Here is a 143,745-nt window from a genome sequence, read left to right as displayed (position 1 = left end):
GGCTGAATCCCCAGTAGGGGGCATGCAGGAGGCAGCCAATCAGTGATTCTCTTTCATCATTGATGTTTCTGTCCCTTCCTCTCTGAAATCAATAAAAATATATTTTTAAAAAATAGAAAATAAAAATAAAGTGGGGTCATGTAAGTAAGAGACTGACTTTTAAAAGGTACAAAAATAATGTCAGAAAATCCCTGAAAGGCCCCCCCTAAATTCAGCTTTTGTTTTTAAGTCACCCAGAGTCCAGACCACACCCTTCTGTCATCCAAGTCTCCATGACCATGATTTGCGGTGTATATAAACTACTAAACAAGAAAACACTTGAGGTGGCTTCATAATAAACATTCAATGACTTAAAAAAGAAACATAAAATTATGTTTTTAACTGAGTTTCATCAAATCAACTCTAAGTCCTTCCATTTTCTCTGGAAGAATGTGTAGAATGTTTCCTGGCTAGCCTCTGGGGTCTCGGTGTAGGTGTAGAATGTAGAATGTAGATGCAGAATGTAGATTGGAAGAGAGTCATGATGTCCTGGAAATGCTGGAAACCTTGTCAGCTGCTTCCCTTCCATTTGGATCTGTGTCCATGTGACTGAAGTTCATTCCTATCTTTAGCTTTGCAGTTACTTCCTAAGGTTTTTGCACGTACATTGCTGTTTGTGGAGCCATAAGAAATATTCCAGTTTTCATCTGCTACACACATCATGCTTTTAGGCAAACTGTTGATTTATTTGAGTTTTGTTGAATGTCTTTGGACCTACAGGAACTTTATTTGATGATAAAGGAGATAAGCATGCCAAAAAAGGAATTTGTATTTGGGAGTGTGTTGACAGAATGCACAAGAGGAGTCCCATTTTCTTTAATTATTTATATTCACCAGTGGAAGTTGAGGTAAAAAGCATTTATGTTTCATTTTCTGAATATTTCATGTCAAAGTTTTCCTTATTTTGAATGTACACAGCCATTTAGGCTTTTTATAAATGTTTGATTAGGTTTCATACCAGAAGCTATTCAAAAGTTTGATAGACTATGGGTTAGGGTTATGATGGAATGGAGACTGTTCACCAGAGTCTTGACCACAAAAAAATTGGGACTGGCCTCCAAAACCCAGGGATAACTTCAGGAATATCAAAGCAAGTCAGCTTTCCCCAGGAAGAAAGAACAAACAGAGCTGGAAACCTCAACAGGTCTAAACTGAAAAATCTAAAATACTTTGGGGGAGAGTTCTCTAAGTCTATCTGTGCCAGAGTCGTGGGGAACCCTGTGGGAAGCAGGGGTGTTTGGAGCCGGTCCAGGAAGGCTGATTCCCAGGGGAGCCACGCTCTGCCATGCACACCTCTGTGAACGAGGCTCTGAGATGGGACAGGCTGGTTTGATGAGCAGTAGCACCTCACTGAGGGGCAAGGAGGCCCCTGCCCGGGCCCCGTGCATTAGGGCCCCAGCTGGCCTTTCTCCAGCGGCCCCTTCCTCATGGGTTGAGGGGTATGAGAAACCAAGCGTACATGCTTAGATGCCTCCCCTTCATCTAAACCACCCTCTGGTGCCTCAAAATTTCTTACCCAAATTCCAGCCCACTTCTCCAAGTCTGTCTCCCAACCCAGTGCATGTCGCCCTAGGCACAAAGGGCAGCTACGATGTAGCTTTTTGGCAGGAAGTGGACAGATTTTAGCTGCTGGGCTGGGGTATACACACACGTTCATATAGGGCCCTCGGACTATAGGAGAGAGATGGGTGGGAGGAGCAGGGGGTCAGGCCGAGGACTGGGGTGGGACCAGCTTCTCATGGCCACACACTTTCCGGTGTAGAATTCTAGGAGCCCCAGATTTGATCCTGGCCTTCCAGGTCATTACGGAGTTATATTTGTCAAAGTAGGAGGATAGAATATATTTTATTTAATCATTTATTTTGATGTGTACATTTAGACATGTGATATTTGAACCTCTATTCATACTCTTGCCCCAGACCCTGCACATTCTAGGGGCTGGCCTACAAGTAAGCCTGGGGTCAAGATGAAACTATATTTCACAAATTTCTTTAAACAGGCCCTGAAGCCCAACGTAAATGTCTCCAGCCTCAAGAAGTGGGATTACTACATCGAGGAGACCCTCTCCACGGGGCCGTCATATGACTGGATGATGCTGACCCCCAAGCAGTTCCCCACTGAGGACGGTGAACTGGCTGGGGGTGCTGGGCCGCAGAGCCAGAGGAGGACAGTGTGGCCGTGCTATGACGACGTCGGCTGCACACAGCCCGACTCTCTGACCAGCCTCCTCAGTGTAAGTCAGCAGTGAGGCTCTGACCAGCCTCCTCAGTGTAAGTCAGCAGTGAGGCTCTGACCAGCCTCCTCAGTGTAAGTCAGCAGTGAGGCTCTGACCAGCCTCCTCAGTGTAAGTCAGCAGTGTGCAGACACACCGGGGCTCCGCGGAGGCCTGGGAATCCGGCTGGTTAGGACGGACTGGCTCACAGACTTCTGGGCGTGGCTCTCCCCACTCTGGTCGAGGTAGCTCCAGGGGGAAGAGGAAACCAAACTTGCTCCCCAGCAGCAGTGGGGGACCAGGCTCAGCTGGAGAAAAGAGTTTCAATAAAAATGAGTTTTCCAGCCCTGGCTGGTTTGGCTCAGTGGATAGAGCGTCAGCCTGTGAACTGAAGGGTTCTGGGTTCGATTCCGGTCAAGGGCACACCTCAGTAGGGGGTGTGCAGGAGGCAGCCCATCACTGATTCTCATCATTGATGTTTCTTCTCTCTCTCTCTCTCTCTCTCTCTCTCTCTCTCTCTCTCTCTCTCTCTCTCTCTCTCCCTTCTCTGAAATCAATAAAAATGTTTTTTTAAATGAGTTTTCCAGCCAGGCCTGTGTTGCTCAGTGGTCGACCTATGAACCAGAAGGTCAGTTTGATTCCTGGTCAGGGCACATGCCTGAGTTTCAGGCTCAATCCCTAGTAGGGATCGTGCAGGAGGCAGGATTATTCTCTCTCATCGATGCTTCTATCTCTCTCCTCTCTCTTCCTTTCTCTGAAATCAATTTTTAAAATTTTTTTTAAAACCATATACAAAAATGAGTTATCCAGTAGTTCGAGGAAGCAGTCAAGCAAATGCAGCAATTTGCAGCTTCCCAGCTGTTTTAGCTGCGCAGGCAGCCTGAGTCAGGCCTGGGTTATGGCTTCTGTGGGTGCTCGCTTCCTCTGGTCACAAGTGTGGGCAGCTGATGGCCTGGTGGGAGCACTGCCAGTGTCTTCCACACGGAATATTCTAGAGAGAAACCATCCTGGCAGTAGCCACCCTGGTGAGAGCAGCAGCCCGAGGAGAGGGGGCCAGGCAGCTGCTGAAGAGTCGCAGTCGGAGTCCCGACCAAGAGCGCGCCTGGGGAGAGCGCTGGAGAGGTGCTGTGCTGACCGCCAGCTCCCCTGCGCAGGAAACTCTGCTCCTGAGGAATTTCTTGACTTGTTCTTTCCACATCTGGTTTCAGTCATCAGAGTTGAGGGTCCTCTGTCAAGGACAGACTTCCCATCCACCTCAGCTATTAGGGTTTGGACACTGGCCCAGTGCTTGACCTTTTGCTGTGGCCATCAGATTTCCAGTGGGCTGGCCAGGGTGTCTGGGATACATATTTCTTCTCTGTATTGAAGCAGTTCTGTATAAACCATCCTGATTACGGATCCTCATAAATCACCCTTGCCTCGTGCCTCGCATCAGCTGTAGCTCCACGCTGTTCTGGCTCGGGAGGCTGAGGCCGTGTTTACCACTGCCGTTAGCTGCCCGTGGCCGCACCACTCATCTGCGCCAGTGCCCAGATGCGGCTTCTATGAAATACTGATCTGTCCGAAAACCCCTTTAATTACTTTGCAGGAAATTGAAAGATTGGAGCATAAATTGAACCAAACCCCCGAGAAGTGGCAGCAGCTGTGGGAAAGGGTAGCCGTGGACCTCAAAGAAGAGCCCAGAGCAGACCGCGTGAGTTGGCACAGCCCCCTGAGGAGCTACTGCTGAGCTTTGCGAGGGTGCTAGGTCAGGTGGGGCCGCTGCCAGGTAACCCTGGGGGCTATGGCCAAAGGATATGGGCAAAGGGAGGGGCCGTGCCCTGGAGTTCCAGGGCAGAAAGTTCCAAATCACCGAATACTTCCTGAGTGCCTCACCTCACCACAGTGACATAACACTGATGTTTCAGGGCCGAGTCCACGGGAAATTACTGGGTTCTCTTCTATCTCAGAGCCTCTGTGGTTTCAGCTGATCTTCTACCACATGAGGGAGGAGGGGAATGCCAAGACCAGGTTTGCTCCAGAGGAATAATAGGGAAAATAAAGTATTTTAAAAAGACAAAAGATGCTGTTTACACACACACACACACACACACACACGTTTTCTGTTTCTGAATTAAGAAACATTTATCAAAATACTTTAAAACCAAATACTCCATTTTCTGCTTCTCATGCCCCATTTCCTGTTTCTGACGTAAGAAACGTTTATCAAGCACGTAATATGGGCAAGGGCTGTGCTGGGCACCATCACACAGTGAGGGCGTGGGTCCGTCTCAGACATGAGGACAGGCCCAGGGGTCACACAGCTGCTACCTGGTGCGGCCACCAGGCAAACCCACGTCAGAGTGGCTGCAGGGCAACCCCGGAAGCCGGGACAGTGTCCTGGAGAGCACTTCGGGGAGCAGGGAGGTCAGCAGGTCAGAAGTCACAGTGGGCTGAGGAGAGAGCAGGGCAGCAGAAAGCCCGAGTGACTTGGAAGGGCCCTCGGGCACTGTCTGTTGCCTTCACATGGCAGGTCAGGAGCTGTTCTCAGGCCATAGGTGGGTGACGCCTAACTTCTTCTTTTCTCGGGAAAAATATAGTTTTTTGTCCTTTTTTTCTGATTATGGAAGTGTGATATATTTATTCTTTTAAAGAAGACAATACACAGGAAGTTATATAATAGAAGATAAAAATCATAATTTATAACGTAGAAATAAAGAACAATGCTGTCGAACTTGTTTTGTTCTAAGTGCACATGTAGAAGGGATTTCTTACACATACTATTTTAAAGCCTGCTTTCTTTTTTTTGCTTAACGTGGCACACATGTCCTCCCATTTGTCACTGTATAATAAGCCAGAGGCATCGATTTTAATGGCTGTCTAGAATTCCACTGTACGGAAATGTTTTTTAACCAGTCCCCTAGTGATAGACACTTAGCTTATTTCCAGTCTTTTACTATTATAAACAACTCCAGGATAAACATCTTTTTATGCACATTTTGCTTACTGGTTCCATTTTTCCCCTTGAGATAAATTTTTAGGAAGGAAGTTACCGGATGAGCAGCTTAAAGTCTACGAAAGCTTTCCTAGCTCCTGTTCTTTCTGTTTCAGCCCCAGAGACACCCTCCAGGCTCCCCAGGGATTGTGTCCACCAACCTCCCGTCCTATCAGAAGAGGTCCCTGCTGCACCTCCCGGACAGCGTGGCGGAGGAGCAGAGCACCAGCGTCTCCCCGTCCAACGGCGTGGACCGCAGAGCCGCCACGCTGTACAGCCAGTACACGTCCAAGAACGACGAGAACAGGTGACGTGCCAGCCCGGCTGGGCAGGCTGCGGGCTCTCCCCGCCTGCCTCTGCCGCGCCCCGGCCTTTTAACAGGCTGGGCCAGTCAGCACGGCCTTCTGTAGACGGAAAACAGATTTGCTTTGAGTCTTCCTTTGTTTCTGTTTTCACTGTGTTAGATGGTTCTTTGAAGAGGAAAGATGAAAATTACAACTAGAATATGCCAGGAGGTTGTAGTGATCTGGCTGAGTCCCGATTCTTGTTACCTCCTGTCTGCCAGCTCTCCTAAGGGGTTCTGTGTAGTCAGCACTTCTTCAGGGGCAAACAGAAACCCAGTTCCTGCTAGCTCGCGCAGACAGGAATCGACTCGCATAAACTGGGAGGCTTCTGTCCCCTGGCCAGCTCTGCCGGCTCCGGGGATGCGTCAGTCCCAGCATGGCACCGAGGTGGCCACCAAGAGCGCCAAGCCCCACCAGTTTGGTAATTCCAGCAGAAAGCGGCAGTCTTTCCCCAAAGGTCCAGTAGAAACATTCTAGGGAGAACTCTGATTGGGCTATTTTTTTTTTCTTTTGGGATCATTTGAGGGAAATAGAGATTTAACGAACAAAATCTGCCGACATCCCTTTACAAAATTTTTTTAATGAAAAATCAAAACGAACTGCCCTGTTGTCATTTTTTCTAGGTCCTTTGAAGGAACCCTTTACAAAAGAGGGGCTCTGCTGAAAGGTTGGAAGCCCCGCTGGTTCGTTCTGGATGTAACAAAACACCAGGTAACGCTCACAACCTGCAGAAATCCCTCTCGGCTACGCTCAGTGCCCAGCTGCGTGCGCCTGTGTGCAGATGGGGCATCCCTCCTGTACAGATGCTCCCCTGACATCAGCATGTCCCTGCACGAGGGCAGGGGCCTTCCAAGGCAAGCTCCCGAGTGGCTCTGCCTGGCGTGTGCTGGCGGAGACAGTGACAGCTGGGCCCAGAGCATTAATAGCAATAGACTCTGCTTTAAAAAAATTTTTTTTTTTAATTTCAGAAAGGAAGGGAAAGAGAGAGGGAGGTAGAAACATCAATGATGAGAATCATTGATTGGCTGCCCCCCACACCCCACACTGGGGATCCAGCCCGTAGCCCGGGCATGTGCCCTGACAGAGAATTGAACCTGTGATCTGGTCCATAGATCAATTCTCAACCACTGAGCAACACCAGCCGGGAAAATTCTGCTTTTTAATGCTCAGATATCTTCTGCTCGTAAACCCACGCCGGGAGACCCTGAGATTTCAGCGTGTTGCATGTTGTGTGCACATAGGGAGCCTGTGAGCACTCCCAGAATACACATTACCTTCGGCCGGCAGCTTAAAGCATCCACGCCCAACTGAGGGCACCCATTGATTCGACAAGTGGGATTGCACACCTTCCCTTGCCCGCCATGCACAGGGTTCTAAAGAAGGCATGCTTCTTCCTCATAGACGGCAGCAACAGGGGAGGCCCCGAAACAGGCAGGTGGGCAGGCCCGCCCACACCCGGAACCCACAGTGGGCAAGCGCGAGACCGACATTTTTTTTCATATTCCAAAACTAATACATGTTTGTTGTATTGAATTCAAATACCTCATAAAGATGGGAGAGCCCCATGGGCCCCCAACTCCCAGAGGTAACTATTAACAATTTGGTATCTATTTCTCTAAGTAATTTTATACATCTGTGTGTCGATGTAGATGTATTATATGTAGTTTGAGTTGCTAGGAAGGTTAAATGAGTGTATACAGGACAGTCCTGGTACAAGTACCACTCAATCAAATGTTATGCTACTTATTCTGTTTTTCAAACTTATTTTATAGCTACATGCTAATTGGAAACTCACTTTTTTATATGATACTAGAGGCCTGGTGCACGAAATTTGTGCACAGGTAGAGTTTCCTGGCCTATGATCAGGACTGATCAGGGCTTTCCAGCTGCCAGCTGGGGCCTTCCTTCCCCCTGGCCGCTGGCTGCTGGCCAGGGCCTTCCTTCATTCCTCACCACCCCCTGGTGGTCAGTGCACGTCATAGCAGGTGGTCGAACTCCCAGTCAGTCAAACTCCCAAGGTGACAATTTGCATATTAGCCTTTTATTATATAGGATATTTGAACATATTTTCTGGCCAGTTCATACAGACCTTTATCATTTTTGAAAAGCTGTATGCTCTTCCATATATTGCTGTCCTGCCCTGTAATTAACCAACACCCGATTGAAAGACAGATACATCTTTTCCGTTTTAGCTGATAAAAACAGTGAAGAAAACTGCTATACGTGTGTCTTGGCACGGTTGCAAGAGTGTTGCTGTAGGAGAAGTAGTAGAGGTAGGAAGGGTGTATCAATAAGCAGACACTTTACATTTTAGTTGATATTGCCAAATTGTTCTCCAAAAATCTCTAGCAAGTTAATATCCCCACTAAGAGTATGTAGTGCTTTACATTCAACTGGATATTATCAGCCATGTTTAACATTTCTTAATGCAGGTGCAAGTGAAGTATCATTAATTCACTTCCTGTTCTTTGGTCAGTGAAGTTGCTCATCTTTGTAGGAGTTTGTAGGGCATTTGTGTTTCTTCTGTGACTTGCTTGTTGAGCTCCTTTGACCATTTCTTTACTAGGTTATCTTTTTCTTATCAATTTCTGGGAATTCTGTATTGATTCTAAACATTAACCCCTTTTTATATGTTATGTAATGTATAGTTTTTACAGTTGTTAGTTGACACTTAATTCTATTTTTTAATAATGTAATTCACTTATTTGTTTAAATTTCAAAAAAAAAACGTCTTTTTTTCTTCTCTCTCCTGGCCACCTAGTATTATTTCCTAAAGGCAAACAGTGTTTTTCATTTCTTGTCTATTCTTTTTTATTTCTATACTTGGTATTGAAAGTATTACATATGTCCCCTTTCCTCCCCCTTCTAGCCCGCCCCCCTATTGTCTGAGTCCATGGGTTATGCATATATGCACACAAGTTCTTTGGTTGATCTCTTCCCACCCCCACCCCTGCCTTCCCTCTGCGCTTTCTTTGTCTATTCTTCTCAGCATACTTCAGATAGATACAGAGGGAAGTGTTCAGTCTGAAGAGCCAGGCCCTTTTCCCTCTCTGTGTCCCTTACATCAGTCTGCACCCTTTGGTTCCAGCTGCGATACTATGACTCGGGTGAGGACACCAGCTGTAAGGGCCACATTGATCTGGCTGAAGTGGAAATGGTCGTCCCTGCGGGCCCCAGCATGGGGGCCCCGAAGCACACGAGTGACAAGGCTTTCTTTGATGTAAGTTGATCTTACTTGTCTTTTTCGGGCTCTACACAAGATCCTCATCTCCATCTCCTCCGAGAATTGTGGAGCCTCGGAGCAATGGGTGGTGACGGCGCATGGGGCATAGACCCCCTGGCCATGGGAATCGCTACAGAACTTGAACTCAGCACTCTGTCCCCACCCTGACCTCCCCCAGCTATTCGTATGTCTCAGAAGCTGCACGCTCCTTTGCACAAAGGGCTCCTTAAAAAGGTGTCCCGTCGCACCTGAAAGCAAATGAACTCCCTGTTAAATGTTTCACTCACCACCTCCTGTCAGGTACAGGCGCTCCCTCGTTCATTCCCGGTATCTTCATGCTTGACCGTCCACAAAAACTGTCCTAGTCACGTGGTGACTGTCTACCGGACATCTTCAGCAGCTATTAGGTGGGCCTTGGGCATTTTATGGGCCACGTGATACGGGACTTATCTAGTCCCCAGAGCCAAGCAGGGCTTCACAAAAGGCAGAGGTCACACTCCGGGGCCTGGCTCAGGCTGTGAGGCTGCAACCCTAACTCTGGGTTTCCAGTGTGGCCCCAGTTGGAGACTGGAGACCAGAGAAGGGGGTGGAAGTGGACACAAAAGCCACCTTGATCTCCGTGTGGGTGAGTCTCGGCTCCCCCGAGGAGCACAGGGCGCTACTCAGCACCTCACTGCGCTGCTGCTGCAGGGCCTGGGACCCACCAGAGGCTCCGCCGTCCAGCCCTCTCCTCAGTCAGGGAGGATGCCAAGTAAGGTGGTCCTCGTGCGTCTCTTTTTTCTGCCAGCACCTTCTGCCAGATGTTAATCTGCCAGGGGATGTTCATCGTGACTCTGGGGATAGGAAGGTAAAGGGAACATAAAGGCGCTGACAGTATGGCAGTGAAGGGAGAGAGACTGGGCAGCGCGGGGACGTGCGGTCACAGGGATGGCCTTGCGTACTTGCCCGAAGCCTTAGAACAGCCTGCCCTCCGTCTCATTCTCTTCATTTGGTTTTGTAGCTCAAGACCAGCAAACGTGTGTACAACTTCTGTGCCCAGGATGGACAGAGTGCCCAACAGTGGATGGACCGGATCCAGAACTGCATCTCTGACGCCTGATGCCCACCCAAGTGGGAGAGAGAGGAGAGGCTCACGCTCCGAATCAGGAAAGTGCACGAGTCCTCGAGGAGCTGACAGCTGCCTGTTCGGCTCTGTGAGTCAGCCCGGGGCCTGAGGCTCTCCTGGCCAATCTCGCCCAGCCCCCTCCTTCAGCATTGCTCTGTCTACTTGGCCTGAGTGGATGAGTCACCCAGGTCTAGTCAAGAGCCCCAGGACTCCATGCCTTGCACTAAGTTGTTCTAACAGGGTCTGAGTGGTCAGGGTCAGAAGATGCTTCCTGAGCCAACTGGTACCCATCCCCTAGGCCAATGGTGCACCTACCTGGGTCCTTTTGTTCTCCAAGGTCATCACTTCCTTGGAGAGCTTTCTGACAAGCAAACATCAAAATCCTCCAAGAGTGTTACATTCTGCACAGAATAGGTTTCCCATCAGCGGCTCCTACTCTTAGCACCTGCCCTTAGAGATGCTCAGCCATCTGGTGCTGCAGAAGGTCCTTCCATGACCTCTGCCCTGCTGCCGGGCTCCGCGGCAAGAACATCGGTGCTCAGTGGGGGCAGAGTGAGGGCACACGGAGTGTCCTGATGGACAGGTGGTCCGGGGATGATGCAGCAACGACCACGCCAACACAGGAAAGTACTGCTTCCAAACACTGGGTTCGCTGGGCCGCAGCCTCCCCGAGGGCCTTGTGCTCCTGCGTGTCTGCTCCCCGACAGCTTCCTTCACGACATGACCTGCGGAAGCTGAACGCACTCACTGCAAAACAAGCGCTTGCACTGACCTCCTGACGAAGCGGAGACGGTGGAAGAGAGCCAGCTGTTCATGACCTCACAACACCTCTGCCGAGGGCTTATCCACAGCCCACGCGCAGGATTGGAAACCCAAACGGCGCTTCAGCACGTGGACGTAGGCACCGCTTTCAGATCCCCCTTCCTTTGATAACCTTGTGTTTGTCCAGCTTAGGGTCTGAGGAGGCTGTTCTCGGGGACAGAGCAGCCCCTCTGAGGCCCTGTGGCCAGGGAGGCAGGGAGCTAGAGCAGGACATAGTTTTGAACTGTTAATATGTTAAATACCAAACTAATATTTCAAAAATATGTATATATGATTGCTATATCCTTGTTCTTCAGTTAGTCTGCTTATAATTTAATATAAAATTAAATAAGATTTCCTTAATGAATTGGTTCACTTTTTACAAACTTAAAAACCTCTTTGTCTTTATAGGTTAAAAATAAACCAGATTTTCAAAGTTAAAATGATCTGCACACTAGGAAATAGAACTGTGACATAAGAAATTGAGGGAATAATAAGAATGAAGGATTTTTCTATCATTTTCATTTTATAAATTGCCACCTGTGAAAATGGTTTTTGCACATTCTTTGTATTTTTCTTTGTATATGAAATAAATTTTTGTACTATGTAAAATACGGAGCCCATTGTACCCTCAGCTGTTTGAGACTAAACCCAGTGCTTCTTTTGTAACTGGATTCTTTTAACTTTCATAAAGGCGTTCCCTGCCTTACACTCACTAACCCCCTGGAATTAAAGTTATTTCTTAAGAAAGAGCATCCCTCGTTTTCTGTGAGATGAAGCCATTCTGCAGTGCAGGCGCCCGCGGGGCAGCGCTCAGGACTCGCGTGGGACAGAGGTTCACGGGGAAACAGCGGGACCATGTCAGACCTCAGGCTGCTGTGTCATCGCTGCCCTTTGCTCGGCACGGAGCCTCGGGCACGGGACAGCAGGCACGAGCTTCAGGTTCTAGACACAGGGCTGCAGAGTCCAGGTGAGAGGGCTGGCTGTGATGAGCTGGGAGGGATTGGTAAGTACATTGCACTTTGGGGTCACAGTTCCATCCTCACAGTGGCAATTTGTGAGGATTTTAGGCAGAAGAAGTTGAATTCAGAGCGTGCCCCCCTCCCAGGACCTCAGTATGTTCACCGCCTCCCTCCTCCCCCCAGAAGCTGAACATTCAGGCTCTATTCACAAGGTTGGTCTTTCTGGTGTGCTCTCTCGGGCCCCACCCCAGTCACTCAGTTACATAAACACCGGGGATAACAAAAGACGTTCCCATCAGGAAAGTCTAGGGGTTCTAGGGACTCTGCCAGGAACCCAGGACAAAGATCAAATTTTTTAAATTATTACACCCCTCTTCCAAGCGCTACCAGACTGAACAATGCAGACTTGGAGGAGGTAGCTGCTCAGGGCAGCACCTGCAGTGGGAGGAAGAGACGGGGTGCCGGCTCTATTCTGATTCTGTATGACCCTCACCCAGTCCCTTTGCTGGGCTTTGACCTGCAAAATGAAGGCCCCAAGTAATCTGTAATTTTGTGATTCCAACTGTTTGCCTTTGCAAGAACTCAGGTTCTAAACTGAAATTTAAAGGATTTGCTGGAAAAGACCAAATCATCTAAACAGTGTTTTCTCAAATGACAATGTGTGTATGAGTCATCTGCTGAAATGAAGGCTCCGGTTTGGTAGGTCTGGGGTGGGGCGAGACATTCTGTGTTTCTGACCAGCTCCCAGGTGATGCAGCTCCTGGTCCAAGGACCACGCGAAGTAACCCGTGTTGGTCTCAGTCCTCTGAGAAGCAGACGGCGAACGGAAGGAAAGCGAGGCCAGCCGGAGACCACGATGCACGTACGATCCTTGGGAAAGAGGAAGGGAGGGAGGGAAGTTGGGCAGAGGAGGCCTAGGCCGCAGTGCGGTTCTAAGGAAGTTCAGCGAGGCCGGTGAGAAGTCAAGGCCCCAGGAATCGTCAGAGGACCCCACACCCCAGCAGGGGCCTAGGATCCTGGCCACTCAGTCCTCGGCAGGCCCGTGGGAGGCATGGTCTCAGTGCAAGCTAAGTGACAGGTTTCAGAACACGGCCGCTGGGCCAACATCACAGAGGCCGGAGCGGGTCTTTGGGCGGCTGTCGTCACCCACCCTTGTGCCACACAGATCTGGTTTTCCACCAGGTTCAGACAGCAGTTCACCCAGTCCCCTTGGGCCTCTGTTCCTACGGGAAACAGAGAAAGAGGACGGTCATAGGCCTGACTACCCCCTGTCAATGCAGATAATCCCACCTCTCCGTCCCCCCTCCATTCTGAATCCTCACCCTCAACAACCTGGCAGATGCCGAGGGCTTTCCCTGCCAGTGTGTCCCCGCCTTCATCCAGCGGGGAGGGAAGGGCCTACGTGCCTGGTAATCACGCCCTTCTTCGGTCAGGGTCGCTGCCTGTGTCCTTGCACAATGACGGGTGGGGGTGCCCTGGGGTGCCCAGGGGATCACCTGGGTTCCACCCACCTTCCTTCCAGCCCCCATAGTGCAAACCAGCCCTGCCTCTTCCTGCTGATCCCAGGACGCAGGAACCCAAAGGGCACCGAGGGAGCCACAAGCTGCAGTTCAACAGGCCCTCGCTGCGTCCCGATGCTGTGCTGGTGGGATTCCTTGCCTTCGCACCAGGTAACGTCCTGGGATGTGCTGGCTGAGGCTCCGTGGTCAGGAAAGGCAAACCCATACCCAGGACCGGTCTCATCCCAACGAAGGTGAACGCGGGCCCTTCCAGGGTGACGGGTCCTGAGGCAGCAGGGCCTGGCGTGGCCTTGGTGTGTGGGAGTCTGAGCCGTCGGGCCCATGTCACCCCTTTCATGGCTTCTGCCTCCGTCACAGCGGCTGGTTCCACTGTAGCAATGACAGGGACTGCCCAGTGTAACCGTCCACATCATACGTTCATTTGCTTGTTTCCCGCCTCCTCCGTGTTGGTGCTTCCTAACACGCATTAGCACGTGGTGCTAGATCTTCACGCTCGCGCTTTCTCTGTGTGTTCATCCCCGCCCCACACCTCCTTGGCCCCCGTCTCCAGTCCTTTCCGGCCAGGCCCCGACCAAACGGCCGGGCCACTGGCCACTGCAGTACCGTGCCCACAGCTGCACTGATGGGAGCACTTTCTCCTTCCCTCCCACCTCCGTCCTGCAGCCACTGTGCCATGTCGGTCCCTCTACCAGCCAAGCCCCGCTCCCTCTTCTTGCAGCTGGTTGTGCAGGACCCTACGTGTGGCCAAAGGGACGCGCAGGCTCAGGCCTGGAGGCAGCCTTTCTGCCGGATGATGGACTGCGTCCGGGCCCGTCCGACTTCATGAGCCGATGTATCCATTCCAGGTGCCACGCCTGCTGTGCCAGGGTCCCCTGTCCTCCCAGAACTGTTTCTCAGAAGGTTGCAAGCCTCCGCTGCCCACGGCCGGGCTTGCCTTGTGATTCTCCACGGGGACTTGCCACAAGCGCCATACCACACCCTTCCCTTGTCCCGAGTCTGACGCCTCCCACCCAAGAGTCCCCAGCGTGTGACCAGCGGCGGGACTGCCTGCACTGCCGCCCACACCGTCCGCAGAGCCTCTTCCTGCCCGGGGACCCACCTGCGGCCAGCAGCCTCCCAGGTCACCCAGAAAATGGGTTATTTCTAAGCCCAAGGAGGGGTCCCAGACACTGTTTGCTTCGCTGTCCTAAGAGATAGAAGATGCAGCAATTTCTGTTACCTGGAAAGGGATCCAGGCACACCCCAACCCCTGAACCCTAAAACCTGCACTAAAGTGGCAGGTCCTCGACTGTGTGTGCCTTCGCAGGGGCCTCCAGCGCAGAGCCCGCCCCCCCCCCCCCCCTTGTTCCTCCTGTGTAATCAGCACGGCCACTGACGTCATGGGTCCGGGTGGTGTTCTGTGGGATCCAAACAGTCCCCATCTCTAGGGATTATGTGATGGCAGAGAGCGAGACAGTTGCCATAGCCCTGTTATGCAAAACTGTAAGTGAATACTGTTGTCTCTCCCACGTGGGTGTGAGCTGTTTCCGACCTTCTTTTCTAATTGGAATGGAAAAGAACACGTTCGCCAAATGACTGCAAATGCGCGCATTCCAAAGGCCTGATGAGCTGCCGGGCAGTGGCTCTGCCTGGGCACAGCGGCCGGGAGCGGGGCCGCGGCGTGGTGCGGCCGGGCCGCCACAGGCCTCCTCCAGGCTCCGCCCGCTGTCCGCAGAGGTCAGACTGGTGGTTAAATGCAGGAAAGGTAGGACCACCACTCCTTCACCCTTTAAGTTGTTCCTGCCACTTCCCCCGAGAGGAGACTGCTTTTCACACTGCCTTGGGCAGGGTGAGGCAGTTTCAGAAGTTCTCGCTTGGCCTTCTCTGCTCCTACCCCGTAGGCCAGGGACCCAATGTGGGGGCTGCTCCGAGGTCAGCGCACACGAGTGGATGCTAACTGAACACCAGGGTCCAAGGGAGCCCACTGCAGGCCAGGACGCCTCACGGGCCCCGCTCTGAAAGGGGCCTGACACCAGGTACATACACACCTGGCCGCCTCCTCGGTGGGCTCCGTCTCTGAACAGGCTCTGGTCTGGGAAGTGAGCAGGGTCCCGGGGCTCCTGCTGGCCCCGCCTCCTGCCCCTCCGTTCTGTCTGCTCTCGGTGGCTGGAAGCGGAGCTGTGTCTGTGCCCGGCTGGTTTGCCCACAGGGACACCACGCGCCAGTCACCCCTCCCCAGCTTTCTGTGGGCCCGAGCCCCTGGCCTGCCCTCTGGCCGCGCCCGCCCGTCACACTGGCCTGATGCAGCACATCCATCCCGCGTGCCCTCTCTCCTCGGCCCTTTCATTTCCTCCTCTCCTTCCCCAGGAGAACTCGGGCTTTAACACTTGGCTGAATGTTGGCCACTATTTTCCAGACCAAGAGCCCCCGAGCAGAGGCGGCTGCCCCCCGCACCCCCCGCCCTGCCGTCCCAGCTAAGGTGCCCTCGAGTCTATGGGTTCTGGCTTAGCCAACCTTCCGCTCCAGCCTCCTTCCTCAGGCACCGTCAAAACCCAACCCGGTGCGCCTGGCCCCTGCCAGCCTCCGTGCAGGTCCTGCTCCTTCCTGGTGCGTCTCTGACCGCCAGATTAGTCTGGAATTCAACCCTAACTGTTGTCCTTGGCGGCCAGGGGAGGAAGTGGCAACTCCTGAGGGAGCACCTATTGCCCTGCAGGAGTGAGGCCGCTGCGGCCCCTCAGAGCAGCGGAGGAGGGGGCCAGGGAGGCTGCAGCCCCCACATCCTCGGGGGCATCCATCCACACGCCTCCATGTCACGTTCCAGGGCTCCTGGTCTTCGCCAGCAGGGCCTGACCCTCACATGCTGGCTGAGCATCGGACTTATCGCTCTGCACCTCTGACAACTTGTCTTCGGCCTGTCACTCAGCTCTGTCGTTCTCCAGGGCGAGAGATAAGGCCTCTGTAGGCTCCCACAGAGCTGCCCGCCTTTCACACACAGCGTTAGCCGCTGCTGCGTCTCTGCAGTCCTGCTTCCTCCCTCCGCAGGACAGCATGAGTTGGCAGGCACCGGCCGGTTTTTAAAGACATTGTCCCTCCCCTGCCACCCCCATAGGTGCCCAACGCCTGCATCGTCACACCTGCCACAGACCCCTCTCCTCCAGCCACCTTCCCCCTGGTCCTCCCCAGGGAACGGCTCAGCATGGGAGCTGCTCCCTTGCACCAGGGGCATCTGGGGGGCCCTGTCAACCAGGATGTCACCTTCCTGCCCCTCCTGAGTGAGCCGGTCCCAAATCCCATCTCACACTGTTTCCTCAAACCACCCCTGTTAGTGCTGGTCCAGGAAGAAACAGAGGCCAGGGTTCTACGTGCAAGAGATTTATTTATAGGGAAGCACCGTGAGGACGGATGGGCAGGAGCTGGGGGAAGCTGGGAGGGACCTCAGACTGCGACGTGGGTTTGACCCTGTGGTTCAGATCAAAGAAAGAGCCAAGGCCAACGGGAGTCTTCCGCCCAGACGGAGTTCCGTGCAGCGGTGGGCAGCAGCGCCCACAGCGTGGCCGGCTGAAATCCACGAGGTGCATTTTCGTGGCCAACACCTGGGTTCTAAGGTTTCTCTCTCTTCGAGCTCTAGACCCGAAGGTACGACGCTGTCAGCTTTTCCTACCTGAGGTCAGTGTACGCTAAGGCTTCTGGCCCTGACACCTACTAGCTTTCTGGCCTCTGGGGGTTCCTAACTTCTCGGATCCTCCTTTTCTTCTACTGTAAAATGGGGATTAAAACTGTGATATGCCCTAGCCGGTTTGGCTCAGTGGATAGAGCATCGGTCCTCAGACTGAAGCATCCTGGGTTCAGTTCCAGTCAAGGGCACGTACCTCAGTTGCAGGCTCGATCCCTGGCCCTGGTCAGGGCTCATGCAGAAGGCAACCAATCGGTGTGTCTCTCTCACATCGATGTTTTTCTCTCTGCGTCTCTCCCCCCTCCCTTCCACTCTCTCTCTAAAAGTCAATGGAAAATATCCTCGGGTGAGGATGACCAACAACAAAACCTGTGATGATACATGTAGACGTACCCGGCACACGGAGTCTCAGACACTGTTGGCTGGATCAGCTTCCCTCAGCAAAGAGGTCATGACCTCCTCGTGCAGGCTGGGCACTGAGGGGTCTCTGTGCGGGTGGGAGACAGCGCAGGCCCAGAGCCCGCCCCGCGAGAAGAGACCGGCCGTCTGTGGCGGGCCCGGTGATGGGCCCCCAGGCGTTCAAGTCCTCGTCCCCAGGGCTGTGAGCTGCTACCTGGCGTGGCAAAGAGAGTTCAGGCTGCCTGACAGCTGATCTCGAGAGATATTCCAAATGGACCCAATGTCATCACAAGGGCATGAGGGAGGAGGGAGGCAGAGCGAGTGTCAGAGTGCCGTGACATGAGACACACTTGACCAGCCATCGCTGGAGTGAAGGTGGGCGGGTCATGCGCCAAGGAGCGGGCAGAGTCTCCTCTGGAGCCTCCAGAAATGAACGCAGCCCTGCCTCCACCTTGATCTTAGCCAGTGAGGCCCACGCTGAACTCTGGCCTCCAGAGCTGTAAGATAATAACCTGGGCCGTTTTAGGCCATGAATTTGTAGTGATTTGTTACAACAGCAACGAGACACTGGTATAACGTCATACAGACAACTACAGTGACATGTGCAATGACGGGTGTGCCCGGGCACAGGCGCCCAGGACGGGACACCAGGTGGGGAATGGCCCCAGGAGAGGCGGGAGGGAGGTCGAGAGCAGAGGTGCCTTTGAAGGTGTGGGCTCAGGGCGAGCTGGGCCAGGAGCTGCTGGGGGGGTGGGGGGGCAGCGCACTCACTCACAGGCAAACACTGTACACACCCTAGTGACACAGACCCTATTGGACACAGCCCACCATTGTCTGGATTCCACCTGGCTTTGGAGACCTGTCTCAACACCTACATTTCCTGGGGCAGCTGAGTTCAGCAGGTGGGGCTGGGGGCCTGCCCCGCTCCATCCCTGGAGCCTCAGCAGTGAGAGGCAGCTGGAAGTCACGGCTCTGCCCAGACCGTGCACATGCTCCCCACAAACCCCCAACTATAGGAGGGACCCTTTCCACTCATTAGTCTATTCATTTCTCTGTTCGTCATTCACTCGTTCATCGTGTGTTTATTGACGCTCACTGCGTGCTAATGCCTGTTCTGGCTACTCTGATCCCCAGGTAAACAAGCGATTATCCATACCTGCAAGTTATGAAATCTAGTGTAATCAGAGCTGTGACAGGGCGGGGACACGTAGGGGCCTGTAGCAAGGCGGGAGGGGGTCCCAGTCTAGCCCTGGGGATGAGATAAGACTTCCCTGAGTAAATGACATCTCTGCTGAGTCATGACAAGGAGCTGGCTGGGCGAAGGTGAATTGGGGGAGGGCAAGAAAGGAGGTTAAATATAATTTTATTAACCAATGTCACCCCCAATAAATTTAATTTTTAAAGAAGGAAGGAAAGCTCGGCCGGTGTGGCTCAGTGGTTGAGCATCGACCCATGAACCAAGAGGTCCCCAGTTCGATTCCCATTCAGGGCACATCCCAGTGCAGGAGGCAGCCAATCAATGATTCTCTCTCATCATTGATGTTTCTATTTCTCTCTCCCTCTCCCTTCCTCTCTCTAAAAATTCAATGAAAACATTATTTTTAAAAAGGAAGGAAGTTAAGCCAGGTTGTGGTGTGTGTTTCGAGAGCTCTCCCTGCCCAGCGGCCTGGGGAGAAGGGGCAGTCGGGCTGCCGTGGTTGCTGGGACTAGAGAAGGCGGTGGAAGCTTCAGAGACAGGCCCAAGGTGGTGCCTATAGGACTGGGGCCGAACTGGAGGGGGCAGAGAGTGGGGGAGGGGGAAGGGCAGGCAGGTTAAAGCCTGGGACCCCTGAAAATAGGCCCAGCCTCAGAGTCAAGTGCCTGGAGCGGGGGAGAGAGCAGAGGCCTGGCCCTGACTCTACCAGCGGGGCCCCGCTTCCCCGGGGGCGCTGGTGGAGAGAGGGTGTGGCTCTGGGTGGGGCTGGGTCCCACAGAGTCAGGCAGGAGACGCCCTGCCCGAGTCACAGACCCACCTTACCAGGAGCCGGAGAGGGCGAGGTTGAGTAGCCCCTCCCCGCTCTGCCACATAACGTCTGATGGAGCCGGCGTGAATCCAGGCCTGTGCGCCGGCATCCTGGGCTCCCCCTCCCCAGCCACCCCACTTCAGCCGGGCCGGTCCTAGTGCCAGAGAACGGAGAGCACCGGGACCGGGACTGTGTCCCCCGCCCGGCCAAGGCCAGAAGCCCACCTCCAGGGCCTCACCCTCCTGGGCCTGGACCAGGGAATACAGTTCTCTCGGGGGGGGGGGGGGGGAACTGTTGTAGGCGGTGAGAACGGCACCGGGTGGCATCAGACTGGGCCTGGGTTCAGCAACCTCGGCACTTGGGTTCTGACTAGGAAAGAATTCGGAGCCAAGACCCAGACTGTAAGGGAACATTTATTTGGTAAATCACGGAGGTGGGAAAAGTAATTCCCAGAAGAAATGGGCTCAGGAAACAAGTTATGGAGGCAAAGGAAGGGCCCTTGGAGCTTGGGAGGAGGAAGGCAATGGTAGCGCATCTGAGGGGCAGGGGGAGAGGGGGAAGGAGGTGCGGCCGTGCTCCTGGGAGGGAGAGCGCGCTGGGTCCGCGTCCTCAGGGTTTTAGGGGTAGAGATCGTAGGGGAGGACCCAGGGAAGGTCTCAGGAGAAGACTCAGCGGTTCTCCAGGTGTGTCCTTTCAGGGTTGCGGTCTCCACCAGGGCGGGCGGCCATTATCCAATACAGCTGGTCCTGAGGTCAGCCTTGGGGTCACTGGTCTGGTTTTGTTGCTTTTCTGGGTCTGGAGCTGAAATACCACTGAGACCTGGGGCAGCGGTCGCCAACCTTTCGGACCTCACAGACCACCAGGGGCCTGTTGACGCCCGGTTGGCGACCGCTGGCCTCGATGGTATCTCTAGGGAAGGAAAGGTCACCCTAGGGGCGAGGTCCGGCCTACAGTTGTCCTTTGCTCGGCACCCAGGGCTTTCCACCCTGGTGACCCGTTCTGGCCCCTCGTCCTTGCTCTGCTCATTCATGTCTGTCTCACTGCCTGGCCCGGGGTGGGCTGGAGCCCTCAGCGGAGTCGGGGCTCTCACGCCCTCTCCACACGCCGCCACCCCTCCACTGACCACCTGAGAAGCATGTGTCCCCGTCGAGAAGTGAGAATTCCCGCCTCCCTTCCAGGAGGAGCGCAAGCGTCGCCAGTGTCCCCCACCGTCACTCAGCTCAGCAAAGCTGGCCTCCGGCAATGCAGGCCCAGCCGGAAGGCAGTCGGGACTCAGAACCCGGACGCTGGCCTGGCCCTGGTGGGATCTGGCCCTGACCGAGCCTCTGTCTCCTCATCTGACACGTGATTTGGGCTCCGTTGTCCTAAAGCTTCAGCAACGGCCTTGGCGTCTGCTCCGCAGTCCCTGCCCCACTCCAGCCCAAGGGCCTACAGCAGATGCCTGGTCCCCGCAGAGAGCCCCCGACTCGGCCCAGCAGCTCCACCTCCTCACTCCCCGCGGTCCCCGAGGTCCGTCAGAGATCCGAGATCCGCGGAGCCCCCGCCAGAGGAATGCGAGCCATTCCCGGCATCTCCTCCCCTGTGGCCAGCCCGGAGCGGGCTGGGGCCTCGGGCCGCGCTGACAGGAAATTAGCTGGGCCTGGCCTTCCCCACTACCAGCTGCTCTGCTGACCCTGACCCCGTGTTTTCCGAAACCTGATACTGCAGATTGCAGAGCCTCTTCTCCATCCGGGAGGAGGCCTGGCTGGGCTCCGTGTCTGTGGGGCGTCCAGCCTACACGCGGCTCCGCCTTCCTGCCCTGGAAACGGGGCGCCCGCCAGGCAGCAGCCCCCCCTCCCATCTCTGAGCGAGAGGCAGAACCCAGGGGACCTCGGGTTGGAGGCATGCGGGAGGGGGCGGGAGGGGACCACTTGAGAGGCTATTGTGGTCCCGGGAAGAATGGCTGTGGTCAGGTTCAGGATGTGACAGTGAAGATGGGGAAATCTGTATTGAGCCCTGGCTGGTTTGGCTCAGCGGATAGAGCGTCGGCCTGAGGACTGAAGGGTCCCAGGTTGGATTCCGGTCAAGGGCACATGCCCGGGTTGTGGGCCCGATCCCCAGTAGGTGGCGTGCAGGAGGCAGCCGATCAACGATTCTCTCTCCCTCTCCCGTCATCTCTGAAATCAATTTTTAAAATATATATTTTTTAAAACTGTATGGAGTCCAAAGCCTCTGAGGAAATGAGATGGAGAGCAGCTGGCGGTGGCCTGGCCGTGGGGGCTGAGGGGCTGAGTTGCACCGCGGAGGGCGGGCAGCGGGTCTCCCTGAGCCGGGGACACTGAGGGCCCAGCAGGGCCGCCGCGGGAGGGAAGGATTGTAAGTTCGGCCTCGGACACGCGGAGGCCGAGGTGCCTCTCGGATGTCCCGGTGAACAACTCGGTGCGCAGGGCGAGGAGCTAGAGATGCACGTGTGGGAGAAAAGGAGAGCCGCCCTGCAGCCGAGATGGGGCTGCCGTTGCCCAGGGCGAGTGTCAGGAGGAAGACGGAGAGCGGCCCCGCCTGCAGGACACGGCTGCGGCCACGGGGGAATCGGGAGCAGCCACAGCTGTAGAAGGAACCAGAAGCTGTGCCATGCAAGACGTGCAGAGAGCGTTTCACGGAGCCAGGCGCGACCAGGGGTGCGGGAATCTCCCGGAAAACTCCAAAGGGGAGGAAGGAGAGCGACTTAGGGTTTAGTGTCCGCAGGTCACTGGGGACTGTAGGGGGGCGCGTTCAGTGGCGTGAGGGGCGTGGGAACCAGGCTGCAGAGGCGGGGGGTGCTGAGAGGTGAGGAGACACGATGTGTGTGAGCGCGCTCAGGAGGAACTTTACTGTGAATGGGAGGGAGCTGGGGCCGCAGCCGGAGGGGGTGTGGAGTCAAAGAGGGTTTTGTTTTTTAAGGCAAACGAGACCTGAGCGTGTTTATCCGCTGCTGAGGAGGATCCTGTTGACAATACCTGAGAAATGGGATGACGGGGGCAGGAAGATGGTTTTGAGCCAGCAGCGGGCTGGCCGGGGCCACTCCACAGGGCAGGGCTGAGCGAGAGGCAGCGGCCACCCAGCCTCCTGGTCCGGTGGAGCCTTTGCTGCCCACGCTGCCGCCTGCTCCTCAGGAGTCACCCGTCCCGTCTGTCCTGAGAGGGAAGCTGTTGGACGCTGAAGTTCGGGAAGGAGGCAGCAGCTTCCAGCAGGCCCGGGGCAGTTTCCGGGGGGCAGCGGGCACCGGGGGCTCCGAGGGAACCTCTCTGACCCGTGCACTTGATGGCTCTGTGTGCGCCACAGCCAAAGTCCAGCACCTTCCATGGCCAAGTGCCTGCACTAGGGGCCCTCCTTACCCTGGTGGACAGGATGTGGCCTGTCATGGGCACAAGGCTGGTTGCTGGTGACAGGACGCCTGAGACCTGCTGGACAGCATCCCTGACCCCTCCACCTGCTCTGCCGGGGCAGGGCAGTCCCGGCCATGCCAGGGGGCAGCGGTCCTCCGAGGGCAGCCCCTGGACCAGGACCCTCACCTGGAAACTTGTCAGAAATGCTAATCCTCCGGCCCCACACACCTGCTGCATCAGAAACTCCGGGGCGGGTCCAACCGTGTTTCCCGGACCTTTGGCGGCTGATTCTGAGACGCCACTGTCATAAATACATACAAGCATGTGTGTGATACGCTAGTAGATGTGTGAGGATAAACCCACACACGTGTGAAGCATACGACTTGAGTAACATACGACTCTGCTCAAAAGAGGTTGTCTGTGTTGGAGATGACAGACTTAGCCAGTCCCACACATTCTCTCCCTCTGAGGCAGGCGCACCCCTCCGAGGGCGGATGTTGGGTTTTCTTGAGGAGTCGGGTCCCTCGCAGCTGTAGATTCCACCTCCAAGGGCGGTGAGCTATTGCTCCACTGAGTTTCCCACGAAGCCCGCTGTTTGCCCTGCCTTGAACCAGCTGGGACCCAGAGCGCCTGGGCAGCTCGGGCACCGCCAGGCCCCCTGCCCCCTGCCCCCTGCATCGAGCCCTCACCATCCAGGGCGCACGCAGGGCCGCCTGCCTGCGGAAGGGCGGGGCTGGACGGCCTCTGGGGCGGTCTCTCTGAGCAGGCCGCCGCCCTGAAGGCGAGCGGTACAGACGCTGGTTGTGAGTGAGGACTAAGCGTCCTGTCTTCCATTCACTCCGGCCTCGTCTCGCTGGAGCCGTCGGCATCTTTGGCAACACTCACTCTCTCCGCTCCAAACCCTTTCTTCGCGCCTCATCCCCTGGTTCTCCTCCGGCCTCGCCGGCCAGCTCTCTTCTCCCTAACCTCTCACAACGGGCTGGCCCAGGTGTCACTCATGGACCAATTCTCTGTTCTCACTCTCCTTAGAGCCGTGGTCGGCAAACTGCGGCTCATGAGCCACATGCGGCTCTTTGGCCCCTTGAGTGTGGCTCTTCCACAAAATGCCACGGCCTGGGCGAGTCTATTTTGAAGAGGTGGCATTAGAAGAAGTTTAAGTTTAAAAAATTTGTCTCTCAAAAGAAATTTCAATCGTCGTACTGTTGATATTTGGTTCTGTTGACTAATGAGTTTGCCGACCACTGCCTTAGAGCATCTCAAAGGTCTCGTGGCTTTAAATGCCATCAGCTGGGGAAAGTCCCGCCTGGAACCCAGCTTACCCCTCTTTCCCGAACTCCAGCTGCCCTAAGGGCCCCACCTGAGTATCGGCGACATCGCAGTGGGAAGAGGACTAAAATGAAATTCTTCTCCCTGCACTCCGTCCCCCCCAAAGTAGAAAATGGCTTCTTTTCTTCAGCAACTCCGTGGTCTCAGTGGCCCCCAAAGTCTGAGAGTTGCCTTGATAGAGTGTTCCTTCTCTCTCACCCACAGCCCATCATCCATCAGCAAATCTGATCACTCCACCTTCAGTGTACACCCTAACTGGAGGGCTTGTCGCCCCCTCGCCACGGCCACCCTGGTCCAAGCCCCCGGTCCATTTCCTACCCGGATTCCTGCAGGAACCTCCTAACTGATCTCCACGCCGGCCCCTTCTGTCTGTTCTCAGCACAGTGGCCAGAAAGGCCTTTATTAACTGCAAGAGGGTGAGCCCTGGCCGGCTGCTCAGTGGTTAGAGTGTCAGCCCGGGGAACGAAGGGTCTCGGGTTCGATTCCTGGTCAAGGGCACGTACCCGGGTTGCCAGTTTCAGCTCCAGGCCTGGCCGGGGCACGTGCGGGAGGCAACCAATGGATGTGAGACAACGATGTTCCTCCCTCCCTCTCCTCTCTCCCGTCCACTCTCTCTAGGAATCAGTGGGAAAAATACCCTCGGGTGAGGATTAACAACAAGAGTGTGAGAGGGTGGTACTTCCCTGTGGGGCATCCTCTGGTGCCTTCCTGTCCTTCTGGGAGAAGGGAGGCCGTACAGTGACCTCAGCTCCTGCCACCGCCCCTTGCTCACCCTGCACCAGCCACACCACCGCACTTCCAGAGCACTCTTCCCCGGGCGTCTTCAGGCTCACCCTCACTTCCTTCAGGTCCCCACGCCAGTGTTCCCTCATCAGAGGTGTCTCCCCTGCCGGTAACAGCACCCGCCCGCTCCATGCCCCTCCCGTGCTCCAGGCCCTGCTCTGTCGTTTCCATAGCATGTATCACCACCTCACATGCAACTGCTTCCATGTGACATACACACGTAGCTAGCAGTGTCTCTCCCCACTGGACAGTGTGCTTCGCGGAGGTAGTAACTTTGCTTTGTTCCCAGGCTGTTTCCATTGTCGGGGTGCGAACAGACGCTTAAATCCGTGCTGGATGAAAATGTATGGAAGGAAGGGGCCAAGGTGACTGCGGGGACGGCTGCTGGGCCGTGAGGAGGGAAGCTAGGCCAGCTGAGAGGAAGAGCACACGGGGAGCGGTGGGGGGATGCGGGGGGCGCAGACCGAGCTCCTCCGGAGATGGGAGAAGAGCCGCCATCTCTGACGTGCCAGAACCGATCTCCATGAGGCCTGAGGGTCAGCAAGGTCTGTGAGGTTAGACGTCGTCGTAGCCTCACAACTGCTCCCCACCCCTCTCCTGGTGACAGGTTTCTGTTCCTTGCAACCAAAATAGCCTGGACCTGCCACCACACACCCATCCACGTCACCATCTTCCACCCAGCCTCCCAGTCACCTAGGCATTTAATCATCTGTCTACAAATCAAACTTCCCATCCTCATGGGCAACCCTCAGCCCAGCGTCCATCCGTCTGCCCCTCGGCACAGAACCCAACAGCCCTCCCTCCCACAGCGGCCCTTCAAACACACCAGGAGGAGCGGGGCCCGGTGAGGAAGGGTCCTGAGCGCCAGGCTAAGGCCATCCCACATCATGACTCAACCGTGGGAGCTATGGGCGGATTTGGAGCAGACGTGTGGCCCAATCCTCTCTGTGTTTTGAAGAGTAACAGCAGCTATGAATAAGATGGATTGGGTGAGGGGGGTCTAAAGGCAGGAAGACCGAGGGGGCCAATATTGCAAGGTTCCCGGTGGTGAACTAGGACAGGATGGCAGCTCGGGGAAGGACGTTTCTAGAACACCGGTGGGCCGAGGCACTGCGCTTGCCCCACTCTCAACGGGGCTGCTCCTCCCCTACTTCCAGCCACGCCGCCCAGGACGAGGCGTTCCCAGGAGCTCCCAGGAGGCCCAACCCACAGCCAGCTCCTTCTGGGCCCCTCTGCAGAGTCCTCTGCCCTCAGCTCAAGCCCCCGAGCAAGCGACATTTCCAGAGCACACAGGCACCCACCAACCCGTCCCTCGTCTCAGCCCCGGCTGCTGCGCCACGCTGGGGCCTCTTCTCTGTTCATTTCCTCCGCCTCCTCCGAGGCTGGGCCTCCAGCCCAGTGAAGTCAGGGGCTGGGAGGCAGCCCTAGCTCCCTGCCCGCCCACGGAGGCTATATTGGGAGCGCGACAACTCCCTACAGACACAGACTCGGGACCCACCCTGCAGCGCTGCCCCAACCCATGTTACCTAGTCTCCAAGCAGCGTGGGTGTTGCTCACATTTTCGCTTGTTTGTTCACTCCTTTATTCACGCCACAAATATGTATCGCTCTCCCAGGGCGAAGGAGCCGGCGCCGCAGGGTGCATGGGGGCTCCGGTGTGTACATGCATAGGTACCTGTGGCTAAACACTAACGGCAGAACATCCTCTCGGTTTTCTCCCTCAGGGCTGGATGGTGCTGGTGACTCAGAATCAGGTGCACCTGGCATCTGTGGTCCCCGCGTGTGTGCGTGTAGGCACGTGCTCTCCGGGGAGGCGGCCATGACTCAGCAGCACACGGCGTCTGTGCATACCTGTGCGCCGCGTCTCCGTGTGTGCGGGCACCAGCTCTCTGGCCCCCCCGGGGGTGGGGGACGCGGTTGGGGCTGACTCAGCTCCATACAGGGGCTGGGCGCCCACAGGCCAGCTGTGACTTTGCGGCCCTGCTCACTTGCCAAACAGTCAGAATTGGATGCAAACTTCCTATCCCAGAGCGCAGGGGATAGGTCCCCGCCGGAGCCTCAGTAAGCAGGAGGGACTTCGCAGCCTGGGCCCGGCTGCATTTGCCCCTGGGACCCCCCCCCCCACCTGCCCCTCACCACAGGTACAGGGCCCCGCCTCTCCACCCCTCTGGCCTGGCCTCCTGGAGGCTCGGGGGGGCCACAGTGACTCCTCCATCACCCCACCCATCGGTCCCAGGTTGGCCTTTCTCCAATATCTGCACCCAAGCGTAGCCTTAGCAAGCACAGTCCCGGGACCCCTTCTGACCTCCAGGCTCCAGACCCCCTGCCTGGCTGCGGCCCCCGCGGTCCCCCATCTTCTCCCTCTGTGTTCCTTGCCCTCTCTCTCCCTGGCTGCCTGTCTCCTTATCTGTCCCCGTCTATCTCTGTCTCTTCTCCAGGCAGGCTGTCTGCAGCCGATGCCTCACAAGAGTGGAGGTGCTGACAGGGAGTGGGTGTGGGGAGGACACTCTATGTCCCTTCTTGAGCCTTATCGGCAAAACTGCAGTCACTGCTCGGGCCTCGGGCTGGAATTCTGCCCTGGATGACCTTGCTCTGTTTGCTGGAGCCTCCACAGGGACAGCCAGGGTCAGCCCAGGCAGGAAGCGGCCCCTGCTTGTTGGCTGCCCCTGCTCCTCACCCACTCTCTCCGGCTCCAGCCAGCGGCCCCAGGAGGCTCCGGGGGACAGGGCTGGTCCTTCCCCAGGCACTTGCAGAAACAGGGCCCAGGCCCGAGGGGGGACGGTGGGGGGGTGAATCACAACCAACAGGCTCACGGTGCCAGCAGCCCCTCCTTTGGCCCCAAGAGGAAATGCTGGGCTGAGGAGGAACAGGGGCTGCCCCCATCACCCCCCGCCCCCCACCCCAGGTGCCCCCAGCAGGCCTGCACTTGCCGCCCCCAGTACATACCAGGAATGGCTGGGAGAGGCCCTGGAGTCGGGACACGTGAGTTTTGCCCCAGATCTGTCATTGCCTGTGTCCCCTTGGGCAATTGCCTCACTCTCTGAGCCTCACTTTCCTCATCTGTAAAATAGCGCCAGCTTTCTGGGTTGTTGAAGGTAAAATGAGCTCTGCGGGGCTGTGGGTCCCATCAGCCCTTGGCAGGCTCGGCTGTGACCCGCTGCCCCCTCCTTCCGGCCAGAGGAACGAGGGGAAGAGGCCCTGCCCGGAGCAGGACAGCGGGACAGCGGGACAGCAGGGCAGCCCTCAGGCCGCCCCTGGGCGTGTGGGACCCGCGGCGCACGCCTGCCACCTGGCGGCCGCCGCCGGCCTCGCCCCGCCGCCTGCCGGGCCTCCCAAAGGTGTGAGGGCGCCTCTGCCCAGGTCCCGGCCCTTTCAGGACCGGCCATGCAGGCGCGGGGTGGCGGCATTGTCCCCGATGAAGGCGGGGGCGAGCTCCTCTGGTAAAGGAGCCGAAATGTGGGCCTGGGGGCTGCGTGCAGTCCCGGTAGGCGTGGAGGGTGGGCTTAGAGCGACGCGCGTTGTTCTCCTTGCAGACCTGCTTTTTCTGTCTCCCACTGTGGCCATGTACCTATGACTGTGCGAAGAAAAAAACCTACAAATTGCATTTTTAAAGAATCACGGGGGGGTCTCATTGACTGTCACAGGAATTCCACAAGTTGGGGCCTCGTTTCTAGCATCTCTGCGAAGTCGGGGCGGGGGGGGGGGGGGGGGGGACGGGAACTGGGACCTGAGGCTTTGGGATTGATGATGCTCCTTCTTTAAGAAGACAGGGTGGCTCAGGGGGTCAGAGCGTCCTGGCCACCGGCAGGGTTGTGGGTTTGATATCCAGTCTGGGCACATACCAGGATCAACCAATGAATGCATAAGTAAGTGGAACAACAAATGGATGCCTGTCTGTCTCTCTCTCTCAAAAAAGTATCAATAAATAAAAGAAGGAAGGAGAACTAGTCCCCAGCCTCAGCGTAGGGTGGAGCGGAAGCTTGCTTCCTTGTTAACTCTGAGGACACCACTGTGTTGAGGATCTTTTGAGGACAGGGACTTATTTCGGAAAGGGGCCGTTAAAAGGCCGGCATTTACTAAGCACCTACGAGGTGCCACCTGCCGGCAACACAGCCACGAGGCCTCGTCCGGTCCTTGAGGCGCCCTGGGCCGGCCCTAGAGGAGGCTCATCGGAGCTGCAGTGCGGGGGGGGCGGGGGGACCCTCACCTGCGGCCACTGAGGCAGAGTCAGGAAGAGCAGCGGAAGTGGCCGTGGGACCGCAGCTGCTGGCGAGGCCCTGGAGCAGAGGGAACCGCTCTGGCCCCAGGACAGCTGTGATGGCCACAAGGAAGCCACAGCATTCCTGAGGGGAAAGCACAGGCCGGTGCTTCGGGCTCCGCTGGGAGGCGGTGGTCACAGGCCGCGGGGACCCGCTTCATGTCCCCGCTGGGCCCCCAAAGGGCTGGTGAGCCGGGGGGAGGGGGCCTTTCTGGGCAGCCCCCACCCTGGGACACGTTTGCTCGCTCGGCCGCTCGCACGTGGCCCATACCTGCCTCTGCAGGGCGCCTGCCTGGGGGCGTGCGGAGAGCGCAGCCGGTGTTCCCCAAACTCTCCAGCCGCCTTGCACGCCTGCCCGCCTCGGTCACCTGCGGGGTTTTCTCAGAACTTGCCCGTCCACCCAAAAATCCCCATTTGGAGGCCTGGCCCCGCCAAGATGGAAAGCCCCTCATCACATGACTTTCTGAAGAAAACGCACCAGAATGAGACGCGATGGGAGCCCGGGGGTGAAGCGTGTCTCTGCGTGTGGAGAGAGAGACCTCGAGGACACCACGTGGCTCCCGGGCGACACGCGGAGGGCCGTGGCCTGTGCAGACCCGAAGCTCCCTGAGCAGGTGGCACAGGAGGCAGGACCCAGGGGTGCGTCACCGAAATCTCCTCCTCCCCGGCTCAGAGCCTCTGAAGGCCGAGCGCTGCCCACCTACCCTCCGGCTGCTGCGAGGGCGGCCACTCTGCCCCTCCGCCCTCCTCCCACTCACCGCGCCGTGGGGAGTGCGGGCCTCGGACTCTGCCACCCATATTCCTTCCTTTTTTAAAAAATCTTTATTGTTGAAAGTATTACATAGGTCCTCCTTTCCCCCATTCACCTCTTCCAGCCCGCTCCCGCCCTCCCCCCTCCCAGGCCCTCACCACCCCATGGTCCGTGTCCACGGGCTTTGCATATATGTGTACATGTTCATTGGTTGATCTCTTCCCACCCGCCCTCCCCTGCTTTCTCTCGGAGGTTCCACTCTGCTCATGCTTCTATGTCTCTGGGCGTGTTTTTGATCATCAGTTTATTTGGTTCCTTAGACCCCACATGTGAGTGACATCCTGTGATGCCTGTCTTTCCCTGACTGACCCGTGCACCTTTCTTGAATAGCCTGTGTGTTCCCTGTAAACAAATGTTTCAGACACAAATGCCCTCCAAGTGGGAACAGAGAGCCCAGTGGGCAGCGTCAGAGGCTGCGTGAGAGGAGGGGCAGGGCCTGGGCTCCCGCGGGGAGGGGAGGGACAGATGAGCAGGGGTGGCAGTGGTCCTGGCACCCCGAAACCAGTCTGAGGGCAGTGTGTCTCCTCAGGGGAGCTAGCCCAGGGTCCTGGCTGACCCCTCAGGGCGGGCGGAGACCATGAGAACAGGAGGGAAAACGTGGAAGGTGGGGCCCAGGCAGGTCTGCTCCCAGAGACCCGGCGTGGGCTGCTGGTCACCGCGGAGAGGTTTGGCTGAGGGGAAGAGGCCGGTGACACGGGACAGGAAATGAGGGATTCAGATGGGGAGGGGGGCAGGCTACGGGCTGGGGGCTGCCCGGAAGGGGGTTTGCTAAACAAAGCTTCCCTCGCCCCACTCCTCACATCGGGCCTCCGGCAGGGCGCTGTGCCTGCTGTGGAGGAGGTGGACACAGCCGGGGAGGACGGCCTCATTCCTGTGGGCTCGCACCCCTAAGAACAGGGTGCTGTCTGCACGGTGGGCACAGAAGCAATCTGAGGCTAGCCCTGTGGGAACTCAGCGTCCACCACAGTTTACCCACAACCCAGGCCGGAGGCTCAGCCACCTCAGAAAGGTCAATGGGAGCTGAGCCTGGGACGAGAGCGTGGACATGTCAGCTGGGGGTGGGGGGTAGAAACACAGAGGAAAAGTGTTTGACATCCAATGAGGAGGCAGGGGTGTGATGAACTCATCCTGGAAAAGGGTCAGGACCTGATCTGCCCCCTCCGGGTCCTTCTCTGCAAACCGAGGGGCCTGGGCCCGCTGACCTCTCGGGACGAGCCAGCTGCCGCGTCCGAGAAGCACTGTGGCCACAGGCAGCAAGCTGCACGCATCTGGAGTATAAAGCTGACGGCTGATTGTACAACCGCTGCCCGTTCCAGCATCCCGGGTTCTCTGTGCCCTTTTCCAGTTAACACCACACCCTGGGACCCACGATTCTGACCTCGGCGTCCACAGATCAGCTGGGCCAGTTCTGCAAGTCAATACGAATGGAATCATTCAGATGTTCTCTGTTTGGTTTCTTTGCACAACAGAATGTCTGCGGTCCATCCTCGGGGCTGCACCTCTCAGCGATGTTATTTTGATTACAGTGTGGCCTCCTGTCTGACTGTTCTCACCCATCTGTTCTCTGCTGATGGGCATTCGTGGCGCTTCTGGCTTGGGGCCATCCTAAAGGTGCGGTGACCCTCCTCGTGGGGTCTCTGGTGGGCTCGTGCCTCCTGGTTGTGGAACCACGGGCCTGGAAGGCGGCTGTTGTCTTCAGTAGATACTACCATCTAGTTTCCCCGAGGTTGAGGGGTGACTTTTGCAGGTCTCCAACGGAACATATAAAGGACGTAGAGCGGGGAGAGGAAAGAACATTCCTTAAACTAATCCCAAGACAGATTCTTTCAACAAGTTTGGAGCACCTGCTACGAACTGGTAAAAGCTGAGCAGAGCCTCTCCCCCTTCCCTGTGGCCTGACCTTGGCCGATCCTCACTCCTCTGGGGCAGCGGTGCCACGTTGGAGGCTTTGCACCAGCGCTCGGCTCCATGAGGCACATCCCCAGCTGGCGGTGCACAGAACACACCCTCGCCAGCTGCTGGATGGTTCTGACGGACTCTCGGGTGCAGAGCTCATTCACTCCTGGAGAGAAACTAACGTCTCGGCAGCTTTTACACCTCCCGCCTCAGCAACCTGCATCACAGACTTTCAGACAGACCCACAGCAGCTCCCTTCGATCTCTGCGGAAAAGGCATTTAGCGTTTCTGAAGCACAGGGCCCCATGCAGGTGCCAAAGCCCCTGCCCACCGCTCTCTGCCAGCTCACAGAGCCAACGGCCTCTCTCCCTTCCAGGTGCACCCATTGATACCAACTCCTGGGGCGCCTTACAGGGAAACCTGCCTCCAGGAGCCTGCGTGTTCGGGGCAGTAGAACTGGCCTTTCTGTAGAGCAACCTCAGCACAGCTGACATCTTAGGCCGGACAATTCTTTGCAACTGGGGGCCGTCCTGCGAACTGAGGGACATGTGGCAGCATCCCCGGCCTCTACCCACTGGATGCCAGGAACGCCCCCCGCTATGACAACCGGAAAATGTCTCCGGACATTGCCAAGGGTCCCCTGGGGGGCGAACTCATGCTGGTGGAGAGCCACTGCAGCAGCGAAACCAGTTTTTAACAAAACACCAGGCAGCACACCCTCTCCCTCTCGAAGGGAGAGGTCAGCTTCCCGAGACGCCATCAGGTTGGAGGAGTGGCCTCCTGTGTCCACAGCAGGAGTTTTACTCTTGGCAACCAAAACAGAACCAACCTCGGCACCAAAACAAAAAAACCCACACTGTTTACTCTGGGAAAACGGAAAGGCACATGAATCTGGGAAGCAGAGGTAAGAGGACTTGGAGGCAAGAGCAACAATGAGGGAGGAATCGTCTCTGTAAGTTCCCGGCTGTGAGCTGACAGTTACCCACATCAGTGACTCAGCCACCGAACACAAGGCCAAGGTCAACTCAGGGGCAACACTGGTGTGAGGCCCACACTCCACACCCAGCGTTTTCAGGAAGTGCCCCTCTCCCAAGTCCATCTCCTTGTATGGAAATACACACACACACACACACACACACACACACACACACACAACGCCATGGTCCTATTTTATTAAATCAGACAGTTTTAAATGTATGTTGTTCTGGGGTGTTTTTTTATTTTTATTTTCTTACTAAGTCCATTTTTTAAAAATCATACAAAATATGTTTAATATATCTTAGAAAATTAGCAAAAAAATTAAGATTGTTCAGCATATTACATTGTACATTTAGGTAAAAATGTTTGGAAAATTTATAAATATTTTGTTCCCTCTCAAGACGTCACGTGACAAAAATACACTTTTAAAATGTTTTCATAGGTAATTCCTATAAATGATCACACTCCTGTTTATTAAGTAAAAGGCCCGATTAGGACAAGCGTTCCCACACTCCTGAAACGTTCTGTACAGTAACTACAAAGGTAACACAAGGGGTCTGTCAGCACGCTGACCACTGAAACCATTTTAAATCGTAGGAGGAATTCAGCTACTCTCAAAATCTCATTCGAAACGGGATCTACTTAGTTCATCTACGGGCTTTGATTCATAAATACAGCAAGTCCTTGAGTGACATCGTTTTGTGCAACACTGTTTTGTTACCACGTCGAGGAGATACCACGAAAACTTAACTCTGGCCTTTATGAATTAGCCTGCGGGAAAACTGGTTTTGCTGCATACGTCCCTTCGCTTAGGGTCGGAGACCCTGTCGATAATGCTAAGTGAGGACTTACTGTATGTGTCTGAGCCAAAGCCCTGTTTAAAAGGATGCCGACCGCCCAGACAGCGCCCCCGAGGCCGGCGGTGAGTCAGTGGCACCGCGCTTTACACACAGACACCTCCGCACAGCCACCCCCTCGGGCTGCGACCGCTCAGTCGGGGCTCGGTCCACGAGCAGCTGCTGGCTCCCGCCTCGGAGCAGTACGGTCGGGGCACCCCGCGTGAACTGCCAGGCTATTGCCAATCTAGCTGAGAACCAGGCACTGGGAGGAGGACACGTGCTGCAGAAGGAGAGGGCGGACCCGAGTCCACAGAGGTCCGAGCATCCGGGGACCCAGAGCACCTCCCCGCCCCAAAACAGGACGGTGGCGACGCTGACGAGAATCTGGAAGCTACCAAGGGGTTTCCAGAAGCGGCCGTTTTCCAAGAAAGAGTCTGTGAGGAGCCTGGCAGTGTGGCTCTTCTCCTTCCCAGATAAGCCCTCATTTGCAGGAAGATGGCCACGGCTCCCGCAGTATCTGGACCGAACGGGAGGCTGAAGGAAGAAAAGTCAGAAGCAGCAAAGCCAGTTCCTTTTGTCCTTCGCACAAAGCCCTCCAGCTGCACGCGGAGCCCACGTGGCGGCCGGGCCGCGGCCGCGGTCACTCGGTGCCCTTCTTCCCTTTCCAGCTCCGCTCGCGCTCCTCCAGCTCCGCCTGGGTGAACGCGGCGGGGCCCCAGTGGGTGATGAGGTGCGGGTTTTTGGAACCTGGAAGACAAGCAGGCTTGAAATAAGGGGAGTACCGTGCCCTGCCCCTGACGGGATCATGACAACACCGTGCCTTTTCCACCCGTTTCCTCTCGGAGGAACGTCCCGGTGCCCAGCAGCCAGAGCCACGAGACGTGCACCAGGGGGCGCACCAGCCTCCGGTCTGTTCAAGGGCAAGGGAGGCAGAGACGCTAACCCTCAACAGCGGGGCTTCTCACATTTGGGCTGAAGAAGCTTCTGTGCACGATTCTGATGCCCACAACGAATCAGAGAGATAAACCGCACACACACAGGACCGTTACCTGGTTCTATCAGGCGGATGAGCCCTTCGTGCTGGGCCACTTTGTCCTTCCAGCTCTTGGTCTTGCTAGTTGCCATCTCCAGCTTCTTTTTAACCCCCTGAAACAGAGGGGGTTTTTGATTTGGCAACACACCCTGGTAGCGGAAGAGCCAAATAACTGGCCCCTTCCCATAAGCTCGGGCTTTCTCTGTAAGTCACTCTAAGAAGCAGGAACCATCAGCGCCCCCATTTGCAGGTGGGAAAACTAGGATGCAGAGCAGCTGAGTGCCTGCCTGAGGTCACACCGAGGACCTCACCCACACTGATTACAGGTGAGTGTCAAGTCCCGTGTGCCTGCCTCTCGGCTGCAAGTCCACCCTCCAATGCCCAGCCGTGGCTCCCGGGTAAGTCTCCCCCCAGCGGGCACCATCTCAGCTCTGTCAGCAGAGGGGGCTGAAGGGGAAGGGGCTTGGCTTCCCAGTTCGACTGGGCTCTTCTCAGCGGCTCCCGTGCGTGGCATGTGGGACACCGGTCCCTGCACTGGGCTTACGGGGACCCTCCAGGCGTGTCCTTCCGGGGTGCTCTGCCTCAGCCCTGCACCTGCCGCTCCCATGTTCTTAGAGTTTTCTTTACCGCTTCATAGGTAACCTGGTTATAGTTAATACTTGTTTATGTTAAACTTTCCCCGCTCCAGTTACTGTGTGGGTTCCGTCTCCTGACTGGACTCTAACTGACACGCCTCGCTGCCTTTTTCTTTCTTCCAGCGAAGCAAAATTCTTACTACGGCTTCTTGCCGCTAAGCAAATGTTCTCTTATTTTAAAAAAGCTTGTTTGCCCGGCCGGTGTGGCTCAGGGGAGAGAGCGTCCACCTGCAGACTGAAGGGTCCTGGGTTCGATTCCGGTCAAGGGCATGCACCTCAGTTGCAGGGGCATGTGCGGGAGGCAACCAATAGATGTGTCTCTCACATCAATGTTTCGCTCTCTCTCTCTCTCTCCTCCTCCCTCCCACGCTCGCTAAAAATCAATGGAAACATATCCTGGGTGGAGATTAACCACAAAACAAAAAGCCTGTTTTTAACCATTTAAATGCACATTGGCCGGGAGGTTACCTCGTACTGCTCGAGCGCCTGCTTCCGCTCCAGCTCCAGCTGCTCCAGCTGCGCCATGGCCTCCTGAAGGGCCCGCTCCTTCATGACGCGCTGGTTCTCCAGCTCCTGCTTCTCCGCCTCCGTCGTCTCGATGGCCTGCTGCTGCTCCAGGTGCCACCTCTCCAGCTCGGCCCTCTTGGAAGACTCCTCCTCCAGCAACCTGCAATGTGGGGAGCTCAGGATCGCGGGCCCAGGCCTCCACATCTGACCCCCCGTGACGAGGCACGCCGTGCAGAAGAGACTCTCAAGGTCACCTGTCCGCCTCTCGTGCTGCAAGGAGGAAGCTTGGACCCAGAGAGGCCCATGTTCACAGGACGTGACCCACGCCTCCCGCTCCAAACTGTTTCACCCTCTTTTGAAAAAAAAAATTAATGGCATTTAAGGAGGCTCACTGTGCCTCGGGCTGGGCCAACAGTTACGTGTATTCCTAGTTAATCCTCACAATAAGCTGAAGATGAAGACAGTGAGGCACAAAGGTTGAGTGACCTCACCCAGGTCATTTGCCTGGCAGGGGGCAGGGCCACATTCTGGAATTTCCCTGGTTCCTCCAACATCCAAACACCTTCCATCTGTAAAAACCTATCACAGAGGGAAAGGCTGATAAACTAACGAAGGTGAGGGCAGAAGGAACTAACAAAAGGTAGAATAATAATAGGAACCATTTACTAAACAATTACTACATGCCAAGCACTTTACCTTCATCATCATCAACCCCACAAACAAGGCGCTATCATTTCTACGTTACACGTGAAGCCACTGAAAAGCAAAGTGCACAAGTAGCCGTGGGTTTCAACCCAGGCCTGTGTGACTCCAAATCCTATATAATAAAAGGCTAATATGCAAATAGACTGAACAAAAACAGCAGAACAACTGGAACAACCGAACAACTGGTCGCTATGACGTGTGCTGACCACCAGGGGGCGTGCGCAGAACATGGTGGGAGTCGGCCATAGCAGGATGGTGGAGCAGGTGAGCAAGGGACGCCGGTCACTGTCATCGCGGCGAGCCTCCGGTGGTTACTGAAAATTCTTTGCTCCCGCACACCGCAGTCCTGCCTGGCCCTCGCACCTGCTGCTGGTGCGGGCTCCGCTCACACCCACTGCCAGCGCCTGATCGCTCGGCACCCTCAGTGGGTGTGAGCAGCGGCTGCCGGCCCCAATCGCCCCTGAGGGCTTCTCCACCTCCCCCTGCTCCTGAGGGGCGATCAGAGCAGCAGCCGCCGCTTGTACCCACTGACGGTGCCAGCCCCACTCGCACCCGCTGCTGGGCCGGCCCCAATCACTCCGTGCCATCAGCATCAGCGGGTGCAAGCGGGGCCAGCGCCGCCAGTGCATGGGAAAAGCGGTGGCAGGAGCAGGGCTGCAGTCAGGGGACGAGGGGGGATGGGGCCGCAGTGGGAGGGGCCAGATGGGGGCGCAGAGGATGGGCTGAGACCCGCCCCTGTGCCCACTGCAGCCTCGAGGCCCCCAGTTCCTTTCAAGGTGCACAAATTCATGCACTGGGCCTGTAGTGTTACTATAACAGGCTACCTGTCTGAGAACTTCCAGCTACTTAGGTATTTAAATCAACTAAACCAACAGACAACCCAAACCTGTACCCAAAATACAGACACTGTGGTCAGATGCCAGCCCAGGACAGGACACACCTCTAGTGTCTGGACCATCAGTCACAAGCCACACCGCAGGCCAGTTACCACCCGAGAACATCTGCTCTTCTAAAACCAACAGCAAAGGCAGTAAAGTAACAGACTCCACACCCCTTATCTGAGCGCGCCCACCCCCCCCCGCCCCGCCAAATGCCCCACCCTAACCCCAACCACAGCTCTGTCAAAATTCCCTCTACAACATCCTGCGAGGTGGTTACCCAACTCGGCTCGAATGCCGTGTGATGGGCCCCTCGCTGCTTTGTAGACTGGGCCAGCTGCTGTGTGGGCAGCCTCGGTCCTTGGAAAGGTCTTCCTCAGCCAAGATGAGCCCTCCCGCCTCCCATCCCCAGCCCCACAAAGGCCAGTCGGTGCCCCTTCGATGTCTCCTGGGCTGCGATGTGCACACCTGTACACCTGCGTGTGGTCTGACCAGCACAGTCTATCCCGCGCTCGTGTGGACCTATTCGCCCTCCCGTGTTCCTTTCTCGGTGCCGGGACACAGCAGTGAACAAGACTGGCAAGGCCTGCTTCTGCACCCCAGGGAGAAAGGATGGAGGGGGATGGGCAATGGCAGCGTGTAGGCGCCCAGCATCTGGATCCCCTTCACACGTCTAGAGAACCTGGCACAGAAGGTGTCTTGATGGAAAGCAGGGAGCATCTCCCGCTACAGAAGCCGCAGGCGACATCTGCTCCCCCTGCCCCTTGGCCGCCTGGGCTTGGCTAAGCAGCGGCCCCTCCTGGATCTGTCTCTGAGGAACGGACACAAAGGAGCAGAGATGGTGGGGAACTTATCGTGGCAGCAATATCCACGATCCAGTGGTGGCAGGAGCAACCACCGGCACGGTGCCCATGTCGGCACCACGGGCCTCCCGACTGGACTCCTCCCGTGGCCTGGTTTGGGCGGGGGTTTGGTTCCTGCCTGGGTTCCAGGCCTGGCCACCTGCTGTTCTGTGGAACTGGTGAACTACTTAAGAACCTTCCACGGAATTGTTTTATTACTTTAGCTAATGCAAGTTGGTTTCTGTGGTTTGCAAACAAGCCCCTGACCAAAGAATCTAAACTCTCTGTTTCCTCATTTACAGAAAAATTATAGGAACAACACCCACCATCAAAGGTTTGCTGGTGCATTAAATGTGACCATGCGTGTAAGGTACTTAGAACAGTACCCATCACGTAGAAAATGCTGACTGAAGCAGCTTTTGTTATTACGGAGGAATTATTGCCTCATTAGCTCTGGATTCTCACATTCACTGAGGCTACCTGAGAGTAGATGAGGTTTTTGGCAATCACATCACAAGGAAGTAAATAAAACTCAAGAGTCTTTTTGAATTAATTTCTATTCAGCCAAGTCTCCTGGATCCTGTACTTGCTCCATAGATATATTTTTGTTTAAAAATTTTTTTATTGATTTCAACAAGGAAGGGAGAGGGAGAATAGAAACATCAATGATGAGAGAGAATCATTGATCAGCTATCTCCTGCACACCCCACACTGGGGATTGAGCCCCCAACCCAGGCATGTGCCCTGACCTGGAATCTAACCATTACCTCCTGGTTCACAGGTTGAGGCTCAACCACTGAGCCACGCCAGCCGGGCTTCTGTTGCTATTTTAAACTATCTTCTTGGTATCAAACCATCATTCCAGCCTGTCAGTATCTTTTGAAGAATTCTTATTTTGACATTCTACATATTATCTCTCTTCCTCATTTGCAAACGAGATAAAGGAACAGAAGCCAACACTTGGAGTGACTAGCAAACGCCAGGCCTTCCACAAGCGGCCTGCACGCATTATCTTGTGTCATCTCCTCAACCCTGCAAGGATGGCAGTTAGCCTTCGTCTATCGATAAGGCACTGAAGGCTCAACGCAGTGAAATAGCTTTTCTACAGTTACACAGCTAGAAAGTAGCTGGGAACCAAACCCAGACCTCACTCCAGAGCTCAGTTCCTCACCGCCTTCACATACATGAAAAGTATCACACGTGGAAGAGACTGTTGCTCCGAGAGGACCCAGTGAGTCGAACTTGGATCCGTTCAGTTACTCACAAAATACCCGCGGGCGCTTGCCGTGTGCCGGGCACGGCACCAGCTGCTGAGACTGCAGACATGACTGAAGTATGCAACAGGCCTTACAGGTCCGAAAACATAGTGAGCGGAAGTTACAATGGGACAGGCTATGGCTCAGCCTCAAGAACGTTCCATAGTTGGGTTTTCCCAATGTCAACTGAACAGTTTTCTTCTGAGTTCCCATTCAGAAGAGGCTAGCGAACCTTCAGGTTACACATCAAAAAAATAAACTTCAATTTTAATATATCAAGAAGTTGACAAGACCTAGATGGCTCAAGTCAAAGTTCTTGTACTTAAACAACTTACTACATAAAGCATCTCTGGGGAGCCTGGCCGGGGTGGCTCGGCGGTTGAGCATCGACCCAGGACCAAGAGGTCGCTGGATGGATTCCCGGTCAGGGCACATGCCTGGGTGGTGGGCTCGATCCCCAGTGAGGGATGTGCAGGAGGCAGCCAATTAGTGATGTTCCTCGCTCATCAATGTTTCTATCTGTCCCTCTCCCTTCCTCTCTCTCTAAAATCAATGAAAACATATTTAAAAATATAAATAAACAAATAAAGTATCTCTGGGGAAATACTAAGATAATGTTAAGACACTGACAGAGCCGAAACCGGTTTGGCTCAATGGATAGAGCGTCGGCCTGCGGACTGAAAGGTCCCAGGTTCGATTCCGGTCAAGGGCATGTACCTTGGTTGCGGGCACATCCCCAGTAGGGGGTGTGCAAGAGGCAGCTGATCGATGTTTCTCTATCATCGATGTTTCTAACTATCCCTCTCTCTTCCTCTCTGTAAAAAATCAATAAAATATATTTAAAAAAAAAAAAAAAGACACTGACAGAGAAAGGGTCATCCAGTGGAAGAACGAGATGCCAACTATTCCAAGAAGGATGTAATATTGCTAGAAGAAAGGGCAGAGGATTAACTAAAAAGCCCTGAACATATGCCCTTCACCTAAGGTTGTTTCATTTCCTCAGAGGGAGACTTAAGTGTTTCTTTCTCAACTCCATGAGGACTTCGCTTGATTTGCTACCGAGAAAGGCCTGTTCTGGGAGTGGGAGCAAGGAGAAAGTCCCCTTTGCCAATCTGACAAAACGACCCTCTGAACCAGGCCCCGCTTCCGGGACTGCCAGGGAGGGGCTGGCCGGCCGTGCTTAAAAATGACCACCAGAGGGCGTCAGTTTATCCATTTCAAGTTCCAAAAACTAAGTTGAAAGAAAAATAATTTAAAGTAGTAAAATAATTATATTCAAAAGTGGCCTTTGCACATCAAGAAAAAGTTAATTTTTGTGCAGCAATTTCAGCTTCTTGGTGCAAATCTGTACATATGTAATAGCTACATTTGCATTCAAAAGGTTGAAACCATTTTGCTATGGACTTAAATCAGAATGTACAAAATAATTAGCCAGAGTTTTTTAAATAGCAATACTCATTCCTGGCTCCTACCCACAGATATTTTGATTCAGTAAATGTGGGACAGGCCCTACATATGTATTTTTTTTTAAACTTTACAGGTGATTCTAATATTTACCACTAGTTAAAAGCTAAAAGTTTTATCCAAAATTACCCCTTAAAGAGCACTCATTTGATAAATACAAAATAACTAATCTATAATAATAAAAGCATATTATGCTAATTAGACCGGACGTCCTTCCGAATGACCTTCCAGACGAAGCCTGGGTCCCGGGTGCCAGAGGGAAGCCGGTGCCGGCAGCAGGGGGAAGGAAGGCCAACTCTTGCATGAATTTCGTGCATTGGGCCTCTAGTATTTTAATAAATTTCTAGAGATATCTGGTTCCCTCTGTGATCCAATCTCTGCTGTGTTATAATCAACCTCTCTCAAAACTGCGGGGAAGTAAAATATATGTCATAGCTCACCTGTTAATTCTCTGCACAGGGTAATCTATAAACTCCCAACACAACAAAAATTATAACGAGGCCCAAATCCATCTTGTGCCTGTAGAATGCCTCTCTTTGGAAGTCACATGGGACTCAAACCTTCCCAGTAAGTGAACCTTGTGCCAACATCACTGCCAACGGCAACTGGGTGGCAGTTCTAAGAGTCTAGTTCACATCCCAGGACACTGAGCACACACCTGTGGGACTGAAATGCCAGGCAAAATGCTAAGCATTTGATTTTCTACTTAGAAGATAATTTTTCCTTAATAGAATTAAAATTTTCAAAACCTATTTATTTTTAAAGTCATTTTGGCAAAGCACACAATGAAGACCTCCTCTCTTCTCTTCCTGCCTAGATATCAGACGAGCCTCCTCTGCCGCGCCACAGGAGAATGGCAGCCGTGGGAAATCGACCCCGGGCTGCCCCGCGGCTGTTCCCCGAAGCGGAGTCACAGCTTGAAGCCCGCGTGCACCTGCACTGACCAGCCGGGCCACTGGGGTCCATGTTTTTAGTGTGGACACGACATCTTCAAGAACACAAGTGGGGAAGCAAGTGGAGAGCTCCAATTTCACGTCCGGGTCTTCATTCTACCCCGTCCTCCCTGCTGCTACAAAGACCAAAATCTCAGAGTTCTCATCCAAGAACATGACTATCATACGTAGTAAACCTGACTCTAAAAGCTCTAAGCAGGGGTGGGGAACCTTTGTGCTGCCAAGGGCCATTTAGATCTTTATAACATCATCCACTTAATATAAATGTATGCTGCTATGACAAAAGCTCCCAGATTTACTGAATTTTGAGTCCCACCTGGGGCTGCCTTGGTTTCACGGGCCTTGTACGGCCCATGGGCCAGGTGTTCCCCACCCCTGCTCTAAGGGAAAAACCGGTCTAGCTTGAAGAAGTTCTAAAAGTAAGATTTTGAATAATAATTATTTAAAGAATCTCACTAATCCTGAATGACCAACCGAAAACTGCTTATTTCCTCCTTATCCCCCAAAAGGGGCTGCAACTCTGGCGTAAAGCAGGCCCCTGTCTCCATACCAAGAGCCCTTCTCTGGTCCGGAACATGCCGGCGAGGCCAGGGTCTCACCAGAGCTGATCCTGGGTCCCTGGGCATTCTAACGGGGCACCCCATCCAACACACCGAGACTGCTCAGGTCAGCCCGCAGCCCCAGAAGCAAGGCTCTCCCAGCACCCCAGACTGAGACTAGACGACGCAGCCATCGAGCCTCCAGGTCTCTCCAATCTGGCACACCCCCTCCCTCTCCACCAGCGTGAGTCATTCCCAGAAACTATGCAAAGGCGAGTACACAGACGGAGTGGTACCTGGCCTGGAGCTTCCGCACCGTCTCTTCATCTTGCCGGGCCTGCCGCTCATCCTCAAGGGCCTCCTGCAGCTTTAGGTACATGTCTTCCAGCTCCCGCACTCGCTGCAAGTACTGTTCCAGTTCAGAGGACTTTTGGGCAACCTGTTCTTCCATCTGCTGTCGGATCTGACGGTAGAAAAGGGTCATGTTCACATGCAGGCTGGCCCCACCCTCAGGGAAACCTTCCCACTCCACCACCGTCCTGAGGGGTTGCCACTGCCCACAGCTGCAGCCCAGCAGGATGGGGGGGCCCTGTCCTTCGTCCTTGATGGAAAAATAGAGGAATCGAGCACCCCCCCTCCCAATACCAACACCAGAACCAAACCCAGAGAGTCCGGGACAAACTACAACCCCTATGCTGTGTTCCTGCCCTAGTACTTTCTCCATCCTTTCCGCTCCACACCTTAGAATCAAGTCAAGGGGGAAAAAATGTATGTTTCCCTTTATAATTTCTCTTTAGATTACTTTCTGTCTTAAAGCTACAAGCCCTTTACCAACAGAGTCTTCTCTGAAAGGAATGAGCCTTTCCCCAGTCGGAACTGCCGAAGAAAAAAGGAAACACTGATGTGCTGAGCCTCCTGCACTTACCTGGCAGCCTAGCACCCCCCTCCCTCCCCTCCCTAGGGCACCACCAGCCCTGGGGAGACTCAGGCAGGGAATTTAGTGTCCTGACAAGTTTATGGCTCCTCTTTTCTGGGTTTAAGTTTGGATCTCTGCCTTAACAAGGAAAAGACAAGGGCATCCTAAATATAATAGCGCACGCACGAGCATATCCAGTTTATAAAATATTTGCACTTGTATTAGCTCACGTCACCCTCATAACAGTCATGACGGATCATATGATAAGCCCCTCATTTAAAGACGAGAAACTAGTGCTCAGTAAGGAGCAGAGAGGAAACCAACCCAGACCCCTGGCTGTGAGAGTGGCCCTCCTCTGTGCGCTGTTCTCTCACAGCTCAAACATGTCCATTTCAACGCTAAGGGACGAAAGTACCAAAGGCAACGTGATGAACATCTGTGTAACAGGCGCTGGGCTCAGCACTCTCCCACACGGTCAGAACTCAATGTGAGAAGACCTGCTACCTACGGGAGTCTTGGGGAGGGGAACCTCATAGATGAATCAGAGCTGCTGAGGGCAGCAGACCAGAATCCGTACGTTTTCATGATTTCAGGACCCCGGACTCGGCTCATTACAGAGGAGAAATGTCATGGAACCGATGTGCACTTTTTCCATAGCTATTTATTTTCCAAGCCAGGACACTTTGGGAAGGAAAAGGGATGCTGGTAATAATTATCCCAGGATGGCAGAGGCTGTCCCAGTCCAACCAAGACATAGTCACCCTAACCACAGCCCTTATCACCCCCTTCCTTAAACTTCCACTTCAGGGGCTTGACAGCAAGGTTTCTGTCTTTTACCTTTACATCCTGGGCATGGTGCCCAGCACAATGGAAGAACGAACAGACACATAACTTCCCCAAAAGCCCACGGCAAGCCAGTAGCAGAGCCACGCTGACAGCATGGCCTCACTGCAGCCTCACAGGCCCTCGCCCCACCAACCAGGCTGGCGCTGGGAGCGGCGCCAGCACACGCCCCGGCGTGCGGTACTCACGAGCTTCTCTCGCTCCAGCTCCGAGCTGAACCTGGCCTGGAGTTCCACTTGCGTCTCAAGGCGTTTCTTTTCTTCTTCTGCTGCCCGAGATGCTGCTTCTTCCAGTTTCTACCCGATCGAAAGCCATCCGTAGAAATGCATTTGGAGAGAGAAATGGTCACACTTAAACATGTGCGAGAATCCAAACATCCTTAATGTCCCACAAATACAGAACAAAACTTTCGGATCCGCTGGACTTCCATTCCAATAATTTTCCCAGGCAACATACAAAACAAATTAGCTAAATCAATGACTATTGGTAAGTCTGAACAGCATTTTGCAATGGAGTCACTCAGTCACATTCACTTGCAAATGCATTCGTGAGGTCTGAGACCTACTTCTTGGGTTCTTACTGTACAGTATTGTCATCTTACACATTATTCCTTAAACCTTACGAGAGCCCGACTTCCAGAAGGGTGGCCTGAGGAGCTCCATACTCCCTTTCCCAGTGAAACAACAATTAAAGACAACCACTTCAGCCCGGCCTCGGTGGCTCAGTAGTTGAGCCTTGACCTATGAACCAGGAAGTCATGGTTTGATTCCCGGTTGGGGCACATGCCCGGATTGGGAGCTCCATCCCCAGTGTGGGATGTACAGGAGGCAGCCGATTGATGTTTCTCTCTCATCATGAATGTTTCTATCTCTCTCTCCCTCTCCCTTCCTCTCTGAAATTGTATTCTGTCTGTGGTAGTTACTGGAGTCTAGGCGTGTATAAAAGCTCATAAAACCAAACATAAACCACAAACTTGCTGCTTGCAAATTTCTTTTAAAGACAGGACACAGGAGCTTCTAAACTACTGGCAATATTCTATCTTAACTTAGTTGTACTTTCAGAAATAGTCGCTGTATTTGTATACACATATTTCATGCTCTCCTTTGTATGTATGACCCATTTCGTAAGTTATAAAGGAGGGGGCACCATGTCCAGATCCCCACTCGTAACACCCACCGCACTCTGTGCACAGTGGGTGGAGGGAGCAGCAATCTCATGCTGCAGGTGCTCATCCGAGCCTGTGAAGGGGGTTTTAAAGAAGATGTACGACAGCAGGAAGAGGCGAGATGCAGGAGTGATTTGGGAAGAAGAGCAGCAAGACCTTAGAGCTGCTTTTAGAAAGTAGTTGTGCTTGCCGAAACCGGTTTGGCTCAGTGGATAGAGCGTCAGCCTGCGGACTCAAGGGTCCCAGGTTCGATTCCGGTCAAGGGCATGTACCTTGGTTGCGGGCACATCCCCAGTAGGGGGTGTGCAGGAGGCAGCTGATCGATGTTTCTCTCTCATCAATGTTTCTAACTCTCTATCCCTCTCCCTTCCTCTCTGTAAAAAAATCAATAAAATATATTTAAAAAGAAAGTAGTTGTGCTGGATAGGAACAGCTATTTCTAAGAGTGTATGTCCACATGGTTCTTAATATTATAAAACTATATTAAAAAAATTCTTTGGGAGTCCACGAGGAGGAAGACAGCATGAGGTGTGGCATTTCCATGGGTTGCAAAGAGAGCACCGCACCAGGAAGGAGGGGCCTTATACTGATTCCGTTGTAATTAACCTAGTTATGAACAACAGGAAAGGAGCAGAGGGAAGGCCAAACATTATGGGCATGTCATTTGTGCAGATATTCCCTGCACATCTCTGCGGGAAGAAGTGGGGCTGATACAGAGACGCAGGCCCAGTAAAGTTTGGATGAAATAGGGAGGGTGCTTTCCTGTCAGTCACACCTGGGAACAGATCATTGGCCAGAGTCGGCATGGCCACTGCAAGCGCGGGCAGATCTGAGACACTTCATCCCCTAAACAAAGAAGTTCGCTCTCTTGTGCTCTTGCACTCTTGGCAATCTGCAGTAAGCTGGTCTTGGTAAAACCAAGCTCGGAAGTGAGGCAGCTGTGGCTCCTGCGATGCAAAGAGCCCTCCGGGCCCAGCCCAGCGTCCGCTCCCCTCTCCTCACCTTCCTCACGGTCTCCAGCTCCCGCTGCTTGTTCTCGTTGGCAGCCTGGAGCTCCTTCATCTGCCGCTCCAGCTCCTCCTGCTCAGCCAGCAGCTTCTTCCGGCGTTCTCTCCGACCCTGGCGGGCTTCTTTGTGTGGCGGCGGGCTGCCCAACTTCAGCAGATGGATGGTAGAATGAATGGCTGTGAAAGGTGTAGGAGAAAGCACAGCAGATACCCATTATTCTGTGTAACCCTACCATGCAAATGGCACAGTGGGAAGAAAGCCAGCCAGGCCTCAGTGTAGATTCTGACTCTGCCACCGAGTATCGGTGTGACCTTGAGCAAGTCACCAAGGTCACACCGTGGCTCGAGCATCAGTTTCCTCATCTCTAAAGTCACTTTTAGCTCCAAAATTCCAAAATTATATATCTGTGCTTAAATAGATGCTTGATTCGGGAATACCACACACATTTGAAGCGTTTATTTAAAACAACACTTTCAAATAAATAACACTTTCAAGTCCCTTCCCCATACTTCTCAAAAGGCTAAGATTTGGCCATAGTAAGGGCTCAGATTCAAAGTTCCGGTATCTGATTTGCTACCTGCTGTGTTGTTTGCCCGACAACTATGCCTTTTGAAACCGTCTCCCTATATACCTGCTTCCTGAGACGTTAATAGTAGCAACCATTTATTGAATCCTGACTATATGTATACCCTTTCCGTGCATTATCTAATTTTTATATAAAACCTGATTTCTTTCCTGATGGTTTCAATTGTATAAATTTTTTTAAATATATATTTTATTGATTTTTTTACAGAGAGGAAGGGAGAGGGATAGAGAGTCAGAAACATCGATGAGAGAGAACATCGATCAGCTGCCTCCTGCACACCCCCCACTGGGGATGTGCCCACAACCAAGGTACATGCCCTTGACCGGAATCGAACCTGGGACCCTCCAGTCCGCAGGCCGACGCTCTATCCACTGAGCCAAACCGGTTAGGGCTGTATAAATTTTTTTAATAGTTAATACTTTTGTTCAAATTCAAAAGCATGAAAGGACATACAGGAAGTCTCTCTCGTACTCCTATCCCCAAGCACTGGGTTCCCCTCTCCACCAGCAACTACTGCTAAAGTTCCTTGTGCATCTTTCCTGAAATATATTAAGAATATACAAGTAAATATGCATACACATCCTCCACCTCCTTTTGACACAAACAGTGGCATAGCACACTCTTCTGAGCCTTGGTTTTCTCATTTTGTTTATTCTTGAGAGCTTTCATATGACTACACAAAGTATACCGCACAGTACTCCACTGCGTACCTGTACCATAATGTATTTAACCATTTCCCAATTAATGGACATTTAGGTTGCTTGCAACGTATCACAAGCATTTCTGCAAGGATGTATCATTTTAGATATGTGAGTATAACTTCATTATTTAATTATTAATCTTTACAACAACCCTGGGGGCCAGTACTGTTACTGTTCCCATTCCACAGGAGAGGAAAGCAGCTACAGAATTCATCACTCAGCCCACGTGACTCAGGAAAGACAATTCAAACCCAGCTGGGCTTGCCTCACACTCTTAAACCACATCAAAAAAGCGCACAACTTCCAATGTAACCTTGTTTTGCCTGACAGTGAGGGTCCCTATGACTTTGATTAAATTTAGTTTTTAATCCTAGCCCTAAAAATACTAGTTCTCTCGGTATACCCCTCAGAAACCTAGCCTTTCCCCTGGATAATCAGCCACCCCGGGGCAGCAGAAGACAGCCCAGACCTGACTAATGGTCACAAGGTCCAGACTAAAGATAACGTCTTGACCTAAGTTATGTTTCGGCTCCTGAGCCCTAAAGTAAAGATACCCAGCTACTTTCCCAAGAGCCCAGATAGAGGGTCGCCTGAGCAGACCTCAGAACTGTCCTCTAGACCTGAAGACATGATTCATTACCCTTACCTCACCTCCAACCAATCAGCTCCCAGCACGACCTGAACCCCTACCCCTCAGTGTCTTGTGATTTTTGCCCTATATAATCTTAACCTATGTGCCACAGAGGTTTTTAGTGTTAGCTCCCCATCTCTGGATTGGTCACTTCAATATTAAACTATTTTTCTTTCTATACTGCAAACTCCTGCGCCTGCATTTGTTTGAGCCAGTGCACACAGGCACGTGGACTCAAAAAAAAAAAAAAAAAATTGGGGTCCCAGTAACATAACTAAGTCCAAGAATATCATATTCAGAATCTCCCCATCATTTAAAAAAATTTAACATACAGTGTCTCATTCTTTGATGGTCACTTTAAAATTCTTCACAGTTTTTAAAAGGGGAAATTCCACACTATTCAAATAGTAGAAGTAAATGAAACTCAAAATGTCCAGTTTACAATTTTCCCGTAAGATGATTACAAAATGAAATTGACTAAAAATTTGGAAACTGCTCTTGATTTGTTTTTCTTTAAGCTACCATGTTATACCTAGTACTAACACAGACAATGAGGGAACAAGGCCTTCGTATCTCCCATGAGCTTCAAAAATAGAAAGTCAGAGCTTTCGAGTTATATCATGACCAATAGCAAAAGTTACCTTACCTTGAATCCACTCCTGCTTCTTCTTCTTATCTGAAGCACTGATCTCAAAGGTCTTATCAAGACACTTGATGAGAAAAAGGCATTTCTTTCCATCTTTGTCAGGCAAAGACTAAAACAGAAAGCTAAGTTAGTTCTTTAAGATTTTTATTTATTTTTTATTTTTTTTACAGAGAGAGAGAGAGGGAGGAAGAAACATAGATTTCTGCTGTTCCACTTATTTATGCATTCATTGGTCGCTTCTTGTATGTGCCTGACCCGGGATCAATCCCACAACCCTGGCACATCAAGCCAATGCTCTAACCAATTGAGCCACCTGGCCAAGGCTAAGATATTATTTTTAAGTTTTTAAATTAAATTCCATCTTAATTATTTATACATATCTCTGGCTGAATTCAATGTCAATAAAAAATATCTCTAAATGCATTTAACTGACTCACTAATTCTATCCCCTGGGCAACTTTACTTACGGGAACCATGGCTCCTGACCAGTACACCAAATCCTGACTGGGAGAGTGACCACCTGATGGGGATGCCACGCTTTGGGCTTCCCTAAGCACAGTGATGCACACCTGAGCACGTCCCTTACAAGAACCCTGGGAGGGATACCCTCGGAGTTACTACAGGTACTCACTCCCATGAGCTACGAGGCTTCTAAGCCAGAGTGATTCCCACACCTGCCAGAGGTGTGCACTCCTCTCCTCGCACCTGGATTCTGGGCTGGCAAGCTGTGGCTCCTGACCTACATCCTTATGAGGAGACTGGTATGGCCTATTGTAATCTTTGTGACTTTCCATGTTTAGCTGAATCTAAAAAACAAACAAACCCTTAATGGGTATTGCACACCCTAGAACATTAATATCTACACCATTTCATCCATCAAAATACATTATCGTTTATGAGTAAGAGCGTAGGTATTTGAAATGTTCTTCAACAAAGACAGGCCCGGTAATAGTTCAGATATAAATACTCAAAAATGTATGTTCTTGAGGACTTCACTTCTTGACAGAATTAACAGTTATGAATAAGATGTACTGAAAGTCACTCAAAATATTCTAAGGTATTGCTCACTTCCTCTTCAGTTTTATTCATTGCACTCAAAATGGCCCAGAATTTCTGGCATGTTCATTATTTCACTGATTTTTTTTTTTTTTTTTGCTTTATTTTCTTTTGATGACTCCGTTTTATTCAATAAATGATTCCGTAAATGTACAAACAAACACAATTTAATCCCTATGCTTTGTTCACAAGTATAAGACAGAAGACAAACTCATATTTAAAAAAAATTCTGTCAGGTATCTTTAATTTTTATTGTAACTTTAGCCTATATTATGTTGGAAACGGAAGTTTTAAGATTATTTTAAGGCCCTGAAGTCTACAAGGAAGATAAGCTACTTGAGCAGCAGGGGGCAGCACCACAAAGAGGTAACAGTAGGCTCTTACCTCCACACAGCAGTTTTCATCCAAGATAATGTCACCTTTCTTATCTTTCAGATCCTCACTCACATAATAAGAAATCATGTTGGGTTTTAGTACAAACCAGCGTTCAGTCCAGTTTTTCCGTCTATGGCCTTTTTTCATCATGTAACCCTATAAGAGATTAAGTCTGACATAAATGCCTGTCCTTTTATTTATAAGAGCTGCTATCTCTCTTCCTTGATATTCTTACCTACTCCATTATCTGGTGTATAGTTCTTGCCCTTTGTGGATCATGAACCCTTTGAGGATCTATGAAAGCCAGGGACACTATTCCCAAATTCACATAAGCACATGCAAACAAAAGCCTATGCAGAATTTTGGACACCCCTCTCTCCCCCTCCCTGCAAAGCTAAATATACAATAGACTTTTTAAAATACATATATTTGTATTGATTTCAGAGAAGAAAGGAGAGGGGAAGAGAGATAGAAACATCAAGATGAGAGAGAATCATCGATCAGTTGCCTCCTGCACACCCCCACTGGGGATTCACCCTGCAACTCGGGCTTGTGCCCCAACCAGGAATCGAACCATGACCTCTGGTTCATAGGTCAATGCTCAACCAGTGAGCCATGCCGGCCAGGCAGATAGTAGACTTTAGAATGCCTGATGTTAATAGCATTGTAGTTTTTAAAAAATCCATATCTTTTAGGGATACCTATTGAAATATTCTATCTAATAAAGAGGGAATATGCTAATTGACCCTCCCACCATCACAAAGATGATGGCATCCACAGCCAATAAGGAGGGAATATGCTAATTGACTGTCCCACCCTCAAAGATGGCAGTGCCCACAGCCAATAAGGAGGGAATATGCTAATTGACTGTCCCACCCTCAAAGATGGCAGCGCCCACAGCCAATAAGGAGAGAATATGCTGACTGCCATGCCCTCAAAAATGGCGCCCACAGCCAATAAGGAGGGAATATGCTAATTGACTGTCTCATCCTCAAAGATGGCGGCACCCATAGCCACAAGATGGTGGCACTCAGTCTCCTCAGCCCTACTGGAGCGGCAGGCACGCAGCAAGGCCAGACCTGCCCAATGCACCTGCCTCCGGAGTCCCCCAGTCCTCTCAGCCCCCGAGCCACCCAGGGCCGGTCCGAGGTGCAGGCAAGCCTCAGATGGCAGCTGCCCAGCCGCCCAGGGCCACCCGAGACTCAGGTAACCAGGGCTGGCCGAGGCTTGCGCTGCCGGCAGTGGCAGCAGCAGAAGTGTGATGGGGCATCGCCTTCCCCTGATTGCCAGGTCGCCTCCCGCCCCTGAGGGCTCCTGGACTGTGAGAGGGGGCAGGCTGAGCTGAGGGACCCCCCTTCCAGTGCATGAATTTTCATGCACCAGGCCTCTAGTTTATAAATATTGCCCTGGCTGGTTTGGCTTAGTGAATAGAGCATCGACTTGCAGACTGAAGGGTCCCAGGTTCAATTCTGATCAAGGGCACATGCCCGGGTTGTGGGCTCAATCCCCAGTAGGGGGCATGCTGGAGGCAGCCAATCAATGATTCTCTCTCATCATTGATGTTTCTATCTCTCTCTCCCTCTCCCTTCCTCTCTGAAATTAATAAAAATATTTTTAAAGAAATATTTATAAATATTTATAAAATGAAATATCTGAGATTTGTTTCAAGACAATACAGGAGAAGCAAAAGTAGGTAGTGTAGGATTCACCATGTATTGGTGGTTGCTGGGACTGGGTGGTGGGTATATGGAAGTTCATTATACTATTCAGTCTATTCTGCTTAACACACACACACACACACACACACACACACACACCAACAGTACTCTCAGTAAATTAAAACCTCAGTCAATAAAAGTGCTAAAAGGTGTTAACGGCCAAGTATTATCTACTCAGGCAATCACCTTCTGGCACCAACCTACCTTTCTACCTGACCTCACAGTATTCTGGAGGATGAACTCTGCTCCAGTTGAGCAAAGAAAGAATGAAGCGATAGTTAACGATACTGGCTTCTAAGTGTAGTTTCTATGCATACTTATAAGTCTGTACTTCCTCCCCATATATCAGCCTCAAAGGTGTATAATTCAAACTTTTACTTCAACAAAATTACACCTTATTATAGCCTTTCAAGGCTGTTCAAGAATAGCTGGCATTTAAATATTAAATGTACTGGGGCGGAGCAAAAAAGGCTAAAGGAGAAAGAAGTACTAATTGGTAGTTACAAAATAAGCACAGAGATGCAAGGTGAACAGAGGGAATAGTTAACAATGTTGTAATTACTATGTACGGTGCCAGGTGGGCAACGGAAATATCAGGAGGAACACTCTGTAAAGTATATGATTGTCTAACCACTACGCTGTACACCTGAAACTAATACAAAATAATATTGAAAGTAAACTGTAATTTTTTTAATGTTTTTAAGCTATCTCATACTGAAGTCCATCCGCAGTCCTTAACCTGCTGTCCTGATAGGCTTAGTCCTCCTTCGCAGAGATCATGTCTTATATCTCCTTGGAGCACCAAAAACCTATACAAATTAAGCCTCAACTACTGTTTATTAATGGGCTCCACTAGGAAAAAAGAACAAAGATGACAATATCACCTACTGAGCAAAAAAGGGACCAAAGTAAGGAAATCACAAATTGGAGTTGTTATTCAGTATTATAATACTAGAGGCCCGGTGCACAAATTTGTGCATGGGTGGGGTCCGGCCAGCCCACCCTGATGGGGAGGGGGGCTGATCAGGGATGGGGCCGGCTGGGGGAAGGGGCTGCGGGTGGTTGGCTGGTCGGCCCTGCCCCCTGGTCAACTCCCGGTCAAACTCCTGGTTGAGGAGACCATTTGCATATTAGCCTTTTATTATGTAGGATAAGAAATGTGAAAGACCCACTAATAAATATATACATTCCATTTAACAAGCATTAAGCTCCCCATATGATTACCAGTTGCTTTGCAGGTGCTGAGAAAACAAACATCATAATCTAATAAGATGAGTGCAATTTTGTTACATAAAGGGGTTTTCTTCCAAAAATAAGGGTATTTTTCTGATTTTATAAAAACAATATATAACCATGTACATAAATTCATGTATAGTAGTAAGTCCAATAATAAGAAAGGAACCAAGAAGAAAATAAAGTTTTCAGAAATTCCACAATCCAGAGGCGATCACTCTAACACTCTGCTGAGCGCCCTTCCTGACAGCTCTGTGCCCACACCTCACACTGTGAAAGGGACTACAAGACGCTGCTCAACAGCATGCCGTGGGGACCTTTCAGGTGATTAGGTATGGATGTACAATGACATGAGAGTACTTTAAAAATCATTTGGAAATGTGATCATTTAAACAGTTCTTTCAAAATAGCAACTCTGTCCAGCTGCGGTGGGCAGTGGTTGAGTGTCAACCTAGGAACCAGGAGGTCACAGTTTGATTCCCGGTCAGGGCATATGCCCGGGTCGGGGGCTCGATCCCCAATCAGGCAGAAGGCAGCTGATCAATGATTCGCCCTCATCAGTGATGTTTCTATATCTCTCTCTCCTCCCTTCCTCTCTGAAATCAATAAAAATATATATATTTTTAAAAACAGCAACGCCAATGCTTAACCATACTTCAGAAATGCACCTGTAATTCTGCAAAAGGAAAGCCTGAGAAAATAAGAAACTTTGTTCAGCTCTAAATCAGTGTAAAAGTATAAATGACTTATACTCATCTTTGTGATGAAAATTTGTCTGATTCCAAACATGTCAAATTCCAAAGGTGAGAAGAAACACAGTGTTATAGGAGTCTTACCTGTTTCAACACATCTAATATCAGCTCATTGAAGACTTCGTTAATGGCCATGGACACCGTCTGCCTGTCCATGCCTTTGCTAAACTGTCCGGTTCCAATGAGCTCGATCAGCTCCCACGCCGAAAGGCCGTCTTTCCCGTCATCAAAGTTCACTCTATAACCTTCAAACTGTTCTTGCTGCCAAACTCCTCCCATGGCGTCTGTCAGTTTCTTAAGCAGGTATTCAATCTATAGAAAGGATTTAGAATTTATTATTTACTAGTAAAAAAATAACTTTTTAACTTAGGTACATATCTAAGTTATTTACACTGATAAGGCCCATTTAAGAAACACTCTTTTACAATTCCAACAGTGGGTCATGGCACTGTCAGGGAGAAGGGTATGGACAAATGCCGCTGGTTCTATATTTACCTGGAATAAGTAAAGGAATCAAGCCCTGATAACCCTCTGATAGTATATTTGTATACATTTCTAAAGCAAACGGCACACATACACTACCATACGCAAACTAATTAATGTGATCTGATTACTCTCTCTTGGATAAATATTTTAATATATCAGAATATTCATTTTTTTAAAAAAGAATATTCATCTTTTTCTAATATGCAAGCACCCAATTAAATAAGCATCTCAAAGTAAGATGTACAAGTTACTCCCCAATTTACACACTTTCGATATAAGGCAGTTATTTTAAATTCATGCTGCCTCCTCCCGTTAAGAACTCTGACAACGTTGTAAACAATGTAGAATTTCTAGCTTGGCCTGGAAGAACTTATTAAATCCTAAACACTGAGTCACCTCCACCTTCCAAATGGCTTCCCTTTCTATTACTGATTTTGGTTGGGAGCAGGGCCATTCACCATGGCAGGATCCTTGTTCCCCACGGCCTTACATCAAATCGGTGACAAAATCCTGTGTTTACCTCCCTGGATAGGTGGTTTTCAAACTGCAGGTTATGACTCAATATGAGATCAACTTAGTGGGCAGTAAGCAGCATTTTCTTTAAGGAAATGAAAAAATGTTTCAGTTTATCCACAATAAAGACAAATGTTTTGAGTGACAAGTCTTGCTTCGTGTGTGCATGTATCTGTGTGTGCTGGGTCGTGAAAGAAAATGTCTATCTTTCTATAGGTCGCAGTCAAAAGAGAATGAAAAACTGTCCGAGACAGTTCTCAACTCCGTCTCCTCCTACCCCATCTGCCTTTGTTCAGGCCTCCCAGTTGGTGTCCTGGCCTCCAGCACCGCCTCCTTGTATCTGTATTCTGCCAGAGAGATTTTTCTGAAACAACACCTGAGCCTGCAACCCTTACCTTGAAACCCTGCTTCAAAGATAAAGACTAAGCTCCTCTGCATCCGTCGCCGGTCATGGCCCTGCCTGCTGTCTCGCCCAGGACACATTTACACTCCCCAGCACCACTGGGCCGGGGCCCCCACGTGTTCTTTGAAGGACTGGGTAGTAGATATTTCAAGCTTTGTGTATCTCTGTTTTATTTTCTACTTTGTTTTGGGGTGAGTTTTTTTTTTTTTGTGTTTGTTTTTTTTACAACCCTTTGAAAACCATAAAAACAATTCCTAGCACATAGACAATATGAAACAGACCGTGGGCTGGCTTCAGTCAGCGAGCCACAGTTTGCCAACACTTGCCATAGATTGTAAGTAGTTTCCCCACATGACACACTCGCTTATGCTCCCACGCCTGTCCCCATGCTGCTCTCTCTGTCTAGAATACCTTCACCCATTTCTCTACCTAACAGATATTTATTCACGTCCTCCATCGTCTGAGATATGCCTACCCAAACTGAGATGTGTGGACCAGCAGCAGCAGCACTGAGAAACCTATTAAAATAAGTGTCTCAGATCCCACTAAAGACCCAAAAGCCAGATTCTGCCTTTGAACAAGAACCCCAGGAACTTATAGGCACACTAAAGTTTGAGAAGCAAACCTGCTCTGACCAACCCTAATCCAGGGCAGGTGTTCTTCTATGTTGCTGCATTTAGCATACTGAATTAAAATGGTCTTACTAACTGGCTTCCCCACTGTTTTATGAATTCCACATAGGAGGGACCATGTCCCCTCATCTTTGAATCCCCAGAACTCAGTATGGTACCTAGAACATAGTAGAGCTCAATGAATGTTTGTTAAACTGAAACAAATTAAGCTAAGCCGCAATTGCCTCATCAATGAAATGAGTCTAATAACACTCATCAGCCCAGCCAGCATGGCTCAGTGGTTGAGCTTCGAACTGTGAACCAGGAGGTCACAGTTGGATTCCTGGTCAGGGCACATGCCCAGGTTGCAGGCTCGATCCTCAATAGGGGTGTGCAGGAGGCAGCCGATCAATGATTCTCTCTCATCATTGATGTTTCTATCTCTCTCTCCCTCTTCCTTCCTCTATGAAATCAATAAAAAATATATATTTTTAAAAATAAAATAAAATTCATCACATATACCTACTATGGAGATAAAATGAAACAAATACAGGACATTTTGCACAGTGCCGGGCACACTAGGTACTCCATCAATGTTACTTCCCTTCTGCACTGAGTGGACTATTATACCACCATTTAAAATTACTTTTAAGCCCTGACCGGTTTGACTCAGTGGATAGAGCATCGGCCTGCGGATTCAGGGGTCCCGGGTTCAATTCTGGTCAAGGACATGTGCCTTGGTTGCGGGCGCATACCCAGTAGGGAGTGTACAGGAGGCAGCTGATCGATGTTTCTCTCTCATTGATGTTTCTGACTCTCGGTCCCTCTCCCTTCCACTCTGTAAAAAAATCAATAAAATATTTTTTTTAATTAAAATTACTTTTAAGAAAGCATTTATAGCTGAAACCAGTTTGGCTCAGTGGATAGAGCGTCGGTCTGTGGAATGAAAGGTCCCAGGTTCGATTCCGGTCAAGGGCATGTACATTGGTTGCGGGCACATCCCCGGTAGGGGGTGTGCAAGAGGCAGCTGGTCAATGTTTCTCTCTCATCGAAGTTTCTAGCTCTCTGTCCCTCTCCTTTCCTCTCTGTAAAAAATCAATAAAATATATTAAAAGAATGAAAGAAAGAAAGAAAGAAAGAAAGAAAGAAAGAAAGAAAGAAAGAAAGAGAGAGAGAAAGAAAGAGAAAGAAAGCAAGCATTTATAGCCCTGGCTGGTTTGGCTCAGTGGATAGAGCATCGGCCTGGGGCCTGGAGGGTCCCAGGTTCGATTTCGATCAAGGGCACATGCCTGGGTTGTGGGCTCGATCCCCATTAGGGGTGTGCAGGAGGCAGCTGATCAATGATTCTCATCATTGATGTTTTAATCTCTCTCTCCCTCTCCCTTCTTCTCTGAAATCAATAAAAATATATTTTTTTAAAAAGAAAGCATTTATGAAAGTACATAAACTGAAAAAGAATGCAAAATTAAATTTACCTATGATTTATACTCCATAAAGATTATGTAAATATTTTGACAAATATTAGTACAAAACATAGAAACAGATAGGACTGTGAATTATTTTTTTTCTTTCTCTTCTTAACACTTCCATTAACTTGGTTAAAACTTTGTTTGTGAAATAAACTTTAACAGAAAAATAATGCAAAAATAGAAAAGACATATTTGCAAAAAAATGTACATTCATCAAATATCACAAAGTCAAAAAATATCCTGAGTTCTATGATTTAATTTGATAAGATTGTAAAAATTCTCTAGTATGGAGATTACCTAATCCCTTAAATCTAACATATGTTTACTTATTGGAGAAAGACACATTTAGGTCTTTCCTTCTCTTGTTGGAGATCTATCATCTACTATTAAGCTTATCAGAGATTATTTTCTTGGCTCTTAAACAGAAGAAACAGGGATTGTCAGCGGAAGAGAGAAAAAGGGCATGTTAAGAGGAAGACAAAGAAAGAAAGGAAGAGGGAAGGAGAGAATGAGACAAAAAAGAGAGAAAAAATATAAAGGCAAGAAGAGATTGAAAAAAGACAAAGGCAAGAAAGAAATAACATTAAAATAAATAACTGCCCATGGTAAACTAACTTAGAGGCATTAACAGATACAGAAATTCGGTGGAGAAACCAAGATGGCGGCATAGATAAACACCTAAACTGCTGCCTCGCACAACAATTTCAAACTACAACTAAAAGACAAAATGGACATCATCCAGAACCACAGGAAGGCTGGCTGAGTGGAAATTCTACAACTAGAAGGAAAGAGAAAAGCACACTGAGACTCAGAGGAGCTGCAGAAGGCAGAGGTACGGAGGCGCGCATGTGCGCGGAGAGGGCTGGCAACTGAGTACACGGTTGGCTTTCTCAATCAGGAGGGAGACAAAAGCTCCCAACTGCTCTGAACTCCAGTTCCAGGCAAGTTTCTGGGAACCCAGAATCATTCAGGGAGAAACTGGACTGTCTGGCAGCGGGTGAAACTCAAGGGCAGCTTTCTCTCAGAGGTGCTTGCAGCGATTATCGAAGGACACTGAGACCCAGGGGCCTCTTAGGGCAGGGCTGATGAGAAACCAATGCTGTCTGCTCCGCCCTGAGACTCCGCCCCATCCAAGCTGAGCACAGAGGCTTTTGCAAGTCTTGTCTCATAAGGGTGTCTCCAGCACAGAAGTTCTCCCAGCATAGACACAGCTGATCCTCACAGCCTATTGGCCTGGAAGTCAATTCCTCCCAGTGATACCAACAACAACAATCAAGGCTTAACTACAACAAGACTGTGCACATAGCCCACAAAGGGGTGCACCAAGAGCGTCCACCTCAGGTAACTGGGGAGGCTGAGCCACTGGGCCCTATAGGACACCTAGCACACAAAACCACTCTATCAACTCAGGGAAGCAGCCAAAATGCGGAGACAAAGAAAGAGGTCACAAATGAAAGAAATGGAGGAAAGCAAATAACTGGATATAGAGTTCAAAACCACGGTTATAAGGTTTTTCAAGAATTTCCTAGAAAAGGCCGATAAATTTAGCGAGACCCTCGAGGATATGAAAAAGGACCAACTAGAAATTAAACATACACTGACTGAAATAAAAAATAATATACAGAGATCCAACAGCAGACTAGAGGATCGTAAGAATCAAGTCAAAGATTTGAAATACAAAGAAGCAAAAAACGCTCAACCAGAAAAGCAAAAAGCAAAAAGAATCCAAAAATATGAAGATAGTGTAAGGAGCCTCTGGGACAACTTCAAGCGTACCAACATCAGAATTATGGGGGTGCCAGAAGAAGAGAGAGAGCAAGATATTGAAAACCTATTTGAAGAAATAGTGACAGAAAACTTCCCTCACCTGGTGAAAGAAATAGACTTACAAGTCCAGGAAGCGCAGAGAACCCCAAACAAAAGGAATCCAAAGAGGACCACACCAAGGCACATCATAATTAAAATGCCAAGAGCAAAAGACAAAGAGAGAATCTTACAAGCAGCAAGAGAAAAACAGTTAGTTACCTACAAGTGAGCACCCATATGATTGTCAGCTGATTTCTCAACAGAAACTATGCAGGCCAGATGGGAGTGGCAAGAAATATTCAAAGTGATGAATAGCAAGAACCTACAACCAAGAATACTCTACCCAGCAAAGCTATCATTCAGAATTGAAGGTCAGATAAAGAGCTTCACAGACAAGAAAAAGCTAAAGGAGTTCATCACTGCCAAACCAGTATTATATGAAATGCTGAAAGGTATTCTTTAAGAAGAGGAAGAAGAAAAAGGTAAAGATAAAAATTATGAACAACAAATACATATCTATCAACAAGTGAATCTAAAAATCAAGTGAATAAAAAATCTGATGAACAGAATAAACTGGTGAATATAATAGAATCAGGGGCATAGAAAGGGAGTGGACTGACAATTCTCGGGGGGAAAGGGAGATGGGGGGTGTGGGAAGAGACTGGACAAAAATCGTACACCTATGGATGAGGACAGTGGGGAGAGGGAGTAAGGGCAGAGGGTGGGGTGGGAACCGAGTGGAGGGGAGCTATGGGGGGAAAAAAGAGGAACAATTGTAATAATCTGAACAATAGAGATTTATTAAAAAACAAACAAACAGAAATTCAATCTCCCCAAGGCAGCAAAATGAAGGGCCCATGCTGCCTGATCACAACGTGGGGTGAGTGTAGTAACGGCACAACTAGAAGTTTTAGTAGGAAGCCAGCATTGCATATGGCCACAAGGATGAGGAAAAGTGGGCATGGCAAGGAGGTGCATCCAACTGACCATTTGTATTTGTGGACACCCAGCCTCAGCTCTGCCTCACCTGCCCCTAGTGAACAAACCCGAGCCGCACAGTCCAAGCTTCAGTTCTTCTCACCTATCGGACAACCTTTTATAACGTTTGTAACCCAGAAAAGACCTATTACTAGCAAACCTTTCTGAAGGTGACCTCCCAAATCTTTCTGAGTTGGTCATCAGCACCAGCATCTGCTCAGCATTGCCAGTAACTGGGCCAGACAACCAATTAGATTCATTTCCTGCTGACTTTCGACACAATCGTTTACTTATCATAACCAAGTAACTTAAGGACCTCTTAAATCATCATATTGGGCCAAGGAGAGACAAGCATTCTCAGCTATTCAATTACAGTGTATTATTACACCAACTAATAAATCACGTGCTGTGTGTTAGTCTGGAGTGGCCTGCATCAATTCTAAGAGCTCATTCAGTTTCAGGAAGCAGCTTACTTCCTCCTTCCAAGCAAGTTTCACCAAAAATAACAAAGAATAAACTTTTAAACTGCATGTGATTTGCAATGCCTTTGGCTCCAAAATTTATTTTGTTAAATGTTCTTTCCCTGTCATCATTTAAAAGGGCCTTTATTGGCGTAACAACAATTCAGGTTTTATTTCACAGAGGGTCTCTTAAAACTATTTCAGGTTTGATATTTATTTCAAGGCAACTCTTCCAAATAAGCTCACAACAGACACATCCTGTTTTTGTTCTTGGCTCTGTGGGAAGTGAATACTAATGTGAAAACTATACTTTGACACATATTTCCAGGAATACCATTTGACAAAAATTACAAACCCACCTCAAATAAGGACATGCCATTTCTTGACTTCTGCGTAGTAACTTAAATATTTATTCAATATTCTTGACACTAACTTTCTGGGTGATGGAAAACTAAGTCAAAAGCAAGCTTATTTATGCCACTTACGTTATTCATATAACTACTGCTGCTACTTATATAGCATTAATTGAAGCTGGAGAACAAAAGCTTACTTAAAAACATTCTGGACTTAAAATGCAAATGATCATTATGGTACTTAAGAGTATTGGAAAAATAAAAAAATTACTTTAATTGTATAAAGTCTAAAAACTGTTGAAAAGATTACAATTAAACTTAGTATATACTCATAACAAAGACATTACATTTCAAGTTTTATATTTTAAATACATCTTTTTTCACATTAAATTTTATTAAAATCTGTAAGTCTAAAACTAGACCAAAATACAGTTTTTTTAAATGTTATTAAAGCATTTAGGAAGAAAGCAAAATCTAAGAGAGATGGCCACCTTAAGAAATATTATGATTCTAGTGTTTTCCATAAAATAGTGTGACCTCGAGTCTGCAGTGCTTGATCAAAGAACAGGAGATGTGCCGAGAGTGCAAAAATTCAAGGCCATATTTTAAACTCCAGGAGGCTTGGCTCAGCAGCCAGACAAAGCATTTCCACATACATCTGTTTCTACAATCCCTTCTTTCCACACACAAGTACTCCTGGCCATGGAGGAATAATCTGTAAAACTAACTCTAATTCTCCTTTTAACAAGGAGAAACGTCCAGGGAGTTAAGGATGTCAAAACACAGAGTAAGTCCAAACAATAATATGACAAGGTAGGCTGCCTGGCTATTCTATCACCTCAAAGACAGGCTGTTCCCTTCCCAAATGAGACTAACTTGTTTGGAAAGAGGACCAAGACGTTCCTGTCAGCCTGCCAAGATGAAGGTGAGCCTGCCAAGGAGTTCTGGCTGGACCCAGGTGCAGAAAGGATAGTCACGTGGGCCCCAGGTCTTCGAGCCACCTGGGAAATAAATCTTTCGAGTTTCTTAAGCAGAGCAGTCAGGAAGATGATGCTGACTGGCTCCCTTCACAGCCTGTGGCTCCGTGATGATTTAAAGCCAATGACAAGTCCTTCACATCAGTCAGTGCTGCCCCGAGGAATAAGGTAAGTGTCCTTACTCACTAATTTCGAGTTCTGAAATCAGGACAAGGTCACTTTCAAGTTCACCCGGAATATTTTAGTAATGGAAGGAACCAAAACATCACAGGTCAGAGACCACCCCTCCTCCAGTTCCAAGGAAAACACTAATAAATTCGGAGCACTGAGTATAACTACAACATGTTTTAAAAGATGATACTGGAGATTTTAATAGCATAATTCGTCCAAGCAGCAGCTTAGTTTTTATAATAGCACTTGTATATCTTTTTCTATACCTATAAATATTCTATCCCCCTCTACTGGTATATTTCTCTGTATTAAGCTGGACATTTTTTAAACTTTTCTATTCTTTTTTTTTTTTTAAGGTTTTTAAATTGATTTTTAGGGAGAGAGGAAGGGAGAGGAAGAAACATCGACTGGCTGCCTTCCACAAGCCCCCTACTGGGGATCAAACCCACAAGTATATGCCCCCTGACTGGGAATCGAACTGGCCACCCTTTGGTGCACGGGACCATGCCCAGCCAACTGAGCCACACCGGCCAGGGCCAGCTAGACAATTTCTGTGGACAAAAACTCCACAGCATGTCTTACTTTGTATTTCCCCTTTTATATCCATGGGCAATTACATCACCATGGTTATCAAGCACCAAGAAACTGCTCCCACCTGCAGTGAATCTGCCTTGCCCTTGATAACCAATGACCACCCCATTGCTAAATCCAAGGGCAACCGCTCCCTCATCACGCTCTAATTTTTCTGTAACAGTGAATGCCAGTAACTACTTTTCTGCTTCTTAGAACTTTTTCTTTCCTGAGCACCCATGACTCAACACTCTCTCAGTTCTCCCACTGCACCCTCGATTCAATTCAGCTTCCTTTACCAAATCTACTTCCTCCTCCTGCTGTCAAAATGATCCCAAGATTCTCTCTCCTCTCTCCCTACCTGATCTAACCTATTCCCATGGCTTCTCTATCTCTGTGTCTAGCCCTGGCCTCTCACAAGCTCTAGGTGTGCACTTCAGTTGAATACAGGACAGCTCCACAAGGATGTACCAATGTACCAAATGGACCAAACACATCAGCATACACTGTATCCCCAATGTATCCATCATCCTGTCATTCACACACACACACACACACACACACACACACACACACACACACCATTCAGTGAGTACTTACATTGGGACCAGACATTGTGTTAAATGCTTCACATACATCAACTATTTTCATCCTCACAAGAGTCCGATGAAGAGAGTAGTTATCCCCATTTTAAAGATGGGGAAACCCCAAACAGAGAGATCACGTAGCTAAAAAGTGGTAGGGTCAGGATTCAAACCAGGCAGTCTGATTTCAAAGACCATGCTTTAGATAACTATACCATATTACTTCCTAATTGCCCAGGCCTGACACTTGTCTGTATTTTCCCACAGCAAGGCACTATAAGCTTGGTTCTGTGACCTCCAGGTCCCTCCTATCTGGCCTTCTTTTCCATTCTCACTGATGCTACTGTTCTTTAGTCCTTAACACCACTTACCTTCTCTTAACTTCCCATCTCCCACCTCTCCATATTTCATCTATTTACCTGTCACTCTCTTGCTCAAAATTCAGTGGCTCACAGCTCCCCACTGCCTACAGGATAAAATCAAAATTACGCACAGCCTTATCTACTACCACTCTTCTTCACAGCTATCATGTTTCACTTAGAAAGGATATATGCCCTAGCCGGTGTGGCTCAGTGTATAGAGCATCAGCCTGTGGACTGAAGGGTCCCGGGTTCAGTTCCGGTCAAGGGCACATGCCTGGGTGCGGGCTCGATCCCCAATGGGGGGCGTGCAGGAGGCAGCCGGTCTGTGATTCTCTCTCATTATTGATGTTTCTCTCTCTCTCTCCCCTCTCTCCTTTCCTCTCTGTCAATAAAAATATATTTTTTAAAAAAGAAAAATTATATGTATCAGTCTTCTTGACTGCCCAGCATCTAAAACCCTTCGTATGTCTGGGGAATCCCATACCTCCCAATGTAAGAGTAACAATGTAAATGTACCCTTTCCAAGCCTCCTTTGCAGCTAGCTTATGGCACGTGACTAGGCCATACCAATTAGATGCATCATCCCAAATGTGAACTGGATAGTGGGCACCACAGAGAACTCTCCTTGGTAACAAGAAAGCTGCAGGAAGACCTGAGTCCCTGGGCAGCACCGTGTGCAGGGCCAGAGGTGTTCCTTGGTACAAGTGCAACACCTACCCTCTGGTGGCAGCAACCTCTTCCTTGTGGTTCCTCACTGGAGCAACCAGCATAGTTCCAGCCCCCACACCTGGTTTTTAGGCCATCGTGGCAATTCTGTGAACTACCCAACATCCTTTTTACACATTTATTTTTGCCTTAAATCATCTAGTCCTGGTGTTTCCAAGTGAGCATCCTTCACGCGTGTCAGAACATGCCCTTTGCTTTCCTGCCCGCATAACCTGGCCCACTGTGTTCCTTCCATCAGAATTCTTCCCTATTAGTCAGAACTCTTCCGATCTTTTTAAGACCCAGCACTAGCGCTGCTTTCCCCATAGATATAATGGCTAATATTTTAATGAGCACTAAGGACCAGGCATTCCTCTCGTTTGATCTTCACAAGTACAGTGGGAGGTAAATACTTGCATTAGCGCCATTTTACAGTTGAGGAAAATGCAAAACAAATGAAGAAAGCCCTAACCAATTTGGCTCAGTGGATAGAGCGTTGGCCTGCGGACTCAAGGGTCCCAGGTTCAGTTCCGGTCAAGGACATGTACCTTGGTTGCGGGCACATCCCCAGTAGGGAGTGTGCAGAAGGCAGCTGATCGATGTTTCTCTCTCATGGATGTTTCTAACTCTCTATCCCTCTCCCTTCCTCTCTGTAAAAAATCAATAAAATATAAAAAAAAACAAACAAATGAAGAAAATTGTCTTTATTGGTTTCAGAGAGAGGAAGAAAGAGGGAGAAAGGGATAGAAACATCAGTGATGAGAGAGAATCACTGGTCAGCCATCTCCTGCACAACCCCTACTGGGGATGGGGCCCACAACTCAGGCATGTGCCCTGACCAGGAATCAAACTGTGACCTCCTGGTTCACAGATCAACACTCAACCACTGAGCCACACCGGCTGGGCTACAGGTATAATTTTTAAAGGGCAGTAAGACATCACAAAACCTTACTCCTCTATTTGTTTTCTTTTGGAAGCTTAGGAAAAATAACTCAGAACAAAACAAGCAATGTCCTTTTTCATCTACTTTGGGAAGTACAGTTAAAAGTCACCATCCTGGACTTTGAAACAAGAATAGTATTTCCTTACATAAAACAGCCTTGAGGAGAAACAAAGATGGCGGCATAGGTTAAACACCTAACCTGCAGCCGGGCACAACAATTTCAAAAATACAACTAGAGGTCAGAACGGACATCGTCCAGAACCACAGGAAAGTTGGTGGACTGAAATGCCCACAGCTGGGGGGAAGGAGAAGGCCACGGGGACAGTCGGGGAAGCCGTAAAAGCCTGAGGTATGGAGAAACGGGCGGAGACACGAGCACACGCGCCTGCGGGGAGGATGGAACCGGAGAGGAGGGGGCGGCTGATGACCTGGCCGGAGATCACTGGCAGGAAGGAGATAAAGGCTCCGGAGTGCGCTGAGCGCCGGCTCCGATTGCACTGAACCCCATTCCGGGCGAAACCCTGGGAAACTCACTCACTTTCGCAACTCCGCCGCCCCCGCAGGCCGCCCGGCCCGGGACGCTGGGGACGCCGCCGCAGCGGCGGCGCCCGGAGCCCGGCGGCCTCCCAGCACCCGTCCCCGCCGCGCAGCCCCCCCCCCGCGCGCCCCGCACACCGGACGGAGGCCCGGGCGCCCTCTCCGTGCACCTCCCGGCGGCGCTAGACTTCAGTAGAGTTGACTGAATTCAAGGGATTAAGAAGTATAAATTGGGGGGACGCCGCGGCGGCGACGTCCGGAACGCGGCGATGGCGGTGCCTGGAGCTCAGCGGCCGCCCAGCGCCCGTCCCAGCCGCGCGGCCCTCGCGCGCCTGGTTCCGCGGGACGCGCGCACCGCGCACCGGACGGAGGCCCGGGCGCCCTTTCCATGCACCTCCCGGCGGTGCTAGACTTCAGTAGAGTTGACTGAAATGAAGGGATTAAGAAGTACAAATTGAGAAGTTTGAAAAAGATGGCGGCGGAGGTTAAAGGCTGTTTAGTTGCCTCGCACCCAGCGAAATCGGAGGGGATGAGGTGTGGAGGTGCGTGGGTCTGGCTGGTGGCGGGGGAAAGGGGCTTTTGTTCCAAACTTAAGGGAGATTAGCTCTCCATCACCCTGAAACCCATCTTCTGGCGAACCCCGGGAGACCCAGATGCCTGCGGGGAGAGGCGGGACTCTTGCGGAGGTGCGCCCAGCAATCAGTGTTTGCTGCGCTGGAGTGCGGAACGAGGGGACTTAGATACGTGGAAGGCAGAAGGACCAGACTCACAGCCATCGCGGCTCGCCGCACCATGGCCTGTTGGCGCCCTAAGACCCCGCCCCGCCCTGGGACCCACCCCGCACGTTTTGAAGACCTGCCCCGCAAGTCTTGCAGGCACACCTGCGCCCCAAGCAACGGCTTATGCATGTGGGTGGCCTGCCCTCTGGCAGCGGACCAGATGATCTGCTGTTCTAGTCGGACTGCTCCAGGGCCACTCAGACAGGAGGAAGAAACTACAGTTTTTGCTGTAATCCTTGCTGAGTGCCTAAGGCAGTAGCTGATCTACACCCCATTGGAGACCCAGAAACGAGGGCATCTAGTGGTCTGTGGGAGATGACACCAGATTTCAACCACGTGCATAAGGGACACATTCAACGGGAATATTCAGTGAGCGCCAAAGCTTTGCTGCACCAAGACCCGGCCCATAAACGTGTCTCCTGCACAGCAACTCTTCCTTTATAGACAAAGAGAGCCCCCCCAGTGACACCAACAACAATCAAGACTTAACTATACAAAGGAGGACCAAGATGGAGGCATAGGGCGGAAGCCTGATTGTTGCCTACCACAACAACTTTGAGACTACGACAAGAGAGCAGAGCAGACACCATCCAAGACCACCATAGGGCTGGCTGAGTAGAAGCTCTACAACTAGAATAAAAGAGGGGTATGTGGGATGATGCTGATGCCGGTGACCCAAAGACCACACTTTAAGAACTACGGCTCAGGCGACACAAAAGAACTATGGCTCAGGCGATACAACAGCGGCCTGGAACGTGCTCGGCGCAGCTCCCCCGGCGGTCTCCGGCTGAGGGGACGGCTCCACTGGCAGCCAAGCACGGACAGACGAGCCCCTATGAGACATGGGGTGGGAGACTCCGCGCTTGCTGACCTCTGAGTCCGTCAAGAATCTCAACGCCCCGGAAGCGGCCAGGTGCGCATGCTCGGCGACCGGCCACCGATGCAGACCCAAGGGCCGACGCAGCGACGCCAGACTGGCCCACCGCCATGCACCGGGTGCACCGGAGCTTCGCCGAGCCGCCGCCCGACGAGTTCTGCAGCAGCCATACTGGAGCTCTGGAAGGATGGCCAGGGGAATTGCTGAGGGGGGATTGACCGGCAGGAATTGGGATCGGGAAGACGGGGCCCCGCTGAGACCCGGGTGCGGGCGGGGTTGCGCGCCTCTGGGCTCGGGTGTGGTCACACGCCTCTGGGTATAAGTGAGGCCTCAAGTCCCTGGGTCTAGGTGAGGCCACATGCCCCTGGGTCCAGGTGAGGCCGGACTCCGGGTCCGGGTGAGGCCAAGTGCCCCTGGACCCAGATGACGCTGGATCCCGTGCCCGGGTGAGGCCAAGCGCCCCTGGGTCTGGGAGAGCCCACACACCCCTGGGTCCAGGCGAGACCATGTGTCCCTGGATCCGGGTGAGGCCGCGTGCACCTAGGCCCGGGTGAGCCCAAGTGGCCCTGGGTCTGGGAGAGGCCAAGCATCCCTGGGTCCGGGTGAGACCATGTATCCCTGGATCCGGGTGAGGCCTCGTGCACCTAGACCCGGGTGAGGCCACGTACCCCTGGGTCTGGGAGAGGCCAAGCGTCCCTGGGTCCGGGCGAGACCATGCGTCCCTGGATCCGGATGAGGCCTCGTGCACCTAGGCCCGGGCGAGCCCAAGCGGCCCTGGGTCTGGGAGAGGCCACGCGTCCCTGGGTCCGGGCGAGACCATGCGTCCCTGGATCCGGATGAGGCCTCGGGCACCTAGGCCCGGGTGAGCCCAAGTGGCCCTGGGTCTGGGAGAGGCCAAGCGTCCCTGGGTCCGGGTGAGACCATGTGTCCCTGGATCCGGATGAGGCCTCGTGCACCTAGGCCCGGGTGAGCTCAAGTGGCCCTGGGTCTGGGAGAGGCCAAGCGTCCCTGGGTCCGGGTGAGACCATGCGTCCCTGGATCCGGATGAGGCCTCGTGCACCTAGGCCCGGGTGAGCCCAAGTGGCCCTGGGTCTGGGAGAGGCCAAGCGTCCCTGGGTCCGGGTGAGACCATGTGTCCCAGGATCTGGGTGAGGCCTCGTGCACCTAGGCCCGGGTGAGCCCAAGTGGCCCTGGGTCTGGGAGAGGCCAAGCGTCCCTGGGTCCGGGTGAGACCATGTGTCCCTGGATCCGGGTGAGGCCTCGTGCACCTAGGCCCGGGTGAGCCCAAGTGGCCCTGGGTCTGGGAGAGGCCAAGCATCCCTGGGTCCGGGTGAGACCATGTGTCCCAGGATCCGGGTGAGGCCTCGTGCACCTAGGCCCGGGTGAGCCCAAGTGGCCCTGGGTCTGGGAGAGGCCAAGCATCCCTGGGTCCGGGTGAGACCATGTGTCCCTGGATCCGGGTGAGGCCTCGTGCACCTAGGCCCGGGTGAGCCCAAGTGGCCCTGGGTCGGGGAGAGGCCAAGCGTCCCTGGGTCCGGGTGAGACCATGTGTCCCTGGGTCCGGGTGAGGCCTCGTGCACCTAGGCCCGGGTGAGCCCAAGTGGCCCTGGGTCTGGGAGAGGCCAAGCATCCCTGGGTCCGGGTGAGACCATGTGTCCCAGGATCCGGGTGAGGCCTCGTGCACCTAGGCCCGGGTGAGCCCAAGTGGCCCTGGGTCTGGGAGAGGCCAAGCGTCCCTGGGTCCGGGTGAGACCATGCGTCCCTGGATCCGGATGAGGCCTCGTGCACCTAGGCCCGGGTGAGCCCAAGTGGCCCTGGGTCTGGGAGAGGCCAAGCGTCCCTGGGTCCGGATGAGACCATGTGTCCCTGGATCCGGATGAGGCCTCGTGCACCTAGGGCCGGGTGAGGCTACGTGCCCCTGGGTCTGGGAGAGGCTAAGCGTCCCTGGGTCCGGGTGAGACCATGCGTCCCTGGATCTGGGTGAGGCCTCGTGCACCTAGGCCCGGGTGAGCCCAAGTGGCCCTGGGTCTGGGAGTGGCCAAACGTTCCTGGGTCTGGGTGAGACCATGTGTACCTGGATCCGGGTGAGGCCTCGTGCACCTAGGCCCGGGTGAGCCCAAGTGGCCCTGGGTCGGGGAGAGGCCAAGCGTCCCTGGGTCCGGGTGAGACCATGTGTCCCTGGATCCGGGTGAGGCCTCGTGAACCTAGGCCCGGGTGAGGCCACGTGCCCCTGGGCCTGGGAGAGGCCAAGCGTCCCTGGGTCCGGGTGAGACCATGCGTCCCTGGATCCGGATGAGGCCTCGTGCACCTAGGCCCGGGTGAGCCCAAGTGGCCCTGGGTCTGGGAGAGGCCAAGCGTCCCTGGGTCCGGGAGAGACCATGTGTCCCTGGATCCAGGTGAGGCCTTGTGCAACTAAGCCCGGGTGAGGCCACGTGCCCCTGGGTCTGGGAGAGGCCAAGCGTCCCTGGGTACGGGTGAAGCCAGATCCTGGGTCCGGGTGAGGCCGTGCGCCCCTGGATCCATCCGGGTGAGGCTGGGTCCCAGGCCCGGGTGAGACCACGCGCCCCTTGGGTATGGGTGAGGCCACGTGCCCCTTAGTCCGGGTGACGCCGTGCCCCTGGGTTCGGCCGAGACCAAACCAGAGGGAGTCGGACCTCCGTTACCACCATTTGTCCACCATCCAGAGCTGAGGGGTCAGTGTTGACATGTACACATAAGGAACTACTGGACATCGAAATTGGGTCTCAAAAGAACTGTTGGTCCAGGGGGAAGCTCGCTACAGATTGATTCATTTGCCTGTCAGCATAAATATTATTGCTCGTCTCACATTCAGTTCTTATTAGTATATATCTAGTGACATATGATCTCGTTCATCTAGAGGAAATGATGAACAACATAGACTGAGGAACAAGAACAGAACCAAAAGCAAGGAGGCATCGATCGGACTATCAGGCCTCAGAGGGAGGATAGAGGAGGGTAGGGGGAGGGTGGGGGGGAGGGGGAGAGTTCAACCAAAGGACCTGTATGCATGCATATAAGCCTATCCAACGGTTAAGTTCAACAGGGGATTGGGGCATGCGTGGGGAGAGGGGTGGGATGGGAATGGGGGGATGAGGACAAACATGTGACACCTTAATCAATAAAGAAATTAAAAAAAAATAATAATAATAATAATAATAAAACAGCCTTGAAAACATTCTGGATCCTATATGTTGCCCATATAGCATCACTTGACCAGTTCTTATGGTTTTATCAATATGCAGGTAGACAAACAATTATGATGTAACTTGTACTGAATAAATATTCTCTGGACATGAGGATGCACTGGTCTATAATTACAGCGATGTAGAGAGGAAGAGTCCCACCCTGTCTGCAAGTCTCCAGGGATATCACGTGACCCCAAATCACTTAAGTTTTGGACTTTTTTTAGATTCAAGCCGTTCTGCCTCCGACCCAAAAAGTCTAGTCCAATACTTCATATCTACAGTGACGTAACACAAACACTTCCAAGTTCAATCTATTAAATGCGAAGATGGCCCAGAGCCACACCTTACCTCTTCTGGCACAATAATTAATGGATACTTGTCCTCAGATAAAAAGTTGAAAATAACCCACACTTTAAATGAATCTTCTTCCTCAATGAGCAGGGGACTCTTTGTGAGGTTTTTTTTGACACAGAGGGTCCAACACATCCTATTTAATTCAAGCTTGTCAAAGTTGTCTTGGACCTAAAAAGGAATAAGGAAAAATTCTAATGAACCAATCCAAAATAAGTAATATAATACAAGCCCAGTAAAACAGAAAAACAAAGCCTACTATAGGCTTCCATTTTAATCAATCCAATTAACCAATACATTTTCAGTGTATATGCTTAGGTACCACACTTTTAAAGGCTCAAATAAGAATGTTATATTAAGCCCAGCTGCTATGGCTCAATGTTGAGTGTCGACCTATGAACCAAGAGGTCAAGGTTCGATTCCTGGTCAGGGGACATGCCTGGGTTATGGGCTTGATCCCCAGAAGGGGTCGTGCAGGAGGCAGCCAATCAATATTCTCTCTCATTAATGTTTCTCTCTCTCTCTCTCTCTCCCTTCCTCTCTAAAATCAACAAATATTTACTTTAAAAAACAGAGTCTAAATCAAAGTTTAAATGCTGTCTGTTAATACTATGCCAAATTGCTTGTAGAACTCAATAAATGGACAACATCTATATGATGAAAGACATCTCTATAGGATTCGTTTTAAAGGCCACCACCATCAACTCTATCCACCCGCACCCCTAAAAAAAAAAAAAAAAAACGTTACATGAAAGACATGCCACACGGGAAATGACAGGCGCACAAAAGCACACAGCCTTGCTCTGAGGAACCAGAGAGTCCGTGTGGATTCTGTGGTGAATTGTAGGGTTCCTGGCGGCGAGTGGCTAAATCTATGGCTGGAAAAGCAAACACAGAACAAATCACAAAGAGCTCCATAATTTTTTTTAAAGAGCCTATAGGAAACCCCCAGCGGAAGGATTTTGGAGCAGAGAAAGAGCAGGTCATCTGCAGCCCAGGTTACTGCTCTGCAGAAAAGGCGGTGTTTAAGGCGACCCTGGGAGCACATTGCAGAGTTCAAGGTAAAGGATTCCAAAGGAGGGAGAGGAAATGGCCTCAGCAAAAGCGCGGCAGGAGCAGCACACCCTCCCTGTTTGGGAAATCGCCACAGGATGAAGGAAGGACACAGAAACAAGGGCAAAGGAAAGATAAAGTTTTCCGTTTGGGAAGTTCTGGCAAGACATGAGAATCTAATGATTAGATGGAGGTGTCCAAGGACCAACCTAAGAGGAGAAGCAGATCTGTGCATCAACTGCCCGCCAAAGATGACTGAAACCATGACGGCCAATGACACCACTCAGAGAGACCACAAAGGGAGAAGAGAGAGGGGATCAGAAACAGGACCGCAGGGGATACGCACATTGGTAAAGCAAGAGGAGGAAGAGGAATCAGGATAACTGAAAAAGCACTCAGAGTGGTAGGAGAACCACGAAGACATGAGAACTGGGTGAGGAAACAGTTGAGAAGGTTTGATAGGTAGTGTGAAATGCTGCAGAGAGACTAAGGAGGGGCTGCTTAAAAGACCACTGGTTCTGCATGCACTTCGATGATCTCTCGTTATCTTCAAGACAGCTGAAAAGTGTGGGTAAAAGACTGCAGTGGGATCAGAAACCAAGAAAAGTCTCCATAAATTAGTTTTCCTAGGAATTAAGTTGTGTGTTTGGCTCCTTCCTCCTCTCAAACCTAATTCACTATTCCTTAGTTTAGTGATACTCAGGTAAAAGAGTATTAAATGATAGCATTTACATCTTTTTTAAAAGTACAAGAATCAGATCATATGTGAAAAGCCCACAGCTAACATCATACTCATCAGTGAAAAACTGAAAGCTGTCCTCCAAGATCAGGAACAAGGCAAAGATGCCCACTCTCAGCACTTCCTTTCAACACAGTGCTGCTCAGAACAATTAGGCAAGAAAAAAAATAAAACCCATCCAAATTGGAAAGGAAAAAGTAAAATTATCTCTGTTTGCAGATGACATGATCTTTCTTTTACTTTTTTAAATATATTGTTATTGATTTCAGAGAGGGAGAGAGAGAAGCATCAATGATGAGAGAGAATCACTGATCTGCGGCCTCCTGCATGCCCCACACTGGGGACTGAGCCCGCAATGTGGGCATGTGCCCTGACTGAAATTGAACCATGACCTCTTGGTTCATAGGTCAATACTCAATCACTGAGCCACACCAGCTGGGCTGCTTTTTTTATATATGTGTAGTAAACTCTAAAGAGTCTACAAAAAACTGTTAGAACAAATAAACAAATAGAGCAAAATTACAGGATATAAAATCAGCATTCAAATATCAGTTATATTTCTATACACTAATAATGAACAATCTGAAAAATAAATTCAGAAAACAATCCCATTTACAATAGCATCAAAAAGAATAAAGTACTTAGGAATAAACTTTTCCAAGGAGGCAAAAGACTTGTACATTGAAAACTATAAAACATTACTGAAAGAAATTAAAGATGACAAATAAATGGAAAGACATCCCATATTCGTGGATTAGGAGACAATATTGTTAAAATGTCCATACTCCCAAAGCAATTTAGATCTAATGCAACCCCTATCAAAATCCCAATGGCATTTTTTGCAGAAACAAAAAACAATATCTTAAAATTCATATGGAATCTCAAAGGACCATGAATATCCAAACAATCTTGAGAAGAAGAACAAAGCTAGAGGACTGGCACTTCCTAATTTCAAAACATATTACACAGCCACAGTAATCCAAACTGTTTGCTACTGGCATAAAAACAGACCGACTAATAAAACAGAAAAGAGAGCACAGAAATGAGCCTTCATGTGTACGGTCAGTGACCTTTAACAAGGGTGCCAAAGCTACACAGCGAGGAAAGGAGAGTCTCTCTTCAACAAAGGGTGTTGGAAGAAAACATCCACATGCAAGAGAATGAAGATGAACCCTTACCCTAAAATCTCAACCTGTCGCGACCCACAGGCTGAGAACCGCTAGCAGGGTCGCCTAAGACCATCAGAATAATTTTATGGTTGGGGGTCACCACAACCTGAGGAACTGTATTAAAGGGTCGTGGCATTAGAAAGGTTGAGAACCACTGCCCTAGATCATATACAAAAATTAATTCAAAAACAGAGTCAAGATATAAATGGGAGACCTGAAACTCCTAGAAGAAAACACAGGGAGAAAGCTTCATGACATTGGAACGGACAGTGATTTCCTGGATAGGACACGAAAAGCACAGGCAACGAAAGCAAAAACAGACAAATGAAACTACGTCGAACCAAAACAATCCACAGCGCTGGACAACGGTGAGCCAGTCCTGGCCATCAGAGACCTTACCCTCTAGGTGGGAAACAATACAGCAATTGCACAACCACCTACGTGGTAAAAACCGTGGTACGTGCTCTGAAGGAAAAGCAGAGGATGCTTGAGAACACACGGAGGCAGAGCTGGGTAGCTCTGGGAGGGGTGGGGTGCTACCGACAGAAACCTCCCTGGGGGAGTGACAATCAGGCGAAGACCTAAAAGGATGAACAGGAATCGGCTGCATGTTATGGGCACAGGAAGCCTTACAGCACAGGAAGCAGCGTGTCTGAAGGGTCTGTGGCAGGAGAGGTCTTCGTAATCTGAGGAACAGAGAGGAGGCCAACGTGGCCGCACTGCCGTGAGCAGGAAGGGGGTGGAGAACGTGGCGGCTGGGGAGGTTGGCAGAGGCGCAGCAGAACACAGCCCTGCATGCCACGATCAGGATGCTGGGCTTTGAGATCATCTCTACGTTCGTTCTAACTAGAAAGGGTCTAGGAACCGATGGCTCCATACGCCATCTCATCTAAGATTACACACTACTCCCAAATCCCAGTTTATGTCACGCACATTAAACTGACAGTCTCACATCTTTTGGAAAACTATTAACGGCTGTCACTGGTCTCAGGGTGTCCAAATGGAAGATAATTTCCTAGGAAAAAATGTGTAGAGTTATTTTCTGTGGTGTTGTTTTTTTAACACTAAGTCTATGTAACGGCTGGTCTCACAGAGGACAGGCACCGGAATAGGTTAGACTGTATTGCTATAGCAAGCTCAAATCGGGTCAGAGTTCTTCTTATTTTTAGCATAAGTTTGATTTTCCCAAAAATATGAGTGCATATGAACCCATACGTGTGAGTAAGATAGCAGTTATGGACCTCAATTCTGACTCAAAGTACTAAAAGTATGTACAAAACTAAACTCATGTTTCTAAATTAAAATTTTCATACCAACTAGTAACACTTCTTTTTTTTAAATATATTTTTATTAATTTCAGAGAGGAAGAAAGAGGGGGAGAGAGATAGAAACATCAATGATGAGAGAGAATCACTGACTGGCTACCTCCTGCACCCTCCCCACTGGGGATCAAGCCACAACCTGGGCATGTGCCCTTGACTAGAATCGAACCTGGGACCCTTTAGTCCACAGGTCGATGCTCTAGCCATTAGGCCAAACCAGCTAGTGCTAGTAACACTTCTTTAAAACATTTAGCACAGTGCCTGATACACAGTGGACTAAATAAATGTTAGCATTTTTATCTTTATACCCATGTTTTCAAAAATATTTTGATGACATGGAAAAGGAAATATTAATGTTAAGTGTCCAATATGATCCCAGCTTGAAAAATCATACAAATGTATTTTTAAAAATAAAGACTCAAAGTAAACAGATCAAAATTTTAAAAGTGACTGCCTCAAGATGGTAAGGGTAATATTTTCTGAATAAGTTCCTTTTTTAAAAAATTTACAACCATGAGCCTGTATTTACAATACAGGAAACCATTTTACAATTAAGAAAACCACTTTAAAAACAGTATTTCACATTAATCGTCAGGGAGATACAAATCAAAACACAATAAGATACCACACCTCACACCCACAAGGATGGCTATAACCAAAAAGATAGAAAATAACAAGTGTTGGTAACGATATGAAACAGCTGGAACCCTCACATATTGCTGGTAGGAAAGTAAACTTCACAGCGGCTTTGGAAAACTGCGTGGCAATCCCTCAAAAGGTTAAACATATAGTGGCCATATGACTAAGCAATTCCCTTCCTAAGTATATACCCAAGGGAACTGAAAACACACATCCACACAAAAATTTGAACATGAATGCTCAGAGCAACAAATTCATAATAACCAAAAACTGGAAATAACTCAAATGCCTATCACCTGTTGAGTGTACAAACAAAATGTGGTATATCCCCTCCTCCGTAATGAATCTCCCTCGTTAGTGCGGAATAAACCTACTCTTTAACATGAAAAAAAAAAGGTGGTATATCCACAATGGAATATTATTCAGCCACTAAAAGGAATGAAGCACTGTTATATGCTACAATGTGACCACATACTCTATGATTCCATTCACTGGGTATGAGTCCAGGATAGGCAAATCCATAGAGACAGAAAGTAGATTAGTGGTTGCCTAGGGCTCTGGGGGAGGAGAGAGTGAGTGCTAATGGTTTTTTTGTGTGTTTTTTAAGGGAGAACAAAGAAAATAGTCCAAAATTGATTGTGGTGATGGTTGCACAAAAATGTGACTATATTAAAAACCACTGACTGTATACTGTAAAAACTTACATTGTATGTTATGTGAATCATATCTCAATAAAGCCATTATTTAAAAAACAAAAACAGTTATTTCTTTAAACTACATCACTCTTAGATTTATATTGCTGGCCAAAGTGTCCAATGGCATAAACTCATCCACAGTACTCAACATAGGACCTCTTTATTCACCCAGAAGTTTTGAGGACATTTAGAGGGCTGAAGGCATATTCATTCAACTAACAGATATCTGAAAATTCATTTTATGGAAGAGGTACAACTGACATATGAACTCAAGCATCTGGTAAGACAGTACAAAAGTCAGCCTAGGAAAACAGAATGTAGAGGCTGCTGGCCTCAAGAGAAGGGACGCTATATTGAACTAAAATATTTCTCTTTGTGTGTTTATCCTTTGCATGTCTATATGTTTCCAAAAAAGACAAAAACAGAACAAAATGCAACAACAAAACGGTTTATGTTAGAACGTAGCAGATATCCCCAGTTAGGACTCAGCATATTGCCAGGGGAGTATTCTTTTTAACCATAGAGCCCAGACCAACCTTTAACGTGTAGAATCAGGGAAAAGAACTGACAATTATTTGAACCAAAGAAACTAATAGGTAATTAAATCTCACGAAAGAATTAGGTTGCCTCGTAAACAGGCTAAAGCAGGACTAGTTTTTGATGTAGTCTATCGGGGCTCAATAGTAAAAAGCTAACACTGTACCACTTTCTTCATTCATTCCCTGTCAGATAATCAAGGTATAGTGACTCTTTGCCAAAAGGGGGTGGGGGGAGGGCAGTGAGGGAGAGCTCACAAAAAAATTCTTCCTAAGGCCCGACCAGTGTGGCTCAGTGGTTGAGTGTCAACCTATGAACCAGGAGGTCATGATTCGATTCCCAATCAGGGCACATGCCTGATTTGCTGGCTAGGTCCCCAGTAGGGGGCATGAAGGAGACACCCAATCCATGATTCTCTCTCATCGTTGATGTTTCTATCTCTCTCTCCCTCTCTCTTCTTCTCTGAAATCAATTATATATATATATTTATATATATATATATATATATACACACACACACACATATATAATTCTTCCTAGGCCCTGGCCAGGTAGCTCAGTTGGTTGGAGTATCATACTGATAGGCCAAGGTTTTGGGTTTGGTCCCAGATCAGGGGACATACAAGAATCCACCAATAAATGCATAAATAAGTGGAACAACAAATCCTTGTTTTTCTCCCTTTCTCTAAAATCAATGTTTGTAAAAAATTTAAAAAAGAATTGTTCCTAGATGCTTACAGAATTCCATTCTTTACTAAAGAAGGAATTTAACAAACAAGCAAAAAAAAAACAAAGTTAACACTTAGAGGAGGCAAAATATTTGATACAAGAACATCAGATATATTAATCATTTGAAGTCCTAATAAATTCTATCAACATGAAGAACAACAGGAATTATTAACTCTGAAGACGCAAATATAGAAACCAAATGGAAAAATTATTTTTTGGAAAGCAAGTTTCAAATAATTTATCTCTCAGTCCCAACCTCTTCAGAATAATTCTCCTAAGCAAAGGCAGGAAACCACTAAAACAACCTGGGGGAGGGGGGGAATCACCAAAATGAACACTGAGGAACCCCAGATACTAATGAAGAGGAAAGAATCCTCTTAAAACACTTGAGAGAAACCCTGAGAACTAAAGGGAGGCTGAGATCAGTTGAGATGATCAGATGGCTTTTAAGCTGCTCCACCCCTGCCCTATGTATCCAAACTGGGAAACAGAAATTCTAGATGGGAATCATTTTAATCCCTCAATAATGCAATTAAAGGAACACTGGTCTAGCCCTGACCGGTTTGGCTCAGCGGATAGAGCGTTGCCTGCGGACTGCAAGGTCTTGGGTTTGATTCTGGTCAAGGGCTTGATCCCCAGTAGGGAGTGTGCAGGAGGCAGCCGATCAATGATTCTCTCTCATCATTGATGTTTCTATCTCTCCCTCTCCCTTCCTCTCTGAAATCAATAAAATAATATATTTAAAAAAGAACACTGGTCTAGAAGTTAAATGGCTTAGGTTCACAAACTATCTACCTCTTATTTGCTGGTAAACTTGTGCGGTTTTTCCTCCCGAGTTAAATGGGAATAAGAATTCCAGTTATACATCACAGGATTAGCATGAGGATCAAAGGAGACAGTATATATATGAAAGCACATGTTGCAAACATTTAATCATTATTATATTTTTTCTTTGCATGGCTGATAACAATCTCTCCATTTTATGTTATCATGCTTCAGCCACTATTGGCATTTTTTTCCACTAAGTTTCAAAACAAAGCACTAATCTTTGCTCAATTTAAGCCCACACCATGGAATCGTTGGCAGCTTTATTTGGATTGAAGGACTGGCAAAATTCCACTCCAGGTGGCTAAGCAATAGTAAACAAGAGCTCACTGTGTCATCACATCCTCACCAGCTCTGTGAATGAGGTTTTCTCCAAATTTAGTGGCTAATTTTGGACTTTTTAAATACTGCTATATTTTCTTCCCCGGCTACAAAACTTTAAAATACCCTAAATACTAAAATAACGAACATTTTAAAGTATAAAATTCAAAATGCTTAAATAAAGTTACACCCAGGAAAACAAAATGCAGTATGAGGACACAGCACTTTAAGATATTAAACCATGTCCTGGCTGGTGTAGCTCAGTGGCTAGAGCATCGGCCCTCACTTGGAAGGATCACAGGTGGGATTCCCAGTCAAGAGCATGTACCTGGGCTGCAGGTTTGATCTTCGGCCCCAGTTGGGCACGTACAGGAGGCAACCAATCGATGTCTCTCTCTCTCTCACATCAATGCTTCTCTCTGTGTGTCTCTCTGTGTGTCTCTCTCTCCCCTCTCTCCCTCCCTCCCTACCACTCTCTCTAAAACAGCAATAAAAAAAAAAAATCCTCAGGTGAGTATTACCAACAACAATAAAAAAGATATTAAACCATATCTCTCTATCTATTGGCTTAGACCACACAAATTCTAGCCCTGAAAAACAAAGCAATATCCAGATTCCTAAGGCTTTCCCAACATGTTCTATATTTTAATAATAGACATTATTGTCTTTAATTTTTAATATTAAACACATGCACACAGGAGATCATCAAGTATTTGCTGAATATGAGACATATTTACATATAATGCATCGATAGAGCACGAGTGAGCAACCTGAACAGAACAGCAGCCAAGCAAAGCTCCAGAAGATAGCACAGCATCAACTGAGGTTTTGAGAGCTCACACATGAGTTTCTGTACAATTTGATTAAATCGTCTTTACTGAGATACTAGAGGCCCAGTGCACGGATTTGTGCACCAGAGTGGGGTGCCTCAGCCTGGCCTGCGAGGATCAGCCGAAACCGGCAGTCCTACATCCCCCAGGAGATGTAGTAGTGCGTGAAGTGGCAGGCGCCGGGGACGAGCCCGAGCCTGGGCCGGGCGCCGCTCCTGCTCATCCTGGCCCGCTGCTCCTGCCAACGCCACCACTCCGTATGCTGCCTGCCGCTCCACTGTGGTCTCCACGCACCCATCCTAGAGCGATACCGGCACACCCATGACGGAGAAGTGACTGCAGGCTCATGCCCAGTCAGTCCCGATGCAGGTCCCGATCCCGGCCCCGGAGCAGATGGGGGAGGGGCACAGAGGAGAGTCCGCAGGAGAGGCTCACCGGCCATGAACCCAGCGTCTGGCGCCCGCTGGTCAGCTGAGCTGTGCTCCTACTGTGGGAGTGCACTGACTACCAGGGGGCAGCTCCTGCGTTGAGCATCTGCCCCCTGGTGGTCAGTACTCGTCATAGCTACCGGTCGACCAGTCAAACAGTTGAACAGTCACTTAGGCTTTTATATATATAGTTAATTCATGAACCATAAGAGTCACTCTTTAAAGTGTGCAATACACTAGTTTTTATATTCACAAGGTGTTTTTTTGTTGTTGTTGGTTGGTTGGTTTTTTGTTTGTTTGCTTGCTTATTTAGTGGTTAGACAATCATATACTTTACATAGTGTTCCCCTCAATATTTCCAGTTCACTATCTGACACCATACACAATATTACTGACTATTGTTCCTATGCTTCCCCGTGACTATCAATTAATTTGTGATTCTTGGTCCCTTCACCTCTTTCACCCGGTGCCCCAACCCTCCCTCCCATCTGGCAACCAGCAGTTCTCTCTTTGTATCTATGAGTCTATTTCCATTTTGTTTGTTTATTTTGTTCTTAAGATTCCACATATAAGTGAAATCATATGGTGTTTATTTTTCTCTGACTTATTTCACTGAGCTTAATACTCTCTAAGTCCTCCATACTGTAGCAAATGGTAAGATTTCATTCTTTTTTATGGCTGAGTAATATAATATTCCATTGTATATATGTACCACAGCTTTTTTAAATTTTTTTTTATTGATTTTAAGAGAGAGGGGAAGGTAGAGGGAGAGAGAAACATTGATGTAACATCGATCAGCTGCCTTCTGCAGGCACTCTACCGGGGTTCAAGCCCGCAACCTGAGCATGTGTCCTGACTGGGAATCAAACCAGCAACCTTTCAGTGCATGTCATAACACTCAACCAACTGAGCCACATCAGCCAGGGCACATCACAGCTGTTTTATAACACACTGGTCTATTGATGGGCACTTGGGTGGCTTCCATACCTTAGCTATTATAAATAACCCTGCAATGAACATAGGGGTGCAAATATTCTTTCAAATTAGTGTTTTGGGTTTCTTCAGATAAATCCCAGAAGTGGAATCACTGGGTCATAAGGCAGTTCCATTTTTAATCTTTTGAGAAAACTCCACACTATTTTCCATGCACCAGGCCTCTAGTATGCATATAAGATCTTTGGTTAATCTCTTCCTGCCCTCCCCCCTCTCCCCTTCCCTCTGAGATTCATCAGTCTGTTCTATGTTTCCATGCCTGTGCATTGAGTGTCTGCCCCCTGGTGGTCAGTGCACATCACAGCTACCAATCGAACAGTCAAACGGTCGCTTAGGCTTTTATATATATAGACTAGAGGCCCGATGCATGAAAGTTGTGCCAGAGTAGGCCTTCCTTCCCCCAGCTGCTGGCACCAGCTTCCCTCTGGCACCTGGGACTGGGCTTCCCTCCGGCGCCAGCAGGCATCTAGGACCCAGGCTTCCCTCACAGCCCCGGCTTCGTCCAGAAGGATGTCTGGTCTAATTAGCATATTATGCTTTTATTATTATAGATGTATTTGCCTATTTAGAACATTTCACATAAATGAAATCATACAATATTTGGCATTTGAGTTTGATTAAATCTTATTTCATTATAGTGTGGTTTCTCTCTCTTTTTTTTCTAATTAACGCATGGTCAAGGTAATGTTATCATCTCTGCAAGGAAAATATTTAAAATATAAGATTATATATATAATATGATGAAATGTATTATATATATATATATATATATAGAGAGAGAGAGAGAGAGAGAGAACAAACACACACAAAAAAAGAGCAAAAAAGTATATTATGAGACTGACTAGGAAATTATAGATATAGTTACAAAGAGTACTACATAAATGAAAACACTAATTTTAACTATCTTTGCTACAAAGTTTCTGAAAAATATAAGGATTTTTTCAGAAGAAGCCTGACCAACATTTGGCATTTTCCAAACTACTAACTTAAATTATTATTATAAATTTTAATTATTGTACTTTGCATTATACAAAGGCACTAAATAACAAAAAGAATTTATACATATAAAAAGCAACAGAAATACAAAGAAGCCACAGGAAAAAATATATATAAATAGTTGTGGTAATTAGGTGGTGGGAAATAAGAATTTTTTAATGCATTTTATTTTTTAATTTAAAAGTATTATCACTGTCACTTTAATTTATTGAATTTTAGAGAGAGGTGGGGAGAGAGAGAGAGACATAGATTTGTTGTTCCACTTATTTATGCATTCATCAGTTGATTCTTGTATGTGCCCTGACTGGGGATTGAACCTGAACCTTGGCTTATCAGGACAACACTCTACCTGGCCAAAGCTCTCACTGTCACTTTTTTTAAAAAAAGGCTTTTTTTTATTATTGTCTTTAATTTTAAGGTTAAATTAAAATTTCGTGCTTGGTGTTATAAATAGCAAAAGCAGGAATTCCCAACCCTTCATATGATTACTTTCATACCTAAAATAAATGTCCATGATATGGAAAATGACACTAATATATTTTTCAGTTAAAAAAAGTGGAACTATATGTACAGCACGATCCTACTCATGTAGAAACAAAACATTATGTACTATTGTGTAGTATGTGTTTGCATGTGTATTAAAAAAGATCTGCAGCCTGGCCAGCATGGCTCAGTGGTTGAGTGTCAACCTATGAACCAGGAGGTCATGGTTCGATTCCCAGTCAGGGCACATGCCCGGGTTGCGGGCTTGGTCTCCAGTGGGGGGCGTGCAGGAGGCAACCGATCAATGATTCTCTCTCATCATTGATGTTTCTTATCTCTCTCTCCCTCTCCCTTCCTCTCTGAAATCAATTTAAAAAATATTTTTTAAAAAAATATATGAAAGCCAAAACCGGTTTGGCTCAGTGGATAGAGTGTCGGCCTGCGGACTGAAAGGTCCCAGGTTCGATTCCGGTCAAGGGCGTGTACCTTGGTTGCGGGCACATCCCCGGTGGGGGGTGTGCAGGAGGCAGCTGGTCGATGTTTCTCTCTCATCAATGTTTCTAGCTTTCTATTCCTCTCCCTTCCTCTCTGTAAAAAATCAATAAAGTATATTTAAAAAAAAATAAAAAAATAAATAAAAAATAAATAAAAAAATGAAAAAGCTCTAGCCAGTTTGGGTCAGTGGATAGAGCATCAGCCTGCAGACCAAAGGGTCCTGGGTTCGATTCCAGTCAAGAGCACATACCTTGGTTGTAGGCTCCTTCCTGCAAGAGGTAACCAATCAATGTGTTTCTTTCACATGGATATTTCTTTCTGTCTTTCCCTCTCTCTTCCACTCTCTCTAAAAATCAATGGGAAAATATCCTCAGGCGAGGATTAAAAAATAATAATAAAATAAATAAATAGATTTTTTTAAAAGGGAAAAAAAGCACCCTAAGAGAAAACAGGTACAGATTAATACAATATACAGTTCTCAATCTCCAAAAATGAACCAAGTGGGGAAAATATCAAACCAAGTTTTAGAAGACAGTAGAGATGAGGGAGAAGTAGGAAGAATCATTGGTCCCTCATTCTTTCTTTCCTTTCTTTACCTCTTGATGCTTCACAAGTGAAGTCTTCAGTGAACTCACCCACCAGGGGCTCTGGGGCCCACTTGAAATATGCAAATCAAACAACGCCATAAGCAGGAAGAGGTTAGAACCGTACCTTTTCCAGAATGAACTTGTTTAAATAGGGCATGTAGCCCTGATTGGAGACGGGCCCCTCATCATCATCCCTGAAGTGCTCTTCCAGGGCCACAGGGTCGTGGGGAACCTTCAGCACCGTGCACAGGTTGTGGGAGAGCACCTAGGAGGGAGAGAAAGGCGTTAAAGGCCTCCACTAACCAGCTCACGGCACCTTCACAGCTGGCTGCTCCCTGCCCTCGGGAGAGAAAGGTGGAGAATAAACTAGCAAGGGGGGCGGGGGGGAGGGGGCGAGTACTGCTCGACTGCCAGCTCCTCACTTGTTACCCAGGAGTGTCTCTCATTCCTCCCCCAGTTGTGGTTCGCTTCAAACGAGTCTCTCTTACATGCCCGCCCTGAGCTAGGCTCCATGCAAGACCCATGACTACAGTACTTGTAGTCTTTTATTAACTGTCCCACGTTAGAAAGAAAAAGGGGAGAAAGAGCAAGAGAATGTGCTCAAAATTAAACTTCTCCCCAAGGAGAGCAGGGTCAGTCAATGAGAGCTGTAAGAAAGAGCCTCGGCCCTAGCCGGTTTGGCTCAGTGGGTAGAGCGTCCGCCTGCAGACTGAAGGGTCCCGGGTTCAATTCCGGTCAAGGGCACATGCCTGGGTTGTGGGCTTGATCCCCAGTAGGGGGCGTGCAGGAGGCAGCCGATCAATGATTCTCTCTCATCATTGATGTTTCTATCTCTCTCTCCCTCTCCCTTCCTCTCTGAAATCAATAAAAATATATTTTAAAAAAGAAAGAAAGAACCTCGTACTGACTGGGCAGCTGCAGCCGGGGCTCTGGGCAAGGTGCCTGGCCCCTGCCAATCACAACCTCTCGGGGCTGCCATGTCCTCATCTGTTCCATAGAAAGGGCCAAGTTAATATACAAACATAACAAACATTAACTGGTAATCTCTACATGTCCAAGCATCTCTAAAAATCTATGATGTTAGGCTGTTTTCAGCATTAGTATTTAAAAGTGTAAATGTAAAAAGAGAAAGACATCAAGGGCCTCGTTTATAAATATGGAAAAAGTCAACAGCAAAAATACCTCGGGAGTTACTAAAATGGTCTAAGTATTTTGTAGAAAATGAGCATTCCATATGTAAAGGTTACTGGCGTTGGTGACAACCTAAGTAACACACTTCCACATTCAGCTGAATTAGCAGTTTGGGCTCTATCTCAACACTAATCTTGTTTCACATTAAATGAAAATCTTAAAAGAAAACAAATTCCTTTAATGTCATCCATGCATTCCTAACAGGTCAAATTTCATAGCTAAGGCTATGCTTCCTTTAACAGAGATTATTACTAAGTTTTAAATCCCAAGGTTAAAATTTCCTGTTTTTCTCAGCCCTACCCATTTAATCACTGAAGGAGCCACATTCATCTCAAAGAAGACTTTCCATTCTATTAAGCGAGTCACGTTTTTCTGCATAAATGTATTTCAGTTAGGATTTTTTAAGATTTAAAAAAATTGAATCTATAAAAAGAATATTTGCATATCTTCTTTCTACATTTGTTTTGCTTCTCAAAGCTTCGTTTCTGTGCAGATCCTTCTCTACACGCTCTACTGGTTTTAAGGAAGTAAGTAAAGTAAAGGAAGTTAAGTTCGCAAATGGTTATAAATGAAGTAATGGGGACTTTTATCGGCCCCTACAAAGCAGGCTGTTTCTCAAGCAAACCCTCTATTTGTAATAGAGCACACGAACAGGGCACGGTGGAGCTTTTACTGAAGAATCTTACACCACAGTCAGCAAAATCCTAAATAGGTATTTCCTTGCTCTGCTTACCTGGTAAAACCTATAAAGTAATTATCTACCCCCAAAGAGATTTTGTGAAGATTAACTTTAAAAATGTCAAGTACTTAAAAATTGTAAGGTACTACAGGAATATAAGTTTTAGATAAATGAAGAGTATATTTCTCAGATAAGGCTCAAAGGTCATTCAAATTTTAAAATCATCTGGGGCTTTACCCAAGTGAAAATTTCCCAACCACTGGTTAAATTATGGTCCATCCATAAAACTTTAAGAACCATGAGGAAGCTCACTGTGCAGTGATATGAAAAGATCTCCAAGATAAATTAGGTGGAAAAAAACAACGTACCTAAGACTACATTAGTGTGTCATCTATATGTAAAAGAAAAAGGAAGAAAGTATAAGGAACTCTAGGAGGATATATAAGAAACTAGAAACAGTGGGGGGACAGTGGGAGAAAGACTAGTTTGATGTTAGACTAGGGATAGATGACTTTTCACTGTGCCTTCCTCTTTTCATTGTCAAAAAAAAAAAAATTATTCAAAAATATACTACCTATTTTAAAGAGTAAATATATAAGAGCACACAGCTAAATCTATTTATTGTCAAAGTCTATACTTTTTCTTCTACGTTAACCTACTCCCTAGAGATTAGATATAAAAGGAAGACATATTCCACAGCAATAATGAACCATGATTAACAGATGAATGAGATGTAAGGGCAATAAATGAATTCAGAAAGGAGACATTGTGTGTGCTACAGTGACTTCCTAGAGGAAGTGAAAAGTAACATGGGCCTTAAAATAAGGAGAGCTTTGGATAGGAAAAGGTTTGGGGGAAATCGGGAGGCTTTCCAGATAGGAGAAGAATATGAGAAAGCAGTTGATTAATGCAAAATCCTCAGGATACAAAAAGGGGACACCAATCTCTCCCATACCCACCCCGCTCTCTGCTTTTGGGTTTCATAGATCCTCCAACTTAAAAGTCTTGGCAGGGGGCCTTGAACACTATATTGTCATCCTTGTTACCTTACAGCTGGTGAGTACTAGCCAAAGAGATTAAATTCAAAGACATTCAATTTGTTTTTCTTGACTAAGGTTACGGTACCTAGCAGAACTGAGACTAAAACTCCAGTTTTTTTAATCCCTAGTGCAACAGTCTCTAGTAATAAGGAACATCACGTTTTTCGTAGGTAGGTAGTTCAATTCATTGACCCCACTGGAAAAGATTTAGCTTTGAACTTCAGACTTCAGCCTTGGACAATAAGAGAGTACTTTTGTTAAGTACAGGGATAGCTGAATTCAGTGACAATTTTCTAAACCACCTTCATTTAGTTAAGTGAATTATAAGGAAGGCAGCACCTTATAGCAACAAGGACCCTATGTGAGGAGACCTGAGTGTTGGCCCTGCTCACGTGGTCTGTTCCTGTTCAGTGGTTTGCCATTTTCCCTTTTTGAAATATTTTAATATTTTGCTACTTAATCTCTTGGTCTCTGTATACTCACTGCAAAATGAGGAGTTGGACTCGTCTCTAAAATTTTAAAAGCTCAATCCTTAACTGTCAACCCACACATGTTTCATGAATTCAACAAAAAAACTATATAATTTAGATCAGAAATTCATCTTTCTTCATTGTTAGTAAGGCCTAGAATAGGGAAGTCTTCTTCAAACAAAACAACAAACTGAAGAATAAGTAACTGAGAAGGTTTTGTTACTACGAGAGAAAAAAATGTGTGCTACCTTTAAAACTTTTTTAAATTTTTTATCAGCATTTTTTAACAAGCCTAGACAGTAAGTCAAGTTTTTCTTAAATAAAATGTATCAAGAAACCAAAATCTTGAAGGTCAGAATAAAAACTAGTCACAAGAAGCAAACACTCTCGCCGAAACCGGTTTGGCTCAGTGGATAGAGCGTTGGCCTGTGGACTCAAGGGTCCCGGGTTCAATTCCGGTCAAGGGCATGTGCCTTGGTTGTGGGCACATCCCCAGTAGGGGGTGTGCAAGAGGCAGCTGATCGATGTTTCTAACTCTCTATCCCTCTCTCTTCCTCTCTGTGAAAAATCAATAAAATATATTATAAAAAAAAAAAAAGAAGAAGCAAACTATAAGCTTAAACAGCAGTTGATGCTAATTTTTTAAAATATATTTTTATTGATCTCAGTGAGGACATGAGAGGGAGAGAGAGAGAAACATCAATGATGAGAGAGAATCCTTGATCAGCTGCCTCCTGCATGCCCCACACTGGGATGGAGCCCACAACCCGAGCATGTGCCTTGACCAGGAATCGAACCATGACCTCCTGATTCATAAGTCCACACTCAACCACTGAGCCACGCCAGCTGGGCAATATATCCCACTTTAAATGCCTGTTCCTCCAAAGGCCATTCTTTTAGCGCCCATGTGATTGCTAAGCAACTTTGCTCTCATTCCCCTGATTTGAAGAATAAACTACTGTTACTACAATAGATCCATAACCATGCCAGAACCTCGTCTCTCCAGCTCCTTCCGAGCTGTCTGCTGCTCTGCAGGGACCGGGCTGACAAGAGATGACTAATTCGCTGCATGAGCCCTGCTTGTGTGGTCTGTTCCTGTTCGGTGGTTTGCCATTTACCCTTTTTAAGCATTTTGCTCCAACTATCATGAAAATGAAATCAAGAATGATGAACAGCTAACAGTGTTTTAACACACATGAGTGGATAATGTTCACCCTCCTCCCTCCCAAAGATGTAGAGATTATAAAGTTTCTCTGTATGTGCCCCCTAGTCACAGTTTCCCTTTACAGGATATGCGTAATGGGCAAAATTCAGCACTGAAAAAGAGGGGGGTGGAGATCTCTATTTCAACAAGCTTATCTGAACGGACACAATTATAGAATTATAATTCATAATAGGCAATCTTTTTTTAAAACATGAAAATTCCTTTCTGATTTATAAAATTTCAAGCGAATGGCAAATTACCAGAAAACTCTTCCTAACAATGAGCCAGAATGACCAATTTCCTACCAGTGCTATGCCCTGCCTGAAGAGCATTGTCTTAACAGAAGTCCCGCCCCTTATCGCGTGGAGTCATTTTCCCTTTCCTGATAATATCCTTCATCCTGCTTGTCACTGCTTAAGTCCTGCTTGCTTTCTTTAAGTTTGGGTTGGGGCAAAAGTAGGTTTACAGCCGTGAGAACGTGAAACACAGTATTAGTATTTATTAATTACTGTTTGTATGGAAAATAATGCAATAATTAACAAATACTAACACTGTGTTTCACATGCCGCTGTGAACCTACTTTTGCCCCACCCTGTAATCTTTATTACATTCAGCCTCAGAAATCTCAGTCATTGTTCACTCGTGCTATTTGCTATGGGAATGCCATCCATCACCATTCCAGACACTTTTACCAAATTCATCTTCAACTGCTGTGTATACCACATTACCTTCTTGTTTAAAATTCATCAAAAACCTACAAAAGTAAAACCCAAGTGAGGCAGGATAGTAAGAATCTATATACAGAAGATATCAAAATTCCTTGGCAAGTGGAATGGGGAAACGGTGACAGAAAACTAAACAAGGCTGAGCAATTTACAGCCAGGTCATAAATCGCAAGGCCCTATCTTCCCTAACCAAAGACACCGAGGAGCAAGTGGTTTACGCATTCCAGACGGGGCGGGCAGACCAGCCTGGGTTCCAGGTCCCGGTGGTCCCTCTCCAGTGACATTCTTTGAAGATGAAACTGACCAGAGAATAATCCCTCTATACACTAATTTTGATGCATCAGTATATCGAAGGACACACCTGGAAAGTTGGCAAGTATTCTGAAGGAGACCACCCTTAAAATTCCCGCCTTTAGAAGACAGATAAAAACTCTTAAGACAAAGAACCCAGGACTCATTCCCCCTTGAGCACACCTGCACCTCCCCCTGCTCCTTCTTTTCTCAGGAGTGTATCTTCACTGTCTTCCTCCTAAGCTTTAACGCTTCCAGGAGACTTGCAACCAGGGGAGCAGCAGGCAGCAGCCGCTTGTCTCCACTGGCCCTCCTTTTGCCTCTGTAATTATTCCCAGAGTCCACGAGACGAAGCTGGCTCACGTCTTCTGCCTCCATGACTTTCTTCCTAAAGGTCTAAGGCACCTAGCATAGACTCAACGCTTCCTCACGTTTCGTAGGCCCACTCCTGTTGCTATGATCTTGCCTCTTAAGCCCTTCCTTTGTTTCACTGCCCCCAACTTTAATAAAAGTACTCTCAAAATTACCTGGACTCAAATCGTGAAATCTTTCCTCCACGAAGTCAAGAACTCACACATTCCAGACCAGGCCAGGACACACCCACTTCAGTTCGGTCCCTTTCCAGTGACAAAGTACGAATCTGAGCTCCACATTTAACTCACTCAACAAGCCAACCCCAATTTACCTTTCTAGCCTTATTTTTTTTTTCCTAACCTCTGCACCATCTGTACAAATTCAGCCCAACAAGTTGACTCTACTGTACCCCAAACAAACCCTGCACCACCCTCCTTCCTCCTCCAGCCCTTTGCTACTACCCCTACCTAACATAAATGCCATGCCTTTCTAAAGCCTCCACCACCCAAATATTATTTCCAAAACACTCTGTATTTCTTGTTTTACACTACCACACATAATTTTTCTCTTCCATAAGATTATAAATTTCTGAAAGGCCCATGTCTTACCCATCCTTGTATTCCCACAGCACCTAACATGCTATCCAGAATGCAGAAGGCTTTCAATAAATGTCAAACAAATTAATTCCAAAAATTCTCAGTTAACAGTAAAACCATAATCCTATATAATAAAAGGCTAGTATGCAAATCAACTGAACGGCAGAACAACCAGTCGCTATGACGCGCACTGACCACTCTCAACGCAGGAGCTGCCCCCTGGTGGTCAGTGCGCTCCCACAGGGGGAGTGCCGCTCAGCCAAAAGCCAGGCTCATGGCTGGCAAGCACAGCGGTGGTGGCAGGAACCTCTCCTACCTCTGCGGCAGCGCTAAGAATGTCCATGGGGGGCGGGCCTAAGCTGTCAGTCAGACATCCCCTGAGGGTTCCCAGACTGTGAGAGGGCGCAGGCAGGGCTGAGGGACACCCCCCCCCCCCACTTCCGAGTGCACAAATTTCGTGCACCGGGCCTCTAGTACTTTAATAATGACAACAATCTTAGGAAATAGCCTACTGCTATCTCCTTATTTCATAGATAAAAAGACTGGGGTCTGAGACTTGGCCTCAGTCACACACTGATTAGTGCCGAAGTAGGGAGGAGAACCCCGGTCTCCTAAGTGCCTGTCCCATAACAATGCCCTGTGCTGGAAACATTCCCTTCTGCCTCATCATATCCTTCAAGACTGGGAAACCTCATAAACTCTAGGAAACCTTCACTGCCCCCGCCACCACCCGCCCCGTGCACTGAATTCCTGTTCAGCATTTAAATTAATTGTTTCATGTGCTAGCGATATCTCAAACATCTAACTACAGCTCAGTGAGGGAGGAAACCCTGCCTAATATTTTTCTTCCGTACCCTTCACAGGGGCCAGCATAGAGCTGAGGGAGAATTCGGTAGGAGCATAACACTTATGGACAGATTAAGGCAGGAAATCTAACTCAAAACCATCTGTAGCGATGTTGCCCACAGAATGTATGCCACTCTATTACAGTCGATGCCACTGGATTACATTCTTAATGAACTGCCTTTATTCAGTTATTTTGGATAACTCATTAACTTAGCCCTCTTCAGAAAATACTGCCAAATTTGACCATATAAAAAATTGTAAACTTTGCTTTAAAAAGAGACACACAAAAAAGAGATACCATAAACCAACAAAAAAGTCTAGTGGCTCCAATATTCAAATCACCCTTGGAAATTATTAAGTAAAAGATGAACACCTAATTAAAAAACGGACAATGTACATGAATAGAAAATTCACAAAAGGAGCTAATGACTAATAAAGATAGGAAAAGATGCTTGCCCTCACTAGTAATCAAAATAATGCAAATTTTAAAAGCAATTACTTTTCTCCTGGTGTCTGAGCACACACAGGAGAGTAAAGATTGCCAACACCCTAACACGGGAGAAAGTATAGAGCAGGTTTTCTCCAACGCTACTGACATTTTGGGCCAGATAATTCTTTGTTTGGGGAGCAAGAGGAGGTGTCCTGTGTATTATAGAATGGTCAGCAGCATCCCTGGCTGAAAACATCAAAACATCTCAAATATTTGTGGATAAGAACATGGTTAAACAAAGCACGATGCATCCACACAGTGAACTAGTCTAGAGCCATTAAAAACAACAGTGTCTGTAGCTATGTGTATTGATATGGAAAGATACCTTAACACACTGTTTAAGAAAACAGATTACACAAAAAGACAAGCAACCAAATGGGAGAAGATTTTTGCAAATAATACCTCCAATAAGGGGCTAATATCCGAAATATACAAAGAACTCATACAACTCAACAACAAAAAACAGTTTAATTTTAAAATGAGCCAAGGACCTGAATAAACACTTTTCCAAGTAAGATCTGCAGACGGCCAACAGATATATGAAAAGATGCTCAACTTCTTTACTTATAAGAGAAATGCAAAACAAAACCACAGTGAGATTCCACCCCACACCTGTTAGAATGGCTATCATCAGTAAGACAAGAAATAGCAAGTGTTGGAGAAGATATGAAAAAAAGTGTTGGAATATAAACTGGTGTAGCCATAATGAAAATCAGTATGGAGCTACAATATGACCCAGAAATCTCTTCTAGGTATTTACCCAAAAATTTGAAAACACTTGTATTTGTAAAGATATATGTACCCCTATGTTCCCTGCAGCATTATTCACAGTAGCCAAGACATAAAAACAACTTGAGTCTCCTTTGACTGGATAAGGAAAAGGTGGTCCATATATACCATGGAATACCAGTGGGCCATAAAAAAGATGAAAGCCATGGCAGCACGGCTCAGTGGCTGAGCATGGACCTGTGAATGGGAGGTCACAGTTGGATTCCTGGTCAAGGCACGTGCCCAGGTTGCAGCTCAATCCCCAGTGTGGGGCATGCAGGAGGCAGCCAATCAGTGATTCTCTCTCATCACTGATGTTTCTCTCTCTCTCTCCCTCTCCCTTCTTCTCTGATATCAATAAAAATATTTTTAAAAAAGATGGAATATTGCACTCTGGCCAGTTTCTCATTGTTAGAGCATCAGCCTATGGACCAAAGGGTCACAGGTTCGATTCCTGGTCAGGGGCATGTACCTCGGTTGCAGGTTCAATCCCCAGCCTTGGTCAGGACGTATACGGGAGGCAACCAATAGATGTGTCTCTCTCTCTCTCCCCCCACCTCCACTCTCTCTAAAAATCTATGGAAGCCCTAACCGGTTTGGCTCGGTGGATAGAGCGTCAGTCTGAAGACTGAAAGGTCCCAGGTTCGATTCTGGTCAATGGCATATACCTTGGTTGCGGGCACATCCCCAGCAGGAGGTGTGCAAGAGGCAGCTGATCGATGTTTCTCTCTCATCAATATTTCTAACTCTCTCTCCCTCTCCCTTCCTCTCTGTAAAAAAATCAATAAAATATATTTTTTTAAAAATAAAAATAAATAAATAAATAAAAATCAATGGAAAAAATATCCTTGGGTGAGGATTAAAAAAAAAAAAGATGAAATATGCCATTTGTAAAACATGAATGGATCTTGACAGTATCATGCAAGGCGAAATAAAGTCAGATGAAAAGAGACAAGAACCATTTGATTTCACTAATATGTGGGATATAAAACAAAAGGTGACAAATGCGCAAACAAAACAAAAAAATTCATAGACACAGACAATAGAATGGTGATTACCAGAGGGGAAAGGGGGTGAGGAGAGGGGAAAGAAGGTAAAGGGAGTCAACTATATGATGGAAGAATATAGGTATTGTATTATAAAGTTGTACACTTGAAATTTATGTTTTTAACCAATGTTACCCCAGTAACTTTAATTACAGTTTTTAAAAATTGTTAAGATGGTAAAGAAAGGTTACAAAAGCATGTGAAATATTATCTCATTTACATAAAAGGCTAAAGATGCATGTATACGTGCATGTGTGTCCATGTAGGGTCAAGGAAGAGAGAGGGAGGGAGGGGGAGAGGAAGAGAGATGTTAGAAAGATATGCACTGAAATGTTAACAGCATCTGCCTTTGGTTATGGAATTTCTGGTGCTTTTACCTTTGCCTCTATATTTTAATGTGCTGTTTGAATATTCTAGGTATTATCTTCATAATCAGAACAAAGCGAAGCTTTTATAGTTATGGAACATTTTAAATATGCCTTGGGATTCCAGGTAGAAAGCACCAATAAAATTATAAAATTTGAAGAGCTCATTCTAGGACTATAAAGTTGATGGACTTAACTCATTTGAGCACCCATGAAGAACTACACTTTGCTTCTTGAAGAAACCACTCTATAGGCAACAAAGTCTCCCAGTCTGAGACAGCCTCCTTAGATTCCAGCCTCCCCCTGGACTACAGCATAACGAATGTCTTAAAGAAGATAAACCATTTGTAAGAATTGTCTGTGTGTCTCTCTCCTGCGACTCTGTAAGGTCCTTACAGAAAAGGTCTGTATTTTATCCATCTGTGCAATACCAAAGCCTGATGAGAGGGTACCTGATGTTCAACAAGCGTTAGCTAAATGCATCCCATTTAAGAATCTTCATGCCTGGCCAGTGTTGCTCAGTGGTTGAGCGTCAACCTATGAACCAGGAAGTCATGGTTCGAGTTCCAGTCAGGGCACATGCCCGGGGCTGTGGGCTTGATCCCCAGTAGGGAGTGTGCAGGAGGCAGCCAATTGATGATTCTCTTTCATCATTGATGTTTCTATCTCTCTCTCCCTCTCCCTTCCTCTCTGAAATCAATAAAAATATTGTTTTTAAAAAGGCAATGCTCTGTCTTCCAAATGAGAAATGAGGTTTTTTATTCTGTTTATTAGGGTATGTATGCTTCTTTATGAATATACTAGAGGCCCAGTACACGAATTCATGTATGGGTGGGGTCCAGCCAGCCTGGCCCTGATCAGGGAGGATCAGGGCCAGGCCTGTCGGGAGGAGGAGACGGCGGGAGGTTGGCTGGCCGGCCTGCCCTGATCAGGGACCAATCAGGGCTGGACCAGCTGGGGGGGAGGGGCCGCGGGTGACTGGTCGGTGGGCCCTGCTCCCAATTGGGTGGGGGGGCGATAGGGGACCAGGAGCCGGGGGGAGGGGCTGCAGGAGGTTGGCCGGCCGGCCCCACCCCTGATCAGGGTGGTGGGAGCCCTTCGGGGGCAGGTCCAGCTGGGGGGAGGGGCCATGAGCCAATGGGGGGGAGGGGCGATCTGGGGTGGGGCAGACCAGGGGGAGGGGCCACAGGCAGTTGGCCAGCTGGCCCTGCCCCCTATTGGGGTAAGGGGGGCAATTAGGGGTGGGGCCAGCTGGGGGGAGGGGCCACGGGAGGTTGGCCGGCTGGCCCCATCCCCAATTGAGCCATTCACTGGCCACAGTGGGCGTCATAGCAACCAGTCATTCTGGTCGTTACAGCATTCTGATCACTGGCTTTTTATATATATAGTTATTTTGTTTTTTGTTAATCCTCACCCAAGGATATTCTTACATTGATTTTTTGAGTGGAAGGGAGTGGGAGAGACACAGAGAGAGAAATACATGGATTGGTTGCCTCCCACCCACACCCCAACCAGGGCTGGGGATTGAGCCTGCACCTGAGGTATGTGCCCTTGGCCGGAATTGAACCCAGAACCCTTCAGTCCATGGGCCAACACTCTATCCACTGAGCCAAACTGGCTAGGGCTAAAATTAAAAAATTTTAATAGCCACATTTTTAAAAAGTAAAAGGGAACAGATAAAATTAATTTTAGTAATATATCCAAAATATTATAACTTCAACATGTTATCAATATTTTAAAATTACTGAAAGATACCTTACATTCTTTCCTTGTACTAAAAGTCTCTAAAACCCAGTATATATGTTATGTTTACAGCACATCTCAATTCTGATTAGTCACTTTTCTTTGTTGTTGTTTTTTAAAGATGCCTGTTCTTTATTTATTTATTTATTTATTATTTCAGAGAGGAAGGGAGAGGGAGAGATAGAAACATCAATGATGAGAGAAAACCATTGATTGGCCGCCTCCTGCACGCCCCCTACTGGGGATTGAGCCTGCAACCCGGGCATGTACCCTTGACTGGAATTGAACCCCAGACCCTCCAGTTCGCAGACCAACGCTCTATCCACTGAACCAAACCAGCTAGGGCTGACCAGCCACTCTTCAATGTTTAATACACAAATGTGGCTCATGGCTAATGTACTGGACAGCAGGGTCCGGAGCACTCGTTTTCCACTCTCTGTAGAATTTGCTTCTATATTGTCTTATTGGAGTCATTTCATGTATTATCTTCTTATTAAACCATACACTCCTCGAGGTGAGGAACAATGTTGTATATTTATTTCTTCCCCAGACTCCCTAACAAAAGGTGCTCAGTAGATTAAAACCTTCAAATTCATAAAATGGTTTATAGATCAATTTTCTTTAACCTTATTGTTTGGTCGGAAATAGGTGGCTAGCAAATGTTCTGTTGTCACACATAAAGGTTGGGAGCTGCATCTGTGCAAGCATGCATGTTGTTCGATGTCGTCTTATTCCCATTTAATGGATAATCTTAAAGCACAAGAAGCAAATATCCCAAAGTCACCAAGGTACCGAATCTCAGAATTCCAGTCTAGTTCTATCTACTAACAGTCTGCTGTCCCATTACCTACCAGCAATTCCTCAAATCATCACTGAAGAAAGTCACTGAGAGTTAAGCCACCAGCTCCTGCTCTCAACTCCAAATTAACAGCAATCTGGCTGAGATATCCATCACCCTGTGAACTGAAAGAAATGATGGGATGTGCTGCCTGGTAAGTCAAAGACTATTCCATCCTCCTACTGTTTTCCAGTGAAATACTAATAGCTTCTACCATCTGGCCAGTTGTCCATCTGAGCAGAACCACTAACCGGTGTCACTCTGGCTGGTACACCATGCCCACATACACCACTCTCCTGGTCCCAATCCAACACAGTCATAAAGCTAATCATTCCTACAGAAGCAAAAGGTATAGAAGACATAGAAGAGTCCTAAGATGGCCCTGGCCAGTGTGGCTCAGTTGATTGGGTGTTATCCCGTGCACCAGAAGATTGCCTGTTCGATTCCTGGTCAGGCCACATGCCCGGGTTTCGGGCTCGATCCCCAGTGCGGGGTGTGCAGGAGGCAGCGGATCAATGCTGTGCTTTCACATGGATGTTTCTCTGTTCCTTCCTCTCTCTCTGAAAATCAATAAACTATTATTTTTTTAAAAAAGAGAGAGAGAGAGTCCTAAGATTTTTAAAAAATTAGTTCTTTGCCCTTGACTCAGTGGATAGAGCATCGGCCTGCAGGAGGCAGCTAATCAATGATTCTCTCCCATCATTGATGTTTCTATCTCTCTCTCCCTCTCCCTTTCTCTCTGAATCAATAAATATGTTTTTTTAATTTATTTTTTTAATTTTTTAAATTAAGGTATTATATGTGTACATATCTTATCAATAAATATGTTTTAATTAGTTCTTCTAATATTGCAGAAATCTCTCTCTAAGTATAAGATCCCCTTGTATGAAATTCAAGTACATGTAGATTTACTCCTAAATACCTTTCTACAATTAATTAATTAATTAATTGCTGAGGATTGCATTTTCAAGAAGACACAGATTTTGAGTGTGTGTGTGTGTGTGTGTGTGTGTGTGTTTATAAAGAAACAACCTGAAGGTAGAATGAGAAGAATAAAGCAGAGCAGAAAAATAAATTTATGAAATGAAGCTTCCGTGAAGATGAAAAAAAGCTGAGGCAAAGGGGCTACCTTAGACTTCTGTGGAAGGAAGGAATGGGACACACGCAAGTGGGAGTACACTGAGTTCCCATGTACTGAATCCCACTGCGGGGACTAGAATAACCCTCCTGTGGAGAGGGAATGAGAAGTACCACTCAATGGAGAGGGCGAACAGTAAGTGGGAAAGGTCACACAAAGCCTCTTTCATCTCTAGCTTCCAGCTGTGCACCTCTGGGCCTGCAGCGAGACCCCACAGGAAACACATAATGGGGATCAGAAAGGTTACAAGCTCTGAGTCTTCAGAGTAGAAAGACAGAGGGCTGCACTCTACTGAAAGCGCCTCACGGTCGCATATTACCTTTGATTAAAGCAAAAGTTTACGTGTATTTAAAAAAAACTTCCAAGCTCTCTCACATAAAGTTTCCAGCAAGTAAGAAATGGAGAAAGGAAATAACCCAGGATCCATTATTACTGTTTAAAATGTGTTTAAGCCCTAGCTGGTTTGGCTCAGTGGATAGAGCGTCGGCCTGGGGACTAAAGGGTCCCAGGTTCGATTCCGGTCAAGGGCATGTACCTTGGTTGCAGGTACATCCCCAGGAGGGGTGTGCAGGAGGCAGCTGGTCGATGTTTCTAACTCTCTATCTCTCTCCCTTCCTCTCTGTAAAAAATCAATAAAATATATTTTTAAAATGTGTTTAATGTCTCTTATATGCTCTTTATTTGGAGAGCTATCTTTTCTGTTTTGTTTCGGTGAAATATAATGTTTACAGACTTTTAATGGCTCACTTGTGACTCCAATCCCCTAAGCCCACTTCTTAAAATTAGATTTTTTCGTTCCTCAACAGAAACCACTTTTACAGCAGGGGTTAACAGAAACAAAATCACTAAAGATTAGGGAGGGAATACTATGCATGCCAAGTTCACAAAAATCAACCGTATCTTTTACATTGTGCTTCACACAATAAATGCCCTTTACTGCCTCCCGCTTCCTTTGTGTTTTCCACTCACCACTGGCCTGGCTCATGTACTTTTGTAACCAGCAAGGTTAAAAAATGTTGAGGCTAAATGCCTACATGAGAACAGAACACAGGGCATTATTCACAAGATACATAAAGCATCTACAAAGCAAAGAATAAAACCATTTAGTTGAAAATCTATCATTGAAAAACGAATAAGATTCAAACTACCCATGTTGTTCCTAAAAAAAATTTTTTTTTTTATTTAGATCCTCACTAGTTGTAGGCCCTTTTACGTCAAAAGGGCAAAACAAAACAAAATCCTGGGTTTCTAAAAAGAACAGGATAAAGTGCAGAGCCAATAAGCTTATTTCAAGACATTTCCAGCACGGACATGTAATTCAGCCTGCAACCACAATTGCAAAGTGAAGCTATAATAGAAGTTGCAAAAATATCACTGGATTTTGCTATACTTAAGAGGATAAAGACAACACGTACACTAACGAGAGTATTGCTAAGGTACATTTTGATCTCTGGAAGGAACGTAAGAAACTGGTAATAATGGTTAGCTCCAGGACAGGGAACTGGTAGGGCCAGATGTTGGAGGAAACTTCTCACTTTTGTGAATTTCCTTTTGAACTTTATGAATTTTATACCATGTAGATATGTAAATTATTCAGAAAGTTTATTTTTTATGTACATGTTTAAGTAATAAATAGGTTTCATCTTCTTATGTTCTTGGAATTACATATATTTCTGAGTAACACTGGAGATTTGGTATCCTTCAGCAAGGATAATAAATTCAAAATAATTTCAAGATTATTATAACCATCAGTGGGAAAAATAATTATTGTCTCTACTTTAAATATGCCCTATACCTATTTTCATTATGACTTCTGCAAATTTATATCATAACCTAAAAGTATGTCTATTTCAAATGGCATATTAGTAAGGTTTCCTAAAATATGGAATCCACACATATCCTCATCACACACACACACACACACACACACACACACACACATTCACAAGAGCACAAACACCAAAACCAAACCAAGGAAAACGTTGATTAAAAAAATTTTTTCTGACATTAAACTCAATAATATTTACTCAGCTACCTATAGCTACCTAGCACTATCCTATGGATATTTTTTTGAAGTTTTCATCAATCTCTTAGTAGTTCTTAATACTCTCATAGAGTATACCAAAATTGTATTCAAAACAAACAATAGTTTGTTCTAAGGAAGGACTATTCATGAATACAAGCAAAAGCAAGTGAAGAATGTGTTTCTAAAAATTTCTTCCCCCACCATTAGCCTATTGCTACTTCAGCAGCTGTGAAAACCAGATCTCGACACAATTAGAAAAAGCTTGGCCTAAAACAATAATTTAGTTTTGTGTCTTGTTCTCTGTATTCCAGCCTAAAAAACAGACTAAGACCAAATCAATATGACAATAAAATGAGTTGCCTTCCAATAATCCAAATGCAAATTAAGCTAATAAGCGCTGATGACTTCTATGGGGTGCATATGCTGAGTATGGGGGTGAAAACTGATACAGCTGCAACTCAGGTGGGGAGCCAGAAGTGCCACAACTGGAGCCAGAGAGATGGAGGTCCCCTGCAGAGGGTCCACGATTGCCGGGGAAAAGCCCCAGGAGTTCACAGGAAATGCAGGAGGAAGAGGAAGGACCAAGGTAAGGAAAGAGAGACAGCAGTGGTTGCCTTTCTTTATCTTGTCTTTCTGTTTGTGTGTGTGTGTGTGTGTGTGTGTGTGTGTGTGTGTGTGTGTGTGGAGGGTATTTAATAAAGATCAAGAAGATATTCTCCTTAAAGGTAAAAACTAAAGTTATTTCCAAGATGATGCCAATACCACAAACTTTTCATAACTTCTCTTTTGCTTTATTTTTTAATATATTTTTATTGATTTCAGAGAGGAAGGGAGAGAGAAACATCAATGATTAGAAAGAATCATTGATTGGTTGCCTCCTGCAAACCCCACCCTTGGGATCCAGCCTACAACCCAGGCATGTGCCCTGATCCAGAATTGAACCATGACCTCCTGGTTCAACCACTGAGCAATACCGGCCAGACTCATAATTTCACTTTTAGAGAAGAAATATGTAGTTCATGAGCTTTGGCAAGGAAAAATCTATCTCATTACTTTACAATCTCCAAAACAGATGTATATAATCTATATATATAAAAGTCCAGCGACCGGAACGCGGAACGACCAGAATGACCAGAACGACCAGTGGCTATGACACGCACTGCAGCAGCCAACCAGCCTGATCCAGGCCCCGACTGGCCCTCCCCCCAGCCAACCCAGCCCCCCAATTGGCCCCCAACACCCTGATCGGGGGCGGGGCTGGCCAGCCAACCACCCATGGCCCCTCCTCTCCCAGCCCGGCCCAATGTACCCGCATGGGGGCAGGCCAGCTGGACCCCATCCATGCACGAATTCGTGCACCAAGCCTCTAGTAATTATAATAATAAAGTGTTCTTATTTCTGGTTCTGGTCCCCTATCTTCTATTCTTCCTCTCACCACCTACTGTAACCATTCCCCAAGGACATTGATGAATCTTTTCTCTCCTTTTTCCAAGCTTCAACTACCAGATCCTGTACCAACAGCCCCACACTTCCCAACATCATCTCCAGTTAAATATCCAGCCATCAAAGACCTCAAAAACAAAAATCATGTAGAAAACCGGCGAGGGCAGGTGCTCTAGCTGATTCGCCCTAGCTGACTTGGCTCAGTGGATAGAGTGTCGACCTGCGGACTGGAGGGTCTCAGGTTTGATTCCAGTCAAGGGCACATACCTTAATTGCAGGTTCCCGGCACTGGTCGGGGTACGTGCAGGAGGCAACCAATCGAAGTGTCTCTCTCACATCGATGTTTCTCTCTTTGACTCTCCCTCTCCCTTCCATTCACTCTAAAAAAAAAAAAATCAATGGAAAAATATCCTCTGGTGAGAATTAACAACATCAACAACAACAAAAATCAGCCAAAACCGGTTTGGCTCAGTGGATAGAGCGTCGGCCTGCGGACTGAAAGGTCCCAGGTTTGATTCCGGTCAAGGGCATGTACCTTGGTTGTGGGCACATCCCCAGTAGGGGGTGTGCAGGAGGCAGCTGATCGATGATTCTCTCTCATCGATGTTTCTAACTCTCTATCCCTCTCTCTTCCTCTCTGTAAAAATCAATAAAATTAAAAAAAAAAAAAAACAACAACAACAAAAATCAGTTAGGGCAATATTTCTGTATTTCTTATCTCTACAACCAGACTTTACATTTCTCTTTTTTTTTTTTTTTTTTGGAGACTTTACATTTCTTAAAGAAACAGTAATTGTCTGACATATACCCATCTATATCTATAGATATCTAGCCTTCTCTAATGGTTGATCATTTTCTTTATTTTCCTACCAAATTTAAACTCTTTAAGGCAAAGACTCACATTTGTTTATTTTTCCTCCACCTTTACTATTAGCATTGGGCACAGTATCTAGCACATTAAGTGTTCATTAAATAATTAGTGAATGTATCCATTCATTGTGTCAAAAATTGACAAATGTCAAAATATTTTAGAATGCCCATAGTTTTTCCAAAGTGATCAAATGGATATGTAATATCACTTTGGATATGTAATTTTCAGTCAGCTATTTTATGAAACAATTACAATAGTCCCTATAATTAGCAGATATGTTCCAAAACCTCCAGTGGATGCCAGAAACCATGAATGTACCAAACTCTATATACACTATGTTTTTCTCTATACAAACATACCGATGATAAAGTTTAATTTATAAACTAGGCACAGTAAGAGATGTCAATAACAAAATATAATAATAAGATAGAACAACTAATAATAAATAGAACAACTAATTTTATTAATGACTAATAATAAAATAGAACAACTTCAACAATACTGTAATAAAAGTTCTGTGAATGTGGTCTCTCTCAATAACTGATCTGATAATCAAGACAGCTCCTAAGTGAACTAACAGGTAGATAGTGTATATGGCGTGAATATGCTGGACAAACAAAAGATTCATGTCCAGGGCAGGACTGGGATGGATCGTGTGGGGAGGAACTGGGTTGGATGGGGTTTGGGGGAGAGACATGACATCAATCATATTTCATCATCACACTACTGAGAACGGCAGGCAACTTAAAACATGAATTGTTTATTTCTAGAATTTTTAATTTACTATTTTTGGACAATGGTTGACTACTGGTAACGGAAACAATGGAAAGCGAAACCGTGAAAAGTTAAACCATGGATGGGGGTTTGGGAGAGGCCCTACTATATGTCCTCCCAGGAGATATTAACTATGAAGAGTTCACAAATACTAATCTTTTTATGAAATTATCATGGTACCTTACACAGAGTAAACACACAAAAGGTTGTTGTATGAACAAATGAATGAACGAACAAATTAAGGCAAAAACCCTAGGCCTAGCCAATACATTGATGAACATCAAAAGTCACAGTCAAAACAAATAAAGACATAAATAAAAGTTGTTGTTCTTTTTATATTTTCAATTCCAGGAACATTTGCAAGATGAACAGAACTAAATCAATACCAAAGTCTCTCAGTTAAGTAGACAGGAAGAGAAAAAATACAATTGCACAGTTGCATTATCAGCATCTTGTGGATGAAAACTATGAACAGGGATTTGAATACTTCCTGCCAAGCCTACAGTCAAGAATAATCTGAACACTTCTTCTAACAGCAGCCACAAGGACAATTATGGAGCGTAACAAAGTAACAGAAAATATCTCAAGTGCAATCAACTGGAAGAGAAAAAAATGAAGAAGAGTTTGAAAATCTTGGTTCTAAATTTAGCTACTACTGCACTTACAACTATGACTTTGGGTGAGTCACCAAACATCTCAGAAGCTTCATCTATCTTATCTATAAAATTAAGAAGTAATCTGGGAGAATCTGGGAGAAAAAATACTAGTCTTCTCTTGAAAGATCTTTCAAATAAAAACAATGGTTGAAAATGTTTTAACATTGTTTGATGGGATTTTCAATGTATGAAAATTAATCAATATGACAACAACAAATAAAGCAGGGAGGTAAAAGCGGCCTATGTGGTGATAAGGTTTTTACCTTCCTCTTAAAGTGGTAAAATAATAATTCTAAATAGACTGTAAAAAGTTAGGTACATATATTATAATCCTTGGCACAATTATTTTAAAAACTATACAAATAAATATAGTAAAAAATTCAGTATTAAAATGGAATCCTAAACCCTGGCCAGGTATCTCAGTTGGTTAAGGGTTGTCCTGATACGCCAAGGATACACCAAGACACATACAAGAATCAACCAAGGAATGCATTAATAAGTGGAACAACAAAACTGATATTCCTCTTTCTCTCTGTGTCTTTCTCTCTCTCTGTCTCTCTCTTTCTCTTTCTCTCTAAAGTCAATAAATAAAAAATAAGATGAAATATTAAAATATATTCAAATAACCTAAAAGAAGGAAGGGCCCAGCCAGCGTGGCTCAGTGGTTGAGAGTCAGCCTATGAACCAAGAGGTCATGGCTCAATTCCCAGTCAGGGCACATGCCCGGCTTGCAGGCTCTCAATCCCCCGTAGGAGGCATGCAGGAGGCAGGCAATCAGTGATACTCTCTCATCGTTGATGTTTCTATCTCTCTCTCCCCCTCTCTCTCCCTCTCTGAAATCAATAAAAATATATTTTTAAAAAATAAAATAATAAAAGGAAGGAAAAGAGAAACAGAACAAAAAGATAAAACAAAGTGAAACCAATAAAAAAAATAGTAGCCCTAAATCTAACCATATCAATAATTACATTAAATGTAAATGGTCCAAATACACCAATTAAAAGACACAGACTATCCAAATAGATTAAAAAACAAGACCCAAGTATATAACATCTACAGGAAACCATTTTAAATATAGTGGCACAGCCCTAGCTGGTTTGGCTCAGTGGATAGAGCATCACTACTCAGACTGAAGAGTTCCAGGTTTGATTCCAGTCAAGGGCATATACCTCAGTTTCAGGTTCAATCCCCAGCCCTGGTCGAGGTGCCTGGGGAAGGCAACCAACTGATGTGTCTTTCTCACATCCACGTTTCTCTGTGTGCCTCCCTCTCCCTTCCACTCTCTCTAATAATCAATGGGAAAATATCCTCTAACGAGGATTAACATACATACATATAGTGGTACAGGTAAATTAAAAGTAAAAACAGTAAAAAGTGGCATGCTCTCCCTCCCTCTCAGGTGAGCATCTCCTAAACTCTAAGGGTCCCCAGGAGACTTGCAACCAGAGGAGCAATGGGCAGCGACAGCTCCTTCCAGACTAACCTTTTGAACCTGTTTCCAAGGCCCCCTTTTCCCTGACTTATCAGTGACCCTCCCTAGGCCCTCTCCTATAGCTTCTTCTATCCTAAGCCCTTCCTTGTTTCACTGTCCCAGCTTTTATGAAAGTATTCTCAAAATAAAAATACAACCAGTAAAAAGCAAAATGCAGCTCTTTTCATGATCACCAAAAACTAGAAATAATACCCATGTTCTTCAAGGGTGACAGGATTAACTACGGTACATCCATACACTGGAATATTACTTAGCAATAAAAGAATTATTGATATACACAACAACACAGATGAAACACTAAGGCATTACACTGAATAAAAGAAGCCAGTGTGGCTCAGTGGTTGAGCTTCCTTCGACCTATGAACCAGAGGTCATGGTTCCATTCCCAGTCAGGGCACATGCCGGGGATTGTGGGCTCTATCCCCAGTGAGGTGGGTGCAGGAGGCAGCCAATAGATGATTCTCTCTCATCAATGTTTCTATCTCTCGTTCCCTCTCCCTTCCTCCCTCTAAAAATCAATTTTAAAAATGGTGTGTTTTTTGTTTGTTTTTTGTGGGGTTTTTTAAGAAAAAGAAGCCAGTGTCCATCTGGCCCGTGTGGCTCAGTTGGTTGGGTGTCCTCCCTGCACTGCAAGATTACTGGTTCATTCTGGGTCAGGGCACACCCTGGGTTGCCTGCTCAAGCCCCAGTCGGGAGCATGCAGGAGGCAGCCAATGGATGTTCTGCTCTCACATCCATGTTTCTCTCCCTCTCCCTTCCTCCCTCTCTAAAAATCAATAAAAATATTTTGTAAAAAAGCAAAAGCCAGTGTCCAAAGGCTACGTACTTGTACAACTCCATTTACGTGACACTGTGGAAAAGACAAAACCACAGCAATTAAGAACAGATCACCGACTGCCCACGGGTGAGGATGAGGGGCAGCACGAAGGAGCTTCTTGGGGTGAGAGGACTGATGGAAACCTGATTTTGGTAGTGGTTAAATAAATCTGTTAAAACTCATAGAGCCATACACCAAAACATGTCCATTTTACTGTGTTCATTTAAGAAAGCAAGTGACATAAAGATGAAGCGGATGATTTCTGCGGACCCTCCCCGACTTCCGTGGATCCTTCAGAGTATGATTTTACAAATGAGAAAAAAAAGAGGATGCAAAAGAAACCCAGGGAGAATGCTAAATCCCACTGGCACAAAAGCCACTGCTCATATAAGAACCTCCTGCCTACTGCACAAAACACACAGAGCAAACCCAATCTTCAGAAACCAATTCCCAGAAGAGGCTAAGAAAACCCGACCTTCAGATCCAAAATGTGTGTATCTGAAAACGCCCGTGAATGGTGCTTCTTGTCTGTTTCCGTGTTTGACACTTCCAAGAGGCTGCCAAATTCTGCTGGCTGGGCGCCACTTCCCTGCTCGGGGTTAACCCCACTGACAAGCGTTCCTTTATTTACACCTCAGACCCGCACTGAACGGGCAGACCTGGCAGTCCGGAAAGACCCGCGCCCCGCCCCGGGAGCTAAGGTCCCTGGGGGCCGCAGCACACCCGCGAGTAGGGCCAGACCCGAGGGCGCCAGGTGGGGAGTCCTCCATCGCCAAAGCCCCTCCCGGAGGAGGGGGGGGGAGGCCGGCGGAGGCCGGGCTCTGGGGCACTCCTGCCTTCTCTGCAGCGCCCCGTCGCCGTGGGTGCAGCGGGCCGGTGTGCGGGCAGCCCCGCTGCAGAAGCCTCAGCCCGGGGATCTCGGGCAAGTCCCTTCCTCTCCCAGAGTCAGGGGTCCATTCTGGGCAGGTTCGCCACGGGGGCTTCCCCCGCCCTCTACGGGTCTGAAACTTTTGGGGGGGGGGCCTCCCGCGCCCACAGAGAAGCGGGCTCGCCGCTCCGAGACCCCACCCGGCGCCCCGGGAGCCCAGCGGGGACGCACGCCCCGCACCTGCCCGAGGGCCAGGGGGAAACGAACGCATTCCCGCCCGCCCCTCCCGGGAGGCACCCTCGCGGACCCCGCTCCCACCCCGCGGAGCAGCGCGCCGGGGGAGGCCGGGGGGGGCCGGGCAGGGGGCGGCGGGCACCCACCTTGAGCTGGGACTTGGAGACCTTGCCGCTGTGGTCCAGGTCCAGGGCGGTGAACGCGTGCCAGATGGTCTTGAGCAGCTCGTCTTTCAAGCCCCCCATGGCCGCGGCCGTCCTCCGCCGACTGCCCAGCCTGCGCCGCCTGCCTCTCCGCGCCCGACACCCTCGGCCTCCGCCGCCGCCGCCGCCGCCGCCGTGACGGTCACCTGACCTCGGCCGGTCCCGCCCCCGCCGGGACCCGCCCCCGCCGCCGCCCCGGGCGCCCTCCCAGAGCCGCGGGCGGGGGCGGGGGCGCGGGGTGGCCCTCCGCCCCGGCTGGGACCGTAAACAGCCCCCCGCGGCCCCCTAGTGCTCCCCCAAGCCAGCTCGGGCCCTTTGGGTGCCCGGGTGCCCTTCCCGCCGGAGCCTCCATCCCGAGGGAGGCGGTGAGAGTCTAAGGGAGCGCCCTGTCCGGTTCCAGCGGCGCCCCGCAGGGAAGAGGGGCGCCCTGGTCCCGATCCGGGGACGGGGTCACCGTCTGAGGAGACCAGACCAGACCCCCGAAAAGTCGCCGGCGGGAGCTGGAATGCTGGTGCAGTCCTAGGGGGAGAGGATGAGGTGGGGGGTGGGGGGGGGAGGGCTTCGGAGGGAAGTTGGTTCATTCATTTCGCAAACGTTTTTTTGATGCCTCCTGTGTAGCAGGAGACGAGGCTCAAAGTGGGTGTAGAGTCGTTGTTGTTGCTAATCCTCACCCGATCCATTGATTTTTAGAGAGTGAAAGGGAGGGGCGGGGACGGAGAGAGAGAGAGAGAGAGAAGCGTGAATGTGAGAGAGGCACACTCACACATCCGTTGGTTGCCTCCCGCATGTGCCCAGACTGGAATGGAACCGAGATCCTTCAGTCCGCAGGCCTATGCTCTAACCACTGAGCCAAACCGGCTAGGGCCAGCAACCTTTCCTTTAACCCTCAGCTACTGAGGGTCAGTGTACAATTTAGGGAGGGTTTGACCTGGGTTATGGGGCTCTTCCTGGTGTTTCTGCCCTTGCATAAAAACCTCGAGGACCCCAGCCAATCACTCCGCCTATCTTACTATCAGATTAATAGTAACTAATCAGAATGGGTGGACCTTTTAAAAGAACTTAGCCAACTCCAGAAGAGAGGCCTCCTTGTAAGGGTTCCACGAATACCTGTTAATAGCAACTTGAGCTCTTGGTGCTTCAAATGTCCCACATACTAAATGAACATGGTTGCGCCAGATGTCCTGGGAAGGTTCTTATAGTGCTTGCATCCTGGGATAACTATTGCCGGATGACTCCAGCCTGATTGGGTCACCAGGCCCAGTGCCTCACCTCTCCGATCCAAGACCAAATCTGAACATTATGGAGAGGACAAATACCACGAGTTTGCAAAAGGAGACGGTTCTCAGGAAAAGTTGGGGTTTTTTTCCTCTTTTATGTCCCTAAATGCACACATACATACGTACGTTATAAAAAAAAAAAAAAAAACGAAAAAGAGCATCATAAGGAAAAGGGATTTGAAAAGAGCAGGAAAGGAAGGGGCTGCTTGGATGAGCTTGGGACCAAAGGGAACATGGAGGGAGGGGGGCAGGTTGGGAGGGAGGCAGGGGAGAGAATGGCCTAGTTGAAGGGAAGGGGCAGAAGCTTGACCTGCCAGAATGCAATCTCTATCACTTTTCTTCCCCAAATCCAGCCCAAGTCTGCTAGTTAGCAGAAGCACATGACTTAACCTCTAATTTTCTTCATGTCAACTCAGCGTTCCCTGGGTAGTGACAAAATGAAGAAACCCTCCTAATTCCGAAAGTTCAGCTTCACCACTAGATGACATGCCTCCTTCTCTCTCAGGATCTAGAAGCCCAAACAGATATTTCAAAGCTTTTTTTTTTTTTTTTTAATCACATAACCAGGACATTCTGAACTCCCAAATTCCTACTTCTTCCACAATGTCCATCCTCATAATCCAAACCAATTTTTTAAAAATACGTCATGGAAAAAGCTGTGCTTTGGAACCTAACAGTTTATATTAGTTATCTATCACTATGTAACTAATGACCCCAAAATTTAACAGCTTCAAGCAATAATAAACATTATCTCGTATTTTCTATCGGTCCAAAATTTAGAAGCCAATTCGATGCATAGTTCTGGCTTGAGGTCCCGTGGGGGATTTCAGTCAGGGCTGTAGTCATCTGAAGGGTAGGCTGGTGCTGCAGATTCTACTTCCAAGATAATTCACCCACAAGTACTGTTCACAAAAGGCCTCAGTTCCTCCCTATGGGTCTGCCCACAGGCAGCTTGAGTCTCCTAACAGCATGGCTACCGGCTTCCCGCCACCCTCCTCCAGCAGGTGATTCTAGAAAAAGAAGGGTAGAAGCTGCAATGTCTTTTATGATCCACCTTTGAAAGTCACTCACCGTCATTTCTGCAATATTCTACTAAGTGCTCAGTCAGACCTAGTTAATGTGGGAGGGGAACTACAGAAGAGCATGAATACCAGTAGGCAAAATCACTGGGGCCACCCTCAGTGGCTGAACGTCAACCTACCAACCAGGAGGTCACAGCTCGATTTCCTAGTCGGGGCACATGCCCAAATTGCAGGCTCCATCCCCAGTGAGGGGCGCGCAGGAGGCAGCCAACCAATGATTCTCTCTCATCATTGATATTTCTATCTCTCTCTTTCTCTCCTTTCCTCTCTGAAATAAATAAAAATAATATGTTTTTTAAATCCTGGGGGCCATCTTGGAAGCTGGCTATCACACAGAATCCAGGCTCCACCATGTACTTATCTACGAGCAAATACATGGCTTCATTTCCTAATATGCAAAATGGGGTGCTAATATTTATCTTTTTTTTTAATTTCTTTATTGATTAAGGTGTCACATATTTGTCCTCATCCCTCCATTCCCATCCCACACCCCTCCCCACAGATGCCCCCACCCCCCTGTTGTCCTTAACCATTGGTTAGGCTCATATGCATGCACACAAGTCCTTTGGTTGATCTCTCCCCCCTCCCCCCACCCTCCCCTATCCTCCCTCTGAGGCCCGACAATCCGATCGATGCCTCCTTATTTCTGGGTCTGTTCTTGTTCATCCGTCTATGTTGTTCATCATTTCCCCTAGATGAGTGAGATCATGTGTTACTAGAAATATACTTATAAGAACCGAATGTGAGATGAGCAATAATAGTTATGCTGACAGGCAAATGAAACAGTCTGTAGTGAGTTTCTTTCTGGACCAACAGTTCTTTTGAGACCCAATTTCAATGTCCACCAGTTCCTTATGTGTACATGTTGGCACTGACTTTTCAGCTCTGGATGGTGGACAAATGGTGGTAATGGAGGTCCGACTCCCTCTGGTTTGGTCTCACCGGACCTGGGGCCCAGCATCACCCAGGCCCCGGGGCGCGTGGCCTCACCTGGACCCAGGGGCATGCGGCCTCACCCGGACCCGGGCTCCAGCCTCAACCGGACGCAGGGGCGAGGTCTCACCCAGACCCGGGACGCTAATATTTATCTTAAGAAACTGTTCTGAGGCTTAAATGAAAAACTAATGTATGTGAGACACAGCATTATGGTATCGGCAACTGTTGAGGTTTGACTGATGTGGTAGGTTTGTGCTGTATCAATTTAACTAAGCTGAAATGTAGCTTCCCAAATTCCAGTCTGGTTCCAGGATAGGACTGGCCACGAGAGAAGTTTGATAAGATTTAGAAGGAACCAGTAAAACCGCTCTTGTGCTCTGAATGGTTGATATAGGATCAAACTAAGTTTGTTACTGATCTGCCGGCAGAGCAGCAGCCCGACCCCAATTCCTCCAGCTCCTATCACATCTCCTATTTCATCTTCTCCAAGCTCTGGGCAAGGCACACATCAACTTCTGGGGAAAAGACATCAACTTCTGCAGACTACCTGGGTTACAATGTGATAGCTAGGGTTTCCCTTTGTCCTCGTGGGTTCCAGGTTGTCCTTGTAGATTCTAGTTCGTCCTCACTCTCCCCCAAGTCGATCCAACTTTTCTTCCTGACTGCTAGCCATGTTGAACTATCAATTTCAGGCCCATTACTGGATGCAGAGGTAGCACAGACTTTCATAGACTTTTTCACCAGCTTTCTTTGTTGATCCCTGGTTAATCACTTTTCTCTCATCCTCCAGCTATCTGCTTTCAGACCTTTTCTTCCTTAGCTTCTTCTGCAGTTGTGATGCATATAATCCCTATAATAAATCCTGTATTCCACAGTGGGGCTGCTTCCCTGATCAGCCCCTGATATTGACATTGGTGAAGTTAGATACAGCTGAATATATATACTAGAGGCCCAGTGCACAAGTTTGCCCCAATCAAGGTGGGGGGGGCTGATCGGGGGCAGGGCCACCTGGGGGGAGGGGCCTCGAGCAGTTGGCCAGCCGGCCCTGCCCCCTAGTCAAATTCCCAGTTGAACCCTACCCCCTGTGCAAACTCCCGGTTGAACTCCCAGTCAAACTCTCAGTCAAGGGGACAATTTGCATATTAGCCTTTTATTATATAGGAGATATATATATATATATACATATATAGATGTATATATACATATATACTAGAGGCCTGGTGCACAGTGGGGTCCCTAGTCCTGGCTGGCGATCAGGGCCTATCAGGGCCATCTCGCCCAGTCCCAATTGGGGCTGGGCTGCCAGGCCTGCCAGACGGGGCCTGCTGAATGGGAGGAGGGACTACAGAAGGTTTGCCAGCTGAGGGGTGGGGAGGGACGGGGGGAGGTTGGCTGGATGTGGGAGGTTGGCTGTGGGAGCGCACTGACCACCAGGGGCAGCTCCTGCATTGAGCGTCTGCCCCCTGGTGGTCAGTGCGCGTCATAGTGACTGGTCGACTAGTTGTTCTGGTCGTTCCGGTCGTTTGGTAGTAACAGTCGCTTAGGCTTTTATATAGATAGATAGATATGTATTGTATTGGCTTTGGACAGGGAGTGGGCAGGAGCTAAAATGAGCTCAAGTGAAAGCTTAAAGAACAGTGAGAAAATTGTTATTGAAGGTTATGAGTTGAATTGTGTCCCCCCCAAAAAAAAAAAATCCATATGTTTAAGTCCTAACTCCAATACCTCAGAATGTGATCTTATTTGGAGATAGAGTCTTTATAGAGGTAATCTGGTAAAATGAGGTCATCAGAATGGAACGAATTCAATATGACTAGTGCTCTTATAAAAGGGAAAAATTAGACAAAACATGTATATAAGGAGGAAAACGTGGACATAAAGGCAGAGATCAAGGTGATGGATCTTTAAGCCAAGGAATACCTACAATTGCCAGCAAGCCACCAGAAGCTGGGAGAGAGGAATGAGACAGATTCTTCCTCACAGCTCTTAGAAGGAACCAACCCTACCGGCACCTTGAACTTGGGCTTCTAGCCTCCAGAACTGTGAGAATACAGTTCTTACCCACCCTAAGGACATTAATACAGTGGGATAAAAGGCGGCCCATTTATATAGTGGAAGAATGCTTGACAGCAGTGTTGCCTGAGGTAATGTTAAAATTGGAAAGGGTATCTAATGAAAAATAGAAAGGATATTTAATGATCTTGTGGATGTGGCTAAGGAGATGTTCAATCAGAATGCTGAAATGGCCATTGGCTTTTTCTATTTGTCAAAGACAAAGTACAAGAAGGCAGTTGAATTAAAGAAGAAATTGTTCAGTTTTCAAGAAGACTTTAAAGGGACTATAAAGGGGCCAAGAATTGCTAGGTTCAAAAATAGAACTGTTTCTAATCCCTAGTCTCTCCCAGTTTAAGACTCTCAAAGCAGGATAGGGACCAATAGCAAAGATTAAATTCAGCACACTTCAAGGAAAGTATGACTTCGGGATAAAAATTACCTCAAAAATTTTTTTTCAGCTCAGGGAACAGGTGTAAGATTGAAGAGTATGCTTCAGATACACTCCCAATTAGACAAAAAGGCTCTATGATTTTTAAAAAATATACATATTAGTATTAATTTCAGAGAGGAAGGGAGAGGGAGAGAGAGAGATAGAAACATCAATGATGAGAAAGAATCATCAATTGGCTGCCTCCTGCATGCCCCACACTGGGGACTGAGCCCGCAACCCAGGCATGTGCCCCAACCAGGGATCAAACTGTGACCTCCTGGTCTATAGGTCAAGACTCAACCACTGAGCCACACTGGCCCTGCGGCACTGGCTTCAAGTGAGTTCCATGAAAGGTTCATGATTTGTGGTAGCTGGGAGGTGGTGAGGACTGTGGTGGATAGTCTCCAAGATGCCTGCCATTAACCGTGTCCCTCCCTATAGATCCGTGCTGCATAATATACCAAGAGGTGAAGTCTCATTCCCCTCTTCTTGGATATGAGCTGGACTTAGTGTCATGTGGCAGGAGTGACAGCCTGGGATTTCTACGGCCAAATCATGAAAAGCTTTACAGCTTTCATCCAGATTTCTTGGGATTTCCACTCTTTGAATTTTGCTGTTATGCTGTGAGAAGTTCAATCCACATGGAAAAGCCACGTGGAGAGAGAGAACAGGCTGTCCAGACCCCAGCTGTTTCAACCACACCAGCCCAGGCATCGCACAAATGAGTGAAGGAGCCATCTTGGACATTCTGGTCTCAGCAGAAGCTACATGGCGAAGAACCAAAACTCCAGACATGGTACCCCAGTCAAGCTGTCCCTGCCATCTCCAGCCATTTGAGCCAACTAGCTAAGGCCCCACACATTGGGAAGCAAAGACCAACCATCCCCTCTGTGCCCTGCCCAGACTTCCCACCTGCTGAATCATGAGCACAATGAAATCGTCCATGTTCTATGCCACTAAGTTTTGAATAGTTTGTTATGTAGCATTAGGTAACCAAACAACCATGACAAGATAATGTTTCCTTCTGGAACCCATCAGAGAAGATTCTGGCTTAGCCTATTCAGACTTTCCCCCTCCCCTGCCTTCGAACAAGAGTCCTACCTGCCAAGGCTAGTTCTTGAGCTGTTTTTTTTGGTGTGTGTTTTTAGCATGTCTGTATTTATTTTTAGAGAGAGAGTAAGGGAGAGAGAGAGAGAGAGAGATAACAACGTAAGAGAGAAACACCAATCGGTTGCCTCCCATATGCACCTCGATCCGGAATCGAACCCACAACCTGGGTATGTGCCCTGCCTAAGAATCGAACTGGTGACCTTTCAGCGCATGGACGATGCTAAGCTAACTGAGCCACCAGCCAGGGCTGTTATGGTTATTGTTGTTTGTCATGGAGAATAGGAAAGAAAAGAAGAGAGAATAAAGACCACAATGCAGAGTTTTTTAGGGGAAGGGATAGTTGTTGAGAAGACAGGAAGAGCAGCTGTGGAGTGTGAAGGCAGAGGATGAGAAAATGGGGATTCTAGGAGATCTCACGGGAGACTGCATAGCCCTACTGTGTTGGAAAGGTAATCCCTTTGGCTGGGTGGCCTGTGTTCTTTCATTCGGGACTAGCTCGGCCATGGCTAACATTTACGGCTTCCTACGTGTTACAAATAAATGGCCTCCTCCCCCTCCGCCTGTGGACTGCATTTCAGACTATCCTGTGTTTTTCTGCTAAATGATGCAAAGGAAAAGTGTGGGCTGGTAGGTGAGTGAATACAGGTGAACATGCTGCTCTGTTAGGGACAGGGAAGCCTGCAGATTAGGAGTGACAATGAGTCTGAGTCCTGAAGGATGCGTTGCAGTTAACTAGGCAAAAAGTGAGGGAAGAACCTTACAGACAGAAAGAACAGCCTGGACGAAACACCGTTTAGTCAAGAAACCCAAGGGGCCCTAACCGGTTTGGCTCAGTGGCTAGAGCGTCAGCCTGCAGACTGAAGGGTCCCAGGTTCGATTCCGGTCAAGGGCATGTACCTTGGTTGCGGGCACATCCCCAGTAGGAGGTGTGCGGGAGGCAGCTGATTGATGTTTCTCTCTCATCGATGTTTCTGACTCTCTATTCCTCTCCCTTCCTCTCTGTAAAAAAATCAATAAAATACATTTTTTAAAAAAAAAGAAGAAAGAAAGAAAGAAAGAAAGAAAGAAAGAAAGAAAGAAAGAAAGAAAGAAAGAAAGAAAGAAAGAAAAGAAACCCAAGGGAAGGCCAGTATGACTGGAGTGTGGAGAACAGTGCAGGAGTGCTGAGATGGGAGGAGAAACTGGGGAGGTCAGCATCCGAGGCCTCATAAGACAGGAGCACCAGGCTCGTCAGCTAACTCTGCAGAGCTCCTGCCTTCCCCCAAGGTCTGACATGCCCAGGAATCAGTGGGCGCAATCTGGCAGCAGAAGGCACAAACGCTGACCGATCATGCCTGACGTGGGCAGATGTGGAAGTGGTGTCCCCAACACTGGCCACTCAGCAGCCGATAGCATCCTCCCTACTGCCATTACCCCATTGCTTTCCCAGGGACAAGAGGAAGCCTCTGGTTCCACGGGAAGTGTCATAAGCCCGTCCCCGGGTTTAAGCAGAGCCTCCGAGAGTCGGGGCTGCCTCCTGTCCTCAGAGCCAGGTGAAATTGCAGTCTCCTCAACTGGCCTGTCTGCCTCCCGGGGTTGGGTTATTGTGAGGAACCAATAACAGCTGTGAACATGTAATTACTAAAGCCCATCCAAGTGGGAGGGGCACTGGGAATGAGCAAGGAGGAGAATAATTGAGTTCTAAGGCCAACTAGGACAAAGCTTCAGAGGCCCTAGGGGTGGGTGGTTTGCTCGAGATGCAAAAGCAGCAAAATCTGACCTTTTAATTATAAGTGTGACAGGGCTAACTAACTCTGAAAGCCTCTCAGACTGCACTAGCTGAGCCCAGTGTCTTACGGAAAACCCCAGTTTGATGATCTTTCACTGAGACTGAGGCAGGATAGGAAGAAGCTTGGAAAATTCCTTGGCAAGTAGAATAGGGAAACTGAGACAGATAGTTAAACAGCAGTTTGCAGCCCTCTAGTAAATACCATTTTCCCTAAACACAAGGACACTTAAGAGGAAATGGTTTGGCCCTGGACAGTGTGGCTCAAGTTGACTGAGCTTTGTGCATGTGGGAAGCAACTGGTCCATAGTTCTCTCACATCAATGTTTCTCTCTCTCCCTCTCTCTCTAAAATCTGTGTGTGTGTGTGTGTGTGTGTGTGTGTGTGTGTGTGTTTAAAAAAAAAAGTAAATAGTTTGCACTTCTCCCCAATCAGCAGTTAACTAGCTTAAATCACCCTTCCCAGGGAGACAGATAGCAGAAATGCAATTAGTGCCATTTGCCAACCACGCCCAAGGACAGAGGAAGTTAAGGAAATACATCTAATTTTGGCACGTCAGCATAAAACTGATGAATAGTCTATTGAGATCCTCCCCCTAAGGCCTCCCCTCAAAATGAAGGTCTCTCCCAGGCGCAGGCCCTTGCCTTTCCCCTCCCCCTTCTGCCCCTCTTCCCCCACTGGCATGCATCTCCTAAACACTAAGGGACCCCACTAGGCTTGCAACCAGGGAGGGCTGCAATGGGCAGTGGCAGTTCATCCTGGGCAGCCCCCCTGAACCTGTCCCCAAGGACCCCTTTTCTCTGACTTTTTTTTGAAGTTGATTTCAGAGAGGAAGGGAGAGGGCGAGAGAGATAGAAACATCAAAGAGGAGAGAGAATCATCCATTGGCTGCCTCCTGCATGCCCTACACTGCGGACTGAGAACACAACCCGGGCATGTGCCCCGTCCAGGAATTGAACCATGACCTCCTGGTTCATAGGTCGATGCTCTACCACTTAGTGAGCCAAAGCAGCCCAGCCCAGGCTCACTGCCCCACCTAGTCCTTCTCCTGCTACCCTAGGCCCTTCCTTGTTTCAGGGTCCCCAGCTTTAATAAACATCCTCTGAAATTCAACTGGACTCATGAAATTTTTCCTGCGCAGTCAAGAAGCCACACACTACCAGCCAGCCCTAGGCAGACCCCTACGGCCAGGTCCACCTTTCTGGTAACAAGACCAAGGCCAGATCTACTGCCCCACAAGGCATGGAAATCCATCATCCTGACCCTCTGAGGACAGGGATGAGGGTAGGCGTCCCAGAGGTGGAGTGGAGTCTTGAGGATTCCTAGAAGTTCGTAGGCAGCTGTAGAAGAGAAGGAAGGGCATTCCAGAAAGAGGTAGCTACATGTGCAATAGTATGAAAGAAAGAGGAGGAAAAAGCATGTGGGAGGTGAAGGACGAGGAGGAATGTACCAGTACCATGTGGTTTTGATTATGTGATATTGTGATTTATAATAGGAAATATATTTCATCTATGTTCCTGGCCCAGACCTCCCAAAACCCTTGGGATTCCCTAAGTGGTGAGAGGATAAAGGTGTCTTTTGTTATGTTAATGATGTAGCTTCGGAAAGCACCTAAGGGTGGGGGTGGTTGACGGAGTAACCCAGGACTACAGGGTTGGAACTTTCAGTCCCACCCCTTTGACCTCTGGGGAGGGAGTGGGGCTGGAGGTTGGATCGATCGCCCCTGGCCAATGACGTACTCAACGATGCCCTTGTCATGAAGCCTCCCTAGACATCCAAAAGGACAAGGCACAGAGCTTCCGGGTTGGTGGACCTGAACACTTCCCTGTGCCAGGCCCCAGTCTCCACGGAAACAGAAGCTTCTGTGTCTGGGACCTCCCCCCATGCATCTCTTCATCTGGCTGTTCCTTCGTACCCTTTAATAATACCCTTTGTAATCTAATACGTAACCTGGCTTCCTGAGTTCTGCCAGCTGCTCCAGCAAATCAAAGCCTGGTCCTGGGAACCTCTGATTTCCAGCCGGTCAGGCAGGAGCACAGATAATAATAACAACCTGTGCTTAGACGCGATTGGCATCTGGAGTCTGGGCAGTCTTGTGAGACTGAGCCCTTAACTTGTGCGAGCTGATGCTACCTCCAGATAGTGTCAGAGCTGACTCCCGCTGGTGTTGGGAGACTTGCTTGGTGTCAGAAAAAGACCCGCACTTCAGAACTGGTGTCAGACACCTAGGCTAAGAAGCCTTGGTCTTTGCAGTCAGAAAGGTGACCCAAGAGAAAGGTGGTTTTTAGGAGAAACTGAATCCAAAAGCCAGGCAGACCCTCCAAATTAGTACTGAGATCTGAAAGGACTAGACAGCGAGGAGAAGAATTGGCAGGAATCAGAGAGAGCGAACAAAGTCCAAACACGAGGGTGGGAGGCAGAGCCTGAGAAAGGGCCTGGTTTGAACCCGGCTCCTGAGGTCAAAAGCAAGAGTGTGACCTGAGGGCTTATGGGTAATGTCCAGCCCAGGTGTGACATACAAGTAGATGAGATGAGCAAGAGAAAATAGAAAGTAAGCTAAAACAAGCGTAGAATCCTAGCAAACGCTAAAATTTAAGGAGTGGTTTAAAGAGGGGTTCGTGAAAGAGGCTAAGAAAGTGCCCCAACCCCTAGCACCCTTCTCAGGCCCACTCTCCCTTCATAGTGCCCCTCATTCCTGAGCTAATTCATATATATCTATGAATAGATAGATAGATAGATAGATAGATATATCCACACACACATATATTGATTGATTGGTTTTAGAAAGAGGAAGGAAGAGAAAAATGTGTATGCACACTGAGGGAGAAAGAGAAACATCTATGTGAGAGAGAAAAATCAATCGGTTGCCTCCTGTACACATACACAACCTGGGTATGTGCCCTGACCCGGAATTGAACCTGAGACCTTTTGGTGTACACTTTATATACAAAATGTACTTAACAGAAGAAGCAAAGCCGTGCCTTGGCCAGAGTGGCTCAGTTAGTCGGGCCTTGTCCAGTGCCCCCAAAGGTTGCGAGTTGATTCTAGGTCAGGACACATACCCAGGTTTCAGGTGCACATACCCAAAGGCACATAGCCAGGTGAAGTGCATGCGGGAGGCAATCAATCGAAGTTGCACTCTCACATCAGTTTTTCTCTCTCCCTCTCCTTTCCTCTCTCTCTAAAAAAAAAAAAAATCAATTAAAAATAAATAGATAGATAGATAAATACAAATTTTAAAACATCATATTAAAAAACAGAAGAAGCAAAGCAGCCAAAAATATTAACACCTACTTTGAAAATTAATAAGAACTGAAATGTATCTTACATTTATCCTTCTTTTGTATGATAACTATACCTTTCCATATACTTTTTCAAAACTTTTTACTTTGGCCGAAACCGGTTTGGCTTAGTGAATAGAGCGTCGGCCTGCGGACTCAAGGGTTCCAGGTTCAATTCTGGTCAAGGGCATGTACCTTGGTTGCGAGCACATCCCCAGTAAGGGGTGTGCAAGAGGCAGCTGATCAATGTTTCTAACTCTCTATCCCTCTCTCTTCCTCTCTGAAAAAAATCAATAAAATATATTTTTTTAAAAAAACGTTTTACTTTGACACATGGACTTCCACAAATGTTATAATTAACTGTAATTATTCTTCCTTTTTAAAATATTTTTATTGATTTCAGACAGGAAGGGAGAAAGAGAGAGATGGAAACAACAATGATGAGAGAGAATCATTGATCGGCTGTCTCTTGCACGTCCCCTACTATGAATTGAACCTGCAACCTGGCATGTCCCCTGATAGGGAACCTCCTGGTTCATAGGTCGATGCTCAATCACTGAGCCATGCCAGCGGGCTATTATTTTTTTTTTTATACTCAAAAAAATTTTTGTTTCATGGCCAGTAAGAATGCTGTTATACAGGTTTCATTGTACACACTATTTCAAACATTTTTTGGAAGCATCCTTTTTCTTTGACAAGCCCTTCCTGATTTTTCCCAGCTCCAAGACATGGAATTGGCTGTGCTTTTAAAAGCCTTGGTTTCTTTTTAAGGAGCATATTAGAACAAAAAATCTGGTTGTTGCATGTGCAAATAAATTTGGTACTTACTCACCAAAGTTGTTTCCAGGTGATAAACCTGAAGAATATTTTTATTTTTTTAAACCCATCGTTTTGCATCAAAACTTTCCATTTTTATCCAACTTTAAATTATTTTTGTTCTAATATCAAAATGTACTTCCCTATTATACCACATATTTCCTTGATTTTAACTCCTCACCAAATCTATGATTTGTAACCTTTTTCTTTAAATCTCTGTTTAAATCACCTATCATCATTCCGAAATCTCTTCATTGATGCAAATTTGTTTGCATTCTATTTTTTGGCCCAAGATAAATTTAGTGCTCAACTGTAAGAAAGACTTTCCAGTTAGCTGTTCTATTCTATAACTTGGCTGTTTATAAATGACCTGTTTTCTGCTTCAATTGTAATCCTTTTTTGGAAGAATCTAGGTATAAATATAAAATAAATGCACAGTTTAGTGTTATAATCAAATAAAAATTGATAAAAAAGCAAATCTGATACATATTTTATGAGTTGTTATTGTAATAAGATAATTAAGCATGTATGGGGAAAGTTTGCATAAATGATGGTAAGTATATACCGAAGATAGTATGCCAAGGGTTAGATGATGGGAGAGATGGGGAAAGAACAGGCAGCTGCTCTGGGCACCCACTGAACAGTTGCTAAATATTTCTTTTTTTTTTTTTATTGATTTCAGAGAGGAAGGGGGAGAGAGAGAGAAACATCAATGATGAGAGATTGGCTGCGTCCTGCACACACCCCCTGGGGATCAAGCCCACAATCCAGGCATGTGCCCTCGACCAGACTTGAACCTGTGACCCTTTAGTCTGCAGGCCTACACTCTCTCCACTGAGCCAAACCTGCAAAGGCACTAAATGGTTTCTTAGCAGCACCCACAGGGCCTCCTCTCCTCAAATCAGCAGAAGGGGCAGGACCTCCACCCAAATATAGGTCAGGAAAGGAAAGGCCCACCTGCATGTTCATCATTGTATCCCCTGCGCCTAGTATAATACCTGATGCAGAGAAGATGCTCAATACTTATATGTGAAACAAAGACAGACAGCAAGAAAGGAAGGATGGTGTGGAGGAAGAAAGGAAGGGAGTGAATGCCTAATATATAAGACACATTTTATATTTCCATCATTTCAAACAGGGGCAGTACAACCAATTATATAATACTAACTGAGCAAAACTTTAAAAAAAAAAATCATTTCAGCCCTAACTGGTTTGGCTCAGTGGATAGAGCATCAGCCTGTGACTGAAGGGTCCTGGGCTCAATTCCAGTCAAGGGCACATACCCAGGTTGCAGGCTCAATCCCCAGTAGGGGATGTGCAGGAGGCAGCTAATCAATGATTCTCTCTCATCATTGATGTTTCTCTCTCTCTCCCTCTCCCTTCCTCTCTGAAGTTAATAATAAAAAATAATAATTAAAAAAAAAACCAACAACATCATTTCAGGAAATCTCTGAAAGTTATAGGCATGACAAGTACCACTGATAGAACAAGTAAAGTTTAATGATAAAAGGGGTCCAGCCCCCATGTAGTATATGATTTCATTTGTTCGGAATGTCCAGAATAGGCAAATCCACACAGAGAGAAAGTAGATTAGTGGCTGCCTAGGGCTTGGAGTAAGGGGGAAATGGAGAGTGACCACTAATGGGTTTCTTATTGGAGTGACAAAAATGTCTAAAATTGATTGTGGTGATGGTGGCACAACTCGGTGAATATACTAAAAACCATTGAATTGTATACTTTAAACGGTGACTTGTATGGATGTGAATTTTATCTTAAAGCTGCTGTAACGGGGTGAGCCGCCTGATGCATGTCAGCTCAGGTTTAGAAGGTCCCACCAAACCCCGTGCTCCAGCCAAGAACCCATTATCAATAACCCCGACCTACATCAATAACCTAAAATAAACAACCCACAATCTTGGCCAGTACGAGATGGTGTTATTTTAATTTGGGGTCTAGGAAAATTACTGTAATCCTAGAAAACTGTCAACATTAATATTACTTATAAGAATAAGTATAGAGTAAATGAAAGAGAAATTAAATCCATGGCTTTAATATGTTTAAATTAGATTTAAATGTTGCCCTAGCCTTTGTAGATTATGTTAATTTCGTGTTTCTGTCTGCTGTTTGGTGTGTTAGGATGTTTGAAATGTTCAAGGAATCGTTTTTTTTGGGGGGGACTTCTATTATTGAACTTGGATTGTTCACGGGAATTCAAGTTACGTAGTGATCAATATGACGGACTCGCCAACATTCATTCCACTTGGGGACAATTAGTAAAAGCCAACTGGCAGTCCCATTCTCCTTGCCGGTGATTGGTTTAGAAATGGGCCGTGCCACAGCGCTGGCCAATGAGATGTGAGTAAAAGTCCAGTGTGGGGCTTCTGAGAGAGATTTCCACAGTCCCCAGAAAAGAGAAATAAGAGTCCCACTTCCTCCTCTGAATGGTTGTGTCTTCCTATGATAAGACTGCAGCAGCCACAGCGCTGCAGCCTGAGGGTACTGCCGATCACGGAGGAGGGCGGAACCGAGAGGCAGCGTGCAGTGCAGCTGGAGCCCGGCCCCCTGCGCCCACAGCCCCACCGCAGGGCTTCAGGATATGTGAGATCATACATCTCCTTGCTGTTGAAGCCATTTGAGCGGGGGCTTTCTGTCATTTTCACCCAAAATAAATATAACTTGTAATCAGGATTTAAATGTAAAATGTCGTTTAAGAATTTTTTTTTTTTAAGTTTTGTTTATTAGGCAGATACATCTGATCATCTGAGCTTCAGTTATTCTGGAAGTTGTAGAGAGATTTCCTCTGCACACACAGAAGCCCCCTGGATTTTTTTTTTTTTTTAATCCTCATCCAAGGATATTTTTTCATTGATTTTAGAGAAAGTGAGAGAGGGAAAGACAGAGAGAAATATCGATTTGAGAGAAACACATCAATTGGTTGCCCTGACCAGGGAGAAGCCTGCAACCGAGGTACATGCCTTGACCGGAATCGAACCTGGGACCCTTGTTCCGCAAGCTGACGCTCTATCCACTGAGCCAAACTGGCTAGTGAAAGGGTTAACTGGAGAACACGAGGCTTGAGCCTTACAAAATCTAACAAATGTCAAAGGGAAAGCTCGTTCTGCTAGCCTAAGCCTTGCACAAACATGCTCCCCTTGAGTGGTTATTTTACAGAAATTCCTTGCCCTGACCGGTTTGGCTCAGAGGATAGAGCGTTGGCCTATGGACTGAACGGTCCCAGGTTCGATTCTGGTCAGGGCATGTACCTTGGTTGCGGCACATCCCCAATAGGAGGTGTGCAGGAGGCAGCTGATCGATGTTTCTAACTTATCTCTCTCTCTTCCTCTCTGTAAAAAATCAATAAAATATATTTTTTTTTAAAAAAAAGAAAGAGCCGAAACCGGTTTGGCTCAGTGGATAGAGCGTCGGCCTGCAGACTGAAAGGTCCCAGGTTCGATTCCGGTCAAGGGCATGTACAATGGTTGCGGGCACATCCCCAGTGGGAGGTGTGCAGGAGGCAGCTGATCGATGTTTCTCTCTCATCGATGTTTCTAGCTCTCTATCCCTCTCCCTTCCTCTCTGTAAAAAATCAATAAAAAATATATTTAAAAAAAAAAAAGAAATTCTTGAAGACCATCACCCCTGCACAGCCCCCGAAAAGGGACATCTGGTGCCAGCAGAAGGACAAAGGGCAAGGCCGTAAAACTACAGACCTGATACGTGGGTCAAGCCAAAGCCCCGTCTGCAGCTCTCCCTGAGCGCATAAAAAGCCTGCTCCCTCCCCAATTCACCACTGGCTCTTTCTCAGTCAGACCACCTGCACCCAGGTGCCTGGAATAAATTAGGTTGATTACACTGAGCCTTGAGTCCATTCTGTGTGACCCTGGCCCAACCCCGCACCTTTCAGCTAGGGCAGTGGTCGGCAGACTCATTAGTCAACACAACCAAATATCAACAGTACAACGACTGAAATTTCTTTTGAGAGCCAAATTTTTTAAACTTAAACTATATAGGTAGGTACATTGATATTAACTTAATTAGGGTACTCCTAAGCTGGCCTTTGCTAAAAACTCAAGGGGCCGAAGAGCCGCATGTGGCTCGAGCCGCAGTTTGCCGATCACTGAGCTAGGGCAAGCCCCATGGATTTTAAAGCACCTGGAAACATGCGAAGAATCAAATTTCAGAGATTGATCCCCTTGATCCTCATATAAGAACCTGCTGGTAGCATTGACACGTCTTCAACTGTGGCATTAACCATAAACTCAGGGAAGGCATATCTGCAGGAATCACAAACACCGATCTGTGCTGTTTCAGGTGGAAGAAGGGAGGTCAGAGAGCCCAAAGGAACACATTCCCGGCAGCTGTGCTATCAGTGACCACGGGAGGGACGTCACAGGCCCAGAGCCCCCGGCTCAAAGGCCTTCAGGGCCCCCGGCAGGTTTAAACTGGGTGGGGCTGAGGCAGTAGGAAGTGGGGGTCCCACCCACAAGGAGCATCTCCGCTCAGACCCAGATGTTACTGTAAGAAAATGCAACTTCTGCGTTGCCAGATCTTCCCCTTTGCAAGGAAAGCCTGAAACCTGGATCATGTGAGTCTATCAATACAGTTTTAGATTAGGGCAACCAATTCAACTAAAAAAAAAAAAAAAGGCACTGGGGCTAAACAGAACACATCGGCAGGATGCCACTGTACCCTCAGCCCAGAGGCTTAGAGCACATCCAGAGTGGGCACATGTGGAAGGGGAGACATCTGGGCAGGGCAAGCACACTGCTCCCACAGGAGCCTCCTAGACACGTACATTCTGCACCACAAGGTTCGTGATTCATGGTAATCGCCCAGCAAGAAGGATCAGCTGCAAGGTGCACCTGCACGGCTGAATGACATCTGTTGCATGGGGCTGGCTAGTGTCGTCTGCTTAAAAGACGACAGCCGACACACAATTTTCATTTCGATCCTTGCCAGAACCAATTTGCTATCAGGTTGGCCAATTGAGAGAGAGAGGATTATTGATGTGCTGTTCCACTTATAGTCATGCATTCATTGGTTAAATTTCTTTGCTGTGTTGCTGGGCTTTATACATTAGGATCAGTCATTTAGTTGCAACTGAAAGAGAGAGAGAGAGAGAGACAGAGAGAGAGAGAGAGAGAGAGGCTGAGACTGCTAGTCCAAACGAAACATGAGTCTCAAGAGGGTCTTGTTAGACCTCTCGCAGCTTCCAGCACAGCCCAGCACTAGTAGCCCCGCCTGCAGTAGTCACACAACAAATATCCCCTCTCCCAACCCCACACCCTGCCCGCCGGGTCTTCTGAAGATAAGAGTAACCCAAGGCCCCTGAATGTGTCTGACTCATAGAAAACTCTGCTCATTTCCATGGGTCTATTTGTGTGTTCCAGTATTTTAAAATAAGTGCGGTGACACATTGTAGCAGGAGGAACTTAGGTGAGATGTTGAGAACACTGTCCTGACTAACAGATTGTGAAACATTAGAGCAGGTTACCAATGGGGAAGTGGAGACTCCATCGCTGCAGGACTTGTCCGCAGGGTGAACACCTGACTCTGCTGGTCAGATGCTATCACTGGTGAGGTGGGAAGCTGGTATTTGTGCCATGTGCCTGCTCCAGGCAGACAGAACTTTTTTTTTTTTTTTAAGATTTCTTTCTTTTTTAAAAAAAAAATTATATTTATTGATTTTGAGAGAGAGAGAGAAAAGAGGAAGAGAGAGAGAGAGAGAATTATTGATGTGTTGTTCCACTTAAATTTATGTATTCATTGGCTGATTCTTGTATGTGCCCTGTCCTGGGATCCAACCTGCAACCTTGTGCATTTTGGGATGATGCTCTAAACCAACTGAGCTACCCAGCCAGGGCCAGATCTTCACTCTTTTTTTAAAAAAAATATATATGTTTTTGTATTGATTTTGAGAGAGAGAAAAAGAGAAGAGAGAGAGAGAGAGAGAGAGAGAGAGAAACATAGATTAGCTGCCTCTTACATATCCCCTACTGGGGATCGAGCCCACAACCAGCGCATGTGCCCTGACCAGGAATCTAGCCTGCAACCTCTCAGTACCTGGGATGATGCTCAACCAACTGAGCCACAGTGACCAGGGCCAGATCTTCATTCTTACTAAGAGCTGCATTTACAAAGAGGCAGCCTGCTCACCGTCCTACGTCCTTTATTTTATCAACTCTCATAGAAACCCGGTCATATCAATTATGCCCATGTTACAGATGAGGAAACTGACCCTCAGAGAGATGAAACAAGTTGCTCATGTTCGCCCTGGTCATAAGTGACAGCTGGGATTAGAACTCGCCTCTGTGTGGCTCCCTATGGGGCCTGCTGCTGCCAGGGGTCCCTGCACAGAGCACCCGTGGCTACTTGTGGGGAAGAGAGACCAAAGGGCAGGTTCAGGGTAGAGGGGGACACTATCCCAAAAGAGTGGTGAGAGCATTGCTGGGCCCACAGTGGAGACCAGTGTCAGGAAGAGAGGGAAGATGCCCGCCGGGGAAAAGACCGAGACACCAACGGGAGGCCAGGTCAGAACCTGGAAGTCAAGGGATATCCTCCAGGAAGGAGCTCGCCCCGACTCGCCCAGTCCAGGAAGTGAAGCTAGTGGACAGGGAGTTCCTTTTCAGCAACACTCAGCTTTGCTGGGAGCCTGCCGAGCGCCCGGCTGGATGCTGCTGACCGGCCCGCTCAGATTTTCCTTTGGTGCCTCCTGACCTGCGAACAATGCACTTAGGCCAGTGGTCGGCAAACTCATTAGTCAACGGAGCCAAATACCAACAGTACAACGATTGAAATTTCTTTTGAGAGCCAAATTTTTTAAAACTTAAACTTCTTCTAACGCCACTTCTTCAAAATAGACTCGCCCAGGCCGTGGTATGTTGTGGAAGAGCCGCACTCAAGGGGCCAAAGAGCCGCACGTGGCTCGCGAGCCGCCGTTTGCCGACCACGGACTTAGGCGATTCTCATTCCCACTCCTCTACCCCCCAGCAATTGTCTTCGAGGTACAGGGGCTGGAGCACTATTTCCAACCAGGACTGTCCAACTTAATTAAGTGCTTACTATGTCCATGTTGTGAACACCTGTGATCAGGGACCTCTCCTTCTCTAAGAAAGTGTCCCTGTTGTTGCTACCCTGCTAGGGCCCCACCCCTGGAATAGAGTCATTGCTACCATTAAAGAGAAGGAAGGTTGAAACTCCCAGGTCCCTGCAGCCACAGTGTTTTATGTGTTGAGCCACATCGCCGTTCCTACCGAACACTGTGGCTGAGGAGAGTTAGTGCCTCTGCCGCAAAGCCAGCCCCGAGCAGCTCTCCGTCAGCTCTGGGGTGGGGCCACCTACAGGCTGGGCCAGCGGGGTCCTCCACGCTCCCCTTTAAGATCTTGTTTCCCAGATTCCTGTTTGGCCCCCGTAGCTCGAGGCTCCATGTTCAAATAGGAACTCTGAAGAAATGAACACAACCCCACAGACCAGAGAGAAAAAGAGAGAGAGAGAGAGAGAGAGAGAGAGAGAGAGAGAGAGAGAGAGAGAGACCAGATTCGCTGGCTGGGCTTCCAGCCGTTCAACTAGAACTGATACCCAGTTCTTTTCATTAAACTCAAAACTTCCTGGAAGCTCAGGCCTCAGGGAGGGAGCCCCAAGCCAACCCTGATGGTCAGTGTCTATGGGAAATCGTTTCACTCAGTCTGTACCCCCTGATAGTGAGGGCTGGAAGAGGAAAGTTAACCAGGAATTAGATAAACACATAAATAATAAACAAACCAGAAGGACTTTTCTCTGAGTGGCCTAGGCTGTCCAGGTCCACTAATCAATCAATGCAAGGACGCATCTTCCTGAAATAATGTACCTCCCCCAACCCCTATGAAAAGAGCGAGAGCTGGCTTACCTGTGCCCGCAGAGAAAGGTTCACTGCTCACCGGGGAGCCTCCCCCACCCACTCTCTTGCCATGTGCTGCCCTGACAGCTGCACCCCAGGGTCCTGGGTAGAACAAGCCTCCTGGGCCCCAGCAAATTCAAGCATCAAGTGCTCCAGGCCAGGGAGGGTAACAGACGTGAGCTAGGGCTTCTGACAAAGCGGATCTCAAGCCCATCTGGGCTGGCGGCACACAGCAGTTCAAAACCTGGTCCTGGGACTGCTGCCAGCCGTCTTGCTGCTCTTTGACCCGAGACTGGCCCGGCTGGCGTGGCTCAGTGGTTGAGCGTCAACCTATGAACCAGGAGGTCACAGTTCGAGTCCCAGTCAGGGCACGTGCCAGGGGTTGCGGGCTCGATCTCCAGTGGGAGGCGTGAAGGAGGTGGCCGACCAATGATTCTCTCTCATCATTGATGCTTCTATCTCTCCCTCCCTCTCTCTTCATCTCTAAAATCAATAAAAATGTATTTTAAAAAAGAAAATGAACCAAGTCTGAAGATGACAAGACAGAAGCCAGAGCTGAGAGAAGGGGAGGTACAGCGTCCTGGCGATATTATTTGAGCTTTGAACTCACCCACGCCTGAAGCCATCTTTGCCCCTACCTAGACTTCTCACGTGAATAAACCATTAAGTGCCCTTTTGTCAAAAGCCAGTTTGGTTTGGGTTTTCTGTCAACTCAAAAACCACAAGAATGATGAAAGAAACTGTAACTTTGAGAGGTAGCTATTTCCATCTCTGTTTTGTTTAAGAAGAATGGAAGCTCAGGGAGGTAAAAGAGACATAACTCAGCTGCAGCAGAACCAGGTCATGCCATCAACCGGCAGACTCAGTCCCTGGCCCCACAGCTGCCTCCCTCAGGCACAGAACCCCGAGGGAGCTCCGGTGACCTCCGTGACCTCACGCCAGAAAGGTTAGCCAGGCTCCAGAGGAACACCTGTGCAGCTGGGCTTGGAAAGACAGGTTGGATTCGCCTGCAGTGTTGGTGAAAGTATTACAGCTAAAGGGAGCATCATATTCAAAGTCGTAGACATGAGAAAGCTCAGTGGGTACAGAGACAATAGCAAGGGCTTTGGTTTGTTAAAAGTATTGGTGTAGCCTGGCCGGTTTGGCTCAGTGAATGGATCATCCGCCTGTGAACTGAAGTGTCCCAGGTTCAATTCTGATCAAAGGCACCTTGGGAATTTCCCTTTCTTGCTTTCAATCTCAGATATGTCTGGGTTGTGTGCCTGATTCCCCAGTGGTGTTGAGGGGGGGGGGGGGGGCAGGGAGCATGCAGGAGGCAGAAAGTTAATGATGTTTATCATTGATGTTTCTATCTCTCTCTCCCTCCCTTCCTCTCTGAAATCAATAAAAATATATTTTAAGAAATTATTGGTGTACTAGAGGCCGGCCCTGTGCACAAATTCGTGCACAGGTGGGGTCCGGCTGGCCTGCCCAGATCAGGGTCGACTGGGTCAGGCTGGTGGGTGGGGTGAGAGAGGGAGGGAAGAAGGGGACATGGGAGGTTAGCTGGCCAGCCTCACCCCTAGTCAAACTCCAGGTCGAACTCCCGGTCGAGGGGGCCATTTGCATATTAGCCTTTTACTATATAGAATAACAGGAATCAGAGTTAAGAACAAAGTTAGGATCAGAACTTGAACTTTATCCTGAGGTTCAGAAATTCCCAAACTCCACTTTATTAAAATGGGCTTCCGTTGACTGAAACTCCATTTTGGCTACGTGGTTGTAGTAGATCTTAGGGGTGTGGTTTATTGACAAAGGAAAGAGGACTCCAAAGAACCCAGTGAGGGGAAAGAGTCCAATTCTTGGCTTTGAGTTCCACAATAGTGTCCAAACCAAGACAAGCTGACGGAACCGAAGCAGGACTCACCTCTCACACAGAGAGAAATGCTAGATAATTTTTTTTTTTTTGAAGACATATCTGAGATTGAAAGCAAGAAAGGGAAATTCCCAAGTGCCAAAAATCAAAACGGAACCCCAGATGAGCACGGTGAACAGGATCCTGACTAAAACAGGATCGGTCTTCTGGATTAAGGAGGGGTTTTAACGTTAATGTGTGCACAGAAGATGAGGCCTTGAGCCCTGAGAAGACGGGGCGTTGGAACAAAGGTCCTGTCTACTCCCCACAGGAGGACAGAACCACGCTGCTCGCCAGCCTGGGGAGGCGCCAGGAACTGGCCACAGGCCTGTGTCACAAGAGAAAATGAGTCATCTCGGTTAACCTGGACCCCAAGCCTGTTTCTACATCAGGGCGGGCGGGACCTGAGCTCACCCTGTCCTTCGGGTGCAGGTCACGGGATATGGAGCAAAGTATAAAAACGTCATACCTAGACAGCGTGGTAAAATGGGAGAACAGCAAATACGAGAAACACAACCTTCAAAGCAACTTATGAACAAAGATGAGACTGTCTACAAAAGACTAACAAACGTTAGCCAACTACTCCTCAACAATGAATGCCAGAAGACAAAGGAAGATCTCAGAATTGCTGATCTATTGAGCTGCGAAGGGCAATGAGAATGAGAACCAGGAGAATGCTGGGTAGCCGAACAGAGAGTAGTGTTTAATTAAAGAACGGAGCAGTTACGCCAAAAGCCTCCAAGCAGTCAAACACGATTCCGACAGAGAAACGTCCATTGGGTTTGGTAACTTAGAGATCACCAGAGACTTTGAGTTGGTGGTTTCACTAGAAGGGTGGGGTCAGAAAGCAGGTGTGAGGAGGTTGAAGTCAACACAACACAAGGAAGTGAGCTTATGTCTCTAAAACCCCCCTGGCTTCAAACACATAGCCAGCCATGACATTTAAAATGTGAAAATGATTTTCAAAAATCGCAACTGGACTCTCACATATCTCCACGCGCCAGATGGAATAGAAACTCAGTAAGATCCGTGGGGCTGAAGTCACAGGCTTGTGGGTTCTAAGTCCGGAAGCTGGACCCTGACAGCCGGACCGGAGTTCAGCTCCTGTCGGGGTAAAAAGGGCCCCCCCACAGTGTGGGGGAACGATGCTCACAGCTGGATACAAGAGGCTGATGGGGGCTCCACTGCTGGTGGAAAGAAGCTGAAGAAAACAGCTGTCGGGGTGGGGGGGCGTTGAGGACAAATATGTGATACCTTATCAATAAAGTAATTTTTTTAAAAAAAAGAGCCGAAACCGGTTTGGCTCAGTGGATAGAGCGTCGGCCTGCGGACTCAAGGGTCCCAGGTTCGATTCCGGTCAAGGGCATGTACCTTGGTTGCGGGCACATCCCCAGTAGGGGGTGTGTAGGAGGCAGCTGATCGATGTTTCTCTCTCATCGATGTCTCTAACTCTCTATCCCTCTCTCTTCCTCTCTGTAAAAAATCAATAAAATATATTTTTAAAAAAATAAAAATAAAAATAAATTTTAATAAAAGAAGCTAAAAAAAGAAAACAGCTGTCGGTCTGTGAAGTCTGGCTTGCATGGAGCCCCGGGAGGGGAGGAACAAAGAGAACACCTTACTACCAGGAATTACCAAGCTGCCTGCTGGCCCGTGACTAGATCTGCCATATCCCTAGCATCCTGAGTGGAGCGCCATGATCTGGTTCTAGGTTGAGGCCCAGAGGGACAGATGGAGGCACCTGAGAAGGGGTGAGAAGAAAGTAAGAGAGAGAAATCAAACAAAACAAATATTTTCTCACTCAAAAAGAGCTCGTGAACCATAATTCCAAAACATGGAAAAACCTACTTGGTGATAAAAATAGCCTTTGAAATTACCAGTCAGAAAAGAAGTATAAAAAGACTTTAAAATAGAAGGTTGAAATGTTCAGACCTTCCATTTCAAAAGGAAATCATTAAGCAAAAATAAGCTGAAATGAGTTAACATGGAGGATAACCAATTAGAAATCCGTGAAATGAAAAAATACCCTAGTTGAAAACTAAAAGGCCATAAACGGGAGAAACTCTATAATAAATAAGCTCAAAGAGTAAATTAGAGAATTGGGTGGAAGAACTGAGGAATTCACTCAGAATATTGCATGAGATGAACAAAAAGAAACAGCAGTTAAAATCATGGGAAGCCGGTTAAAAGGTTTAAATGTTTATATAATAGGAGTTCTAGAGAAAGAGAATTGAAAGTACTAGTAGAAATGGCTGAAGATTCCCCCCACCCACCCCAGAGTTGAACAAAAAGCCTTAGGGATGAGAGAAATTCACACTCCGCCAAATTACTACTAAAGAATGTTGGGGGAGGGGAAGTTTCAGAAAGTAAGAAATTCCTCCTGCAGCCTGGGGCTGAGAGGCTTTGATCTGAGGCCCAGGGGCTTCTGGTCAGCTGAGGGAAGAGTCCCCGTGCCACCCAGTCAGGCAGTGATTCCCCAGTGCTCCCCTTCCTGTCCACACTCCCACCCACAAGAGTCGAGCACTGCTACCCACAGAGTCGTCAATGCCTTTTCGTCAGAAAAATCCACAATGCTCACCTGATCAACTCCTTCAGTGAGACCCACAGTGAGATCCTGGGCCTGGAGGTTACACTGCTCTCCAAGGCTCTGGGGGAGACCTGTCTCCTCCCATCCTCCTCCAATGCCCGAATGCCCGGCAATCTGAAGGAGGCGCCTGAGGCTGCTATCCCCAATGCTCCTGAGAGTCCTCCGAGTTTCTGCTCGTCTTTCTTCGCCATCAGAGCCACCGCATCAAGCAGATCAGATGAGGGCTCCAGTCGCCGAGAGGAGGAAGTTAGCACCTCACAGGCTGGGCCAGACCCCAAGAATGTGCCTATAGATGCTCTAGATAGGAATGTGTTGGCGAATTTCCTAAAAGAGCCAATAAGCAAGGCCGATATGTTGAAGACTGTCGCCAGAAAGTACCAAGACCACTTCACTGAGATCTTTCTGAGAGCCTGTGGCTCATGGAGATGATCTTTGGCCTTGACGTGAAGGGAGGGAATCCCACCATCCACTACGATGGCCTCCTCCTCCAAATGGGCCTCACCTATGAGCGGATGCTGCAGGGTGAGAAGGGTGTGCCCAAGGTCCGCGCCCAGATACTTACCCTGGTGTGATCTCCCTGAAGGGGAACCGTGCCGCCAAGGAGGAAGTCTGGGAAGTTCTGAATTTGACGGGGATACGTTCTGGGAGGGAGCACTTCATCTTTGGAGAGCCTCCAGAGCTCATCACCAAAGATTTCATGAAAGAAAAACACCTGCAGTACCAGCAGGTGGCCAATAGTGATCCTGCACGCCGAAACCGGTTTGGCTCAGTGGATAGAGCGTCAGCCTGCGGACTGAAGGGTCCCAGGTTCGATTCCGGTCAAGGGCACGTACCTTGGTTGTGGGCACATCCCCAGTGGGGGGCGTGTAGGAGGCAGCTGATCAATGTTTCTCTCTCATCGATGTTTCTAACTCTCTATCTCTCTCCGTTCCTCTCTGTAAAAAATCAATAAAATACATTTTTTTTTTAAATAGTGATCCTGCACAATGTGAATTCCCATGGGGCCCAGGAGCCCACGCTAAAACCACCAAAACACAAGTCCTGGAGTCTCTGGACAAGATTCATGGGACTGACGCAAGTTCTTCCCCATCGCAGTAGGAGGGGGCTTTGCACCATGAAGAGGCTCCAAGCCAGAATTTCAGCCAGGACTGTCTCTTACTTCCAGGGCCACTTCCAGTTCCCAGCAGCTTGTCCCACTCCTGGGGAAGTCAGGGGTAGTTTCCTCGTGCGTTGTTTGAAGAGGCGGTTCCTGTTCACAGAACTTAGGGCTAAGATGGAACTGAAAGGAACACAGTATATACGCCTATGTATTCCTATTTTATATGTGTAACTTGCAATTTACTTATTTATTTTTGACATATGTATTAATGAAATATTGTTTATTTTCAGATAGATTTAATTAGCTTAAATATTCAGGTTTATGGTGATATTGGTCACACATCTAATGCTCTGATGAGGTTTCATAGTAAGAGTTTCGTTGTTTCTAAAACCATGAAAGCATCTCATGTTGTTATCTGGAATAAGATAATAAGGAATCGCTATAAGCATTTACTGAAACTGAAAGGAACCAATTTTAAGATAGTTGGGTTCAAGAAACAGCTCAAATGAAAGGGTGTCAAACCTTTTTTAAAAAAAAAAATAAATGATATATACTTGAATTTGCTTAACTTGTTTGTGGATGTGTAAGAAATATGTCTTTTTTTCTTTATATATATTTATTTAAATTCTTTATTATTGAAAGTATTATTATTTTTAATTATTGATTTCAGAAAGAAAGGGAGAGGGAGAGAAAGATAGAAACATCAATGATGAGAGAAAGTCATCGATTGGCTGCCTCTTGCACGCCCCACACTGGGGATCAAGCCAGTAACCCAGGCATATGCCCTGACCGGGAATTGAATGGTGACATCTGTTTCATAGGTCAATGTTCAACCACTGAGCCACACCAGCCAGGCTATATCTTAATAAATTATAAAAAATTTAAGGCCCTTGTCCTAACCGGTTTGGCTCAGTGGATAGAGCATCGGCCTGCGGACTGAGGGGTCCCAGGTTCTATTCCAGTCAAGGGCATATACCTTGGTTGCGGCCACATACCCAGTGGGGGGCGTGCAGGAGGCAGCTGATTGATGTTTCTCTCTCATTGATGTTTCTAACTCTCTATCCCTCTCCCTTCCTCTCTGTAAAAAAAAAAAAAAATCAAAAAAATCAATAAAATATTTTTAAAAAAAAAAAATTTAAGGCCTTAGCTGGTTTGACTCAGTGGATAGAGTGTTGGCCTGCGGACTGAAGAGTCCCAGGTTCAATTCCAGTCAAGGGCACATGCCTGGGTTGCAAGCTTGATTCCCAGTAGGGGGCATGCAGGAGGCAGCTAATCGATGATTCTCTCTCATCATTGATGTTTCTACCTCTCTCTCCCTCTCCTTTCCTCTCTGAAACCAATAACAAAATATATTTTTAAAATTTTAAGAAATCCTTATCACTTAAAAGCCCTTACTACATGAACTCCTGGGTTTTGATTCTAACTCATTTTAACATCTCTGAAATCATGATGCATATTACAATCTATTAGCAACTTTTATCTTTCATTTTGTTTTCCCTTTTTAAAAGTCTACATTTTTGTTTTCTCAGTTTTCTCTGTTCGTCTTATCCTAGTGTATCTTCAAACTTCCCACCAGCTCAGGTATATTTACTCCCATGAGGCGCTCTACCTCTTCGTCGACTCGAAGACGTCTCCCCGGGGCCTCTGACTTGCTCCAGTGTGAACTGGTTGTCCTCTAAGCCAGCAGCATCGTCGTCTTGGATTCTCCATTCACCATCCTTTGGGGATTTCCTCTCTTGTGATGAAGACCTGGTCTCCTGGTTCCTATTCTCCCTTCCTCTTGGTTTAGCCCTTATTTTAATGGGCTCCTTTTGGGTTTCTGGCACCTGAGAATTTCCCTTTCTTGCTTTCAAGCTGCCGTAGTGATGTCATCCTGACTCATAGCTTTATATTTCATCTACGTCCTGACAACCTGCAAATTATATATCCACACTGGAACCCTTCATACCTGCATATTCAACTGCTCCTTGATATTTCTCCACTTGTGTGTCCATTAGAAATCTCAAACTAAAAATTCCAAGTCAGAACTCCTGATAATCCCCCTAAACCTGCCCCTTCCTCAGCCTTCGGCTTCTCGGTAAATAGCGTTCTTCCAGGTGCTCAATCTGAAAATCTCAGAATTGCCCTTGACTGTTCTCTGTCTCACACATACAATGCCATCAGCAAATCCTTCCAACTTTACCTTCAAAACATATCCAACTTCAACAATAAAGATTTAATTTAAAAAAATAAAAATAAATAAAACACCACCTATCCAGAAATCGGTGAACACTTGCAATCTCCATTGCTAATACCTTGGTCCCAACCGCCATCACGTCTTGCCTTAATTATTGAAAGAGCTTTCAATTCAGTGGTGTTGGGCTGCCACATCGGTGTCCCCAGTGAACTATAGCTTCTGTGTTCACGTTGTTGAGCGGCCCCTTCCCTCTCACCTGGCCTGGCCCTGAACCCTGCTTTAAGTAAGAGAATGTGCAGGACTGCTGCTTGCTAGTGATCAGCCTAAGCCTTAAGAAGTCCTGGCAGCTTCCACTTGTGCACTTTGGGAAGTCCTGAGCTGCCACATAAGAAGTCTGGCTGTCCTGTTGGAGAGAGGCATGAAGAGGGAGAGGCTGGAGAAAACCTGGAGGTCAACCGAGAAATTCAGGCAACAGCAAGAACCAAGCTATGAGAATATGACCCTCGCGTTGCCATTACAGCCAGCCCCAGCTGTTTGTGAACATATAGTGGACATTCCAGGCCCAGCAGAAACTGCTAGCCCTGCTGTACTCAGGCCAAATTCCTCACGGTCCACAGAGCCATGAGTAATAATAAAAGTTTGTTGCTTAAGCCTCTAAGTTATAGGGTAGTTTCTTTTGCCCCAATAGGTAACCTAAACTCTAGTGTCCCTGCTTCCTCCTTCACACACACCCCTTCAGCCTCTTCTCCCTACAGCAGCAAGCGAGAATCTTTTAAAATATGAGATGTCGCCCTGGCCGGTTTGGCTCAGTGGATAGAGCATCAGCCTGCAGACTGAAGGGTCCCAGGGTTCGATTCCAGTCAAGGGCACATGCCCAGGTTGCAGGCTCAATCCCCAGTAGGGGGTGTGCAGGAGGCAGCCAATCAATGATTCTCTCTCATCACTAATGTTTCTATCTCTCTCTCCTTCACTCTTCCTCTCTGAAATCAATAAAAATATTTTTAAAATAAAATAAAATATGAGATGTCATATCACTCCTCTTCTCAGAATCCTCCAATGCTTCTTCTCAGACTCAGAGTAAAACCAAAATCTTTTTTTAAAAACAATATTATTGAATTTATTGGGGTGGCATTTATTAATAAAATTATATAGTTTCAGGGGTATAATTCTATAATACAACATCTGTATAAAACCAAAATCTTTACCACAGCCTCAAGAGCTCAGCAATGGCAAACAATTGGGCAAATCCTTGTGCCATCAAAAAGAAAATTTACACTTTTAAAAGTTGTTTAACAATAACACGTAAGCCTGACCAGTGTGGCTCAGCGCTTGAGCATCAATCTATGAACCAGGAGGTCAGGGTTTCATTCCCAGTCAGGGCTCATGCCCAGGTTGTGGGCTCAATCCCCAGTAAGGGGTGTGCAAGAAGCAGCCTATCAATGATTCCAATCATTGATATTTCTATCTCTCTCCCCCTCTCCCTTCCTCTCTGTGAAATCAATAAAAACATATTTAAAAATAATAAACAAACAAATAAATAAAAGATAGAGAAAAAACACTCACAGAGACCATACGTGGCTGGCAAAGCTTGAAATATTTACCACCTGGCCCTTTGCAGAACAGGTTGTTAACCTCTGCCCTGCACAGTCTGGCCCCTGCTGACCCTGGCTCATCGCCTACCCTTGCACATTCCCTTTGTGCACCTCGATCCAGGAAGACTCGTGATTTCTTGCAATTTCTTGAGGTTATTCCAATCAGCCAGGAATGCTCTTGCCCTGAGGTCTTTGCCCTGCTGTCTTCTCTGCCTGGAATGTTCTTTTCCGAGCTATCTGTCCGGCTGCCTCCTTCTCTTCCCTCAGGTCTTTACTCAAATGGCCCTTCTCAAGTGGACCTTTCCTAATCACCTTATGTAAAATGACAACCCTCCTGCACACACTCCCTAACTCTCTCAACTTGTTTTTTGGGTTTTCTTTGTATCATGTATCACTATCTAGTATATATATCTTTTTGTTGTCTTGGCTTATTTTCTATATTCTGCCACTAAAAGGTAAACTCCATGTGGGCAGGAGGCTTTATCTGCTTTCTTCATGGATGGATTCTGTTCTGGGTGCTTGGTGGGTGCCCAATATGTATTTCTTGAATTTATGAGTCATGAAAACCACCACATCCCTCTGTTTTCTGCACAGCCCTTCTCAGCACCATATTTAGGAATTTGTCCACAAGCTCATGAGAACCAGGGCCACAGAACAATGCTCAACAAATATCAAGTATCCGATGTACCATTTATTCAATAAATAAATTCACCTCCCACACATACCTTAAAAGAGGGAAGGGGGCTCTGGCTGGCTCCCTCAGTTAATTAGAGGTTACTGGTTCGAACCCCATACAAGAAGCAACCAATGATGAGTGGGACAAATTCATGTTTCTCTCTCTCTCTCTCTCTCCCTCTCCCTCTCCCTCTCCCTCTCCCTCTCCCCGCTTCCTCTCTCTCTGAAATCAATAAATAAAAATAGCGAATGGGAAATCAACAACTTTTTCAATAACTTTCACTGTGAATGGGAGCAAAGAAATGGGACGGTGGCTGGATGAGAATATAAGGTCAAGGGAAGGTTAAAAATGGGGATACAAGTAATAATCCAGATTGACACAATCAATAGCATGGGGAGAAGGAGGGGGTTAAAGAAGTAGAGTTCTTGGATAGGAGAGAGCAACAGGACGCAGAGCCTGGGAGGAGAGGCTGCTGGTGACGGGCAGGATCTCTCTTTCCACTGAACAGGAGGAAAGAGCAGCTCCCAGCAGAGTTAGAGCCTCGTCAGCGGGAATCTGAGGCCGTTCCCTTCTCCTGGCTTTACTTCCTCACTGACGGGTGGGAGATGAGGTTATCTGCTGAGGAGGGAATAGGTATTGGAGTTTTTCGGAGAGAGAAAAGGCAGATTGTGGAGAAAGATAGAGCGCTTACTAGGGAAATGTGAGAGGACAGGTAGGCAGTTAGTGAGGCCCATTTAAACGGAAGCAGGCAGCCCAGGTGGTAATTTTTCTTGAACAGCATCCAGCTGCTTGGTTGTAGGTGCAGAAAAGACAGCGTCACGTTCAGTCACAGTAGCTGGAGCAAAGCAGTGGTTCTCAGTGTGTGGTCTCCAGACCAGCAGCAACCGAATCATTGGAAACTGGGAAGACATGCAAATGCTCAGGCCTCGTCACAGCCCTCCTGAGTCAGAAACTCTGCAAGTGGGGCCCAGAACACAGTGTGGTGTTTAAAAAAATATTTGTATTGATTTCAGAGAGGAAGAGAGAGGGTCAGAGAGATAGAAACATTACGAAAGAGAATCATTGATCGGCTGCCTCCTGCACGCCCCACCCTGGGAACTGAACCACAAACTCCTGGTTCAAAAGGTCGGTGCTCAACCTCTGAGCCACACCAAAAACTGTTTTAACAAGCCCCTCCCGAGGGTCTGGTGCTATGCCCAGTCAAGTCTGAGCCACACTGCAATAAAAGGAAAGAAAAAATAAAAATAAGCCGAAACCGGTTTGGCTCAGTGGATAGAGCGTCAGCCTGCGGACTGAAAGGTCCCGGGTTCGATTCCGGTCAAGGGCATGTACCTTGGTTGCGGGCACATCCCCAGTGGGGGGTGTGCAGGAGGCGGCTGATCGATGTTTCTCTATCATCGATCCTAGAGGGCCGAGGATACTTACAAGGGAACAATTATAATGGGAAACGAGAGTCTTAATTAAATATGAAAGAAAATCAGGTCAAATAATTGTAGAGTGCTGTATTTATTTTCTATTGTTGCCATAGCAAGTTACCACAAGCTAAGTGCCTTAAAAAAAACAACAACAACAAATACGCCCACTGATTATCTCAATCGTCCTGTAGGTCAGAAATCCAGGTAACGGCATGGCTCAGTGGAGTCCTCTGTGCAGTCTCAGAGAGGCAGACATCACGTGCTGATGGGACTGCATTCCTTTCTAGAGATCCTACAGATAAATCTCTTTCCAAGCTGACTCAGGTTGTTAGCAGCTTTCAGCTGCTTGTAGTTCCAGGGCTCAGGTCCTCATTTCCTTGATGGCTGTCAGCCAGGAACCTCTTACAGGGGTCCTCAAACTTTTTAAACAGGGGGCCAGTTCACTGTCCCTCAGACCGTTGGAGGGCTGGACTACAGTTTAAAAAAAAAAACTATGAACAAATTCCTGTGCACACTGCTAAGTCGGCTGCTAAGCAGGACAGGCAGCGGCGGCAAAAACACCCAGCGGGCCGGATAAATGTCCTCGCAGGCCTCATGTGGCCCGCGGGCCGTAGTTTGAGGACCCCGACATCCCCTCTTAAAACTGCCTGCGTTCCTTGCCATGTTGCTCCCTGGATCTCCTACCCAGCAAGTTGGTGATCAGAAGGGTGACTTAGATAGAGGTCTTTAAACTGGGGTTTCAAGGGGTATGCAGGCTTGGACAGTTTGAAGGGATCCATTTAAGAGGATCCTTTACTGCCATAGGTACTTTTGCCTAAAATGGATCTAAGGATGCACCGTCAGGGTTACCACTATGCCTGTTGTTATTTCCCACCACCCTTTTCAGTCCCCCTTCCCTTTACAAAAGAAAGATCGCTCTCTCACCCATCCTGAATTATGTATTATACATTGACCTAGGACATAAAAATTCATCTCTTTAAACGGACACCTAAAATCGGGCCCTAACTGGTTTGGCTCAGTGGATAGAGCGTCGGCCTGCGGACTCAGGGGTCCCAGGTTCGATTTCGGTCAAGGGCATGTACCTTGGTTGTGGGCACACCCCCAGTAAGGGGTGTGCAGGAGGCAGCTGATCGATGTTTCTCTCTCATCGATGTTTCTGACTCTCTCTCCCTCTCCCTTCCTCTCTGTAAAAAACCAATAAAATATATTTAAAATAAATAAATAAATAAATAAATATAAAAAAGACCTTGTTTGTCTTTTTATTTTATTTTTTATTATGTATTTCTTTATTGATTTAAGAGAGGAAGGGAGAGAGAGAAATAGAAATATCAATGATGAGAGAGAATCATTGATCGGCTGCCTTCTGCATGGCCCCTACTGGGGATTGGGCCCGCAACCTAGGCATGTGCCCTAGGCCAGAATCGAACCTGGGACCCTTCAGTCCGCAGGCCAACGCTCTATCCACTGAGCCAAACCAGTTAGGGTTGTCTTTTTATTTTTTAACTAGAGGCCTGATGCACGAAGATTCGTGCAAGATTGGGCCTTCCTTCCCTGGCTCCCAACACTGCCTTCTCTCCGGCCCGGAGCCACCTTTCCATCTTCCCACGCTGCCCAGAGGCCCAGAGCAGCTGGGGCTGTGCGGAATGCCTGCGTAGTCACAGGCAGTCACATGGCAGCTATGTAAGCGTCCAGCCCCGCCCCCGGCCACTCAGCGCCTGCGTATGCAAATTAACCCACCATTTTATTGAGTTAATTTGCATACTCACTCCTGATTGGCTAGTGGCTGTCGCAGATGTATGGTCAATTTGCATCTTTCTCTTTTATTAGTGTAGATTAATAATGGTGGTCATCTAGCTGCCATGATACTTAGATTCTATTAGATATGTTTTTTTAAGTGTTTCAAAAGATTTAAATGTTAATATATTAATAATCCAGAAATTACATCCTTTGAAATTATTTTTTAATATATTTTTATTTATTTCAGAGAGGAAAGGAGAGGGAGAGAGAGATAGAAACATCAATCATAAGAGAGAATCATTGATTGGCTGCCTCCTGCATGCCCCCTACTGGGGATTGAGCCACAACCCAGGCATAGTCCCAGACCGGGAATTGAACCATGACCTCCTGTTTCATAGGTAGAACCAGATGCTCAACCACTGAGCCATGCTGGCCAGGCAGGGAACACCTTTTTGACAAGGTGACATTTGAGCAGAAACATGAAGAAAGTGAAGAAGTGACATTTTTGCTCTGGGAAAGGCTTTCTAGGCAGAGGAGCACAGGTGCCAAGTCCTGAGGCAGGAGTATGGTCTGCATGTTAGAGGAGGCCAGTGTGCCAGGAGTGAAAGGAGTGGGGAAGAGTGACAGGGGAAGAAAAGGCGTACACTTGATCTCCCTTACCTGGCTTCATTTCTCTCTGTTGCACTTATCTTTGCCTGTTTGTTGTCTGTCTTCCCTAACTAGAATATAAGCTCCATGGCAGCAGAGATTTTGTTTTCTTCATGTCTGTATTCTCAGTGCTTAGACCTGTCATGTAGTAGACATTCATTAACTATGTGCTGGATGGATGAATGAATGAGTGAATGAAACATGGCTTTTCTGGAGACTAAAGGTTTATCATGACAACAGAAACTGGCCAGAGAAAATAGCCCTCAGCATGAACTCTCTGAAAACAATATTCATGGCAATATCACACACACACACACACACACACACACACACACCAACACCCCGAAACCCCTGCAAATGTACAACAAAGGGAAATGATTAAGTGTGCCTGTAGCCGGTGGAAAAGTATGCATTCATTAAACATTAATTATGAATACAGCAAAATGTTTATGGTATGTTAAGGAAAAGTAGTAGATTGTAAAACAGAACAGTTCTTTTTAATTTTTTTTTTAATTGATTTCAGAAAGGAAGGGAGAGAGAAATAGAAACATCAATGATGACAGGGAATCATTGACTGGCTGCCTCCTGCACGGCCCCTACTAGGGATTGAGCCCACAACCTGGGCGTGTGCCCTTGACCAGAATCAAACCCAGGACCCTTCAGTCCACAGGCCAACACTCTATCCACTGAGCCAAACCGGCTAGGGCAGAACGGTTAATATAAAATTACTGGGGAGAAACCAAGATGGCGGCATAGGTTAAACACCTAACCTGCAGCCGGGCACAACAATTTCAAAAATACAACTAGAGGTCAGAACGGACATCGTCCAGAACCACAGGAAAGTTGGTGGACTGAAATGCCCACAGCTGGGGGGAAGGAGAAGGCCACGGGGACAGTCGGGGAAGCCGTAAAAGCCTGAGGTATGGAGAAACGGGCGGAGACACGAGCACACGCGCCTGCGGGGAGGATGGAACCGGAGAGGAGGGGGCGGCTGATGACCTGGCCGGAGTTCACTGGCAGGAAGGAGATAAAGGCTCCGGAGTGCGCTGAGCACCGGCTCCGATTGCACTGAACCCCATTCCGGGCGAAACCCTGGGAAACTCACTCACTTTCGCAACTCCGCCGCCCCCGCAGGCCGCCCGGCCCGGGACGCTGGGGACGCCGCCGCAGCGGCGGCGCCCGGAGCCCGGCGGCCTCCCAGCACCCGTCCCCGCCGCGCAGCCCCCGCGCGCCTGGTCCCACGGGCCGCGCGCCCCACACACCGGACGGAGGCCCGGGCGCCCTCTCCGTGCACCTCCCGGCGGCGCTAGACTTCAGTAGAGTTGACTGAATTCAAGGGATTAAAAAGTATAAATTGGGGGGACGCCGCGGCGGCGACATCCGGAACACGGTGATGGCAGTGCCTGGAGCTCGGCGGCCGCCCAGCGCCCGTCCCAGCCGCGCAGCCCTCGCGCGCCTGGTTCCGCGGGACGCGCGCACCGCGCACCGGACAGAGGCCCGGGCGCCCTTTCCGTGCACCTCCCGGCGGCGCTAGACTTCAGTAGAGTTGACTGAAATGAAGGGATTAAGAAGTACAAATTGAGAAGTTTGAAAAAGATGGCGGTGGAGGTTAAAGGCTGTTCTGTTGCCTCGCACCCAGCGAAATCGGAGGGGATGAGGTGTGGAGGTGCGTGGGTCTGGCTGGTGGCGGGGGAAAGGGGCTTTTGTTCCAAACCTAAGGGAGATTAGCTCTCCATCACCCTGAAACCCATCTTCTGGCGAACCCCGGGAGACCCAGATGCCTGCGGGGAGAGGCGGGACTCTTGCAGAGGTGCGCCCAGCAATCAGTGTTTGCTGCGCTGGAGTGCGGAACGAGGGGACTTAGATACATGGAAGGCAGAAGGACCAGACTCACAGCCATCGAGGCTCGCCGCACCATGGCCTGTTGGCGCCCTGAGACCCCGCCCCGCCCTGGGACCCGCCCCGCATGTTTTGAAGACCTGCCCCGCAAGTCTTGCAGGCACACCTGCGCCCCAAGCAACGGCTTATGCATGTGGGTGGCCTGCCCTCTGGCAGCGGACCAGATGATCTGCTGTTCTAGTCGGACTGCTCCAGGGCCACTCAGACAGGAGGAAGAAACTACAGTTTTTGCTGTAATCCTTGCTGAGTGCCTAAGGCAGTAGCTGATCTACACCCCATTGGAGACCCAGAAACGAGGGCATCTAGTGGTCTGTGGGAGATGACACCAGATTT

At 48.0% G+C, this 143,745-nt stretch overlaps 2 protein-coding genes and 2 pseudogenes across 3 annotated transcripts in view; 2 read left to right on the top strand and 2 right to left on the bottom strand.

Annotated features, from left to right (window-relative positions):
* The window catches only part of SBF2 (SET binding factor 2), a 366,350-nt gene extending 354,908 nt beyond the window's left edge, over positions 1-11,442 (top strand). Inside the window, exons 34-40 of the mRNA XM_054725562.1 lie at positions 760-887; positions 2,039-2,272; positions 3,840-3,944; positions 5,342-5,532; positions 6,193-6,280; positions 8,658-8,789; positions 9,793-11,442. Coding sequence (XP_054581537.1) covers positions 760-887; positions 2,039-2,272; positions 3,840-3,944; positions 5,342-5,532; positions 6,193-6,280; positions 8,658-8,789; positions 9,793-9,891 — 977 coding nt within the window. The 3' untranslated portion in view covers positions 9,892-11,442. The remainder of the gene's footprint in view (positions 1-759; positions 888-2,038; positions 2,273-3,839; positions 3,945-5,341; positions 5,533-6,192; positions 6,281-8,657; positions 8,790-9,792) is intronic.
* Positions 11,443-32,854: 21,412 nt separating this feature from the next.
* SWAP70 (switching B cell complex subunit SWAP70) lies at positions 32,855-107,158 on the bottom strand. 2 transcript variants are annotated; one of them, XM_008151043.3, is made up of 12 exons: positions 107,005-107,158; positions 84,018-84,158; positions 71,050-71,223; positions 53,995-54,222; positions 50,217-50,363; positions 48,777-48,885; positions 46,207-46,388; positions 44,228-44,335; positions 42,577-42,743; positions 35,605-35,803; positions 34,518-34,614; positions 32,855-34,215 (listed from the first exon to the last, which is right to left on the bottom strand). In XM_008151043.3, the coding sequence occupies exons 1-12, from the start codon at positions 107,101-107,103 to the stop codon at positions 34,109-34,111; spliced, it is 1,758 nt and encodes a 585-aa protein (XP_008149265.1). In that variant the 5' UTR covers positions 107,104-107,158; the 3' UTR covers positions 32,855-34,108. The 2 variants fall into 2 exon arrangements, with proteins under 2 accessions (XP_008149265.1, XP_054581249.1); XM_054725274.1 differs by lacking the exon at positions 84,018-84,158.
* LOC114234968 (small nucleolar RNA SNORA28) lies at positions 75,077-75,174 on the bottom strand (annotated as a pseudogene).
* Positions 107,102-134,948, top strand: LOC129151312 (melanoma-associated antigen B16-like; annotated as a pseudogene).
* Positions 134,949-143,745: the final 8,797 nt, after the last annotated feature.

This window comes from Eptesicus fuscus, chromosome 13 (assembly GCF_027574615.1).
Source record: "Eptesicus fuscus isolate TK198812 chromosome 13, DD_ASM_mEF_20220401, whole genome shotgun sequence".
Lineage (NCBI taxonomy): Eukaryota > Metazoa > Chordata > Mammalia > Chiroptera > Vespertilionidae > Eptesicus > Eptesicus fuscus.
Note: the sequence above shows the minus strand (reverse complement) of the source record. Positions and strands in the feature narration are given on the sequence as shown.

What these genes read in the sequence shown, in the direction of transcription:
- SWAP70 (XM_008151043.3), bottom strand. Translation starts at nt 107,103, where the DNA reads ATGGGGGGCTTGAAAGACGAGCTGCTCAAGACCATCTGGCACGCGTTC. An exon ending in TCTCCAAGTCCCAGCTCAAG is followed by an intron (nt 84,159 to 107,004) that starts GTGGGTGCCCGC and finishes TCTCCCTCCTAG; the next exon opens with GTGCTCTCCCACAACCTGTG. An exon ending in ACAAGTTCATTCTGGAAAAG is followed by an intron (nt 71,224 to 84,017) that starts GTACGGTTCTAA and finishes ATTCCTTTTTAG; the next exon opens with GTCCAAGACAACTTTGACAA.